Source organism: Microtus oregoni, unplaced genomic scaffold (genome assembly GCF_018167655.1).
Source record: "Microtus oregoni isolate MIOR12 unplaced genomic scaffold, Mior012 000023F_ref0000262, whole genome shotgun sequence".
Taxonomy (NCBI): domain Eukaryota; kingdom Metazoa; phylum Chordata; class Mammalia; order Rodentia; family Cricetidae; genus Microtus; species Microtus oregoni.
In genome coordinates this window covers 37099042-37242611 of record NW_024543082.1, presented here as the reverse complement: position 1 = coordinate 37242611, position 143570 = coordinate 37099042, and the positions used below count along the sequence as shown (strand labels likewise).

Genomic DNA, 143570 nt, shown 5'->3' with positions numbered 1-143570 from the left:
CACACTTAATCTATACCGTTGCTTAGCGACACAGGTGTTCTATTGAAGAGTATTTCCTTGCACTGCGATGAGGTTGCCAAATCATGAAGTTGAATCATTGTGAGTTGGGGGCTGGTGTACAGGCTGACGGAATCGGTGCTTACGCAATAAACCTGCTGGAAAGGGACAGGCAATGAGACAAGTCAGCGGAAAAGCGAACGTCAGAGTCCCTGGAACAATTGTTCTGGGATCGCTGGATGAGTTCCCCCTACATAAAGTTGTTACTCAGATTACCAGGCCAGATTTGATGAGTGTCAGATACAGAGCAATCAGAAGGTGCAGCTGTAATGTGCCCTGAAAACGCAGTCATGCCTTCGCCCTACTTCCCGGGGTGAAGCAGGACCCTGCAGCAGCTCGCTGCTGCCGTCCTGTCCTCGAATGGCCTGGGCTTCCCTTCCCAGCTGTGAGCTACTTCATGCAGTTATGCGGCCACGTTAAAAAAAGAGCCAGAGAGATCACCCTCGCAGCTGCACTCCCAGGAGGGCCAGGGCCAAACAGGGAAGAAAGTGTGCTGGTCTCAGCTGCCCCAAGGACACAAGGCAGGAGGCCTTCCAGGCTTGAACACTGGTGACACTCATCTGGCTTCTGAGTTAGTCAAAGTCCCCAAGCACTTACCTACCAGAGGGTAGAAGAGATGAAGGATCGTGTTCTGTGTAGCCAGAAGCTGGGGTGATGGCTCACCTCGGTGGCCAATTTGCCACACCTGGGAAGAAGCCCCCTCTGATTGGGCATGTCTTTGGGCCATTTTCCTTATTGTTAATTGATGTGGACAGTGCCATCCCCAGGCGGGTAACCAGGGATATGAGGCTGGAATCAAGGCAGTAGCCTCATTCCTTCCACAGTCTCTGCTTCAACTCTGCCTCCAGTTCCTTCTTGAGTTCCTGCCCTGGCTTCTCTCAGTGAAGTCGAATAAACCCTGTCCTCCTCAAGTTGCTTCTGGTCATAGGGTTTATCACAGGCACAGGAAGCAAACGAGAATGCTGGGGGGTGGGGGCAGATACTTTGCTGGTGGGAGCATTAATTTCCTGATGAGAGTGTGAACCGGGCACCTCAGTTCAATCTGTACAAATAAACATATACACAAGCCTCTTGGCCAAGCCCTCTTCGCTTGTAGATGTGCTTGTATGCACATTACAGGTAGTGGTGCGAGGATATTAGTTGCATTGTTGTTTGAACAAGAAAGAAACCAAAAACAACCCAAATGCCCATCACTAAATGAAAGACTGGCCAGATGATGATGATATCCAATGAAACCAATATCATTGTTAAAAAGGAGTCCGTGTTAAACAGTCAGACAGGAAAGTACTTCCATGATACTAGCATGCACAGCACCATGTGTGCTACTCTTTGGATGAATTGTATGTTAATGTGTGTGCCCCTGTGTGTGCACAAAATGTCCCTGGAACTATTCTGAGGCAGATGGTTGACTATGATTCCTTCTAGAGAGAAGTTGGTGGCTAGAACAAGGCAAAGGAGAGCCTCTACATTATAACCCTTCTTAATTTTGTTTATTTTATATTTATAATTATATTTATTCTCATTCTATATGTCTGAGTATTTGTCTCCATGTATGTGTGTCATGTGCATGCAGTACCTCAGAAGACCAGAAGAGGGCATCAGATTCCCCCTGGAACTGGAGCTACAGGTGACTGTACCACCATGGTGGTACTAGAGACTGAACCTGGGTCCTCTGCAAAAGTTATGATTATAACTCAGTCCTGACCCTTTGTAGGTTAATCAACTTTCTGCCTCTATGACAAGATACCTGTGATAAATCAAATTCAAGCTGGGTGGTAGTGGTGCATGCCTTTAATCCCAGCATTTGGAAGACAGGGGCAGGTGGATCTCTGTGAGTTTGAAGCCTAGTCTACAGAGCAAGTTCTAGGACAACTAGGCTACTGCACAGAGAAACACTGTCTCGAAAAGCCAAATAAAAAAGAGAGAGAGAGATTTTTTTCATATAATATTTTGATTACAGTTTCTCCTCTTATTCCTTCCACACACACTCAAATCCACCTCTCTCTCTCTCTCTCTCTCTCTCTCTCTCTCTTTCTCTCTCTCTCTCTCTCTCATTGGAATACAAACAGGCATCTAAAACTAATAAAATAAGATAATTTAGAGAGCAAACACCGAATAGCACAAAACAAACAGGGGGAAAGGGGTCAATTAAAAAGCACAAGAAACACATATAGGTACTGAAATACACACATTTGCAAACACAGAAAACTCGCAAAACTAAAGTCAGAAATCATAATAAATGAACAAAAGATCTATGGGAAAATTGATGGAGGAAGGTCATTGGTTAAATAAAAAGAAACTGCTTGGCCCTCATTGGTTAGAAGATAGGTGGGAGGAGTAAACAGAACAGAACGCTGGGAGGAAGAGGAAGTGAGCTCAGACTCCACAGTTCTCTTCTCGGGAGCAGACACCTCAGAGAGACGCCATGCTCCCAGCTCCCAGGCAGACGCACGCGATGAAGCTCCGACCCAGGATGGACAGAGGCTAGAATCTTCTCGGTAAGCGCACCTAGGGGCGCTACACAGATGATTAGAAATGGGCTAAATTAATATGTGAGAATTAGCCTAGAAGAGGCTAGATAGAAATGGGCCAAGCAGTGATTAAATGAATACAGTTTGTGTGTTGTTATTTCGGGCAAGAGCTAGCCAGGCAGCCGGGGTGCTGGGGACACAGCCCCGCCACTCCTATTACTACAGTTGGTTGGTTGGTTGGTTGGTTGGTTGGTTGGTTGATAATGCCTGGACAAAGCATCATGGAAAAAAACCTCCAAACATGCCACTGAGTTCACCCTGCATTGCCCATCTACTGCTGGGCCAGCACCCTACCCTTAAGAGTGGTCATGAATCTAGGGAGACTCTATTGGAGAATACTAACTTTCCTTCATAGGAGGTTATCTGTTAGAGACAGCTTCTGCATTAGGGATGGGGGCTTGTGTCTTCTTCCCCTCTCAGCCCTGGGGCTCCATCTGACCCGGACCTGTGCAGGCCATGTGCATGTTGCCTCCGTCTCTGTGAGATCATTTATGCGTGTCTGTCCTGATGTGTCAAGAAGGGCTTGTTTAGTTCAGGTCCTCCATCCCTTCTGACTCCTACAATCTTTCTGCCTCCTCTTCCACAGAGTTCCCTAAGCCCCAAGAGGAGGGGTTTGACGGAGACATCCCATTTAGGGCTAAGCATTCCAAGGCTTCCCACTCTCTATACAATGTCCAGTTGTGGGTCTCTGTGTTTGTGCCCGTCTGCTTTGGGAAGAAGGTTCTCTGATGATGGCTGAGCGAGGCACAAATCTGAGTACAGAAGAATATCGTGAGCAGTCATTTGTTTTATTGGTACTTCCTTCAGCCGAACAATAGTACGGTATGTGGTTTTCCCCTAGTGCTCGTCCTATCTTGTCTCGAGTTCTTGGTCATCGTCCTGTCTTGTCTCGAGTTCTTGGTCATGCAGGCAGTGCCAGGCATGGGTTCTATACTGTGGAACGGGTATAATGCCAAGTGGAGAGTGATTGGTTTCTTCCGCAACCTTGTGCCGCTATTGCACCACCATGTCTTGCAGGCAGGTCTCTGCTTCTGTCAGATCTCACTCCCTAGTTCCTGACATTGCCATGGACTTGCAACCATTTCTAAAATACAAGGGCCTTTGGGAGGCATTTAAGATCTAAAACATAGCATTTTTCTATCTTTCAAAATGTGTACCATATTTAAGTATTAACTTTGAAAACTATTCTTTTTAGGAAAAAGGATAAACGGTGCTGTGAAGGGTATGCTCAGGAGTTTTATTAACTTTCAGAAGCTCAAAACCAGCCTGACAGGGCAGACACCTAGGTGTCAACTGCTCTAGTTCTTTCTAGAAACTCCAGAATAAAAACTATTTTCTTGTTCTGTCCATCTGGGAAGGGGCCTCATGCATCCCTTGGCTTGTGGCTACAGCACTCTGACTTCTGCTTCTCAGGCCACATCTCTTTCTCACTGATTCTGACCCCCTAGTTTCCTTTAAAGAAGACTGTGTAACAACATTGGATCTGCTGCAACAGATTCGGGGGTTTGACATGTGGCCTTCTTTGAAGGCCACCAGACTACAGACAGAAACACTTTGAAATAATAGCACTGCCTACAGCCATTCAGTCAGTCCTCTGTGTCTGTGGGCTCACTTCTCCCAATGCCACAAACCATGAGTGGGAAATACTGGGGGGTGGGAATCCCATCCATATTGAACAGGCTCAAACATTTTTTTCTCATCATTATTCTCTAAACAGAGTAATATATCAGCTGTTCACATAGAATTTATATTACATCCGGTATCAGGAGTCATGCAGAGACATTTTAAAGTGTACAAAGAACATATGTGTTGTACATGCAATACTGTCTCTTCATGCAAGGCCTAGGCTGAGGCAGTTCCTGTTGCTTAGTTCTGGGTCTGCCACCCATCTGAACTAGGATGCCGCTCACCTGCACAGATCAGAGTCACCCCCTTTTATAATCCAACCCGACCCCTGAATTTCCCACTTCATTTTCCAGCATGGGATTCAGACCATGAAATTTCTTTTTAAGTTCTCTAGTGAGTCCATTGCAAGGTCCGGAATATGGCTGTGAGCTGCAGATTCTCAGAGGACACCCAGGACCATGTCTGGTGCTAGGGTCCAGGGAGCCCAGGGGATTTACCCAGGACTCTGAGACAGGGAGAGCCAGAGGTTATAAAGAGAGGTGGACCCGCTTGCGGAGGCAGGAAGCAAGTCATTTTGAGAGCTGTAAATATTGACTCCGAGGGACTTAAGCCCAGTGGAAGCGCTCGTGGCCACTCTGACACTGAGTATCAAGTCAGTGATGGTTAGAACCTAATGCGATGTGAAAGCCCCTAATGCAATGCGAAGAGACGCTGGAAGTCATGGCCGCAACCAGCCAGGGTCTGTGTGCTGCCCAAGCTGCTGTAACCTCCCTGCTGTCACTGCCTTTCTCCTACACCCACCTAGTCTGAGCCAAATCATTTCCCACCAAAACTTACGGGAGCAGCATTGGGGCCAATGTTCCCGAGACAATAAAGAGACTTTGACACACACCACAAGCGAGAGGCTAAAATTAGTAAGGCGCTCTTAGAGTGTCTATCAAGACAGAAAATCTGCATCTAATTCCACTTAAAGAAATATGGCATTGGGAGGAGAGGGTAGTAGTACATATAGCTCAAAGGTATGTATACATTTATTGCTAAAATTCCTTCCCTGGGGGAAAGTTAAACACCACCTACCTGTCCCTCCTCCTAAGGTCCCAATGACAAAACAATGTTCACTTCTACCAAACTTCACCCCGGGAAACCAATGAGTCTGTTGGGCTGCAGAGCAGTGGGTGAGAGGTCTTGGGCAGGAGCGTGGGTGCCTCTAAAGCAACCATACTGGAAGGTGCAGCTGTACCCAGCAGAGATGATGGTTTCCCATGACTAACAACATGGAGCCCCCACCCTCATCCTTCTCCACCTACATATCCTAGGCCCTCCCAGAGAAAGCCTCTCAAAAGTGAAACAGAATTTACATATAGTTGATTGAAGCGGGTGACTGGACACTCACGTGGGGGTCCCCTGACCCTCCCAACCACCTCCTTCCAAGAGGGAAGTCAAGAAGCAACACCGATATTTGGCAAGCAGGCCCAGCTGGACTCCTGAAGATGGTGACGCTTTGCCTCAGAGGATAGTCCTGTATAACTGCATAACGTGCACCAGAACAGCTTTCTAGGTCAACCCAAAGCGACGGAAACAGAACGGCCCACAGAGCAGCACTGCTACCCTCCACATGCTAAGGTAAGTTCTTCCACATGCTGGGGTGGAAATGTTAAGTAACTCTTAGATTTTGTAATAAATGGTGAAGCTGGGGTTTGAATCTGAGCTGCACCGTGAGAAGGCCAGGGCCATCCATGACTGAGCTGGAGCATCACTATTCTGCTGGGTGGGAAGTGGGAGAAGCAAGTTGTTAAATGACACAACAGGTCAACTGACTTCTCTGAATAGTCTTTTGTTTGTTGTGGTACGTGTGTTCCTCTGTGGTGTTTCTTTGTGCAGGATTGCCCTTACTAGATGAAAACAGACCAACTCTACGTACTAATGGGGCCTCCGTGTGATATTTCAGTATATGCATGCAAAATCTGCTGGTATTCCAAGGGCTGTCTTTATTTGATGTGACTAGAGCTTTTCCTGTACAGACAGCATTTACATGCCTTAAATACATATAACTTTAAAAACCCCATTCAGAAAGAAAACGCAACATATGCTCACACAAAAACATACACAAATATCCCTACTAGTATTATTCCCAAAGCCCAAGGGTTTCTTAAAAAAAAAAAAAAAGAGTCATCAAAATCGGAATGACTAATTAAAACGTGTGTTGGCGGAGGATATACGGTTCAAGATCTCCAGTGTGCTGGCTAGTTTTCTGTCAACAGAACATAAGCTAGCATCATTTTAGAAGAAGAAACCTCAACTGAGAAAATGAACTGGCTCGATTGGCCTGTGGTCAGTGTTCTTGATTGCTTGCTCTTGATTGACGACTGATATGGGAGGGCCCAGCTCATTGTGGGCAGTGCCACTCCTGAGCAGATGGTCCTGGGTAGTACAAGAAGGCAGGTCCTCCCTCCCTCCCTCCCTCCCTACCCAAACTAACGTGGGATTCCCCCTCTGTATGCTGTGAATGTGTTTTATTGCCATTGGTTAATAAAGAAGCTACTTTCGGTCAATGACTTAACAAAGTAAAGCCAGGCAGAAAATCTGAACAGAGATGTAGAGAAAGTAGATGGAGTTGAGGAGATGCCAAGTAGTCACAGAATGAGATAGATACCCAGGAACCTTACCTGTAAACCACAAGCCTTGTAGTAACATATAAAATACTAGAAATGGGTTAATTCAAGATGTAAGAGCTAGCTAGGAATATGCTAGAGTCATTGGCCAAGCAGTGTTAGAATTAATATTGTTTCTGTGTGATTATTTCAGGTCTGGGTGGCTGGGAACAAGCAAGCAGCCTCCATCTACAGAACCCAATGTCATAGTCTCATTGCTTCAAGAAAGAAAGGAAGGAAGGGAAAGAGGGAGGGAGGAACGGAGGGAGGGACAGAGGGATGGAGGGAGGGATGGAGGGACGAAGAGAAGGAAAGGTATCAAAACAAACTAAAAAGAAGAAAACAAGCAGGTATTAAGTAGAGTTCCTCCATAGTTTCTGCCTTCGGGTCCCTGCTCTGCTTGAGTTCTGCCCTGTTCCCTCTCTGATAGACTGTTACTTGAAAGTGTGAAATGCAATAAACACTTTCTTCCTAAAGTTACTTTTAGATATGGTGTTTTATCGCTGCAACAGAAACGCTGACTAGGACAACCCAGTGTACACCTAGAAACTTGCATGGTCCCTGTCTTGACTAGGACACCCAGTGTACACCTAGAAACTTGCATGGTCCCTGTCTTGACTAGGATACCCAGTGTACACCTAGAAACTTGCATGGTCCCTGTCTTGACTAGGGCATTCAGTGTATACCTAGAAACTTGTATGGTCACTGTCTTGACTAAGACAACCCAGTGTACACCTAGAAACTTGCATGGTCCCTGTCTTGACTAGGACAACCCAGTGTACACCTAGAAACTTGCATGGTCCCTGTCTTGACTAGGACAACCCAGTGTACACCTAGAAACTTGCATGGTCCCTGTCTTGACTAGGGCATTCAGTGTATACCTAGAAACTTGTATGGTCCCTGTCTTGACTAGGACACCAGTGTACACCTAGAAACTTGTATGGTCCCTGTCTTGACTAGGACAACCCAGTGTACACCTAGAAACTTGCATGGTCCCTGTCTTGCTACAGCTCTGAGCAACCTCAGTTCACAATTATTTCCTTATTAAGTCAGGAACTTCTGTCTTTTCTCATCAAGGTTGTATGTCATAGTTTCTCTTTGGCTTATCTAGACCAACAGCGCTTTAGAGCCCTTAAGTAAAACATTAATGGTACAATACCATGCTGGTTGATCCAACAAGGGAACATTTAATGAATGACTGATGAGTGAGTGGTATGTGCTGCGCAGGTATGCGGAGCAAAGAAAAGGTTCATAGCCTAGGTAGAATGGAGCTGGATGCTATTTAAAGGTGTGTGTCACCACTGCCTGGTCTGTAAGGCTGATCAGTGGGGCTTCTTTACTCTCCGATCTTCAGGCAAGCTTTATTTATTAAAATACAAATGAAATACAAGTACAACTGGCTATTCTTCCAGAGGACCCAGGTTCAAGTCCCAGTACCCACATTGTGGCTCATAATCTTCTTCTGACTCCAGCCCTGAGGGGTCTGACGCCCTCTTCTGACTGCAGGGGCCCTCACATATGTGGTACACAGACTTATGTAGACTTTATAGGCAGGCAGAATAGCCACATCTGCAAAATAATCAAAATTAAAAGATAAATAAAAATGACTCATGAATTGCTTATTTCTGGAACTTTTTCATTTGTTACTTTGGACTAGGGCTAACCTCTAGTAACTAAACAGAGTAAAGGAAGCCTCAGTTAAGGCAGTCTACTGTTTGTACACTAGAAATAACATTTGCTAGTAAAAAGGAACAAGTAATAAAACATACCACAGGGAGGCCGGCTAAGACATTAAGCTCAGTGAAAGGAGGCATTTTATGAAGTCCATTTGCATAAAACGTCCCGAGCAAGTGAAGCCATAACAGCAGACGGGAGATTGACGGTCACCCGGACTGAAAGCTTGGGAGAGAGCGAGGAGCGACAGCCGGAGGCTACAGGAGTCTGCCCTTGTGAGCGAGTGACAAGGATGTTCTAAGAATGGACTGTGGTCACGGTGTGACAGCTCCGAGAAGAAAGCCAAACCGCTGCGTGGGTAAATCCTGAGGCTTAGGAATTCTGCCTCAGTAAAGCCGGTGTCGGGCTAAAAATGGTCACCTGCAGCTTTGTCTTCCTCCCTCCCCCTCGGCATGCTGTCACAAGGAGGCAAGAGGCCCGGAATCATTAGGAACCAAAAAAAGACGATTTTATCTTGCCCAGCTTTGGCGTACCCTCTGCGGTAACTTCTGCTTGAACACTTGCTATGGACTTAGCCTTGAAGCCCAAAGCCACAGTCCAGTGCTCCAGGGACCGGCAGATTCCGGTGACACAAAACCAGGGTTGACTGACTAACCCTTTTGGGTAGGCTCCTGAGTGAACACCACAGTCGTCCACCATGTGAACGACCTATTTAAAACAGATCAACTTCCAAATTTTCTCAGAGCTTTTTAACCAAGGCTCCTGCCATCTTTAGGGGTTGTGGGAAGAAACAAAAGAAATATCAAATTAAATCTATCCCATAATTGGTAGGAAAGCATAATATGGGGCTTTGTCACGTTGCTGTGTAGAGTGATACTGTAATCGAAATGACTCCCAATGAGAGGCATCTCTGGCACGCTGGCTTGTTCTAAGAGAACAAAACGGGCCAGCCTGGCACCTGCTGCCAAGCCTGACCACCTGAGTTTGAGCCCCGGGACCTGCACAGTGGAAGGAGAGAACAGACTCCTGCATGACGTCATCTGGCCTACACATACACACTGAATGATTAATAAATCAATACATGCAGTTTTAAAAGAAAATAAAACACAGTTGTCACATATTCGGTTCTGGTCAGAATCATCCAGACCCTCTCTGTATTGCACAAGCCATCCCAGCACAGCGGCATGTGTAATCACCAGTGATGTGTAAGAGTTGACATACTCACAAAACCTACTTGGCTTCAGTTCGGGGATAATGTGAAGATCGGAAAGTTCATTACAGCACAAAAGGACCAAACTCTCTGGCTTCTTTCCCTGTTGCTGTGATAAAATACGTTGGCAAAAGCCACTTAAGGGAGAAAGGGTTGATTTGCTTCACAGCTCCAGGCCACCGTCCATCAGAACAGGGACGTAGCAGCAGCAGGGACTTGAGAGAACTGGCCACATTGCCCACAGTCAAGAGCAGCGAGCAGTGTGTTAGTTACCGCGTGTGCGATGCTCTACTCCCTCTCTTTCTCTCCTTCATCTCAGGACGCAGCCATGAACTGCGCTTCCCATCTTGAGTATGGGTCTTCCCATCTCACTTACTCCCATTGAGAAAACCCTCAGGAAAGCTCGGGGGTGGGGTCGTTTCCCATGGGACTTTGGCTCACCCCCAACCACCACAACAAAGAGGCTGGGGGGCCAAACGGCTTCCCAAGTTGTCAATTGCTCTCAGAAAAGGTCCCTGACACGCAGTGTCCAGGCCTTGTTCAGAGACCTGTCCATCCTTCGTGTCCCTCCAGAACACCCAGCTTCTGTCACATGGAAGAGAGCGATGCTAGAGATATGTGACCCCTGCTCCCAGCAGCCAGCCATCGTCTGTGATGAGGGAGAGTCTCTCCCGCCACCATCCCCCCCCCCCAACAGAACCTGGGCTGAGTGCTCGTAGGAGCAGGTGTGCTTGAACAGCGTCACTGTACATGGCGTCAGGAAACAATCCCACAGTTGGGCATATTTATTACTAAATATAGCCTGGCTTTTTGCCTCTGGTATTATTTAATGCCAGCTGAGTCTTTTTTAAAATATGTTTGGATAGGAACTGCGTAGAATTGATGGAAACCCAGAATAACCATGACCAAAGGAATAAATTACACTCTATTTATCGCTTTTGTAAACGTCCAGGCTGCTGTGTGGATTGATGATGACGTCCACGAGGGCACGGACTCCCACCGCCCTGTGCCTTTCTCAACCTCAGAGACTTTCAGGCGAGGGTTCATCTGCTCGTCAATCAAGGTTTCCGCCAGCAGCAGCTGCAGAGAAACAGACGAGAAGGAACAGGCCCCTTCCTGCGCAAGTGTCAAGTGGCTCTTCTATCGCTTTGGCTCAGCCTTTATTGACGAAAAGGTAGCCATACATCCTCACAAGGGAGGCTGAGGAGCCAGGGTTTAATTTGGAAGTGACAAGTCCATCTACAAACTGAAAAGTGGAGGCTGTAGGTGGCCAGTTTGTGGGGGACAGATGCCGGGAATGCAGCTAATGACTAGAGAAATAGCATCTACTCGGAGATGACCACTTTCCTCTTGCCAAGCCCATCCCTTGCCACCAACTTGTTTTGGCCAATGGGATCTCAGCAGAGGTGGTGCGGGTCACTTTCAGGCAGATCGTTCTTTTCATATTTCTGCTCTGCAATCTTTGTGAGGCCTTCCTCATGGTCACAGGAAGGCTGCCATAGCCCCAACTACCATCTCCACACTAGAATACAATGTTTTGCAGAAGAATAACAGAGATAAGTTAAAAAAATAAATCTTAGCAAAATTAACAACATTTATACCTGTGTAGTGGCATTATGGATAATTTTCATTTCCTTTTTTTTGTCGGTAAATTTTGTTCTTTCGTATTTTCATACATACAGACTCGCTGTCCCCACCTCTTCCATTTCACCTCTCACCCCTACCAGTTTTCAGCTTCTCCCTAGAAATCTCTAAATCTCTTCTCCTCATTTATTTGTTTATTTATTTTTGGACAGGGTTTCTCTGTGTAGCCCTGGCTGTCCTGGAACTCACTCCGTAGCCCAGGCTGGCCTCAGACTCACCAAGCTCTGTCTGCCTCTGCCTCCTGAGTGCTGGGATTAAAGGTGTGCACCACCACCACCAGGCTTACATCTATCTGTTTTCTTTTGGTTTTTGTTTGTTTTTATCCCTTTATCCTGTTTACTAGTTTTGGCTTCATGTCCCACGGGGTTTGGTCAGGGTAGCCACTGTGATACTGAGTTTGGAACTAGCCATCAGGGCCTGGGGGCTGACCAGTGAGTGCCCACTGAAACCGTGCTTCCCCCTTTCCCAGACCTGTTGGTGGCCAACAGATTAGCAGTCTGTGGTAGAACCCATGAGTCCCTAATCTTCGTATTCTTTTTGTGGTACAAATGTAGTCCTTCAAGGATAAAGTAAGAGTAATTACATCAGGTGAGTCAAGCTGAGGGATCAGCTGTGTAGCTGTCTCTTCAGGCACACCCTGACCAGTTCATTCTGTGCAGAAAGTTTCAAGAGTTATTGGGGTTTTTTTTTGTTTTTGTTTTTGTTTGTTTTGTTTTGTTTTTTACTGATCTTTTCTCTGATGAAAAGGTGGGTACCAGGAACAAGGGGAAAGATACTTTTTTGAAATATCAGTTTTAAATGGAAACCATTTATGCAATTTTTGATTCCCAGAGACAATTTTCCAGTTAGCCTAAAAGTCTCCAGAGGCTAGAGGCTGGTTGAGTGTAATAGGAGCTGCGGGCCTCTTCCCACAGCCCGGCTCCCAGCTGCCTGGCTCGGTTATGCCCCGAAATAACAACACACAAAATGTATTCATTTAAACACTGCCTGGCCCATTAGCTCTAGCTTCTTACTGGCTAATTCTTACATCTTGATTACCCATTTCTATTAATGTGTGTAGCACCCCAAGGTGCGCTTACCAGGAAGATTCTAGCCTACGTCCATCCTGGGTCGGAGCTTCATCGCGTCTACCCCAGAAAGGAGAGCTATCGAGTCTGAGCTCACTTCCTCTTCCTCCCAGCATTCTGTTCTGTTTACTCCGCCTACCTAATTTTCTGTCCTATCAGGACCAAGGCAGTTTCTTTATTTAACCAATGACCTTCCTCCATCAGTTGACACCAATAAAGTTAGATAAAAAAATAAAACCCAGGGCTGAAGAGGTGGATCAATGATTAAGAACACTGGCTGCTCTTGTAGAGAACCCATGTTCTGTTCCCAGTATCTCCATGGTGGTTCACAGCCATCTGTAACTCCAGCTCCAGGTGATCCAATGCTTCTGTGGCTTCTTCTGGCTTCTGTGGGCACCAGGCACAAATGTGATGTACATACATGTATATGTAGGCAAAAACTAATACACATACAATAAAAATAAGTTAACAAGTAAATCTTTGTACTCACTTCAGCAACACATAGACTGAACCTCGGAATCACACAGAGAAGAGTATGTCTCCCGTGGAAGGATAATACAAAAATCCATAAAACATTCCATTAGAAAAAAAAACAATCATTTCTACTCAGCAACAGAGGGAAAACTGAAGAACCTGGGACTGTGGCAGGTCCCTGCATCTGTAGTACCAACTACTTAGGAGCCTGAGGCAGGAGCATGGCCTGAAATTCCAGAGCTGAGGACAGTCTGCCCAAAACACCAACTTAAAAACAAAACAAGGGCTGGGCTGGGAAGATGGCTCTGCAGTTAAAAGTCTGTACCTGTAGAGTATCCCTTCCAGTTGCCAGCGCCCCGTGTCCAGAGACTCATAGCTGCTTGTAACTCTCTCCAGGGTCATCTGGCACCCTCTTTTGGCCTCCATGGGTACTGCATTCACAGAGAGAGAGAGAGAGAGAGAGAGAGAGAGAGAGAGAGAGAGAGAGAGAGAGAGAGAGCTGCCTTGCTGGGGACCTGTGAGAAAAGGAGACCCTCATCTGTGGGAAGTATACTCGATAGCTGTCACCACCGCGAGATGGTAGTGACAAAGGAACCAACATCGTACTAACATTGGAATGAATCCGTTCCCCAAATCCACAGGATGAAATAGGTCTGCAGAGCAATGGCGCTAAGAGATTTGACCTCTGGGAGATGACTGTGTGTAAAGATGGGGCCCCCCAAGAGGATCTGTGTCCTCTGCGAAGACCGCAGTTTGACCTTCCATCATGGTGGACACAGGAAGACGTCCTCTGTGAATCAGGAAGTGAGCTCACACCAGATACCAAATCTTCCAGCAGTTTGATACTGGGCTTCCGGCCTCTGAGGCAGAGAGAAATGTTTTTTGTTGTATATAAGCCACCCAGCTTATGCTGTTTTGTTACAACAGCCTAAAGGGACTAAGACAGTGATCTTGTGTAAAGTCAAAGACAGAGCAAGATCATCACTTGTAAGAGAATTATCCCAATGCCCTACAGGTATGTGTGAGGATTACATATGACCTGAGTGTACAGCAAATGCTTGCCCATCCTCTTTGCTTCACTTGCCCAGTCCTACTGCCCACGGATGCCTTTATCTCTGCATGCAGACAGAGAGAAGTACCACAAACATTCATGCTTGAAAATCCCATTTGGTATTAGCTTTATTTTTAAATGTGTCGTCAAGACGATGTGTGCTGTCCCTTTGCAGCGAACTGTCACCTCAAAATATATTTACACCCTTCGTCCTCGGATTTGTTTATGGCAGTTTTTCTCATAGCTATTGTTATACCCAGAGCTTTGAAGTCTTTAGTCCTGGTCCACTTCCGGATGTTGCTCCCTTGGGACAGAGCTTGCACTGCGCATTAACCGGATGTATAGCATCCAGAACTCCAGCACTTAGGAGACAGAGACAGGAGACACAGGGGTTCAATGTCATCTTTGGCTGTACAGCAAGTTCCAGGCCAACCTGAGCTACACGAAACCAACCTAAAGTGAAAAAGGATTTCAGAGGTTTGCATGGCTTCTCTGGGAAGCTTGGCAAATGCTGGTTAAATGTTTAGACATTTTTCTTTAAAGAAAGGAGCTGAAGCTGAGGCCTGCCAAGCTGCTGAAAATGCAGTCCTATTCCTTAATCTAAACACTGTGGCTGTATTTGACTTCAGACGCTCTTCTAGACAGACCCCCATGGCCTAGCACTACTGTTTCCACAGTCCGTGCAGATAGCATTTATCTGTTCGCAATTTTCATACGAGATTTTATGGCTAGGAAAATTAAGCATAGAGAGCTATTTTCCTTTGGATTTAAGTAAATGGTTTGGTTTGATTATTTTGAAAGTAGTACATCAAATTCTTCACTACCCAAAGGAAGCTCATCTAAAATCCAGGTGAGATTTCTGTGGCGCTCCACTTCACTCCAAGAAGGAAAGTATCTATCTGGTCGCCAGTCAGAAATACTCAAGGAAGTGGCAGGGTCTGAGCACAGTGGTACACTCCTGAGGTTCCAGGTCTGAACACAGTGGTACACTCCTGACTTCTGAACACAGTGGTACACTCCTGAGGTTCCAGGTCTGAACACAGTGGTACACTCCTGACTTCTGAACACAGTGGTACACTCCTGACTTCTGAACACAGTGGTACACTCCTGACTTCTGAACACAGTGGTACACTCCTGAGGTTCCAGGTCTGAACACAGTGGTACACTCCTGAGGTTTCAGGTCTAAGCACAGGGGTACACTCCTGAGGTTCCAGGTCTAAGCACAGTTGATGTGGGAGTGTCATATATCAATCTGCTGATTTCATTGGTTAAGTAATAAACAAACTGCTTGGGCTCATAGCTTAGAACATAGGTGGGTGGTAAACAGAACAGAATGCTGGGAGGAAGAGGAAGTGAAGTAAGACGCCTCAGACAGAGACGCCATGCTCCCCTCTCCCAGACAGACGAGATTCAGCTCCTACCCAGGATGGACGTAGGCTAGAATCTTCCTGGCAAGCGCACCTTGGGGGTGCAACACAGATGATTAGAAATGGGCTAAATTAATATGTAAGAATTAGCCTAGAAGAGGCTAGATAGAAATGGGCCAAGCAGTGTTTAAAAGAATACAGTGTCGGTGTAATTATTTCGGGTAAAGCTAGCCGTGGGGATGGCCAGGTGCCGGGGACGTAGCCCGCCACTCATATTACTACACACAGGGGTACACTCCTGAGGTTCCAGGTCTAAGCACAGTGGTACACTCCTGAGGTTCCAGGTCTAAGCACAGTGGTACACTCCTGAGGTTCCAGGTCTGGGCACAGTGGTACACTCCTGAGGTTCCAGGTCTGAACACAGTGGAACATTCCTGAGGTTCCAGGTCTAAGTACAGTGGTACACTCCTGAGGTTCCAGGTCTAAGCACAGTGGTACTCTCTTGAGGTTCCAGGACTGAACACAGTGGTACACTCCTGAGGTTCCAGGTCTAAGCACAGTGGTACACTCCTGAGGTTCCAGGTCTAAGCACAGTGGTACACTCCTGAGGTTCCAGGTCTAAGCACAGTGGTACACTCCTGAGGTTCCAGGACTGAACACAGTGGAACACTCCTGAGGTTCCAGGACTGAACACAGTGGAACACTCCTGAGGTTCCAGGACTGAACACAGTGGTACACTCCTGAGGTTCCAGGTCTAAGCACAGTGGTACACTCCCGAGGTTCCAGGTCTAAGCACAGTGGTACACTCCTGAGGTTCCAGGTCTGAACACAGTGGTACACTCCTGAGGTTCCAGGTCTGAACACAGTGGTACACTCCTGAGGTTCCAGGTCTGAACACAGTGGTACACTCCTGAGGTTCCAACATGTGCAATGTGGGATCAGAAGGCGTGGACATTTGGAGCAGCTCTGGCCATGTATCAAGTCTAAGTTCGAGTTGCACTACATGATGCCCTGCCCCAAAAGGAAAGGGGGTAGGGAGAAAGAATAATAAATATAATTATCACAGATGGGGCACCAAGAGGCAGCTTAAAAACAGCCATTCTCTATGATTCAGTCTCTGAAAGTGACAGACTGGATGGTGTGCTATATTCAGAGTAAGGTCGGTGTCAATCAGTGTTTCCATTGGTGACGGACTGTATGATGGGGGTGGTCCACTCTACTACACCCCCCTGTAGTGTCGTGTGTCTTTGTGTAAGCACTCTGACGTCCATCCAGAGGTGAATGGCCTGATTCTACGTTTTGCCGAACACGTTCGTGTTGCTGAGTCATGCATCACCATGTTCCCTTGCTTTTAAAAGGAAGGAACATGGAGTTTCTGAGAACCAAGACTTGAGGCCAACTTTCCCAGTCTTGTCGGCTGTCTACTCCACCAGACTGTCGGAAACAGAGCTGTGAGAATCTGAACATCAGAGAAGGAACCGAGAGTTCCCCACCTGGCTTCCTGATGCTCTTCCTCCCCTTAACAGGGAAGAGATGAGACGCCCATGTGTCAACTCCAACCGCTCGGAAGTAACAGAAGCAAAAGTTCACCACGGGGCTGGAGCCCCCTCTCGGTGGTAAATGGCATGTCTAACATGCACAAAGTCCTGGAAGAGGCAACCTTATATGGACTGTTTCCCAATATAAGTCAGAACCTAGCCGACCCCATCCCACAGAAGGAGGGCAATAACCCCCATAGACCAGCATGCCTCAAAAATGCCCAGACATAGAAGCAATGCCTGCTCTGTCTTTCACAGTATTTTAAATGGAATAGAATAGGTAAATTTAGGCACAAAAATACATTCTTTTCCCCCATGGGACTTAGCATAATTAGTTCATTTTGATGCAGAGAGAGAAAATCCAGCCCAGGAGCCCAGGAATATACTTTTTCTCTAGAATTATGCCAGAGAGAGAGAGAGAGAGAGAGAGAGAGAGAGAGAGAAGAAGAAGAAGAAGAAGAAGAAGAAGAAGAAGAAGAAGAACTCCCTACCCTGCCACATAGAAAAATGCCTCAGCCCCTCATTTGTGAAGCAGTCACATGGGAGCAAGAACTTCCCTCTTCTCCCTCTTTTAGAAGGCAGGCAATATTCAGCCAGGGAACTCTTATTCATTTTAGGCAACAAATCTCGTGTCCCTGCTGGGCGCAGGCCATGTGTCCCACATAGAAGAAGAAATGTCATATCCTTGACCTCCGGAAGCCTACTGTGCTATGAGGCTGTGAGGTACAGGGGCAGCAAAGACCCAAAGGTGGAAGAAGGAGCAACCCAATAGCTCTCGGCTGAGTGCTAACACATGAGCAAGCTATTCACTGGCGTGTCTGGTCCTCCAAGGTAGTGTAGTGTTGCCAGAACGAGACTGGGAACCTGGACACAGACTCGCACAAAGAGAAGGCTGCAGAAGCAAGTTGGAGGAATGGTCCATTCAAGAACAATGCTAAAGCAGTTGGGCCCCCACAGGCAACAACAAAAGGAATAGCAAACCAACCATACACCTCACACCAGATACAAAAAGAGGCCAAAGTCAATTATTAAGTAAAGAATACGGAACTTCAAACTGTTTTAAGAGCAAACAAGGAAGAAAGTATCTGTGAGCATGGATTAGGTGGTGCACTCGTAGGAATGATACCAAAAAGAAGATAAAACAGTTGAATTGGACTTCATCGAAAACAACATTCTCTGCTCTACGGACGATTAAAAGGATGAAAAGATAAGCTCCGGATGGGAGAGAAACAAAAGCTGTGTGTAATTCTTTTTATTGTGACCACGTGTCTGTCAATCAACAACTCAGAGAGCTGGAGAGATGGCTCAGAGCTTAAGAGCACTGACTGCTCTTCCAGAGGACCTGGGTTCAATTCCCAGCACCCACAAGGTAGCTCACAACCATCTGTAACTCCAGTTTCTGAGAATCTGATGGCCTCCCCTACCCTCTGTGGGCACCAGGCATATATGTGGTAGACCCATTTACATGCAAACAAAATACACATATACTTTTTAAAAAAAAACTTTAATTAAAAAAAAAGGGAAAGAGACAACTCATGGTCCCAGAGATGGCTCAGCAGGTAAATCACCTGAGTTTAAGCCTCAGAATCCACACAAAGGAGGAAGAGAACTAAGCTGTCCTCTGACCTGCATATACACGCTGTGGCACGCATATACATGCTGTGGCACACACATGCACATACACATCACGCACACACAGCAATTAATTATAAAGAAGCAACTCTAAAGGGGAGAATTACTTCCGCTAGAAGGGAGGCACGGTGATAGGGGGCTCCACGGCAACAGGACTTCAGTTGGGACCCATCTCCTCCTCATATGGTGGCAGGACAGGAAACAGACCAACCTCAAAGGGGAGCTGGGCTCTAAAACCTCAAGTGGCCCCACTTCCTTCCACAACCTTCCAAAGCAGTGCCACGGGACAAGGACCAGGTGTTCAAATACATGGTACATCAGGGGACATTTCATATTCAAACCACAGCATCCCACCCACCCCTGACTCCCATTGGTCCATGGTCATCTCATAAAACAAATTTTGTAGTATGTATTGTATTCAATCCAACTTAAAAAGTCCTCATAATGGGTAACAGTCCCAACACTTGAAAAGTCCAAAACCTCTTCTGAGACTCCAGGCAACCTCTCCACAACAAGTCCCTGTAATATCAAAGCATCCCCAGTGTAGAAAGGCACAGACCCAACACCCCCATTCTAAGAGGAAAGAATGTGGGCACAGCAAGGAACAATCAGGTCAAAGCAAGACCAGACAGAGCAGGGCAAGCATTGACGTCGACAGCTCCATGTCAAGCATCTTGGGACTGTGATGGAATCACCTGGGCTCCTATGGTCTTGAATGGCTTTCGCTCCTATAGCATGTGAAACTTCTGTCTTGGGCTGGTCCCATCCCATGCCTGTAGCTTTCCTTGGGAGATACCCCCATCTCCAAATCCTGAGATCTCCAATGAAACTTTAGCATTACCTTCACGGCTTGACACATGGCTTGGATAACAGAGGGTCCTTTCAGGGAAACTGAAACTGGTGCACCTTCTTTGGCTTTGGTGGCTATATAGAACCTCAGCATAAGCCTCCACAACCACTTTTATCTTGCATCTTTCATGACTGCAAAACCAGTATCTTGTGGATGATATTGCCCAGGTCTGCTGCTAGCTCAAGATATAGACACAAACATCTTGAATATAACATATATCATCTGTATATGAGCAAGCACCACATACTGGCTAGATGATTTACATAAGAACCCAGAAGTAATAAAACATGACAATTTCAAAAAGAAATGGTTGAAGCGCTCGAACAGACACTTTACCCAAACTCTATAAGTGACGAGCGCATGAAAGATGTCTATCATCTGTCTCTGTCCCAACTGGAGCTCTACTGCTGCGACAAACACCGTGACCAAAATGCAAGTTGGTAAGAGAGGGCTTATTTGGCTTACACTTCTATGTTGCTGTTCATCACTTAAGGAAGTTGGAGCAGGAACTCAAACAGGACAGGGTCCTGGAGGCAGAAGCTGATGCAGAGACCATGGAGGGGAGTTGCTTACTGCTTTGTTTTCCCTGGCTTGCTCAGCCTGCTTTCTTAGAGAACCCAGGACCATCAGCTCGGGGGTGGCATCAGCAGCCATGGGCTGGGCTCTCCTCTATCAGTCAGTAATTAAGAAGATGCCTTTCCAGCTGGATCTCGTGGAGGCACTTCCTCAACGGAGGCTCCTTCCTCTCTGATGACTCTAGCTTGTGTCAAGTTGACGCAGCACCGGGCAGTGCAGTCATGAAGTGGATGAAGATGAAAACAGCTGTGATGAGCCCTGCACAGCTATCAGAGCCCCTGCACAGCTATCAGAGCCCCCTGCACAGCTATCAGAGCTCTGCACAGCTATCAGAGACCCTGCACAGCTATCAGCGCCCCTGCACAGCTATCAGAGCTCTGCACAGCTATCAGCGCCCCTGCACAGCTATCAGCGCCCCTGCACAGCTATCAGAGCCCCCTGCACAGCTATCAGAGCCCCTGCACAGCTATCAGAGCCCTCCGTACAGCTATCAGAGCCCCCTGCACAGCTATCAGAGCCCCTGCACAGCTATCAGAGCCCCCTGCACAGCTATCAGAGCCCCTGCACAGCTATCAGAGCCCTGCACAGCTATCAGAGCCCTGCACAGCTATCAGAAGAGGTAAAAACAGGACCCTAACAAATGCTGGCGAGAACGCAGAGAAACTGAAACACCTAAACATTTCCCACAAAGTTAAACTTTACCATATGACCCAGGAAACCCGCCCTTGGGTGTCTATTCAAGAGAAATGGGAGTCTATGTCTACTCAGAAGGCTTTGGGGCAGGGGACAAAGAATGGGAATGACTCAAGCAGCCATCACCAGGTAAATGGTTAGACAAATAGCGAATATCCGCAGGGTGAATGGCCACCAGCAACGAAAATGAACAAATGAACAATCCTACAGTTTCAAAAAGCATTATGCCCCTGAAGAAAAGGCAGGCACAAAAGACTACACACTGTACGATTTCCTTTTATAATAGGAACAGGAAAAAGAACAATGGTTGCCTGGGGCCAGGGTTGAAGGGAAGGTTGACTGCAAAAGAGCAGGAGGGGATTTTTTAGATGATGGAAATGAGATATGCCATAGCTATAAGGGTAGTTACATGGTGATATTCATGTATCAAAGCTAACAACTGTACACTGGGTTCATTTTTGGCTGATTTTATTACATGTGAGCTATGCTTTCAGAAAGCAGGAATATCTGTATACATAGTACACAGCTCAGGCACAGAGTGCTTGCCTAGCATACTAAAGGCTATGTTTCCATATCCAGCAATGCATTCACGCATGTGCGTGCACAAATGCACGCCTGATTTCTATCAGGCCAGGTGATGCAAGATGTGCATTCCAGCTGTTTGAAAGGTACTGAAGCAGGCATGTTACCAGTTCAAGGCCTTCCTAGGCTGTAGCATGAGTTCAAGGCTCACCTGGGTAACTTGGTAAAATCTATCCCAAAACTAAAACAAGAAGACAAAAAGGGTGAAAGAAATTTGGGGATGGAGTTCAGCAGTAGAGCATTTACCCAACATGAACAAAGTCCTAGGTTCAATCCCAGTGCCAAAACAAGTGAGGAGGAAGGAACCATATGAAGCAAAGATCTTTTGGGAGAAGCACAAGGAGAATTTGCTCTGAAAAGTATCAAAATATACTGTCTTAGTGTTTCTATTGCTGTGAAGAAACCCCATAACCATGGGAACTCTTATAAAGGAACACATTTAATTTTCAGAGGTCCAGTCCATTGTCATCATGATGTGACGGGGTGTGCAGGCAGACACGGTGCTGGAGAAGTAGCCAAGTGTCCTGTGTCCTGCAGGCAACAGGAAGTGAACTACGACACTGGGTGTGGCTTGAGCATATATGAGACCTCAAAGCCCGCCTCCACAGTGACACACTTCCTCTAACAAGGCCATATCCAACAAAGCCATACCTCTTAATAGTACCACTCCCTTTGAGGGCCATTTTCTTTCAAACCACCACATATACCATAGAATTACCATACTTTTTTGATTTGTTTAGATAGGATCTCATTCTGTAACCAAGATTCTTCTCAAATTCATGGCAGTCTTACACCTCAGCCTCCTGAGTGCTGGAATTACAGAAGTGAACCACAATACCAGGCAAGGTACTACAATTTTTCAAGTGCACTGTTGGTACAGCAATAGATACATAGTCTGATGGACATAAGAGCTCACAGGGAGAACAATGTGCCTAGTACATGCTGATTTCGGTGAGTGGGTAATATGGATTCTTCAATTCTTCAAGTCTGAGTTCATTGAAAAAAAGAATTGTTATCTACACAAGACACACTGTGCTTAAAAATAGAAAATTAATTATCTAATAGCCGACCTAGCTGTGAAGGCTCACACTATTCATTTCCTGACCCCGTTAAATGTTTAGGAGGCCCCTGATTACCCTATGTTCTGATTTTACTATAAAAGAAAAGAATGCTATTACCAGCCAAGCTGATTGTAGTCCCACTACCTTCTAATAGGAATGGCATCATTTATCTCAGTGGGAAGATAAATATCCAAATTGTGCCCTTCCACCCACACAGACAGAGAGAATGGCGGAAGTGCTGAAACATCAAGGTCCCTGCTGGTCCTTCTGGGATACCAGCAAGTGGAAATCAAGCAGGTGGATGACTTCCCTTAGTTAGCTGAGCCCTCTGATGTTCCTTGAGGTACCCTGAAGGGGTGGAGTGCTGAAATGCCGTCCCTCCATCCCAAGAGAGGATTTCCAAGAATACAAAAGCAAACTGCAGCCTTGGAAGCAGCCTGGTGAAGAACTGCTAACTGCAGGCAAGCCTGTGGGCTACCAAAGACAAGGAGAACTAATGGCTGGTCGTCAAGGTTAAGCTGTGGGCATCCTGTGGCGTGAGCTCCCCCCTGTCATGCCAAGCCTTCAGTAAACACTTCTCGCCCTGAATATCCCATAAACTAGATGGTTTTGAGGAAAGCAATGGTGTTGGAGGGAAGCCTTTCTTTCCTCCTCCCACCATGAAGCAAGACAACCAACCTTTATCTACTCTTCAGCCTCTGTATCAGTCTGTTTCCCATTGTTAGAACAAAGTACCTGAGGCTGAGAACATTTTAAAATTTATTTTGTTTTATGGTGGTGGTGATGTGGGAGTGTCATATATCAATCTGTTGATTTCATTGGTTAAGCAATAAAGAAACTGCTAGGCCCATTTGATAGGCCCACCCTTAGGTGGGTGGAGTAAACAGAACAGAAGGCTGGGAGAAAGAAGCTGAGTCAGTGAGTCGCCATGATTCTCACACTCCAGACAGAGGCAGGTTAAGATCATTCCTGGTAAGCCAGCTTGTGGGCTACAGCAGATTATTAGAAATGGGCTAGTCCAGGTGCGAGAGCTAGCCTAGAAGAGGCTAGAAATGGGCCAAGCGGTATTTAAAAGAATACAATTTCCATGTAATTATTTCGGGTAAAGCTAGCCGTGGGGGCGGCCGGGTGCCTGGGACGCAGCCCGCCGCTTCCTATTTCAACAGTGGTGGTGGTTGTTTGAATGAGAATGGCCCCTGCACTCATAAGGAGTGGCACTATTAGAAGGTGTGTTCTTGTTGGAGCAAGTGTGGCCTTGTTGGAGGAAGTGTGTCACTAGGGATGGACTTTGAGGTTTCAGATGCTCAAGCCAAGCCCAGTGTTACTCTTTCTTCCCGTTGCCTTGGATCCAGATCTCAGCTGCTTCTCCAGCACCATGTCTGCCTGCATGCTGCCATGTTTCCACCAAGACAATGGACCAAACCTCTGAACTGTAAGCCAGCCCCCAATTAAATGTTTTTCTTACCTGAGTTTCCATGATCACAGTGTCTCTTCACAGTAATAGAAACTCTAAGAAAGTTATCTTATGGTTGTGTTTGTTTGTGTTGTTATGTTTTTAAGCAGGGTGCCTTCATGAAGCCTAAACTGGCCTTAAACTTGCCGTGCAATTCAAACTGGCCTTAAATTCATAATTCTCCTGCCTCAGCCTCCTAGTGCTAGAATAGCAGGCATATATATATATATATATATATATATATATATATATATATCACTATGTTTGACAACTTGGCATTTTTCTTTAAAAGAGGTTTATTTAACTCAGTTCTAGAAGCCTATAAGCATGACATATGCTTCTGTTTGGCTCTGGCTTCATGGAAGGTAGCATCGCAATGGCAGGGCCATGTGCAGAAGAAATCCCACAGTGAGACAAGAACCCAGAGATTGGCTCACTCCCCTTACAACGACCTATGGGAACTAACATATTCCATGAGTGTGAATCCTATCTAAGGGTGTCTTAGGGTTCTATTGTTGTGAAAAAACACCACAACCATGGAAACTCTTTTAAAGAAAACATTTCATTAGGGTGGCTTACATTTTCAGAGGTTCAGTCCGTTATCATCACGGGGGGACATGGTGGCATGTAGTCAGGCATGTGCTGGAGAAGGAGGAGAGTTCTACATCTTGATTCACAGGCAACGGGAAAGGAATGGAAGTCGCTGGGCCTGGCTTGAGCATCTAAAATCTCAAAGCCCACTCCCGGTGACACAATTCTTCCAGCAACGTCACACCTCCTAATAGTGACACTCCCTGGGAGCCCAGGGGAGCCATTTGCACCCAAACCACCACAGGGAGTGTCCCCAAGAACCTAGTGCCTTCTCAGACACTCCAGCTCTTAAAGGTTCTTTACCCATGCGAAAGGCTCACTGTCCTTTATGTATGATGGTAGCCACTCAGTCGGCAGACAAGACAATGACAAAGAAAGAACTATGTTGTGATGATCCAGCTAATGGGAAGACGGCAAACATCCTGAGGAGCAATCATAGCAGGGGCTGACATGGGGTGGTTTAGGAGATGGGAGAGGGACTGGTGGATACCTTCCCACTATGGTGTTTTGTGGACAAGTGAGGCACATTGACCCAACTTGCTTGTCGTCACGTTTTCCTACTCTGTAAACCTCAAAGACAAAGATCATTATTGCTCTTATCACTGAAGTCCTCTCCCTTCAACATAAATTGAAGATTCTACATAGATTCGTTTCTGACTGATTAGAATCTCTGAATTTGAAGACACAGAACGTTGCAGGTTAGATTATCTTGGGTGACTCTAGTTCCTTTGAGCGCCTTTCATTGTCCAGTCCTTTGACCCTTTAAGAGAGATCCATACCAGATCACTGGCTTCCATCGGTGCGGAGGCCAAGCATGTCTTCAGATCATACCCGAAATCAATGGCTGATTTCCCACTGTGCTTTAATGCACCACCTGTGTTGCCATCAATGTATGCGATAAATGTCTTGACTCCCCTTGTTTTGAAACTAATAAAATCTCCTATAACCATTTCCACAGTGGAATGTGTCTTTGGAGCAACCTACAGTGCTGTTTCTGAGCCACGGGCCACTCATATCTGCCTCGAGGGTGAACGACTTTGGCATGAGAACTGTTGCATCAAGTCCCCAGCACACCCCACAGTGGACGTGCTAGGAGGGGCCCCTTCCCAGGTGCCCTTTAGCTGGCCAAACCCACAGCAATAGAAGGAAGCCTGTTTCACCTGAGTGTTGTGGACGATGAGGCAGGTTTGCTTCCTTTTCAGCCTCGAGCACGCAAGCTTTGGAGAACAAACCACACTCTGACCACCCTTCTCCCAGTTGTTAGGTTGAGCAACTGGGCCAGCACAGCTTGTCCTTTTGTTCCTACACTTGTCTTTGAGATCTAACTGGAACTAGATCTAGGACCATGCTGTCTGAGTTGGTTTCCCTTCTGACACCGTTATCCACTTCTGTCTAGTTCCACAGTTCTGTTAGGAACTCATCAGTGGGCCCCTGAGGCATGGTCTTCTTTTACAATTCACTTGGCTCAAGAGTCTGACCAGGAAGCAAGGATGTGAATTCCTTAGCCACAATATGATGTCCATTGTATAAAGGAAAAGTTTCAAGATCCATTCATGTGGGCTGGCAAGGTGATTCAGTGGGTACGGGTGCCTGCTGCCAAGCATGGTGACCTGAGTTCAAGTCCTGGAATACACATGGTGGAAGGAGAGAACTGACTCCAACATCCTGTGACCTCTACATGCATGCACTGCACGCGTGTGTAAACATGTGTGCACATATGCACAAACTAAATAAATGTAAACATCTATTTTTAAAATCCATCCACAGGGACAAAAGAGATGCATTTTTCACCCCTGCAGAGGACCCGGGTTCAATAAAGCACTCACATAGTGGCTCACACCCATCCGTAACTACAGTTCCAGGATTCAGTGCCCTCTTATGACCTCCAAGGATACCAGGCACACACATAGTGCACAGACATCCACACATGCAAAACACTCAGACATATAAAATTAAAAAATGAAATGAAAATGAATGCACCCATATGGACGGCGAAGGGAAGGCTGTGTCCCTGAGAAATGTTTGTTCCAGAACTCAGGGCTGAGAGTGCCTATGTCTGGCTCTTGTTCTAACTCCATCCCTGTGTCACTAGAGTTCTCGCAAACTCTTTGTCTTAGTGACAGGTCTTCAGGACTCCGAAGGCAGCAGCCAGATCTGTGCTGAGAGCCAAGCCGTGTCACCAGGGCCGGCACCAGGCAGATGAGGCTGTGGCTGATGGGAAGGCACAGAATGCACCTTTCTCTGAGACTCCCCAGTCACACATGTGCTGTTGGGGTTCAGTGGACAGAAAAGTAGATGAGTTACTTTTGACCAAATAAAGCTAGCCAGTCATGGATGGTGGCCTGCTGCAGCCCAGTTCTGATGGGAAGCCCTCCAGTCCAGGAAGTGCAAGGCCTTGCCATTAATTTCAGCTGGTGCCAATTGTTCACCCCCCCCCCCGGCTCTCTGCCTTTCACGGGGGCAAGGCTGGGGGTCAGCTGGCCACTGAGCCTCTCTTCTACCCACTCACCTGTTTGACAGGAGAAACTACCTCAGAAGATAACATCTTCAGCCCACTTGGGAAGCAGTGGTGTGATTCCGAGCAGAACCCCCAAATCCTGTGTGTGTGTGTGTGTGTGTGTGTGTGTGTGTGTGTGTCTGTGTCAAGGCTCTGGGCATCATCCCCCTTCCCGGGAATGAGCTTCTCATGAAGAAAGCTATAGTTCTGCAGAGTGAAAAGGGCCAACACCGACAAAAATACGCCACGAGTCTTCACTAAACTATCACTCGATGGAAATGCCTCCCTAGTGAGCCCCACCATCATGGCTAGAAGGATGAACCCCAAAAGAATATATGAAGTCTTAGCTTCAAGTATCCAGATTGTTACTATATATAAAGATAGGCTTTTTTCTTTTTGAGACAGGGTTCTCTGTAGCTTTGGTGCCTGTCCTGGAACTCATCCTGTAGACCAGGCTGGCCTCGAACTCACAGAGATCTGCCTGCCTCTGCCTCCCAAGTGCTGGGATTAAAGGCATGTGCCATCACCGCCTGGCAAAGATGGGCTTTTTAAACAATAATAATAAAGTTAGAATGAGACTTTTAGGGTGAGTAATCTAATACAGCATGGCCAGTGTCCCTGTATAAAGAAAAGATTGGGACACATACCTGTACACAGAGGACAGAGGACTCATAAGGTCACACAGAGAAGACACAGACGACAACAGTATCGGTCATTTTTCTGCTGCTGTGATAAGCACCATGAGCAAGGAGGGGTCACAAAAGGTGGGGTTCCAGAGGAAGAGTCCATGTGAGGCTAGTCACATAAGGGGGGGTTCATATGAGTTCGTGGTTCCAGAGGAAGAGTCCACACAAGGCTAGTCACAGAAGGTGGGGTCTATTTGAGCTAATGGTTCCAGAGGAACACTAGCAGGGGAAGCCTGGCAGGAAGCTGAGAGATCATGCCTCCAACTGCAAACAGGAAGCAGAGAACACGCTGAAAGTGAAGTAAACATGCAAATTCTCGAAGCCCTCCCCATGACAGTTCCTCCAGCAAGACTCCACCTTCTAAAGGCTCCAGACCTCCCCAAACAGCGCCACAATCTAGGGACCAATTATTGATACCTGCGCCTACAGAATGTTTCTCATTCAGACATCACACGGGCATACTGAGAAGTCTAAGCATGCAGAAGACACGTCCTCAGACTTAAAGCTTCCAGACTTCAAGAAAACCATGTCTATTATCTGAGGCACATGGTCGTGACATTTTTCTATGACAGCATGACAGATGACTACAGCTACCCACTCCCCAGCCTACTACGCTTCTAGATAAGGAATCTCTCCTTAGGCCAAAGGGAACCACTACGGTGCTGCTGGCCCAGCACCCCAGGGCAATGGCTCTGGGGATTTGAACTGGGGTCCTTTGATGCTACACTTGATCCATCTTGAGCTAGGAACCTGGCAGGTCAGAGGTGCTCCTAAAGCTCCCTAAGATTTAATTGAGCGTGAAGACACATGTCCCATGTATAACCAAACATCAGTGAGTTTGCTGTGTGTTCAAACCACTGGGGGCTGGAGGGGGATAAAAGCCACATCGGAAACCTTTTGCCTTGCTCCTTCTGTCCTGCCCTACCTAACAAGGTCAAGGATCTAAACACAGTGTCCCCCCGGAGCCCTTTGCTTCACTCTGTGTGACCCCCAAGACACAGTTGACCCCAGTGACCCCCAAGTCCTCTCTAACCCTTCACATCTGCGTGATGTTTGTGTAACCTTTGACCCTCCTCAGACCTTTGCCTTCTCCAGAGAGAAAGGTCTGGGCTCTGGATCGCTGCTCCCCTCGGGATCCTGCTCCCTCTCCCCCTCTCATCTCCCTTACAATCACAGCATATAGACTCCTTTCTGGGAGCAGCAAATTTGACTCATCCCAGGCTTAGGAAGTTACAGGGATCAAGAAACTAGAAAAATAACAGAAAGGGGCTCAGTGGGCAGTGACTTTTAAGAATTTCTGTCTTCTTGATACAAATCAAGTTACTTTTTCTGACTTACTTTGGAGCGACCCCAAGATAACTTGGGCAGTTCTCATTAAATCTCCCTGACCGACCAAGACTCCAACACTCACTGGCAGAACTTGTGAAGCAGTTTGTGAACGGTTAGTTTGTGTAGAAGCCTGTCAACCACTCTCTGAGGGAGACTTTCACACTCCTATACAGAGGAGAAGAATGACTGTCAGGAATCAGCCGTCTTCTATAGAAAGGAGGGCGGGAAAGCAGGCTGGGTCTTCTGACTCCAGTCTTTTGTTTGTACCTATAGACCTCCCCACAGCGGGATCTCGCCAGCCCCCAACACTTGCATTTATTTGAAACTCAAATCTTATTTCAATATTTATTACAAAATATAAATATTCTTACTATTTTTTAAATAAAACATATCTATATTTATCATGACACTGTTTATAATACCTACTTATGGAACCAGTGTAGATAGCCAACAGGTCAATGAGTTAAGAAAATATGGCGTATATACACCAATGGGATATTATACAGCCATGAATCACATAGTCATATCATTGACAAGAAAATATGATCCGCCCCTCTTTATAATTTGTCAGTCAATGGAAAGATAAAATCACCAAACAAACAAAAAAGAAAACACTTAACGTTTAAAGCCAACCCCGAAAGGCAGCTATTACTCCAAGGCAGGGGCTTCCTCAGGCTCTCCCTACTGAAGAAGAGACTGGTTTTACTGCCTCCTGTACTGGGGAGACACTATAAGCCTTTTTTAGGCTTTAAAAACAACTGAATCATAAGTCACTGCTGTTAGGGGAACTCAGTGGCAACCCCTTCTCCCAGGCTGCCACCAACATGGTTCAAAACTTGGTGGAAATGCGTTGATACAGTTTTTTTTTTTTGTTTTGTTTTGTTGTCTTTTCAAGACAGGCTTTCTCTGTGCAGCTTTGGAGCCTGTCCTGGAACTTACTCTGTAGACCAGGCTGGCCTAAAACTCAGAGATCTGCTGGTCTCTGCCTCTGTAGTGCCAGGGTTAAAGGCTTGTGCCACCACCAACCACCTGTATTGATACAGTTTTATGCTCAGTTTGTATCACGTCACAAACAGATAATCATTCAAGAACTTTGGATAAAAGCAAGGGAGCCATCGGAGGGAAGGCTTTCCTAAGGTCTTCACTACAGGACGGTGGCCATGTTTCCACCTCTTCAAATGCTGGCTTGCCGTGGCCAGAAAGACATCCTCATCATCATTCCGTCAGTCCAAGTCAGCTCCCTCACGCTGAGCTCAATCTTGAAGTTCATTCTCTTCCCACCTTTACGTGGGTTCTGGGGAGCAAAGTCAGGTCACCAGGCTTGCAGGGTCTTTACCTCCCCCACCCCCAACAATCTCCCTGACACTTGAGCTCAATGTTTGGGAGCCCAGACAGAAAAGGAAAACATGCTTGTTTTACCTTGTAGAAAAACTCAAAAATTCTTTTCTCTGTTAACTTGGGTTTCTAGTTCCTTCTAACCCAAAATACTTTACCACATGGATAGGAAGAGATACTATTTTATTTAGGGGACCACAGGGTTGTGAAATTCCTACATGCCACCTTGCTGGTAGGCTGGTGGTGCCAGGTCTACCAAGAATGGTGTGGATCGTGGCAGCGTCCTCTCTCTGGACTCAAAGCTATCCGTTTCTGCACTTGGTAAGGGTATAGCATCCTCTCCGTGGGCTGGATGTCTGGGCTCAGCAGAAAGGGTTCCCTCAGAACCTCTCACAGTCTGTGTACCGAAGTCATTCCCATGGGCACTGGAGAGGGGTGCCCCAGCATGCTCTTTCCACGAGCACTGGAGAGGGGGTGCCCCACCGTGACCTTTCCATGGGCACTGGAGAGGGGGTGCCCCAGTGTGCTCTTCCCATGGGCACTGGAGAGGGGGTGACCCAGCATGACCTTCCCACAGGCACTGGAGTCGGGGTGTCTCACCATGACCTTTCCATGGGCACTGGAGAGAGGGTGCCCCAGTGTGTTCTTCCCATGGGCACTGGAGTCGGGGTGCCTCACCATGACCTTCCCACGGGCACTGGAGATGGGGTGCCCCAGCATGACCTTCTCACAGGCACTGGAGTTGGGGTGCCCCACCATGGCCTTCCCAAGGGCACTGGAGAGAGGGTGCCCTAGAGTGGCCTTCCCTTGGGCACTGGAGTCAGGGTGCCCCAGCATGACCTTCCCATGGGCACTGGAGTCGGGGTACCCAAGCATGACCTAACTCTCAGGTTAGACATTGGTAGTCTGTGAGGAGGAACACTGGGGCAAAGGAAAACTCCAGGCCCCTTTGTGTGTGGTCTGTGGTTTCCCCCATGGTTTTCCCACTGCGCTGAGAAGACACAGGTACCGGAGTCCGTGCAGTTCCAGCTACATAGTTGGCTCATGGGATTAGCTGCCAATTTCTTCATTCATATCCCCCCCTCCAGCCCTCTCCCATGTGAGGCTGGAATTCCCAGGATTCTTCATCGGAATTCTTTCCCAGACTCCCCTTCCAACGGCTGTTTTTATCTTGACAGCAAGTTGGCCTTTGTCCCTAGGGCTGGAGAGCATCAGACTTGACACACACTGAGGGCCGAGAGCTGCCTGGAGCACAGCCTCCCCCAGGGGTGTGGAAAGGAAAGAGAACCAGCGGGCCACCCACCACACAGCAAGCTCCCTGCCACCTCCACCAAGGGGACTTTTGCAGGCCATTTGTGACAGTTCAGAAGGCGGATAAGCAGCCTGACCAGACCCAAACCTTTCTCCCCAGAAGGGCCCAGTAGGGCACCCTGCCTTGCCCAATCACTTATTGATTACAAAAAAAAAAAAAAAATCTGGAAAGAGGCTAATTTTAGTAGAATTATTAACATTATTTTGAAAAAAAAAAGAACAAACCCTTCTAGAAACAAGTTGCTTTCTAATTTTATAAACACGTCATTTTTCATCTCCAACCCCTCCAAAGAACAGAGTTCATTTCCTTTAATTGCTGTAAGGTGACGAGTCAAGAAAACTAAACAGAGAGGTTAGAGCAGAGCAGGTCTTGCGGGTGCGTCTGAATGAGACAGGAGCTTATCTCTCTTTGCCTTTATCGTGGGCACCAGTGAGCCATACACAGAAGCAGAGTGAGAATGTTGGGGACTCTCCGCACTCATGCAGCCCAGGATGCCCGTGCATGCGTGGCGTCACCGCTTACAGCAGAGAGGGTTTGGGAAGAACCACAAACCTGATGCTGGGAGTTCAGCTTCTAGAACTATCCAGTGTTCTGAAATGCCATTGTCAGAGCGCAGACAGGTACATGTGTATATCTGATGAGATGGAGAACTGTCCATAATACAATACAGAATATGCTGGCAGCTGCCTTTTATAACTGTCTAAAACGTGTAAGCCACAGCAAGGAAGGACTACATAAACTCTGTTAGTGGCCATTCCTGGTTACTTAAGGTACAGATTATGCTACGTCTCCGTTACCTGGACCTGCATGCTGCTTGCTCTCGGGCAGGGTCTCATGTATCCCAGGCTGCCCCATCCTGTAGCTGAGGGTGACCTGGACTTCTGGCTTTCCTTTCTCTTCCTCCCTAATACTTAGGTTGCAGGCATCCGCCAGCATGCCGGGCTTATGCTGTGCTGGGCATTGACTCAGGACTCCACGTGTGATAGGGAACTCCAGGCTAGACCCGATCCCCTCCTTCCCTTTCAGACTCAGCCAAGTACAGATTACTTTATCAGGAAGCCTATGGTTGAAGATCTGAGATGAGTGTATGTGATAGGGTGGGAACACACTGTGAAGGCAAGTCTCGGCTGGCAACTCCACGACATCTGGAACTAACTAAACCTCAGTGCACCTGCAAGGGACTTTTTGCTTAACTAATTTGAGGTAGGAGGACCCAGTTTAAATCTGGATTTCTTGAGGTGGGAAGATGCACCTTTAATCTGGCCACACCTTATGCTGGCAGCCTGTATAAAGACATGGAAGAAGGAGGCTGTTCTTCAGGATTCTGGCACAAACTGAAGACCAGCTGAGGTATCCAGCCTGTGGCCTGAACAACTACTGGGCTCTTGAATCTTCTGTAGGTAGACAGTGATTGACTAGCTGGACCATAGCCATAAGCTAGCCTAATATATCCGTGTGTGTGTGTGTGTGTGTGTGTGTGTGTGTGTGTGTGTGTGTTATCAGTTCCTTTCCTCTAGAGAACCCTGACTAATATAAACAGCTTTTCCAGTTTCTCTTAGCAGCATTGTTCGAGACTAAACACGTTTCCCAGCTAGCTGGTGTCTACCTTCAGCAAATGCTTAGGAAAAATTTTTTCAGCAGCAGTAAATTTGATGTCTTCTTTATTGTGGCGGCGTTGCTTCATGTGGCCCTGCCCAGACATAAGGCGAAACTTTTCTACTAGACAGAATGGCAGTTCCGCTGAGCCAGGCAGCTCGACCAGCCCTCCTTCACGGGACCCCGCACCACAGAGCCTTTTCCCTTCAGTCTCTTTGATCCTCAGTGTTGCCGCCGCACCTCTCTGTTCCAGACCTCTGACTAGGTCGTATTCCGTAGCCTGCAGGAGAGCTCAGAGGTCTTCTAACTCCGCTGGCTGAGAGAACATTTGTTCAAAGGAGAGGTGGGGGGGAGGGGGGGATAAACCCCTGGATGGCGGGACAGTGTGTGTCTGTCACATTGCTTAATCATGAAGTTTCCTCTTCTACCGTGCAATGTGTCCTGGTTTAGACAATAAACTTTATAGTCCTACGGGCATGAAGAGCATTTCAGGGGAGGCCTTGGGCTTGGGGACCAGGACTTGCACCCTTTATTATATGTGTCTTGGCTCATGCTAATCTCATCTGGGCTTCTCCTAAGAGAATTCTGAATCTTTTGCTTTTTAAAGTAGGCAATGAATCAGGGCATTTGAGACTAGTGTCTGGGTGCATTCTGAATGTGCTTTTAACGCCCATCACAAACAGTTCAATCCAAAGGCTGATTTCAGAGAGAGAGAGAGAGAGAGAGAGAGAGAGAGAGAGAGAGAGAGAAATTAATGTGAATGAGACATATCCTGAGCGAGGAGAAGAGAACAAAGCAGCCAGTGTCCTCATTCACAGACCGTCTCCCCCACACTGACTCTCTGAAGGACCACATCAGGACCAGACTCTTCTAGGCTTCCCTTCCGAGAGAGAGAGACAGCCGCCGTTGCCTTGGAGACGGTGCCCAGCAGGCTGGCATCACGAGACTTTGCGGGTCCTGCTCCAGGGCTGACAGCCAACGCTGACTAATTCAGTTTGACTTGGTTATGGCTTTGTTGGGGGACACGGTGATGGAGGGGAGAGGACAGGGGAACTTGACTCCGTGAAATGACTACAGTAAGATAGCTCGCTTTAACAAATCAAGTTAGGACCAGAGAAACCTCTAGGGTGTCCTGACAGTCACGATGGTGGATGAAATGTCAGGGGCCGGAGATGCAGTGAAACAGAGCACTCACGTGCCCACGTTTGAATTCTATTCAGAATTCCATGAGCCGATTCAAAAATATCTTCAAGACCTGCCACCTGCCAGCCAGCTACAGCTGCCACGCCGCAGCAGCCGCGTGGGCGGCACTTCTGTTCTGAACCTCTTTTCTGGTCTCCTGCTCTAATAGGCAGGATATGACCAATGTCCACCAGGACTGGCGCTGCCTGGGAACCTCCACCTGCCCAGGCACAGTCCACTTCAAATCAGCATCAGCTGAGTGCCCTCTTTCCGAAATGCTTGAGGGAAATAAAACGGTCTGATATTTCAAATATGTTTAGATTTTGAAATATCTGCATGATAAAATGAAAATCTATTTTAAAAATAAAATAAATGGGGATGGGAGCAAAGACCAAAGAGAAAAGCAACCCTGCTTCTATACACATCTTCCATGGGTAGCACGGTGGGAATGGCACAGAATAATTTTAGCCTCGGGCGTTTTTCACTGAGACCCAGCACAGGAGACTGGCTGTGGGATTTTCCTCTCATGGGGTTACATCAGTCTTGGAAAGATTTGGATTTCAGAGTCCAGGCTTTCAGATCAGTGACACTCATACCTTTACCTAATTAAAACAAATACAGCAGGGGCCAGAGTGCTTGCAAGGGGTCCAGGAGCTTGGTGACGAGCCTGACCATCAAGATTTAACCGCTAGGACCCACATGGAGAGAAGCGACTCCTCAAGGGTCCTCTGGCCTCCACACGTCTGGTAGTGCCCTCTGACCTCCACACATGCGCGGTAGTGTCCTCTGGCCTCCACACATGCGCTGTAGTGTCCTCTGGCCTCCACACGTCTGGTAGTGTCCTCTGGCCTCCACACATGCGCTGTAGTGTCCTCTGACCTCCACACATGCGTGTAGTGTCCTCTGACCTCCACACATGCGTGTAGTGTCCTCTGACCTCCACACATGCGCTGTAACGTGCACTCCCCCCACAGACACACAAAAAATACTTAACAAAAAAATTAACATAACATTCTTCCATTTTTTTTTTAAGTGAATTTGAAAGGGAACTTTGAAGGTCATTTTAATCCAAATCCGCATTACACAGTTGCGGAGACCAAGGCTGGGAAACAAGAGGCCATCTGTTAGAACCATGGCGGGACCCAGATGCAGAGCTCCAGGTCCTCTGGCTGGCTGTACCTTTGCCAGACAGAACCACTTTTGCCTCCGCTGTTATGATGAACATAATGTAATACACGAATGCAAATGTCTGTTTCACCAAATGGAAACATAAAACACAGTCCCTTCTCGCTACCCACGGGCCCTTCTACAATACGGCGCTATATTTTGTTCATAACCGAGGCATATTTGCACACGCTTTAAATTACTTCCCAATTCCTTTTCATTCCTAATACAATGTAAACGCTATGCAAATCTTGTTATTATGTAGGCACTAACAATGAAAAGAAATCTACACCTATAACTTTTTCCAAGTATTTGTGGGAAGTGGACAGTGTGTGTGCACGTGCGTGCGCAGCTATAGATGCCCTAAGTGCCCGTGGAGGCCAGAGTTCAACCTTGGGTGTCATTCCTCGAAGCCATCCTCATTGTTTTTAAGACAGGGTCTCATTGGGACCTGAGGCTCACCGATTAGGCTAGACAGGCCGGCCATTGAGCCCTAGAGATTCTCCTCCCTCTACCTCCCCGGGGCTAGGACGGCAGGCACGCAGAACCCTGGCCAGACCTTGATATGGGTCCCAGGGATTGAACTTCGATCCTCAGGCTTGGGCAAGCATTTACCATCTGAGCTCCGTTCTCAGAACCTCCCATAGTTCTGATCTGTGGTTCTTTATAGATTCATGGCTACAGAAGCTGCAGAGAGAGGGGCCAACTCTAGCTGCCTTCATCTACTTACGTTTTGGAAAATGGACTGGCTGAAGGTACTTTGGACACCTTTTTCAGTAACAGTACCGTTTCCTAGGCCTTCCAAAGAAACTAGTGTCATGGAGACAAACAGGGAGAACTCTTGAGAAGTCCCTAGTGAGTCAGGCATTTTGGTGGGGTAATTAGAAGTGTCTCTCCTCAAAAGCCCAGCACCTCTCAGTTGGCAAATGGAGCTGGCAGACACAGGTATTGGGGAGTCAGCATTCGGGAAGGGGGTTTAGTAAAGAACCTGAGTCACGGAAGCATAGAAAGCGAGTGAAAGAGAAACCATAATTAACTTCCCGTGTGCAATCTGAGTCTCGGGGAGACTGCTTGCAGGGACGTAGGAGGAAAGTTTTAGGGATGTGCTGAAACACTGTTAGTAATCTGATGGGGGCTGGGGTGTAAAGGGACTGGGGGATCCCTGGCTGTGCCATTTAACTGAGAAGCTTCTGATGTGCCTGGTTAGCGGGAAGGGACTCCAGCAGCCTCTGGTTTGTCCCGGTGCTAGGTGGAGGATATTTATGTGGTGAAAGGCACCCCCTTGTGGTCTGATTCAGGAAGGAAAAAATCTAGCTCCGCCTAAGTGACACTAACTGTTCATGGAAGAGGTAAAAGCGGACAGAGCAGCCCCAGCTCACTAGCCAGTCACAAAGGTGATAAGGACCACTGCAGGAAAAGCCTGGAGTCTGGATTTCTGAAGCCACTGCCATGGAGACGTCACTCAGCACAGCTCCGCTTGGGCCTCGTCATTCTGGGATTGCATGTCCCAGGATGGCATTCTTGTTAAGCTCCTGTCCTCCCAGCCCAGGGAAGGTTGTGGGGGGTGGTATAAATCCTTGTCAGTGCTGAGACTCAGACCCGGGGACCACTTCCTCCTGCAAACCTGACAGCCCTGCTGAGATCATCCTTCTGGGGGGGGGGGTCCTTGTGGGGAGCAATGTCCATCATCTAACACGGGGAGTCTTTCTATGGGAGGGCCAACATTTCAGGCTGGCTTTGTCTGTACCCTGTGGGACCTACACGAACAAAGCCATGGCTGGTTCTCCTGGCACTAAGTGCAGCAGGATGGTCTATCTCTGGCCTGTTCACCTCCAAATTCCCTCTTGAGATTTGCACACCCACTGTGGTCAGAGTCCCATTTCACTCAAAATCGGCACACTCAGTGAGCACCCGCTGAGGTCAGAGTCCTGTCTCACACTCGGCACACTCAGTGAACACCCGCTGCAGAGTCCTGTCTCACACTCGGCACACTCAGTGAACACCCGCTGAGGTCAGAGTCCTGTCTCAAATCATCATATTTTTATCTCCAATTCTAAGAATTCATTGTATTTGGTTAGAAAAAAACAATTTTGAACACAAAGTATTTTTAACCTGTGTGGGAGGAGAAAGATAGAATAGACACAACAGGGGAATGATCACAGGTGGGCGATTACACATGCAAATGAGTGGAGTTTGGTGAGTTCCCCTCAATTCCTGCTTACAACTCACTCCATTTGGGGCTGCTTCTTTTTATTCTTATATGTTAATCCTAAAATATTAAGGGGAATTTAGACAACTGTTTTTCTAGGCTTAGCTTTTTACAGAGGGTGCCATTTATCCTTGTAACTGATGAACAAGTAGATAGGATAAAAACTGCTCTTTTCACTAAAAACATCATCATTAATGCCTCCAATCAGTGTACAGGGCCCAACACTTCGGGATCTCAGGCAGGCAGGGTTGGAGGCATCTTAAGTCCTGAAGGAACAATTTCCCCCAACCTAAAGTACGATAGCAAGATAGTGACGCCAGTGATTCACTGATGGAGGAATGAGAGTCACCACGGCTGAGCGGCCTGCAGGCTCTAGGAGGATGCTGCTGGGCTTCAGAGGGGACAGGTGAGATGTACGGAGAAGCAGGTGTGAGCCGCAGGCACCTACGAGGAACGCTCAGCCAGCCAGCTGCGAAGAGGCACAAGGGCCATCAGCAGGGTGGGCTGGCAAGGCGCTCTGTGGGTGAAGACCTCGTGACCTAAGTTGAAAGCTGCACTGAGGGGCGGAGTGGAGGGTTCTCTGGGCTCACGGCCAGCTGGTCTTGCCAAGTTGTCAAGCTCCAGGTTTAGCGACAGAAGTCACGGGACACCGACCTCCAGCCTCCATACACATGTGCACGAGTACACACACAGAGGGAAAGGGGCGCCACTACAAAGACCGGGTGTCCACATGTGTGCTGAGACGGAGTGGAGGGCAACTATTTCCTCCACCTGCAGACGCAGACACTGACCAGTTTCTTACTCGCGGAAAATAAGGATGATGCATGTGACAGCAACTACGGAAGACTCCAAGCTGTCTGTTTTCAAGTGTCTGTCTGTTTCCCTTTCTCTGGAAGAAATGAAGAATGCAGCTATAATCCTATGGTCGTTACATTTTTTTACTTAATGAACAAGATGTTAAGAATGGTCTTTTGTGTGTTGAAGTACTTTCTTCTAAATGTTAAGTTAAACGGGATGGAGCAAGATCAAAATAGACTACAGTGCTAGGAAACCAGCTCGGAAGGGTGGGGAAACCTCATTGTTTTCAGTACTTGCTGATTTCTCTAGTGTAATAACCGCAACACCCCTTTCTGCCCAACTTCAAGCTGCCAGTGGTTTACCCAGCAGCTCAGGTATTTCTGAGCATTTCAAATGCCAACGCCTGCGTACCACAGGCCCTTCCGTGGCCCATCTTCTGTTTGATGCATATATTCAACTGTCAAATAAAACCACTAAAAGTAGTTCATGCATTCTGTACTGTTGGGTCTGAAATGGCCCCAAAGCCCAGGCACCAGGGCACACCCTCAGTTACTCTTGCTGTAATTCCGGTGTTCTCAGAAGGCTCCAAGAGCGGTGGATAGAAGCTGGGTGAGTTAGCCCTACAGGGCACCGAGACAAGCTTCTCCCGCCGCACCTAGAAGGGGGGCTAGGCCGGGCAGACCACAGTGCATGCTCAGTCAGTACGTGGAGTTCACGGCCCCGGAATTGCTTTTAATCTCACTTAAACAAACAAATGAACCTTCAAGCACTTTTAAATTTTTATTCTCTTCCTTAGTATAAAAGTACATGTTCCTCATAAAAGTTTTACATTATAGAAAATCCAAATCTAACACATTCCACTAAAATCTTACCCCAGAGATGAGTGATTTTTTTATGACTCAGCCATAAATATACAAAGTATTAAAAGTCACAAAGTTTTAAAAGATAGAAAAACATACATATACAATGAATTTAAAAGAAAAAGAAGACAGAAAAAAATCACTGTTTTTTTATGAAAATAAAATCTCACAAAAAAACCTCATTCCAGCATATATCATAAACTGGCTTTAAAATTCAAATCTGGCAACAATTAGCTCTTTCCTCTAAAATACTTAAGAGTCTGACCCTATATTAGGAACAAGAGGGGGCAGGGTGGGGTGCGGGACAAAGCTCAGCTGCGTCAGCGCCCAACAACCGTCAGTTTTGATTCAACCTCCCATAGCTTCGTCTCCAAGGCTCTCAGGACATCTTCCATCTACCGAATTCAAAGAGCATGAAGAAACACAAGGGTTAGCATGATTGATTCCTCAGTTTAATGGTTAAAATAACTTATGCCATTCTGCATGCTCTGCAAGACATTAAAATGTTAGGCCTAACGAACTCCTTAGAGGAATGAGTCTAACTTGAATAAAACATAATCATAATTTCATTAGCTTTATTTGCAACCCAACCCACAATCTACAGCTACACATGTCTCAAGGAACGTTAGTATTCAGCACTGAGCTGAATACCAGGCAAGCAATCTGCTTAGGGCCACAAGGTGGCTGAGCAGGAAAAGGACCTGCTGCTGAGCCTGATCGTTTGGGTTCAACCCTGGGACCTGACTGGGGATTCAACAGCCTCTTTCAGCCCCCACAGGCACCAAGCAAGCACATGGCACATGCATACATGCAGGCAAAGCACACAGACACATAAAAAACATTTCAACAATTTAAATATTGCTTTGCTCAAAGTTACAGGTCTGGGTTAGAATGACTACTCTTCTGAGCTCAGCATGGACTGTGTTCGGTGTTCTGCTGACAGCCTTAGCTCACAGCTCAACTCCCTAACGGACGATGAGCACTTTCTCACTTTCTCACTGCGAAGGGCAGAAAGCAAAACAGATGACATCACAGGGTCAAGTAGAGGGGTCATCTGGTCACTGCAGGAAATTGTTCAAACAAAGGTATAAATTTAGAGCAAAATTACCTGCTTTATAGACTTCTCTATTTCAACTCTGCTCTCCAGACTGAAAAGCTCCTTGTCTTGAGGCACGATCTGCTTCTCAGAGGACCCTAAAGTGTAACTGAGATGTGGTACCGTAGGAGTTAACGTATGAGAAGGATCTAGCATCAACTTCACAGCAGCCAGCAATGTCAGCTCTAAGTCCATCACTCCAAGCACCGAGTAACTGAAGACTGCATTCCTGTTCGTGGAGCCCTTCTGAGGACACTGGACCACATCATCTCACTCCTCCCTAATGGCTTCTCCCAGGTAGCCCCTCACATCCACTTCCCGTTATAAATATTCCACTTTGCAATAAGCCCCTCCCCAGGCGGTCCAGGGGCAAAGCACCATCACGGTTCAAGGTCAAGGGCAAGCAGAACATCCTAAGAAACCAAAGCTTGCTTTATGTGACTTTCTAGAAATGTGAATATTTCCAAGTTTGACTTTTAATAAGTAATAATTTAATAAGTAGTAATAATGACCAAGAGTCGGACAACCTCAGGGTCAGACAGATGGTTGGGAGGAGTTTGGAAACACCTGCTGCTCCTATAGGGGCTGAGTTCAGATGGCAGATGACAACCCTCTCTGACTCCAGTTCTAGAGGATCCCATGACCTCTTCTGGTTTCCAGGGAACCAGACTTGCATGTGGCACACATACATACATGCAGGCAAAACACCCACAAACATAAAATAAAAATAGTGTCAAAAATAAGATTTAGACAACCTCAACACTGTCTTCCAACTTGTGTTTTCCACAGCTCTCTAGGGTTGTGGAGTGTTATCATTTGAAAACGTACTAAAAATTTCTTTTTTTAAAAAAAAAAAAAAGCAGCAGCAGCCTGGCCCATAAGAAAAGGAAGTCTGGTGCCAACTAGCCCATAAAATCTCAACAATAGGAAGGACACACAATGCCTTCCTAATTCTTTAACGTTTTTATCCATGTAGCAATTTCGTGTCATTTGTCAAGGAAGAAGTTTTCTGGGGCTGGAGAGATGGCACAGCAGTTAAGAGCACTGGCTATTCTCCAGGGGATCTGAGTTCAATTCCCAGCACCGACATGGCAGTTCACAATGGCTGTAATTCTACCCCCAGAGCACTACTGCCCTCTCCTGGCCTCCACAGGCACTGCACACATGTGATGCACAGACATAAAAATAGGCAAAACACCCACACCCATAAGATAATAAAGAGAAAATGGGTCTTCTTTGGAATCCTATGGATTATATTCCTGAAAAAGAGCACAGTAAACAAAACCACAGGAGGCAATTAACACCTTCTTTAGAAAAAAAGAAACTGGGGCTGGAGAGATGGCTCGATGGTTAAGAGCACTGCTGCTCTTCCAGAGGACCTGGGTTCAATTCCCATACCCATGCCATACATGGCAGCTTACAGTTGTAACCTTAGTTTCGGGGGACCCAGCACCCTCACAAGGATATATATGTAGGCAAAAAGTAATGCTCATAAAATAAAATTAGAAAAAAAAAACAGAAAAAAGAGAACTAGAAAAAGCCACCCTGTGAATAAAAGAGAAAAGAAGAAATGACCTGAGAAGACCGGTGCCATCTAAGTGGTGTTTTAACAGTAATAAACGTCACGCTGGACAAACAAGTCCATACAAACCCAGGCTCCTCAGCATGGACTCTGCCCCAAAGGTAACACCATCCTAAACTCAACTCTTAAGGAGAAAAATAACTTCAATGTTGCGACCTTCTAGGGCAAAATATTCTATCCTGTGTCTTATACAGATAGAATCACTTTACAACCTAAAGCCTAGCATGGTGGCACATCCCTGTGATCCTAGCCCTTGGAAGACTGAGTTCATGGCTAGCCAGGGACACCACCACCTGCAATCTTAAAAACATCTAAGAACAACAAAGCAAGCTGGGAATTTATTTCTGTTTCCTGACTGAGCTGCGGTGTGGCCAGCTACCTCAAGCTCCCAGGACCGTCTTCCCCACCGCTTGACTGGACCCACAGAGTCTGAGTTCAAACAAACCATTCCGTCTTAAAAAGAAAGCCGGCTGGGAGCAGGGGCTCCCACCTTTACTTCAGCCCTTAGGAGGCGGAGGCAGTGGCTCTCTAAGAATTTATGTCTACACTACAAGGTCCAGGAAGTCAAGGCTACAGAACGAGACCCTGTCTTAAACAAAGCAAAACAAAAAAGGGAAGGTTTTGTTCCAACCCTATGGTGTTAAAATAATTTGTATCTTCCTTCCGTTTTATCCTTACTGGGTAACCCGCGACACAGGTCCCTCCTGCTCCTGCCTCTGGAGTGCTGCGGCTACAGGTGCGTCCCCACACTGGGCTGAAGGGCCCTCTCTTCTATGCACCTGCCCACCCTCAGGTCACTGTCACTGAAGGCCCTCTCTTCTATGCACCTGCCCACCCTCAGATCACTGTCACTGACCCCAGTGAGCACAAGTCTGGACCCGGCCTTCTGCTCTGTAACACGGAGCACCACCTGCTTAGTGATCCTTCCACATGAATTGATTTGAGGGTTATAAAATTTTGACTTAGCCAGGCGGTGGTGGCGCACACCTTTAATCCCAGCACTTGGGAGGCAGAGACGGGCGGATCTCTGTGAGTTCAAGGCCAGTCTGGTCTACAAGAGCTAGTTCCAAGACAGGCTCCAAAGCTACAGAGAAACCTTGTCTCTAAAAACAAAAACAAAACAAAATAAACAAAAAAACAACAACAACAACAACAAAAAAGAAGGGCTGGAGAAATAGTTTAGCAGTTAAGAGCACTGGCTACTCTTCCAGAGGTCCCAAGTTCAATTCCCAGCAACCACATGGTGGCTCACAACCTAGTGTGCAGGTATACATACATAGCACTCATATACATAAAATATAAATAAAGTTTTAAAAAAAGATTTCTGATTTAAACTTGTCTGGTTTTAAAAGATGCCAAACACAAAACTATCAATTAATTACTGGAAAAAAAATCAATGTTTTAAAAAAATTAAGGAGAAAAATGTAAGAAATTAAACAAGCATGGTAAAAGTAACTCAAGCAAGGAAAGTATTGTCATTTTCCTCTTAAATTGTCCTTTCCTGATAGACAAAGTCTTAGCGTCACATCTTTATAAGGACGAATTGAGAGGCATTGGTATGAGCTGATCTAATTTTGTATTTCCTATTTTAAAAGGTCAATCAATTGGAAGGTCATTAAGACCTCTGGAATTATTCTGGGGGGTAAGGGTTCCCATATCTAGCACCGGCTTTTTCTATCTGGCAACCTAGGGCTTCTGGGATGAGCATAATTTCCTATGCAGGGTAATTCCAATTAAACTCAGAAACATATACATATATAATAAAACAGCAGGCTTCCATGTGGCCTTCTCAAATGATCAAGGAAGCTACAGACGGCTGATGGCTTCCGGAGGAGGGAAGAGCCATTTTCTTTCAGGGGCAGCCCTGGCAGGTGGACCGCTCCAGTGGACAGCCGCACACCCAGGAGCAGAGGCAACAAAACTGGACTTGATAGGTTATTTAAATTAAAAACAAAGAGGCTTGGAAGTCTTAGACGGAAGCAGTGGAACAGAGCTGGGAAAAGTTGGGGTGAGGAGGGTGGATGTGGTCGACACACTGTATAACATTACCACTAAAAACTGTTCATCAAAAAACTATCTGAAATTAGGGGCCCGGAGCACCTAATTCGCCTTGTTTCCTAATACTTTTTAGAAACCTTGAAGAATACAGACATTGAATTTTGGAAAAAAAAAAAGAAAGAAAACGAACAAAGCAAAAAACAAAAAAAACACCATACAATTATTTTTTGTTTTGTTTCTGGTTTGTTTGTTTTGGTTTTTTTTTTTTTTGTCTTGTTTTGTTTTGTTTTTGAGACAGGGTTTCTCTGTAGGTTTAGAGCCTGTCCTGGAACTAACTCTTGTAGACCAAGCTAGCCTCAAACTCACAGAGATCAGCCCGCCTCTGCCTCCACCCAGCCAAACAATTCTCATTATAGTAAATAACTAAGGTTGTATTCCTAGTCTTCCAGAACACCAAAGGAACTCCTTTCTGAACCAATTTTATTACAGTAAATAACTAAGTCTATATTTCTAGTCTTCTACAATACCGAAGAGACTCCTTTCTGAACCAATTTTGAAATGCCAATTCTTTCTGACAAACTTCTGGGAGTCAGAGGGGATTCCAATTTTGAAATGCCAATTCTTTCTGACAAACTTCTGGGAGTCAGAGGGGATTCCAAGTCGCACAGATCGGCCGGGCGGTGGTGGTGCATGCCTTTAATCCCAGCACTCAGAAGGCAGAGGGAGGCTGATCTCTGTGAATTTGAGGCTAGCCTGGTCTACAAGACCTAATTCCAGGACAGGCTCCAAAGCCACAGAGAAACCTTAGCTTGGGAAAAAAACAAACAAACAAACAAACAAAAAACAAGTCACGTGGATCCCAAGGCCAATTCTCTACAGAGCTTGATGTCCCAATCCTCCTGCCTTCACCAGCCAAGTGCCAAGATTCCGGTGCGCCCACTTCACTTGGTCCATACCGTGCTGGCCTCTGGACAAGGGTTTTCTACACACTGCACTGAGCTATATCCCCAACCTTTCTCCATGTTCGCTTAAGGCAGCAGTTCTCAACCTATGGGTTCCCCTTTAGGGGCTGAGCGATTTTTTCACGGGGTCATATACCCGCTATTCTGCACATCAGATATTTACACTGCCATTCATAACAAAGCTACAATTAGGAAGTAGTAATGAAATAATTTCATGGTTGGGGTCACTACGATATGAGGAACTGCAAAGGGTCCCAGCACTAGGAAGGCTGGGAAGCGCTGATCTGAGAGGTTAACAATGGGGATAGGAAAGTGGGGACCATACTCACTGGTCCACACAACTGCTCCAAAACATCTTGCCAGGTGTACACATGATCCCAGCGTCTGGGAAGCAAAAGCAGGGGACCATGACTTTGAAGTCAGCTAACAGTGTGTTCTGAAACTGGTGGTGGCACACACTTGCAATCCCAGCACTTGGGAGGCAGAGACAGATGGATCTCTGAGTTCAAGGCCAACCTGGTCTACAAACTAAGTCCCAGGATAGCCAGGGCTACACAGAAAAACCTTGTCTCAAAAAACCAAAATCAAAAACAAAACCAAAAAAAAACCAAAACTCAATATTTACTTCAAAAAAATTTCTCACATTTTCACCTCTCATTTAGTATCTGACTTTCCCAATACCAAATAAATTAGACACAAAGTGTGTGTCGGGGAGGGGGTGACTCTGTCAGAAATTATTCCTCAAAAATATACTTGAACCCAGCAGTGTTGATTTAGTTCTGTTGTTCTCATACTGATTTCATTTTTTCAACTGTGAGAAATCAATCACGAGGCAGCCACATATCTATGAAGCCTACCTTTCAATGGCTTTCACGCTGAGGCAGAACAAGTCCCTCTTGTAGTCTAGGCTCTCGGGAGTGCATTTGTACACGTAGCCGAGGTTCAAGGAGCAGCCTGTGCAGTACAGAGTCTCAAGAATGCTGCAGTAACGAAAGGACACCGCTTAGGGAGAAAGTAGTAATGCTTATGACGAAAGTCCTCCTGCTAAAACCCACACGCTGAGGGCTGGCTAGACGGCTCAGCAGGTAAAGGTGCTTGTTGCCAACCATGACAACCTGACTCAATCCCCAGAACCCATATGGTCAAAGGAGAATTGTCCCGACCTCCACAGACACAGACAGACAGACACACACACGAATTAAAGAAATAAAAATTAAATAAAGCTCTACATGCCCTGAGTTGCTTCAGGTGAAAAGGAGCTATCTTGATGGTGGTGTTTTCCTCTTGTGGCTTTCTGTTTGTTTTGGGTTTTGGTTTGTGGTTTGGAGACAGGGTCTTACTATGTAACCCACCCCAACTTCAAACTTTTGTCAGGTGTCATCCTGTCCCATCTTCCCATGGCAAGTGCTGGGGTGACAAGCAAGCGCCACTACAACAGGGTTCATCCTGACTATATGATGTCATATGTAAGGAAGAAGAAAAACGAGGGTAAAATGGCTGCAGGAGAATGCAAACAGCCACTCTAGGCTACAGGGCTCTGGACAGCAAATGGCAAGGACATGAACGAAAGACTGAGGTAGGGTTTCCAGAATCGATAGTCTTTCATCTACTATTAAGACAAACTATTTGAAACCTGGAAAATCAACAAAGTCTACACATCCTTTACGGTGTCCGACCAATCACCTCGGGTCATTAATACTCTAGGTAGGAAGGTAGGCAGTTTCCCCGCAATAACAGAGAAGGAGCATTCCCGGCTTTCAGGATACTAGGGTCTGCTGTAAACATCAACTCTGTGCTGTGGCACAGAGCAGCAGACAAACAGAACCCAATACTCTGTTCCCCTAAACACAGTCACACAACACAAACCCAGGTCAGGCCAGGAGTGGTGGCACAAAGTTTTAATCCCAGCACTCAGGAAGCAGAGGCAGGCAGGGTTATGTGAGTTTGAGGTCAGTCAGCCTGGTCTACAGAGCGAGTTCCGTGGAAGTCAAAACCCTACAGGGAAACCCTATCTTGAAAAACCAAGAAACAAACACACACCCACACCCACTCCCCACACCAGTTTGCAATTCTGCTCTAATGGGGATCAGGCAGGTTTGCAGACTTTAGGAGAAAAGTTCTCCAAAGTTAGGAGAAGGCATATGGAAAGATTAGTCTGGCTGAGGCGTAAAGGATTCTGCTAGGAGAAAAGACAGCCACAAAGGCTGGGCTGTACCGCCCCACGCAGCGTTAACTAGGTTTGTCCAAAGAGCTCTATCCCCACTGAGCAGCTCTGCCTCATTCTGGTTCCTTATTAAATAGTTAAATACAGCTTCATAGTTTTCCCTCTTGAGACAGGGTCTTATGTATCCCAGGCTAGCCTTAATCTTGCTATGACTCTATGCTATGAATAATCTTGAACTCCTGATCTGCCTCCAAACTTCCAAATGCTAGGATTACAGGCGTGTCTCACCATAGCCAGTGAAGGGACTCTGGTCAGTTTGAAAGTGGCAGGCTTGGCTCTAGCAGGCCTTGGCCCTCTCTCCCATCCCCTCTGCCTTGTTAAAGCTGTTAGATTACATTCCTGTTGTTGGACTAGAAGTCCAAACATCAGGGAGGAGTTGTTCCAGACACCACTCACATAACCACAAATTGATGCAAAAGCAAGAGGATTTTTATTCTGTCATGACAGGGCCTTTCAGGTTCGGGATATGAAGGACATCCGACAGCTGTTACAGCCCACCTTTTAAAGTAAAAAGCCACAGACACAAGGGGGGAACTTATTGGATTGGCTTATTCAAAGGGTTACTAGCAGTGATTGGTCTATTCCAGGGCAGGAGAATAGCTGCGTGGTCAGGTGATAAGGGAGAGCATCTGTGGTCCATCCTGACCTTGGCCCAGTAACTAAATCAACACATCAGGAACTGAGTCAACATCTGTGGGTTGTATTTGCCTCAGTTCCCAAATGGACTTATGTTTGAAGATTATTCACAAGGACACAGGAGGATGAGCAGGCCAGCATGTGTGTGTGGGGGCGACTGTCCCTTTTCCAAGAGAGAGTGAGTGTAAGGTTTTAGAAAAATGTCTTAGGGTTGAGGGGGCTTACAAATGCTTTTAGAGTCTTTCACTGTCTTGAAAATCCAAAAATAAATAAATAAATAAAGTAATAAACCTTTAAAGAAAAAAAGCAAACAAATAAAAACATCTGCTGTAGGAAGTCTTACAGCCAGTGGTTTCCCGCCTACTGGGGCATGGCCTCTTATACCATACATGCTGATGTAGAGCTGCCTCCAGCCTCTTTTCCAGTCGCTCTTTCTGGTTGCTGGATTCGCCTTCTGTTCTCCATTCAAGCAGAATTCTGATTTGTAAGTTTACCCCTAAATAAATAATCGTCTATTTCTCAATGCTGATCTAATATGGGATTTCTTTTAAGCTTCCTTCCACATTTAGCGCCCAACGTGGGGCCTGACTCCATGCCCCCTGGGTGGACAGCCTAATGGCCTCGCCAGTCCACGACCCAGACAGTCTCCCAACCCTGCCCGCTTGGCTTGCTTTTATCTAAGCCATTTTTTGTAGAATCCCCTCCACAGCAGAGTTTATTGCATGTGGCATCTTAGAAATTTCCCAAGTGCACCCACAACTGCTGCATTCCCTGCATTCCCTGGGCCGGATCCTTGCCCCATGGTGACTTGTGCAGCTTCCAGTTTCTGCTCCCTGCCCATGAGTTCTGGGTTTCTTGCTCCATGTGTGGAACTGATTGAATTGCTTTTAATTTGTCAAGTAAAGCATATTTCTCAGTATCCTTCCACAAACATCTTAGTAGATCCCAAGTAGAAAAGCCCACCTACACTGCCAATGATGAACAGGCAAATCTACATGCTCTGTATATATCAAGCTTCATAATAATTAGGAGGCTACACAGTATCAAGATTGTTAATCAAGAAAAAGATTTAGAAAAACCCGAGATTTGAACTCTAAGGATATACTGATAATAAGTGGATAATCTGAATTTTCAGAATCAACCACAACCTGTACAAAAGCTCACATGAGCCCTCTCACATCTTGGTACCATTGAATGTGGTCTGTCTTCCCAAGCTGGTGAAGAAACTTAAGTGAACAGTGCATGGCCCTCAGAACTGGGGTCTCTTGAAGGTGACTAAGACTGGACAGTCATCATGGTAGAGTATCAATGACTAAATCCGGGTGGCTTTATAAGAGGGAGACCAGAAGAGATACCCACCCTCTAGTTTCAATCTGGCCACAGTATACTCTGCACCATCTGGGGCTCTGTCATCAAGAAGGCTACCATTGGACATGGTCTTTAGACAACATACCCCCAGAACCATAAGCCAAAGTGTAGTGGTATTTCATTTGTATTTTAATAAATAAAGCTTGCCTGAAGATCAGAGAGTAGAACAGCCCCACTGATCAGCCTTACAGACCAAGTAACAGTAAAAACACACCTTTAATCCCAGTAGCCACATTAGTTGCCATAGAAACCAGGCAGTACACACCTTTAAAGCCAGGCCTAGAGAGGTTTATAATACAGGAGGAGACAGCTCTCAGGCACAGTCTCATTCTGAGATTCCTGGAGGCTGAATCGCCATTTTCAAACTGAGGTTGAGGTGAGAGCCAGTGGCTGGCTGCTTTGCTTTTTTGATCTTCAAGTTGAACCCCAATTTCTATCTCTGAGTTTTTATTAATCGTGATTCAGCAAAGCAAGCCTCCCTCCTTTATAAGTTAGCATGGTCAGGTACTTCATCACGACCCACACTAATCCAGACCCTAGAATAATCTTGGGGAACAGCAGGGAGTGGGTAGCCACTATTAGACTATCATTAGCAAGACTGAGAAGCAATACCAGAAACCATAAATGACTTTAATCAAGGATCTGGCTCAGTCATAAAGCAGGGAATCAGAAAAACACGGGAAGCTACAGTTACCTCCACAACTTTAGCCTTCTGAAGCCCACCCCTGTGCTCAGGCTGACCACTGGAATGCCCCAGTCAGTCACTCAGTAGAAGACATCCCAAGGCCTGGTAATGATGGTACACGCCTTTAATCCCAGCACTTGAGAGGCAAAGGTAAGTGGATCTCAGTGAGTTCGAGGCCAGGGTAGTTTACAAAGCAAGTTCCAGTAAAGCCAGGACTGTTACACAGAGAAACCCTGTCTCGAAACAAACAAACAAAAACAGAAAGGACGTCCGAAAGCAATACAGCATTTCACAAGGCCTAGTGAAACCCAAGACGGCAACAAAAGGGCACATCTAGGTGACACAGTAAAGATCACTGAGTGAGAAAGGCAATTCCCTTCTCCCTTCTCTACCAATTCTGATTACAAAAAGAGCAGCCTAGGTTTCACACCACACTGCTGTCAACATAGCTGTAAACTGTTCAGCATCAACAGACCTGACCACAGGCTTAGAACCCAGCACAACAGCTGTGAGATCTAATATCTGCTTTACCATAGTCTCTAAAGCTGCTTCTGAGCTAACTTAATGAAAACATACTAAGTACAAAAGAGTGGACGTGGTCCAGAGGCATGACAAATGGAGACTTGAGCAGGGAAGCAGAGAGAAAGGAGCACTGCAGAGGCCGATGGAAAACTCCAGCACCCTGGACTTACTAGAACCAGTGTCATACCCTAGTGAGAGGCAATTCCTGAGCTAGAGAGATGGCTCAACAGTTAAGAGCACTGGCTGCCCTTGCAGAGAACCAGGTTCAATTCCCAGTACTCACATGGCAGCTCACACAATTTCTAACTCCAGGGGATCCAATGCCCTCTTCTGACCTCTGTGGGCTTCAGGCACACATGTGGTGAACATATATACATAGCACTCATACATATAAAATAAGGATAAATAAATCTAAAAAAGGTGAGATTTCTAAGCAGTACATCTATCCGCCAGCAACATAACCTGTCATATCTACATATCATCTTTCCCGATACTGATGCAATTTTCCTTGAGTTTCTGTACCGCTGAACTATACTTTATCCGAATAAGGTATTCTAGCATTATTAAAGCTTTAATGTCAGTATCACCTTTTGCTTCTCAGGGTACTACCTAAAGTTAGTTTCTATGCCTCAGCAAGACACAGTTCCTATTTGGGGTAGCAATTACAAAAGGCAGGACTTCCCACTCAGTTTGTTGAGGACAGCACTTGCAGCCACTAGATGACAGCCACAAGGGCTCTGTCCCCTCAGCCCTAGCAGTGGCCACACAGAACCGAGGGTTGCCGTGTCAGTGGTTGGGACTGGTTGTTTATGGCAGAGCCAGTCTGTCTGTACCCAGTGGCTGTGGATGTGGATTCTGTAGGAAGAGGCAGGCAGCACTGAACAGGGCTCCTCAGGCTTGGAGATTTTCAGATGCTCTACGTTTACTTTCCATTTTCTTCACTCCAAACCCAAAGCCTTAAGGCTTTTAAAATCAGTGTCAGCTACACCTTCAGAAACTTCCACTTTCCTATCAGGGCTGTCACCACTGAATAATGGATATTTACTTCTTTTATGTGTTTGTTCAATTATCATGAAAAGTTACATCCCAAGCAATCTCAGAGAATCGTGGAAGACTTTTCCTTAAATATTTTCTCTACATGATATTCACATAAACACCTTACTTACCAACCATCTTCACCTTTGCACTTGGACAGTTTCTGTTCTTTATCCACAGACACATTAGAGGACACACCTGGAAGAGCAACACTTGTTAGCATGATCTGTTACAATACACCTGAGGAGAGAACTTCTAACTCTTTTATTTTAGAACTCGGAGCAGTAGGGGGAAAAAAAGGACCAACTCAGAGCACTAGGGGAAAAAAATGACCCAAACACTGGGGTTGCCAGGGTATATACATGGTTCAACACTAAAGGTACAAGGGCCTTCTGGGAAGAGAAGGTGGAATAAGAACTACTTCATATCCTCTGAAAACTAACAGTACTCATAAAGTGAACAAAATTACCAGGGACATCAATGGTGGAGAAGCACATGCTAGGTGGAGTGAAACTGGGCAGAGACCAAGGAAGATGGTCGTCCCTGTACTGCAGCACACAGCTCTTCTAAAAGTAACTGAGCAGGTTCCCGGCCACCAGACATCTTGTGCTTGAGCACCTCACAGCTGGGCCAGGGAAGCAGTACAAAACACCCCCAGAGGGAAGAAGAAGCGGCATCACTTAGCCAATGCCTCCGTGTCACCCTTCCACAGTTGGCCCTGGTAACCCCCACACCCACATATTCAGCTGCTCTGGTTGGAAGCCGAGATGGAGTCCATGCATCTATTTTGGTTTTTACAGCTCTGGTGTCAGTTGTGCCTCACAAATCTACTCCACCCCGGAAACACCAGCACCCCCTCCCGCGGGACAACTACTGTAGCAGAGCTGGTTAGCCTCCTTCCCTCCTTGCCTGCTCCAGGAAAGCCCATGCTGCCCCTCCTCTGCCCCGGGTCCACTCATCAGATAGATCCCCATTCTTCATGACAGTCTACGGGTCCCTTCATCTCCTGGACCCTTCTGAAGCTTGCATTTAGTTGTGCTTTGGCAACACAGGCCTGGGATCCTTTGGGTCCCCTGGGAAGGGGGGGAGGGGACGACGACCCAAGTTAGCATCTATGGATAAAGGTTTTCCAGCTCCCAAACTAGTCCTTGGGGACTAGAAAGACACTGGTGAGAACTAAACAAGCGATTCAGGAATGGGAAAGTTACAATTTCTTTTCATCTTTATTAATTCATTTTTTGAGTGTTTTTCCTGCCTGCACATATGTATGCGCAGCAAGCGCGTGTGTGGTGGCAGCGGACTCCTGTAACTGGAGTTGGCAACAGTCGTAAACCAGCCTGCCAGTACTGGGAACTGCACCCTCGGCAAGTACTCGACCCCGACTCCAGTCCCTATTTGTTTTAATACGTTAATACAACTACTGGGGTTGAGAAATGAGTTTATAAATATACCAAGAAGGCTAAATCAGCATGTTGTGGCTGTAAATAAGATGTAAGTACTGAGCCAGAATCACACCTATAATCCTCACCACTTAGAAAGCTGACGTAGGACCAGTAGTTCAAAGCCATTCTGGGAAACACAGAAAACCATTTCAAAACAGGAAAAAAAACTAAGAATTGTAAATGTCATAAACATGAACAAAGCTAAATAAAACACTCCAACTGGGGCAAGAGGGAACAGAAATTAATCTGAAAATTGATTAGTAACAATTAATAAAATTTAATCTAAAGATTAATCTTTTCTTGAAACTTTTACACCCTTCTGCATTGTTTAATAAATGCAAAGGGGATAATTCCAGTGAATCACTATGGGAAACTTTATAAAAGACTCAGAATTATTAATATGGGGATAAATAAACTCATCTAGTTTACACAGGTTATATTCTAAAACCTAACAACAGTATTAATACATACAGAAAGCAAGATAGAAAAGCTATTTAAAAAACGGAAAAAATGAAAGTCTTAACGTTATTTCTTTAAAACCCATAAACAAAATAAACCCAATATTATACTATATCAAAAATCTCAACCCAATTTTAGGCTGTCCAGATTAACAGTGGCAATGCTAAACTTCTATCAAAGAGGCTAACAGGGTGGATCACTCCTAAAGAAATCGCCTACTCACTTAATCATCCCGCTGTCCCATGTATTATCTCACATTTTGGAGAAGAGACAACTGAGGCACAAGCTACCGGACAGTTTAGCCCAAGGACAGCTAAAGTCGATGGCGGCCCACAATCTCCACCCCCCCCCCCCCCCCCACACACACCAGCAACTATATGGTTTTAACACTTGAAGCTGACGGAGCCCGTCAGATCTGAAAAATCTTGACACTGCCCTGAAACGCTCGGTCACTTGTTTCTGAATAATGTCCACGACGATGCTCAACCGAGGCCCTTCTGGACCCGTCCCTCGTGAGCCACGGACAGGACTCCCCTCCTCCCCGTTTGCTCACGCCCCCACCCCCACCCCCCACCCCGGGAAGCCCTCCCACCGGAGACGACGCTACCGGCCCAAGCCAGAACTGACAGCTTAGAAGGATGCAGTTCTTGTCCTCCTGGCTGGTCACCCAGGTGAGCGAGTCGCCCAGCGGCCGGCGACAGCGCGCGCACAGGAACACGAGCGGGTAGTCCCCGGTCGCCGCGGCCGCCTTCTCCTCGCACCGCTCGGGCTCCGGCTCCGCCTCCGACGTGAACACGCTCGACATGCTCGCCCACTGCTCAAGCAGCTGGTGGCGTATCGAGCACTCTGACAGCCGCTTCTCCAGAAGCGAGGAGTTGCTCCACTTGTGCTGGCGGTTGCCTGCAGGGTGGCAAGCCATCGCGCACGAACCCGCCGTGGATTACAAATCCGCCGCGCCCCAGAGGCCCACGGGAAATGCACAGATGCGCACGCGCGAGGACCAAGAGGCGGGGCTGCGCGCTAGGGGTGGGGCCTGAGGAACCGACAGCAGCTAACGCGCGTGCTCGTCGTCTAACTGGCGGGAGGTGTACTCCGCTAGTCAGGTCTTGCGGTCTTCCTAGGTCCAAAAGCTGGGAGACCTGCGTCTGTGTCAGCTCCTTCCGCCACCATGGAAGAAGTCACCGTGAGTCCGAGTGGGCACGCCCGTGCAGGGTTAGCAGAGCTGGGAGATGGTGGTGCTCTCCTTTAATCCCAGCACAGCAGAGACAGGAGGATCTCTGAGTTCGAGGCCAGCCTGGTCTAAAGAGCTAGTTTAAGAAACCCTGTCTCGAAAAGCAAAACCAAACTTTACTTCCTATTTTAGTGCCTCTGGCCACTAGCAAAAAGTTTTGAATCCAAAGTCTTCAGGTTGACCTAGCCCCTCCACAAGCTGGGAACACGCCAGGAAACTATTTTTGCCCTCTCTAAATATGACTTTAACTTTTTGTTTGTTTTTTGAAGCTGTTGTGTTGTTCATGCTGCCCTGGAGTTCATTATGTAGCCCACCCACAGTGACCCTCCTGCTTCAGTCTCCCAAATGCTGGGATTACAGGCCATCCTTTGAGTGATTCTTCCCATATTAAATGTGTTATTCTTAGCCGGGCGGTGGTGGCGCACGCCTTTAATCCCAGCACTCAGGAGGCAGAGGCAGGCGGATCTCTGTGAGTTCGAGGCCAGCCTGGTCTACAAGAGCTAGTTCCAGGACAGGCACCAAAGCTACAGAGAAACCCTGTCTCGAAAAACCAAAAAAAAAAAAAATGTGTTATTCTTTTTTGAAAAATGCTGCAAGATCCCCGCGGGAGTAGGCAGCAGAAATGCTGTAGGTCCCAAATGGTGGTGGCGGGCCCTGTGGTGGCAGGCAGCGGGCCCTGGGAGCAGCCAGTCCCAGGCAGAGACAGCTGCTGGTCCCAGAGCAGTGGTGGAGGGCCATGTGGCAGCAGGCAGTGGGCTTCAGGCAGAGACGGCTGCTGGTCCCCAAGCAATGGCTGGTTCCAGACAGGGAGACACATGGGGGGGTGGGCAGAAGACAGAAACATGGATAGACACAACACGCAGGGTGAGGTTGAATGTTTATTCAGGGGGTTATGGAGGAGGAAGGGAGAAGGGGGGACAGAGAGAGAGGGGGAGAGAGAAGAGGAGAAAGAGACAGAGAAGGGGGGAAGCAGAGAATTGGGGAGAGAGGCAGAAGCAAAGCTGCCTCTCCGAGAGGAAGATGAAAAAGAGAGCGAGCTCAGGCTGGAAGCTGAAGATCAGCCTGCCTCAGTGGATGGGGAGGGGAATGGGTGTGGCTTGTCTCTTAAAGGGACCAAAACCACAACAAAATGATCAGTAACCTTTGAGCTATTAATGAAGACCAAACAATGGAATATGTGTGAGGATGCTATGCCTGTGTTAATTAGCTTCCAAGTAGAAGAAAAGTGCCTCAAAGAATATAGGGTTTTTCCACCCAGCGAATTATCTTTTTTTCCTACTGCTTTTTTAGGGTGACCCTGCCCTACACTGTCTGTGTTACCTGTGTTACATGAGTAGTGGAGGTTGGGTAGTATCTTTGGAATTCAATGGACGATTGTTTGCCTCAGACTTAGGGATCCCATGGTCAATACTAAAAATATCCCAGTAAGTCAGTCCTTCATTCTCAGCAAATATATCTTGTAAGAAACACAGCTCTCACCTCAAAGTGGCTAAAAGAGTTTATTATGGAGCCAACTAGGAGTGGCCATGGCCCAAGAACTTGGATTCCATGTGCCAATGTGGCATCGGTTTCATCAAGTTTTAATAGTATGTGAGGAGCACAGAAAAGAAACCACCAAAATGGCCCCTTTGACCATGAAAGAGGGTGGTTTTTATTGTAGTTAAGAAGGAGAAAATGCCCAGAGGCATCTGGAAGAGTTCCAAAGTAGAGAGAAAAAGATGCTGGCCATGGCTAGGGCTGTCTGCAAGAGAAGGGAGAATAGCAGGAGAGAATAGTAGAGATGGTGAGATGGGGGAGGCGGAACCTCGTCATTAGAGAATGAACCGGTGTCTGGGGGAAGGGAAGCCTCTGAGCTGGGACAGGTCTGGGAATTTGAGGCAGAGGAGGGGGTGAGAAGGACCAAGATGCTAGAGTTGGGGGTTTGAAGTGTATGACAACTACTTGTGAACAGGGACTCTAGGAACCAAAACCAGCATGGGGTTTGATATGCAACCACGGGCATTTGTCAATGGAGAGCTGTATGCTCCTTCTGCCGGAGAGGCAAGGGATGACTCCTCTTGGAACCTGTTGCACAAGTTCCTGAGGAATGCTGGCTCTTGTTTAACTGCCAGAAATCCTCTGCGGTCCAGCCTGAGGTGGGCCAAGACCTGTTATTTCAGGATATATGCACTTCCCAAGACTTAAAAGTAAGGTAACAGAACAAAGAATACCATAAACCAACCAGCTTTTCAAATACACTGGAAGGTACAGCAGGCAATGGGAACCCTCTGCCGGAGACTGCAGTGCCATCTGAGCAATGGGAACCCTCTGCCGGAGACTGCAGTGCCATCTGAGCAATGGGAACCCTCTGCCGGAGACTGCAGTGCCATCTGAGCAATGGGAACCCTCTGCCAGAGACTCCAGTGCTATCTGAGCAATGGGAACCTTCTGCCAGAGACTCTAGTGCTATCTGGCCGTATTCTTAGCATTTGGGTTGGAGGCTAGGGATCTGTTTGTACATACAGGGTAGGGCAATAAATGACCATCTAAGGGGACTAAAGATAACCCAAAATTATTGGGCTCTGAATTTAATGGCATTCCAACCGCTGCCCGTCATCAAAGTTCTGGTCCCTCAATTGGCCTTTGTGATCTCTGCCTCTTTCCAGGAATTTCCTTCAGAGTTCCAAGATCGCTGGTGGAGGCAGGAAATAGTATTCATCGCCAAACACTCTAGAACCCATGTTTTGCCAAACTCAATGGCGTGGGAGGGAGAGAGAAGGAAAGAGAGCTGGAGACAAAAAGAAGAAACTTCAAGAAGCAATGAATAGTTGAGGCCTTGAGCATTTTGCTGGAAGAATTGTGGACTGATTTTATTTACACTTATCTAAGGGGGACATGCAAATGTTGGAGGTCAGAGGACACCTACGAGTCAGTTCTTTTCTTCCTGGAGATTGATCTCAGGCTTGTTGCTGGGCACCTTCAACCTCTGAGTCACCTCACCACCCTGAATTATGGATTCACAAAAGTGCGCCAGCAGCTGAGGAAAATGAGAAATTAATAACTGTTGATTACAATCACACTGATTTTAATTGCACACGCTTCCTAACACTTGCACACCAGAATGACAATAAGGTGTGATTGCAGGTCCCCAGAGGCGGTAGCTGACTTCTCTGGTAGGCAGGTTTGGTGGCTGACTTCTCTGGTTGGTAGGTTTGATTGTGGCCGCATTCAAAGACCATTTAGATGTGTGTTGTGGGTAGGATCCAAATGGTACCCAAGGCTGCCTTCCCTGACCAACTGGCACCAGAATGACACACTATGTCCTCAGCCCCCAAGGACCTCTGTCACCATAAAGAGCCCTTCTTAGGGGATACAACCCACTGGAGGATAATTGGGGGGTGGAAGACTGGGGGGCACGATATTTATATCTGTGTTCCAGGTAGAAATCAGGACTATGTCTCACCTTCTTAAAAGTCCTCAGGACGTCCTTTAAATAGGGTTTCTTCTCTCTTCTATTTGATGAGTGGAATCACGATTTCCTAGTCCTCAACCAATCCTTGTTCCTCGTGAAGGTTAAAAACAAACAGGGAGAGCATGTGGTTTTCCGCAAAACCACAATACGATGGGGCTGAACAACCCACACGTCTTTTTTTTTTTTTTTTTTTTTTGGTTTTTCGAGACAGGGTTTCTCTGTGGCTTTGGAGCCTGTCCTGGAACTAGCTCTGTAGACCAGGCTGGTCTCGAACTCACAGAGATCCGCCTGCCTCTGCCTCCCGAGTGCTGGGATTAAAGGCGTGTGCCACCATCACCCAGCGAACCCACACGTCTTAATTGATGCTTCTCGTTCTACTGATGAAAAAGGCTGGCAGAGATTTATGGACTGAGCACACCCCTCCCCTTCTAGGGAAGCTGCTCCCTTTCTCCTGGGAAAAGAATAGTGTAACCATCCACGTCTAGAGACGTTAAACGGGAAGGAACGACACTAGCAGTCAAGGCCTCGGAGGCTTTTGTTAGAGTAAGTAAGCCGTCGTCGTTATCTCAGAGTTGTCCTTCGTGGGAGATTAGCTTCCGCTAATGCCCAGAGGTGGGAGGAGTTAATATGTAAATATGTTTAATATGATCTTTTTAAAATCTAGAATGCTGTCACACCAATTGGTTCACCTTATCAGCTGGTAAACCATTAGACAGAAGCCGAATTTTCAAACTAATCTAATCAAATTGTGCTCAGTTGGCAATGAAGGACGGAGAGCAAGAGGGTGGAGAGGTAAAAAAAAAATCTCCAGCTCCTCAGCCTAAAACACCTACACGGGGACGTGAAGCCCTCCCCTCCCTCTACCTGACCTGCTAAGTTCAGCACAGACACTTAGTTACATACAGACTGGATAACTTTTAGAAAAGCCCAAGAGTTCCTGAAAACCTCTTTCCAACCCTGAGTCCCCATCCCTGCGCCCCAATCTTGCTGGTATATGCTAAAAGTTGGGGTGCCTTATGGCACAGGCAAACTTCTGGAGAAATGAGTGTAGGCCATGAGACACCCCGACTCTTAGGGTGTACCCAAGGAAAACCACAAGATTCCAGGTCATACACACACAGCTGGTAACCATGTCATACTTTAGAGATAAATGGAACTCATAACGCTAATTTCTTGGGACTGGGAAAATGGGTCGGTCAGCAAAGTGCTTGCCATGCAAGAATGAAGAACCTAGTTCAAGCCTCATAACTCACATTTATAAAAACAACAACAAAACAAACAAAAACCAGGCAGTACTAAATGCACACGGTTCTGGGGGCTGAACTAAGAGGCTCCTCGTGTTTGCAAGGCATGCAACAGTTTACCCATGGAGTTGTTTCCCAAACAGATAGCTGCTCGGCCATCAGATTCCCGGTCACACAACATGGCTTTTAAGTCATGTTTCTTACAGAAAGGTTTTAAAAGGAGCCAAGCATTTCCAGCTTCATTAAAATCAAGTTATTAACATTGGTAAAATGCTATTCATGAATCAAATATAAATTATTCTGGACTCCCTCAGATTTTCCACTGATGTCCTTGTCTCCTTCCCTAAGATCCAACCCAGAATGCCACGGTGCAGTGAGGCGTCTGCCTCCTTCATCTATCCCAGTCTCTATCTAGCACATCTTTAGCTTCATCTTCCCGGCTCAGACTCTTCTAACGGAGACCAAGAAGTCACTTTGTTGGACACCCTTGATTTAGCTTTGCCTAATGTCTGAGTAAGAGTTACTGGGGTCACACGTTTAGCAAGAGCACCACAGAGGGAGGTGATGTGTCCCTCGGGGCACATGGCAGGGACACAGCCATCACTGCCTGTCAGTAGTTTGAGAAGCAGCACCTGGAGGTTTCTTGTGGTTGTTCTTCTCTGTGTAATCAGTATTGCTTTATATTGTTATTCAAATTAGTGATTAACAATTTGGAGAACCTTGTTAAATTAAGCAAATAGGCGAATTTGACCTCCATCTTTTACGGGCCCACCAGAATCTTGCTCTCCGATAGATGATCTTGTTGACAGGTGACGATTTTCCATTTCAGTTTGATTCTTTTTCTCAGTCAAGGATTTGACCGATGCTATTGTTTTTAACTGTGAGTGAGAGACTGAACCTAGAGCCTGGGTACTGGTGGGCAAGCTCTGTCTCTACCATTGAGCTACGTATGCCTCGAACAATATAAACAGATGAGGAGTAACCATGGCTTTTCACCCTCGAAGATTCCTTTACCCCATGCCCACTTAAATACTCTCCTATGCCAAGCTCCGGCCCCTGACTCCTAAAACCAATTAAATTTTTGTTTTCTGCTTGAGTTCACACTGGTTTATGTTGTGATGATGTGGGATGCACCCAGGAAAGACATCTATAACTACAAATCCCACCCATGACATTCCCTTCTCTCAGTGTTGTTTACCCCTTTGTTTCTGTGGCTTTCTGGGCCTCTCTGGTGCCTCTGAATAGTTGTTTTATTATATCTTATCGCTATTTTGTAATTATTACCTGGAGACCCATTAGTAGGATACATGCTACTACACACACACAAAAACTCTCTCTCTCTCTCTCTCTCTCTCACACACACACACACACACACACACACACACACACGTAGCATAATTAATAAAAACTCAGAGACAGAAATTGGGATTCAACCTAAAGGTCAGAAAAGCAAAACAGCCAGCCACTGGTTCTTACCTTGACCTTAGTCTGAAATGGCGATCCTGCCTCTGGGAGTCTCAGAATAAGACTATGAGTGAGAGCTGTCTCCTCCCGTCATATATTCCTTTCTAGGGCTGGGATTAAAGGCGTGCATCACTACTGCCCAGTTTCTATGGCAACCTAGTGTGGCTACTGCGATTAAAGGTGTTTGTTACCACTGTAACACTGTAAGGCTGATCAGTGCATCTGTTTTACTCTCTGAACTTTAGGCAAGCTTTATTTATTAAAATACAAATGAAATACATCACTACACACACATACACACACACATATATATACACATACCTGATTGGGGTTTTAGTTTAGTACTTTCATATTTAAACAACTTAGAATGGTTGACAGTTACAGAATTTTTGCAGCTTTTTAAAAATTTATAGAACAAGTTTAATCTGACTGATATTATCAATAAATTCTGACAACAGGTAAATCATAGTGTTTGTCTTACATATTTTACAAAGCACCCAGGGATGTTAAGGCAAGTAAAGGAATGGATTAAAAACTCAGCACAAGCTGCCCGGACTGGATTAGGTAAAGGGACTGAAAGAACTGAGGATGTAAAGGAACAGCAACACGGGCATTTCACCAGTCACCTCGTGCTGTGTAAGACAGCACCCCAAGATTAGAGACTTGAAATAGCCATTTGGGTTTGGGAGACAGCCCTATTGGTAAACTGTGCTTGCCCTGGAAACATGAGGACCTCAGTTCAAGCCCCAGAGCCGATGTCAGAAAGTAACAAGATATGATGGACGGTGCACACGTGTAATCGCAGCACTAGGGAGGTGGTCAGACAGTGAGATCCGGGTCAGTGGAAAATCAGGTAGATGGCTCTTGAGGAATGATACTTGATTGTCCTTGTCCTTGGGCACACACCACACACACACACCACACAGAGGAAGGGGTAAGAAGACACAGAAAGGGGGGGGGGAGAGAGAGAGAGAGAAGAGAGAGAGAGAGAGGCAGAGGAGGTATATTATATTATATTACCACTCACGCTACTGGGGTTTGCCTGGCTCTTGACCGTGTAAGCTCACCCTGGTCCCCAGGAGGCCAGGCCCTGCTGCTGGGGCTGCAGAAGAATGAGTGTGAGTGTGTCAGACAGCGAGCGGTTCTCAGCCTTCCTAACGCTACAACCCTTCACTACAGCTCCTCATGCTGTGCTGACCTCCAACCATAAATTATTTTGCTGCTCCTTCATGACTGTAATATTGCTAGTTATGAATCATAAAGTAGATATCTGATATGCAGGATATCTGATACGTGACCCCCAAGGGGGTCTTAGCCCACATTGAGAACTTCTGTCTTAAGACCTTGGCCTGGAACTTGCACAATGTCTTTTGTGTTTTGTTTTGTTTTCAGTGCTGGGAACTGAATGGGCCCAAGGCCCTGTAGCTACTCTGCCTTGTGCTCTGCCACTGAGTCACAGCCCAGGTCAACATAGCCTCTTAGATGCTGTATCAACCAATTACTCAGAGTCAAACCAAGTCACAAGGGCAGCTCACGTCCAAGGGCTCGTGGGAAAGGGAATTATACAGTATCTCTATAACACTTCCTAGGAACAAAAAAGGGCGATTTCTTCATGCACTATGCTCACGACATCAGAGATCAAAGACATCATGCTGGGCTGCATTACGTGATCACACACATATATGGGTCTTATATGGGTCTTATTTGAGATTTCTGTGTGACAGGGCGAAAGAGTGGCAAACCAATTTCCTTGATCTATAGCTGGACTTTTATGCTAAAGAGGCGGCATGGAGACTCGCGATTGTCAGAGGATCCAATCACAAGTTAATGAGAACTGGAACTCAGCCCACACCTTAACCTCCAGGAAGGGAAGGCTACCTCTCACCTTGAACTTGAGACCAGCAACCAGGACCTAGTGATTTAATGTTTCACATCTGTACCCCAGAACCCGCTGCTCATATTACTACAAATGGCGCCCAGACGTGGACAACTGAACCCACTGAAAGCCTGAGAAAGTTTGGGAAAGAGTAAAGCATGTTTTCTTGATAGTGACAATTTCTCGGGTCTATTCTGCTTGCTAGAGGCAAGCAAGTGCCTCATCTAAGAGAGGCTTCCTGACTCAGCTTTAGCTGCAAAACCCTGCAGCTCATTAAGAGGTCCTGCCACGAAACACTTAAACGGTGTTGACGAAAAGATGAACGCATGCTTTTCGGTTTTCAGCCATAGCAGGAAAAAAGCTGCGCCGTTTAAAAATGCCGGCTTTCTGGGCCATCCTGCCAGGGCAAACTCTGACTCTTTTGCGCAGGCAGTTCGTGCGGTTTGCAAGCACAGGCTGCTGAAGCTCGCTTGCTGGCAGGGACCTTAAAATGCCATAGAGTTGTGGCAGTAAACATGGCTACAGCCAGTACCTCAGCCATGAGGCTGGAAAGCTAAGGAATGGGGTGGATCCAGCCATCAAAGCCATGGCTTTAGTCCTACTGATATTGCTTGGTAAATTAAAGACTCATGTGGTCAGAAAAACAGAGATACTGTAAAAAGAGCGTCAAAGATAAAGAAAATGTTTAAATGATTTACAGCGTGTTAAAAATATATGCAGGCTAAAAGTTGACGTTCTTAAAGTATAAAATAAAAAAAAAAGGAAGAGAGTTGTTGTGTGTGGTAGTACACGCCTTTAATCCCAGCGCCTAAAGGGCAGAGACAAACAGATCTCTGTGAGTTCAAGGTGTAGTAGCTTACACCTTTAATCCCAATGCCTTTGAGGCAGAGTCAGGCGGATCTCTGAGAGTTCAAGGACAGCCTGGTCCACAGAGTTATTCCAGGTCAAAGATATACAGAGAATATAAAATAGAAGTAAAAAGAAATGAAATAGAGATTAAAATAAAGCTACACGATGATGGAAAATACACAGAGACTTTTGATACTGTATGCTATTATGCTCTCTTTGAATTGTTTGAATGCTGAGGAAAGAGCAAAAGATACTAAAAGATACTTGTTTATAAATGCTGCTGAACTAATCCAACATAGATATCTTGAAAATGCCTTGACTTTGAAATTTGGATCTAACGACATGATGCTTTGGAAAGAAGTTTCTTATTTTGTTTTCTCAGAGGATGAGACCTTGTTCATTTCTTCTATTCCGATATGGTATGATGGACCACGCCCTCCTGAAGGGTTGCAGTGAACATCTTCAGAAAATTGCTTCGCTCAACTGCCAACTGAGATGAAACTAGCACACAGGTTATACCATGAAAGACCTAATTAACGACGCCCCCATTCAGCAGGAAGCAGTTTGGAGAGAAAAAAAACTGCCCCCATATTCCCAAAAATTGTTTATAAATGTTCTTTTACATTTAAAGGGGGATATGATATAGATATGAATGATTTGTATTAGTATAGATTTTGCTTTATTGATAGAGATTTAAGGTCAATTTTGTTATATGTATATGCATATTTCTGCTATTGATTAAGATATTGTGATTGTGTAGTTCATTTAAAAATGTACCATATAATTAAGAAATATAGGTTGTTAATGGATAATCATCGATAATAGTAAAGTTTGTAGTCATGTTAGTTAGATTTTCTAGATATATAGAGATATATTTCAGATAGACATTCTTCATATCTTTCAAAGACTGCAGAATATGGCATTTAATGTTTTAATAACTGAGGACTTTTCATGACAATGAGACACATCTGCTCCTGGCAGCACCAATCTACTTCAAGAGGAAGATGGGCATCGAAGAGGATCCTTATGGAGTTTGATAGCCATTTGGGCAAGAAACTGCTCTTGCCTGGACTATTGCATAAACTGGACACAGAGAACCCACAGAGAGAGGACTACTGAACTTGCCTAAAGGTGAGATGATCTTTCGGGGTTCCTGATTCATGAAAGAGTCTGCAAGACATTCTTCAGGACAAGCAGATAGTGACTGAACTAACTTTGAATTTTCCTGCTTCATGGAAATGTCTGCTGGATACCATGGGCCTGAAGGCTGAAGATGGATGCCCCAACAGTACAGAGGAACTTTAGGTGACTGTCCAGGCAGCGAGATGTCTCTGTCATTTCTAGAGTTTGAAAGTTGCTTTTTTCTTGTTTGCTTAGGTAATGTATCTTTCTGGAGTCTTTGATGGAGTTAAGAATAGTTAGTTATAGTTATAGTTTTCCTTAGTTATGATAAAGATTATTGTAATTTTTACTTGATAACTGTTTTGTTTTATGTAATTTTGCTATGTTAAAGTTAAAGCCTTCCTTTCTTTTTGTTTAAATAGAAAAAGGGGAAGTGATGGAGGAAGGTCATTGGTTAAAAAAATAAAGAAACTGCTTGGCTGGCCCTCATAGGTTAAAACATAGGTGGGAGGAGTAAACAGAACAGCCTGCTGGGAGGAAGAGGAAGTGAGCTCAGACTCGACAGCTCTCCTCTCATGAGCAGACGCCTCAGAAGAGACGCCATGCCCCGCTCCCGGGCAGACACACGCGATGAAGCTCCGACCCAGGATGGACATAGGCTAGAATCTTCCCGGTAAGCGCACCTTGGGGTGCAATACAGATGATTAGAAATGGGCTAAATTAATATGTGAGAATTAGCCTAGAAGAGGCTAGATAGAAATGGGCCAAGCAGTGTTTAAATGAATACAGTTTGGGTGTTGCTATTTCTGGGAATAAGCCATGTGGGCAGCTGGGTGCAGGGGACGCAGCCCTGCCGCTCCTATTACTACAGAGACCCATCCAGGAGGATGGGGTGCAGGAGGTGATGTGGTTGTGCATGGAGAAGGCCAGGAAGCTTCCTACCTCTGCCCAGCACCTCAAAACAGAGGGAAACACCAAATAAATCCCTTCATTTCCTATGCTTATAGCTCCAGCCTTAGAGGACTCGCAGCTAACATCACCCATGGCTCTCCTCCAGGTCACGCCTCTGGCATGTGCTAACAGTTGCCTACATTTTGGTTCAAAATTTGGAGACCACTCTCGTCTGTCTTTGATGAGCTAGCACACTGCCCTTGACTTGTTCCTAGACAGAGGGTGATGTTTTGATGTCAGAGAGCTGAAAAGTCCATCCTTAAAGCCTACCAATGTCACTGTGTTTTGAAAATGTGGCCTCTGATGACTCATGAAGCTAGACCACACATGCACAGGCCACTCATCACTCCATTGCTCCTCCCTCCCATCGCTCCTTCCCTCCATCCCCCCTTCCCTCCATCCCCCCTTCCCTCCATCTCCATTCCCTCCCATCGTTCCTTCCCTCCATCACCCCTTCCCTCCATCCCCATTCTCTCCATTGCCCCTCCCTCCATCGCCCCTTCCCTCCATCACCCCTTCCCAACATCACCCTTCCCTCCATCACCCCTTCCCTCCCATTGCCCCTTCCCTCCATCACCCCTTCCCTCTCGTCCCCCCTTCCCTCCCGTCACCCCTTCCCTCCCGTCACCCCTTCCCTCCCATCATCTTTTCCCCTATCTCAGATCAGCCTGCTTCTTTACACCATAAAAGTCCCTACCCCCATCCTCAGGTTACAGAATTGAGACTTGGGTCTTCTGTGTCCTCCATCTTTGCCTTACAAAAAGATTCTCTACTGTAAAAACCACTTTCAGTGACAGTCACACTCTAGTGTACAAATCAGGCCTGGATCGGTAGTGACAGCTTCTGTCAGGTTATACCGGCATCCTGGGAACAGGGGAGGGGAGGGGCTTGTTAAACCCGAACTGAGGTGACAACCTGGGGTTTGGGATTAAAGCTGAAGTAGGGAGAGGCAGGTGACTGTGGGACTGGCCCATTCCCTGAGGGCTCTTCAACCTTGGGCAGTTACTGTCAGAACCGCGCTCAATTATAAGACAGTGTCTGTAGACAACAGGAACTCGCGTGCTATGAAAACCTACACTTTTGCTGAGAGGTGAGACACAAGTTACCCCTTGCTTCTCTAAGACTGCCACTTTGCTTTGGAAATCTAAGCGCGACCCCCTCCTTCGAGCCCACTGAGGACCTCCCAGATCTCCCAGCAGAGTATCTGCTGTGGCATGGTCTGGGGTGTATCTGTTGATACCCACCAATGGAGACCGGAATCAACACTTAGAAAACAAGCAGGACAGACAGACAGATCCAGGATTGGTGTAGAACTTCCAAAGGCAAAATTCCAAAGTGCTTCATGCATTGGCTTCTCCTTCCAGTATCCCCCATATTCTTTCAGGAGAGCGTCTAGGGACCACACGAACGAGTGGGTGCATAACTTAGGGTGGGCCCCACAGACACTCGGCATCCGTTAAGAGCTGTGTAGACTCCTGTAGGATGCTGACGCAGATACACCGCTTCTCTGGGGGGGGGGGGCGTTCAGCCAAGTAGAGGGATTTACTGCCTTAGCTGACTGGTTGTGCACACGACAGATGTTGCAAGTACAGGGCCTGCCTTCAGAATCCAAGCCAGAGGTCTACTGGTTGCCTAATAATACCAAGAACTGGCAGGCTTTAATAACACCAAGAACAGCCTCGGTCTAAGTCAAGGGCACTGGCCGGCTTTCCTGCAGCTTGATTGACTTTTCATGTATTGCAGGGAAAATGGTGCCTCTGTCCTGCTCTGTGAGTCATTTTCTGCTTCTGGCATCTGAGTTCTTGCCCACTTCCCAGTCCTTCCACGGAGAGGCAAGCCAGAGCTGAATGGGAAGCCGTGTCTCTAGCAGTCGGCTTTTCTTGCTTTGGAGTTTTTTCTAGGAGGGGCAGGATCCAGAGGTCATCTATGGGAACAGCCTCCTGACCTTCCAGCAAAGCTATGATAAGCAGGCCCCATGTCTGGAGACCCACAGACGAGCCCGGGTGGTTCTGACAGAAATGAGTTAAGCAATGTTGTCCCTGGGGCCCACAGCCCAGCTCCGGATGTGAGCCTCTGGCGGACACTGGCCTTCATAGCCACAGTCATGGCCAACAGGACCAACGCCTCTGTCCCCTACACCAGCTATGAATATTACCTGGATTACTTGGATCTTATTCCTGTGGACGAGAAGAAGCTGAAAGCCAACAAGCGTAAGTCAGAACCTGGGAAGGCAGCCAGACAGAGGCTGGGCACGAATGAGACGCTCTAGGCTTTGTCTCCACTTACTAGCTCCAGAAGGCTCACCCGGCAGCAATAATATTGCACACACAGACAGGAATGAGCCAGGCGCGGGACTCACAGTGCACCTGTAACTTTCAGGCATAAGTTTATGAATGAACTTGCTATAAACTAAGCTGAATGGTCTTTTTACAAAACACATATATTTATTTAGGGGGTGGGGGTGCCACAGGGCATCTGTGAAGGTTAGTGGGCAGCTTGGAGAAGGTGTTCTTTCTCCACCACATGCGTGCCTAGCATGGAAATACAGGTGTCAGGCTTGGTGGGGAGCAACTTTAACCCTCTGAGGTATCTTGCTAGCCCGGCAGAATGTTCTTTTAAGATAAATGCACGTGTGCACACACAGCACACACACAAACTTTTATGCTTTACTTTTCCATTCATTTTATTAGTGTATATTAATTGTACAAAATAATGGATTTTGTTATAATAGTTTCATATGTGTAGATAGTTTAATTCTTTTGGTCTTGCTCCTTCGAGATGGCATCTTATTATATAGCTTTGGCTCAGTTGGTACTCACTATATAGCACAGGCTTTTATCAAACTCACAGAAATCCTCCTGCCTCAATCACCCGAGGGCTAGGACTCCAGGTGTGCATTGCTATGGTCAGCTATGGACTTTGGTCATATTCAGCCCCCTATTACCCTCCTTCATCCCCAATTCCTCCCCCTGACTCCCCTTTCCCCAAATAGTTGCCCCTCCTATTTCTATGCCCTTTTTCCTCTCACCCTGCCATGTTGGGGGTTGAAGCAATAGCCCCCACCATTTCGCTACACCCCAGCCCCCCCCTTCTCTTTTGAAGGTCCATTTCTTGATGGAGTTGCATTTGGTTAGGGCTCCAGTAAGCTAGGTGAGTTTCTTCAAACTGAAGAGTTCACTTTTCTTCGCTGTCCATATTTAAATCTGGGAGATGCATTCCCCCACCTCTAAGATGTAAGTCATACTCTCTGCTAAACTGACCACAGCTGCCCAGCATTGCTGCTCTCAGGGACAAGCATGCGTTAACATTCACTTCTTGTCTGCTTATTCATCTCTTGAGCAACTTGGCGCTTTGTGGATGTTCTTCCCTGATCGGTCCAGCTCCTCAGCCAAGGCTAAAGGTCAGCTGAGGCGATGAGCAGAAAGGCACAACCCCGGAGCAGTGCACTTGGCTGGGGACCTGCCTCTGTCTGCTCCATTAGATGTCTTGGGTTCTGGGGCTATGTCCCACTGCGTAAATGGAATGTCTCAAAGGAATGGAATGATGCCATATGGAAAGGAGACGGCTGGTTACAGACCAGCTCCAAACACATAAATGCTAGGGTTTAAGACAGTAAGCACCAGCCAGGCGGAGCTCCTGGACAGTCTGTTAGAAAAGCCTGTAACTTGCAGCATTGAAATGCAGGTGCCCATCCATGTTTCCTGAGGATTTCCCTTGTTCCCAACACTACAGGAAGCCCTCCGTGGGGACAGGAGGTTGGCTGTGTGTTGCCTGATGCAAGACTGAGAACTGTGACGTTCAGGGCAGGTTTTTGCACACGTGACTCACCATGAAGAAGACTTAGTCAGAGGGAGAGAGTGGCGGGGCTGGAAAACACACCTCCTTGTAAATATTGCCATGAGTTCTGAACCTGAGGAGCCGTGTTGATCTGGACAAAAAGGAGGTTTGTCTTCAGAAAGGCTTTGTAAAACTGAACACTATGCAGATGCAAAGCAGAGAGATTTTCGGACACTGGAACTTTCTGAGGGTGGAGGATGTCCCACTCAGCCACCACCTGCTCTGTAAGGCTGCTCTGCTGTTTTGGGTGGGAGGAATCTTGGCCATCTTAGAGTCTGCAAGCTTGGCCTTGCCTGATGGCCCAAGTTCAATCCCTGGGACCCAGGAAGTAAGAAGAGAGAGCTGACCCTACAGGACCCATGCGGTAGGAACTGACCCTATAGGACCCATGCGGTAGGAAGAGAGAGCTGACCCTACAGGACCCATGTGGTAGGAACCAACCCTACAGGACCCATGCAGTAGGAACTGATCCTACAGGACCCATGTGGTAGGAACTGACCCTACAGGACCCATGTGGTAGGAAGAGAGAGCTGACCCTACAGGACCCATGCAGTAGGAAGAGAGAGCTGACCCTACAGGACCCATGCAGTAGGAAGAGAGAGCTTACCCTACAGGACCCATGCAGTAGGAAGAGAGAGCTGACCCTACAGGACCCATGCAGTAGGAAGAGAGAGCTGACCCTACAGGACCCATGCAGTAGGAAGAGAGAGCTGACTCTACAGGACCCATGTAGTAGGAAGAGAGAGCTGACCCTACAGGACCCATGCAGTAGGAAGAGAGAGCTGACCCTACAGGACCCATGCAGTAGGAAGAGAGAGCTGACTCTATAGGACCCATGCAGTAGGAAGAGAGAGCTGACCCTACAGGACCCATGCAGTAGGGAGAGCTGACCCTACAGGACCCATGCGGTAGGAACTGACCCTGCAGGACCCATGCAGTAGGAAGAGAGAACTGACCCTTTAGGACCCATGCAGTAGGAAGAGAGAACTGACCCTACAGGACCCATGCGATAGGAAGAGAGAGCTGACCCTACAGGACCCATGCGATAGGAAGAGAGAGCTGACCCTACAGGACCCATGCGATAGGAAGAGAGAGCTGACCCTACAGACTGTCCTCTGACCTCCACACACACGCTGTGCTGCGCCACACAATACATATATGTGGTAAGAACATATTAATTTACAGGCTGAGGAGGGAACTCAGCATTTAAAGCAAAGGCATGAGGACCAAAGGTTAGATCCCCCGCACCCACATACAAACTGGGGATGGTAGCCCGATCTATAATCCCAGGACTCGTACGGCAGGATGGAAGGCAGAGAAAGAAAAATTCCAGGAATACTCATGGGCTAGCTAGCCTGGGGTACATATGAGCAACGAGACTTGTATCAGATATGGTAGATGGTAAGGACCAAGTCATCTGAGCTCCACATGTGTGCCATGGCACATGCAGTCACGGACACACAATGTTAATTTGCATTTGAGGTGCCCTGGTTTCTTAGGAGGCTAGTTCTAACTATATTACAAAGGATAACAGATAACAAGTTTTACCCCAAGTCACCGCTGTTGCCTCAGCAGAAAGGAAATCAGCACTGAGCAGAAGGCAGTGGGCTGCCACATACAGCGACAGGTCACAATCTGGTGTGATCCTGTTACAGGCTCTTTACAAGGGCATTAGCCTTGTAGTTTTCAATGCTGCTCAGGTTCACAGAGATGTGTCAACACAGTAGAATATGCAGATAGGCTTTTGAAGAATCCCTCGAAGTTGGAGGGTTTGATTTTCTATACATCCCCCTCTTGGATGCCAAGGTAAGAAAACCAATCCTATATTCCAGTCTTACAGAGACAAACAAATTATTCTGGTAAGATGGGTCTCCAATGGCTGGTTAGTGTTCCCATCCAGAGAGCAGTGAACTGGGTGGCCCTCCCTCGAGGACAGCTAGCTTCAGGGCTCTCTACCGCCATGGTCCATGTCTCCTCTTTAATTAAGTATTAAGAAGAGTTTGTCACGGTACAAACTGACCTCTGCCGATGCCTGCCTCTGTCTATTCACCTGCTGCTCCCAGAGCTCAGGGAAGGGGAGCAGAAACACACCATTAATCAATCTCTTCTGAAAACAGCAGGGGACTCAATGAACACATAAAACAAAGGCTGCATGTAACTCCCTTCTCGCCTGGGGAATGCCCACTTCAGACTTTACCCATGATTCCAGTGTCTTCAGCAAATGGCCCACCCAAGCACTTGACATAAATCCTGAAGGTGACATTTAAAGAAAGATGTCACAATGTTTGTTTTGGAACAAACTTTCATCAGATGTCCTTGTGGGGCACAATACTTGAAAGATTCTGTTCCCGGACCCTTTGACTGGAAATGGACTTTAGACTGACGTGCGAGTTTTCTGGGTGACTTGCTTCTGGGCACTAGTTAGAGGAGGGCGGTGGATATTTGACGAACAGATACACTTCGGGAAAATATCTCTCTCCATGGAGGAATGAGAGTTTGCATTTGGATTTGTCCTTGCTATTGTTCTGGTATGTTCCGTGAGAAAGCCATGGTAAGGATCATTGATGGCAACTCACAGAAGAGCGGACACAAATGGGGTGATGGCTTCTTACACACGAACCTACAGGAGCCCCATGAAATCCTCAGGAACCAACGACTTGGGGCTCGCTCCTCTATCTTTCCCGAGACACATCACTCAGCTCCATGCTCCAGGTTTCACCCATGACCTTGCAATCCACAGCTGAGCAGAAAAACGGAGTAAGGGAATAAAGAAGGATGCAAGGTTCAGGAAGTTCAGCTGTGGCTAGAGGAAGACTGCAGGACCAGTTCTTCTCATTCCCACTAGACAGAACTAGCTGAATAGGAGGCTGGAAGATGTAGTTTTTATCCCAGACAGCCACGAGCCCAGATGAACCAGGTAGAGAACAGACCCCAGGACTGATAACTAACACTCTCACTAGTGACCTTTGTTCTGACCCCACTTCAGCAACGTCAGAGGACACTGTGACACTGCATCACCTGCATGAAACTCCCCACGGCAACAAGGATCTTAGTGTTCACTGAACAAGAAATCACGCCAGGGAATTATCCTAATACATTTATTTTATTTAATCGTCCAACTTAATTGGCACTATTGCACACAAACAAATATAGAAGAAAATAAGACTTAGAGATGTAAGAAAATGTCACATTGACCAAGGTCATAAGGAGAAAATGAAAGGGTCAGAATGTGAACATAAAACCAATCTGCCTGGGCTTTTACCACTTTGTTATTCCCCAAGCAAGAAAAACACATAAGCAACAAGCACAGCAATACCCGAGGCCGAATTCCTACAGAACCCTGGGATGCTGGGGATGTCGGACAATACCAGAGCTGAAGCACCTTCTCTCAGGGGCTTAGTCAGCCCCTAAGATCACCGCCAAAGGCCCAGTCAATGCCTGAGAAGCCGCTGAGAAGTAACAGAACCTCTGAGAGGCGGGGCCTAGTGGATGGAAGGTGAGGTCATTGGCTGCATGTCCTCGATGAGAAGCCTGGGGTCCTGGACTCTTTTTGCTCCCCAGCTGCCATGGTGTGAGCGGCACCATCACCTGCTCTGCACCACGGGCCCCAAGGGGACACAATGACAAACACAGTCTGTCTCTAAAACCATGACCAAAGAAACCGTGCCCTTTTAAAGTTGCGTGTGTCAGGGATATTGTGTGTGTCACGGCATTGTGCAACTGACACACTCGGGGTTAGTGAGGAGCCCTAAGATGTAAGGCGGAGCCCATTCATGCTTGCTGGAATTTGTCTTTTAACAAGCAGGGTCTTGCTATGTTGGCCAGGCTGCTCCTGACTTCTCAACTCCAGCCATCCTCCTGCCTCGGTCCCTAAACAGCCAGTACTATACCACGTAATGCTGCACATGGCTCAGACCCTGGTAAACCCTGTTGGGGTTTGCTTCTTCACAGTCCATAGTATGAACTGGGGAAGGAAGGAGAGGAAAAGAAGGGCAGAGGAGAGAAGGGAAGGAAAGGTTGGAGGGGTGGGGCAGAAAGGAAGGGAAAGAGGGAGGGAAGAGAAAAGAATGGGCAGGAAGGCAGGGAGAGGAAGCTGAGGGTTCTCCATGAATGAACTAGGTTCGTTCTCAGTCCAGCCAGGGGTTCTGTGTAAAAACAAATCTGTGGGTGTGAGAATCTTTCAGACGCTGGGATGACGGTTCTTGCCTTTAGAACAAAATGTTCCCTGTGAGCACTCAAGATGAACTCTCAACAGTAGAGGAAGAAATTATTTTTCTTGGCTTTCTTTTTTCAAAAGAACACAACGTAGCAGAAGCATAGAAACTGAGCAGTGGCTCCTCATCCTGTTTTTGTCTGGCAAAATTCAAATTTCACTTATCCATAGGCAGTAGGTTCCAGGCAAGGGGCCGCCTCATTTCCTGCTCAGAATCAGGGATGATGATCAGGGCTTGTCTGCGAAGTGCCTGCAGCTGTCTCCTCTGAACTTCTGAGGACCTGTGTGCTATGGACCTCACATTTTAGTCATTTTTATGAAGAGGAAAAGGGAGCATTAATGTCCACAGAAATTACCCTTCCAGAAGAAAATCCCCAACTAAAGTTTCAGAAGGCACAAGATCACACGTGGACAATTACAAAATAAACTGAACTCTCCGAGAATATGGGTATGCCATGCTGAGAAAGCCAGGGTTCTTTTGAAGGGGTGTTATAAAACTAACCACTGTGAATAAGGGGAAGGTTTTTATTGTAGATATGAGTGAAAACAGTCAGAGGCATCTGGGAGAGTACAGGGCAGAGAGAGTAGACTGAACACGGCCGGCAGACCGGATGTGGCAAGGGCTGTCTGCGAGAGGGAGACCAGGGAACAGAGAACAGTGAGCAGGAGCAATACAGAGAACATGGTGAGAAGAGCTGACTATAAACAGAATGAGTGGCTGGGGGAGGGAAGCCAGGAGCTGGAGGGGGTCTCGGGGAGGAGGTGACAGGGGCTAGGGTGCCTGAATGGACTTTGAAATGTGTACCAGGTACTTGTGATGCTGAGGGAGCCAGGAGGCCAGCATGAGCTTCGAAATGCTGATAGACGCCACAGGCAGAGGTAAGGGAAATGACTCCGTTGGCAGGTGGGAACTATCTTCACAAGTTTCTGAGGAATGCTGGCTTTTACCTAACTGCCAGAAATCCAGGTTGAGCTAATTTCTGGATATCTGGACTGCTTTTTGGGGTTCGGAGAATTGGCGTTTCCTTTGGATTTGACATGCTTCAGCTTAGTATATCCACTATGACCTCATTTTCCACTTCCCAGGAACCCAGAGGTCCCCTTAAAGTGCTTAATGTTTCTTAGCATGGGGCAGAAAGGCGAAAAGATGCAAAAGCTAGCGTGGGTCTTTGTTGTCCTTGCCTCCCTGGAGTGTAAATGCTGTAAGGACTGAGATTACAATGCTCCTTTTCAGGCATTGCATCTTCCCGTGTGTGTGTGTGTGTGTGTGTGTGTGTGTGTGTGTGTGCGCGCGCGCGCGCGCACGCGCGCGCATGCATGTGCAAGCGTGTAATAGTCTAGTGTGCAAGTGTGCATATTATCTATATAACCAGAGTTCAGTGTTGGGTGTCTTTCCTCAATTGCTTGCCACCTAATTGACCCTGAAGCGCAGCAGCTCAGCAGTTGGCCTGACTGGCCAGCTAGCTATCTTGGGGGCCCACCTGTCTTCACTCCTGATTTCCAGCAGCGGGGTTACAGATGAGCACCTGGTTTTTCCACGCATACTTCAGGTCCTCATGCGTGTACAGGAGGCTCTCTAACAGCTGAGGCCTCTCCTCTACCCTCAGCCTCATTTTTGACATTAACTGTTCAGGCCCAAGGTTGTCCACTTTTGCAAATTTTGGTTGTTTTTGTTTCATTTGTTTATTAATTTTAAATCTGTCAGGGTCATAGGAAAACAGCTTACACTTCAAATATGGCCAGTGCTATATATCAACAGACTGAAATGATCTGAAATAAAAATTGGGTTCATACTAAAAGTGGACAGACCTCTCTCTTGTCTTATTCCCCAGAACACAGCAGCTGCTTATACACAGCCATGCTGAACTGGGCCTCCAGATTCTTCTGGATAATTTAAAGCTGACGCAGTCCTGTGCACACTCTATGCATGTACCATGTAGGCTTCCATACTGGACATGAGCATCTAAGGAGGTTGGTACCCTCTGAGGGGGGCCTTGAAATGGCCAGAGAGTCTGAAAAGCAGGGATGCCATAACAGTCAGAGCCCTGCTTCATCTGCATCGTGATGCCCTACACAACCCTCACAGCACAGTTGTTTCTTCTCTCATTCGTCTGTGCAACTCTCATAAATATCTTCGGTTTGAAAAGGCACAGACCCTTCCCTTTGCGCTAGCGCATAGTTGCGCAGCGTGGCAATCCATACTAATGGAAGCTTGGGTTACAGTCTGTCTTAGTTAGGGGTTCTATTGCTGTGGTGAGACACCACGACCACAGACTGGCGCTTACAGGTTCAGGGGTTCAGTCCGTCATCACCATGTCAGGAAGCATGGTGGCGTGCAGGGAGACAAGGTGCTAGAGAAGGAGCCAAGAGTTCTACATCTGGAACTGCAGAGGCAGCAGGAAGACAGAGTGACACTGGGCCTGGCTTGAGCATTTGAAACCTCAAGGCCCCACCCCCAGTGACACACTTCCTCCAAGAAGGCCACACCTACTCTAATAACATATCTAATAGTGCTACTTGATATGGGATGTCTCTCTGAATGCTGTAAATATGTTTTATAACCATTCGTTAATAAAGAAGTTGATTTAGCCAATAGCCAGGCATAACAGAGTCAGACAGGAAATCCAAACAGAGACATAGGGAGAAAAAAAGGGTGGAGTCAGGGAGATGCCAACAATTGCCAGAGAAGCAAGATGTGAACAGCATGGCCACATGGCAATATACAGATTAATAGAAAGGGGTTAATTTAATATGCAAAAGCTAGTTAGTAATAAGCCTGAGCCATTGGCCAAACAGTTTGTAATTAATAGTAAGCCTCAAAGTGGGTATTTGGGAACTGGCAGATGGGAGAGAAACCTCTAGCTACAGCTACTTCCTGTGAGCCTGTGTGGGCCCTTTTCATTCAAACTTCCATACTATCTTCAACAGGCTCTTTGTCACACATTGAGGGGCGTATAGATTCCCCCAGCTTGGGCATCTTGTCCTGAGGCTACCCTACTGGGGCTGTCACCAAGGCTCAGAGAGGGTCCTTGTCACACAGAGCTGCACACAATGAGAAAAGGAAGTTATAAAATCACTACTCAGGATTCTTCCTCCAACCAACAGGGTAGCCGGAGAAAGCCTGTGGGAGCCCCCAAGGTTCTATTTAGTTTGCCATCAGCTGACATCACCCTAAACTGAGAAAAGCCACTGGCACATTTCCCTCTTTCTAAGGTTGTTACTGGAGACCCTCCCAGCCAATACCGTCGAGGCGCTGGCTCTCTAATGCCCAGTCTCTCCTGACTTCTTGCTGAGGCCCAGTCTGCTGTTAGGCTGACACAGTTCATTTTGTTCCTTCCTGTAGATTCCATTGTCATTGCCTTTTGGGTGAGCCTGGTGACTTTCGTGGTGCTCCTCTTCCTAATTCTGCTCTACATGTCCTGGTCAGGCTCCCCGCAGATGAGGTAAGCAGGGAGGTGGGAGCTCGGGCAAATGCAGATGTTAAAGGACAGTAGTGTAGGGCATGCGCGCACATCTGCACAAAGGGACAGCGCCCATCCGTGCTAACCATGGCCTCACAACGACAACTATACACAGAGCAGTGGACACATGCAGGTGTTAACCGATACTAGTGTAGGGCATCTGCATGCATCCACACGACAGAACAGCGCCCATCCGTGCTAACCATGGCCTCACAACGACAACTATACACAGAGCAGTGGTTCTACAAGATTGTGGGTACGGCCTGTTGGGATCCACTTCTTAGCAGTTAAGAGCACTTGTTGATCTTCCAGAGGACCAAGTGGGTTCCCAGCACTCACAATGGGCAGTTTACAGCTGCCTGATACCCAACTCCAGGGCGACGACATCCTCTTTGGGCCTCTTTGCACAGCACAGACTTTCTCTGACACATACATAAAGACAATTACTTTTAGAAATCTAGAAGGGCCCCCAAGGCTGTGTGAGGATCCTTCCCTCCCCTGCAGAGAAGGGCTTCAGCACCCCAGCAGCTTCCCCTCCCGCATCCTCGTTTTGTAGCTTTGTAGCCACACGGAGAATGGTTCTCCACCTTAGCTAGTCCCTGGCCCCTGCTCACCCTGATGCCACTTAGGAGGCAGAATCTTCCCATTTGGGGAATAAAATCCAACGCAGGCAGGAAGCAGGGGCTAAGGTTGATGCCAGATGGTCACTGTCCCCAGTACCCTGAGGGCCTGGAAATCCAGAAGACAGACTTCCTAGCTAAAGACACACTTAGTGTGGCCATAGGAGCTGACTCGGATCTGTGTCTGGATTAAAGGCCAGTAGGCTCCCGTGTAAGAAGAGATGAACACAGAAGCAAGGACTGCCACTGAAGGAGCTGACTTCCCCAGGCACAGGGCAGGCGCAGAGGGACAGGGGAGGCCTCCAACTAACAACTATTCTCTAGCCAGTCCCTTTGATGCTTTCCTCGTTTGCTCTGTCCATAGACACAGTCCCCAGCCCCACCAAATATGCCCGTGGAATCACTGCCTCCGGAGGGCCTCCCCGCAGACAACAGAGGAACCAGGAAGCAGAACTGGCTCTGATCAATGGTTACAGCAGGAGAGTCCCTCCGCCTCACCCCCTGCGCCTCTGGCTCTCCCCTGGGACCCCCAGAGCATCAGCTGACCTCAGGAACTAACACAGCAGTGTAATGATGAGCAGCCTGGAGACAAAACTTCTCAACTGTAGAGCTGACGCCAGGGAGCCAGTCAAAGTGAACTAGTAACTCAAACCAACATGGACAGCTATGTCTTTTTAAGGCCATTTACAATGCAGCAAGAAACGGACTAGGTCAAAACCAAGTCTACAAAGAAGACCATCACACACACGTTAATAATCTAGCTAAGATGGAGAAGCTGCCCCAGACATAGTTATGCTGTTGTTGAATATGCTTAATCTGCTTGCTGCTTACATTTGCTTCGGGATGAATAGGAAAATAAAACATGAGTATTACCCTTTGCTTTGCCTCTGTCATTCCTTCTGCCTGAGCACACTTGGTACATGTGAGGATGCTGGGAAGTCTGCAGACCTCCCGCGTGCCCTCCCAGGCCAGCTCTGCTGGGTCACACTTTCCCTTCCCCACAGTCTTTCGAGACAGAGCCCACAGAGCTTGTGAGAAGCAGGGCCTGCATCCAGGAGCCAGCCAGCCTCCAGCACTGTCCCAGAATGCTGAGTTCTCAAAGCTAGCAAATGGCTTCCCAGCTTCCCATTCTAGCTGCTGCTTTAAGGACTGAAAACAACCAGGTTTCTAGTACCAACGGCCCTGCCTGAAGAGAGAGAGCACAAGGCAGGCCCAGAAAACTGGCCAGTGTTCCCGCTAGCACAGTCGGGAGTCGGTAGGTTTTCTTTTTAAACAACGGCTTTCCCTTTCCACCACCGTGTTCAGGCTGACTGGGCTGGGGTGATGATAAAACCAAGATGAGCAAATCCCTTCTGTAAAATGGTACCATCTTTGCAAAAGGCCTACCTACTGAACATCACTCCTGGCACACTTTAACCATCCCCAGACTCCCTCCATTCGGGGCAATGGGAAAGTGAGGTGTGCAGCGACTGCTTTGGGAAGGAGGAAAGCTGCCACAGTACAGAGGCAGTTCTGCGACCACAGGCGCGGACCGTGGCTCTAGAGGGCTGGCTGTCCTACTCCATGCCAGGTGCGAAGACCATGCAGGACCCACTCTCATCCACAGTGTGAGGGGTCAGGCATGCTCACACCAGACTGGGGAGGGCGAATCTAAACAATATAGAGAGGAAAGAAGGGGAGCTGCTGAGCTCACAGGCTGCTCTAAATCATGGCAGTATCTCTACAGGCACTGGCCACAGGCTGTGCCAGAAGAGGGGAAGGAAGGGACATGACCCTTGACCTCTCACCATGTCCTACCCAGGGTCAAGAGAGAGGAGGCTGATGCACTCAGACTGCATGCATGCTCACCTCACAGGAGTAATCACACCCCACCTAGTCACCGGGACCATGAGCCCAGGGGATGCTGAAGACTGGAGCTTGTGCCGGACTGGAGAAACTTGCTGGGGTCTGGTGGCCACTTCTTTGGGTTCAGAAGCCTGGCCTATCGGGACATGTTCCAGATCCTGTCTTTCCAGCCACTGTCCTTCTGTGTGCCACTCAGAGGTACCCTAAGCAGGAGAGTGTCAATAAACCGCAACCTACAGGCACTTTCCACCTCAGTGACCTGGGGCTTCCCGTCTGTGCCCGCAATTGAAGGTGAGCGGCTGTCTGTACACGAGCCTGTCTGTGGAGCAGGACGACACACACAGAAGTGCAAACACTGAAGTCGAAACCAGCACCACACACAGCACACCAGACACCAAGTCACCAGCTCACAAACAGCAGCTCAAACACAAGGGACCAGCACATTTCATCTGCAAAATGCGTGAAATTTCACACTGACCTCTACCGGAAACAACACCTAGTAAGAGTGAGTCATAACAGTTAAATTACAACATTAAAATGTAGGCCTCTCAATTAAAAATTGTTTGTAAAGTGAAAGCAAAATACAAAGTGACTCACAAAAATTGCTATTTATTATCAAAACATTATAAACTCAAAATCCTCTTTGAAATATAACTTAAAAAAATAGGCTGTCTTCCCAAAGTAGAGGTGAAGGCATTTTACCTTAGGGGCACAGTGTACCATATTTAAATCAACAGCAAACACAGACAGGAGCTCGCTCACTTGGTCACGGGAAGCGCCCTATGCTGTCTCACAGAGACAACTGTACACATCTGCCATGTGCATCCAAAGACACGGGCTTTCACGTTTCAGCTCCAACACCGTGAACCCATCCTGGACCTACGAGTACCACCCAGGAGCGTCCTCTGCCAGGAGGGTGGCAGCCATCTGAACGCTCTGTGAGCTCATGGCCTGGTAGTGCCCAGCTACTACAACTGTGGCTGTAAGGTCAGCACCTGAGCCTCTTGTTGGTCAGCTAATTCAGTCCCCGTAACCTTTCTTTCTGGAAGTAGTTGAATGTATCAGTTCACACCTCTTGGAAACCTTGGCCTAGACTTTCTGGAAGCTGCTGGGGAGCTAGTCTGCTGGGGAGCTGGTCAGCAGGGGTGAGTCAAGCGTCTGTCTGGGTGGAGGAGTAGATGTTCCTGCAGAGTGCAACAATGGCCTCCGCCTCACCATGTGGCTTTGCAGTCTCACAGGCCATTCTGACGTGAGCGAGGAAGGTGTCTGGCTGCTGGGCCCCCAGCCAGATGTCTTTAACATACAGAGACACCAGGAATACTGTGGGAGCTGGGGAGAGTTGGACAGGTCATTAGGATGTGCACTTTCTCAGATGGAAAGCAAACCACCCACCCATAGTGCACCGGGGCTTTGCACAGCTGCCAGATACACTACCCCATAGCCTGCAGAAGCACAGGCGAGCATGTGAATAAAAATGAATTTCCTCTTGTGCTATCCTTCCTGACCATCTAGGGTTACTTTCTTCTGATGACTGTATATTGGCCTTAAAAAAGAAGCTACTCCAAGTCCCATCCCGGTCAGAGGCCTCATGGTCACGGCCATCACTGAGTTGGTTCACAGGCAGAAAGACTCTATTCCTGCTGCAGCTAGATGAGACCTGACAGGCCCCTCTGCTCTCAGGTGGGGTCACAGGCCAGCCTACTGGCTTTTCCCTCCCTGGGAAGGCGTCCATTCTCCCAGATGGAGGACACAGCTGCCACTCCACCTCACAGCCAAAGCCAGAGCAGGCCACTCATCCACTCACTCTTGTGTCTGGATGCCACACACAAACGTGGGTATATGTGTGTGGTCACTATGCAACACCAGTCCTCTGCTCTGTAGGATGGGGTGTCCCTCAGGTTCTGGGGGTGCCTGTTGTCATAAACATGACTGCCACTAAGGAGGAAGACCGGCTCTCCCTTGACGTCCACTCTGTAACGCCCAGTCTCGGGGAGGACTAAAACTCAGAGCACCAAGCTGAAGAGCTTCCTACTTTCTAGCCCACCCTCTCCCACCCCACGTATTTCTCTAGCTCTGACAAAAGAGTCCACATTACCTCGTTTGGCTTCATCCTTTTCGTCCAGACAATCAAGGCACAGGGCTTCCACCACTGGATGGAAAGGGCTATCTATCCGGCCCCGGGCCGCCAACAGCTGCAGCATGATAGTGTTAAACTTGCAGGCCACATCCTGTGCAGGCTCTGCCAGGCCCTGAACACTGCAGTGGCGATTATACAGCCTAAAGATGCCACTCGTCACAGCACTGTCCCTGAGAAGGTCAGCTACCACCACTGAGTGTGGCAAAATGTAGCTCTCGAGCCAGTCAAGGAGTCTTGTGGCCTCGGCCCTGCTGAGGGGGCACTCAGCCAATGACCGCAGCACCCAGCTGGCCACCAAAGAATCAGCAGCGTGAGTAGAGTCCGGTGCTTTACTCCCAGGGGCAGCCTGGCCCACAGACTCCTGAGTGGGTCCCGGGACGGGGACAACTGGCCCCCAGTGAGTCAGGGTGGCCCTCAGGAGGTCCTTGCATGTCGCCAAACTAGATGCTTCCAGCTCAGGCTCAGCAGCCTCCTCCTCTTCTCCTTGTCTCTTCCTTCGGCCTCGTGGGCCTTTGGCACGGGCAGCTGTCATAGGCTTGTTCTTATCCTTGAGCATTTCTGTTAAAGACAGAGAGGAAAAAAGTGAGGGTGGGGTTGCCACATCCATACAGAGTGTGTGTGTGTGTGTGTGTGTGTGTGAGAGAGAGAGAGAGAGAGAGAGAGAGAGAGAGAGAGAGAGAGAAAAGCACTGAATAGGCTGCACTTTGCACTTTCCCCCAATCTGCTCTTCTGACTTCAGAGCAGTGAACAAGGGAACAGCCACTCCTGGGCGCTCCTTCCCAGCAGGCTCCTCAGCACTCACACCACTGCCTGGGTCTTCTCCATCCCAATGCTCCAGCACAGCAGTGCTGAAGTGAGCAGTTCAGGAGGCCCTGATGTTGTGGGCGAAGACACTAGTACATTCATGCTATAGGGAGATGTGGAAACACTGGAAGTAGGTCACTGGCAGTGGACCCTTGAAGGGTGTGTCTGATCCCAGATCCTTTATCTTCTTGGGCATTTTGTCACAGTAACATGGAGCTAACACACTTGGGCACTGCCTTATCTAAAGGCAAAAAGGCTACCAGGCATTGGGGAATAACTCAAACCCAGGTCCTCCCTTCCGCCTCTATGCCCCACTGCTCTGGAGCCGTGGCTAGTGAGGGGCATGTTGGTAGACTCAGGCAGCAAAGGGCAGGAAGGAGGAAAACTTACTTATTAGGTCCTTGACTTGGTGCTGCTCAATGATGGCTTTCAGGGCTCCTTGGAGCTTCATGTCTCTTTCAATGAGGCTCCACTTATGCAAGAGGACCAGGACATCTTTGGTGGAAAGTGTCACCTTGTTCACAGTCAATCGACCCAAATTCTTGAAGGTCTTTAGGATGGTGGCTCGATAACTCAGCACAGACTCAAGTGTCCAAAAGAAGTTGATCAGCTGGGCAGAGGCCAAGGTGGGCCTGTTTGGAAGTCAATATTACAGACTGAGCAAAAGTCGACCCTGTCTTGACTAGCCCAGGAAAGTCAGGTCAAACAATTACACTTTTTTTTTTTTAAAGGCCAAACCAATGTGTGTTCAGGACACAGAAGAGGAAAAGTGAGAGAGGCACTCTAGAGATCTGGAATCTGAATTCTCTGCTGGAGGAAGAGAAACCTCTTTAGAAAGCCAAGCAGGAAGATGGAGGGGCAGGGCCGGGGAATGACATAGCTCTGAAGGATGCTGACTCCTCTGCAGCTCAGGCAGGCTCTCGTCAGCATCACCACACGGGCAAAGCCTGAGTGACGCTCAGTGGAGGGAAGAGAGCCTTCTCGTCTTCTAATGTCACCCGCTACACACAAGGTTGAATGCTAACAGTTATCAGTAGTCGGCCAGCAATGTGCCAGACAACCCCAAAATACAAGATATGGTTGTCCAGCAGAGTCTTAATTTAATTTGGGGCAACATGAAACCAATTGTCCTGTTCTTATTTAAAAAAATAAAAATAAAAAGCCTCCAATTCTGAGCCCCATTCTACCCCACTGACACACATCAGCTCCCAGAGCTGACGGACGGATGAGCTGGAGGGTCCATGGCCATGTGCATCTCTGGAGGCTGGAGAGGTGGTGGAGATGGCTTATACGTGCCAGGGCTAAGACTTATAGGTGCCTGGGCTCAGACTAAGGTCACAGAAAACACACTCTTCTGTGGAACCTCATTTGTTTAAGCACGCTCTGTGTGTGTGTGTGTGTGTGTGTGTGTGTGTGTGTGTAACACAGATACAGATGTTTTTCCTGCAAAAAGTGCTCTAGCATGATGCACTGTGGGTTCTAAGTCTGCTAAGCTTTCAGGGCCTCCATGAGAACCTTGGAGACGGAGATGAAAATAAAGATAGAGCTACAATAGATGTCCTGATGCTGGCACAGCACTCTGGCCCACACCACGTCAGGCCAGGGCTCAGGGATCACAGCTGGGTTGTGAGAGAGATGTGGTGACCACAGGTGAGAGGAAGGAATAAGCACCAATAGCCCTGTTGTTCTGATTTGCACAGCAGGGTATTTACCTCACAACAGGCTCACCTCAGGTGCGCTGTAAGTGCGATGAGGACATACAGGAACTCGTCGACAGTGTGCAGGGCAAGCATCTTCTGGGACTCCTGGGAGCCAGGCTGGCACGGTGGCTGCCCGCCCTGCTCTGGTGCTTTGTTGCCGAGGTTGGTCACCCACAGGGTGTGCAGCAAGGAGATCACATTGGAGAGCAGCTGAGTCTCCACAAATCTGAAATCAAACATGGCAGCAGCCTAGTCAGGGAGGTCAATGTGTGAAGGTAGGATGTGGACTATACGCTGGTGACAGCGCCCCCTAAGAGTCCGACCTGCCCGTCCCTCAGCACAGAGCACTCCCTCTAAGTAAGAACAAGGTGCCTGATGTAGAAAGGCAGCATCAAGCCAGACCACGTTCTCACCAGAACACGGCACCAAGTCCCTCAAGTACAGGAGACACAGCAGTGTGGTTATGGTAGCAACTTGAACTATGAACAAAGTTATTATGGGTTGTTATTATTATTATTATTGCTATTAGCCAATTATGCCTTTAAAAGAATCTGAAAAGTCTTGAAGCTGTTGATGTTGGAAGACACAGTTTAAGCTGTTTCTTTCAGAAAGATCTTACTCTATTTGTCTTTTTGAGGCAGGGTCTGGCACTGTGGCACAGTCTCCCGAGTGGTGGGATCACATGCACGGGTCATTCTGCATGAGAACCCTAGAAAATACCTTCTGAATGCCAACCTCCAGCAGTGCTCATTTCCAGTATGAACACCTAGTTTTTATATTCGGAGTAAAAGATCACTGATTCGAACCTGTGGTTAAAAACAAATCAATGAACGACCAACCGTCTTCTGCAACGGCAGGGTTATGACGTCACAGTGCCACAACCTGGCGGGGATGAGGTGCAGGCGCCCTTAAGAAGTCACTTAGTGCTGTAACAAGCAGGACAGTGAAACATGCAGAGTTCCCAGGGCAGAGCCTGCACATGTGCATGGGAGCCAGCTTCTCAAAAAGCTGAAAATTACTTTTGAAAAAGGAAAAAGAACAAAAAGACCCAGTGGCCCCTGGGCATGTTACAGTTGCCCCGTCACAGACAGAGCCCTCCTGACAGTGTTGTGTCAGGGACCCCAGCCTTGCACAGACTCACGTGATGGAGACTATGAGGAATGACAGGCATCTTCTGCCCAACCCCCATCCAGTGCTTGAGGACTCATCTACCTTCACTGGGCATTTCAACAAGCCTAGAAGCAGAGGCTCAGGAGACAGGATACCCTCTATGCAGCTGGCCCCAGTGGCTGAGTGGGACATAAAGACAGGAAGGCTAGTGGGGTTCTGCCAAAGTGGATGCAGCTGTGCTTCAAATCCAAGGCAGACAAGAGATCCCGAAAAGCAGGAGTTAATGGAAGAAAGGCCCTTTGGCTATTACCAGGAGCTGGACTGCAAGCTCACAGGAGTATGGGTGGGACCCCATTGCACACAATCTATTGATGCTTAAACCTTTAGAGGTATCATGCAAAAAGCACTTACCTGCTCTCAAGGATGTGTAAAATCCATGTTAAAAGGCTATAGTCCCGGATGATTTCATAGGCAGATCTGGTGATACGGGCAACATTCTGCAGAATTTCCAGGATCCAGTTCTGCAGAGTTCAAAGAGTCACTCCTTAGTGACCAACAGGGATTTCTCTCTCGCTGGTTTAACTTTTAATAGTTGTTAGATAGGGACGCACACTGGCCCCAGACTTCTGAGGGCTGGGATTACAAGGATTATTAGCCATAGGCCCAGCTCCAGAAGTGTATCCGCATGCAAATGACAGAAACAGAATCCCAGCAGTCAGCAGCCCAGATACAAGATGAGCCAGGTGGGATGCAGCACAGACCAGTTGTGAGCTGCTGGGATCTACCCAAGGGAGACCATCAACACGGGCCTGTCCCTAACTGTTTCTGAGCACCTCAGAACTCTCACTATCAAAATAAAAAGGTATCATATTCAAATTCCATTTATTACAATGTATTTCTTAATCTTGACTGTTACTCCCCACATCTTACATAAGACAAAAATAAAAGTTTGCCAGGTTTTTCCCATTTACTTCTTTCAGCAGTTGTGTATTTAGAAAACATAAACTCAGCTCTCAGTCCCAGGACAGTCAGGGACAGAGCAAACTCACTGGTTCCTAACGGGTGAGAGGAGGCAGTCTCAACTCTCTATTCTTATTTACTATGCTTTCCCCCAAGTCAAAAGCAAATTAAGAAATAAATCTTTAATTAAAATTCAGAGTGCCTTTGACTTTTAAAGCTTTAGTGAAAACTGTGAACTGTCATTTACTTAGATGATGCTGATACCAGACAGTCAAAAAAGAGAGGGATCCTGCCTGAGGTGCCACTCTGAAGCTTGCAGATCAGTGCATGGTGACATGGGAAGGGACACAGAAGTTATGACCTCAAACAACTAGAGAGAACGTGTGTCCAGTGCTTACTACTTTAGGGACTACATACGGTATAAACTTTTTAAGAGTCAACTTCAAGAATGGTCATGACTGCAACCCTAGTACATGAGAGGTAAGAGGAATGTTGCAAGTTCAAAGCCAGCAACATTAACTTCAGGCCAGTCAGGGCAACAAAGTAAGACCCTGTTTCAAAAACAAAGAGAGTAAATTCCAGAAGAAAAATATAACTGATATGAACCAATAAAACTGAACACACAGTGTGACTGTCTACAGTCAACATTTATTTATTTGGAACATGGTTCATGTTATGCATTCCAGGCTGGCCTTAATCCTCCTGCCTCAGCCTTCAAGGGCTGGGATTCTTATACAAAGGTTTTATGTCTCCAGACACTACACGCAAAACTGGGAGCTAGAGGGTTCCTGTCACTCAGGTGGGATAATTTGCATCTTAGCTTTCTGGTCAACTCCACAGGCTTATGATCAGGAACTAGCTCCTTTCCCTTGATAAAATAAAGATGCAAAGGTCTTTCTTCCTATCCACCACGGTGTGGTAAGAAGGCCACAAAGAAAATCACCTGTTGGGATGAACAATGCCAGACTCCACACGCACACACACGCACACACGCACGTACACAAACATACACACATGCACGCACACAGAAACACGCACACCCCTGTGCTGCGAACCCGGGGAACATGCTTACCTTAGCCACTTCGTCACACAAGGGGCTGCTGAAGAATGACAGAATGATGTGGAACACCCCTCTCCTAGAGCACAGCTCATAACAGTGTTTGTCTCTAATCCCCTGCCGTAGAATTCCCAACACCCACTCTTGTTCTGTTTTTTGCTAGGCCAGACAAACAAGAAAGCATCGTTAGATAAGTTACAGCTCTTCTGTGGGACAAGCAAACAGCAGTGTTTCCAGGCGATGGCCAACAGCTCTGGCCTTACACCATTAAGAGTCTTGTCCTTTGATTCCATTATCAGCTCAGAAATCAAAGACCAAGTCAAATCAAACAGTAAACCATGTTTAAGTGGGTGGGAGTTTTACAGAAGGGTATGTACTACTTAGTCCAGGGGCTCAGCAAGGAAACACAAGAGGGATGCTAAAGGCTCCCAGACTCGAGACTTTTAATAAGCAGGACACAGGAGTGTGTCTGGCTTTATGGGGCAGCACAGACGGCTCCTCTCTGCAACCTTGCTCTGCACTGCTTGTGCAATGGTACTGTGTAGCAAGCTGCATTACTGAGGGACAGAGGAGACGTGGGGCTGAGTGAGTAATCTTGTTCAAAGTCTACGGGGACCTTGAGGACTTGACCACACTACCTGGAAGTCAGAGCTGTAGAAGAACTGGTAAAAGCCTGGCAGTTTGTCCATGTTCAGGTTCTCGTGCGATAGTAGGAACTTGCTGATCTTCCAGTACATGTGCTCCTCTGAAAATACAAGCAGACAGTCACTAATGTCCTCGGTACAGCCTGGCAGTATCTGGACTGGGGGATAAATCCCTACCCAGCAGAGATTCTGCATCCTAAGAACCACAGTAGATTGGAAACCCAAGACCACTTCTGCACATAGCGTTCTCCACACGATTTAGGGACCACCATTCCTGGACTTGGCCACAGAGAAAATATTACAGGGCTCACACTGTGTTTCTAGCCTCTCCCAGAGAGGAGCTGACGCAGGAAGGAGGCACAGACATCTGGCTCTAGAATACAAGGCCGGGAGAGTATACATCTCTTTCTGCTGCTATCTCAAAGTCCAGCTGGGTGGCCTGGTCATCAACACATGGTCTTCCTTGGCATGAGGACTAATGTGGACGGCTGTACCCCAGGCACCATGGGCTCAATGGGATGAGTTTAGGACGATGAACACCTAAACTCTGCTCTATTTTATCCTGACAGACTCCTTTAAATCAGACAAGTGATAACAATTGAGTTTCCGCCACAAGTTTCCAAGGCAGGGAAACTTAAGTCACACGAATTATATCACAGATGAAAATCAGGCCTGAATTCTAAGAGCAATCTGACTACAAAATTGACTACACACTAACTGAGAGGCCTGAGACACGCTACCTCTCCTGGGGGCCTCAGAGGGTGAGACGATGGGGGGAGTCGGCTGGAGGCTGTTTTCTCAGCTGAGATTATGACCTTGCTGGACTAACAGAGCCTTGGGGCCTCCAATGGTACTAACCTTCTCCTGATTTCCTCTGGCTAAACCCAAACAAGGCCTTCTGGTGAATCAAGGCCTGTTACTTGCATATCCTTTCAGAGGCGGCCTGGTCCCCAGGAGCTGTGTTCCAACATTCTGGTTACAGCTACAGAATGACTCATGTGCTTTCCAGCTGAGCACCTGGAACCGTACACGCCACGGCTCTGCCACACACGGGTCAGCGAGCAGCAGTGTCAGACAAGCCGCTGTTGGCTCAGATGGGTGCGTGCTGTGCCAGGCAATCTACAAGTGCTTTGGAGGGCACGACTCCGGACCCTCTCACAGTCCTAGAGACAGGGGCACTCCACAGTGAAGAAACCCATGGGATGGACTCCCAGAGCCTCAGTTTTGTCTGTTTCTCCCCCCACCAGAAGCTATGAGGGTACCTGGTTTCAAGATCTGCAGTGCTGCCTTGGCAATGAAAAGAGCCACGGTGAAGGGGAGCCTCAGGTTCGGAGCTTTAATTCCATTGCGGACAACATCCAGCAAGTACAGAACCTGAACAGAGGAAAGACAAGCACCTTCAGGGTGTGTTTGTTTGTCACGGCTCTAAAGGGAGGGTCTGTTCTTCCACTTGGGAACAAACAGGAAGCCACAGCAGGACACTGTGTGCCTTCCTCTTGGAGATGCTCCTGCCTTCTTCTTTTAGGAGCAGACCTGCACAGTGGTTGAGAGAAGTCGAACACTACTACCAATCTGCTTCTGTCCCTCTGGCACATGGGGTGTGGGTTTCTGGGTTAGACGGTGTGGATAACAGTTGCCTTCACGGCTGAGTTTAGACCAAAGATACATTCAACAGAAGGGACCCCTTCCCCACTGGACGCTGGGGTTAGAAGGCAGCCTCCCAAGGCTGAGCTATGCCTGAGCAGTGATGTGGGAAAGTCATTTGTCAATCTGTTGTTTCATTGGTTAATAAAGAAAACTGCTTAGTCTGATAGGTCAGAAAATTAGGTAGGTGGAATAGACAGAACAGAATGCTGGGAAGAAGGGAAGTGAGCTCAGACGCCATGCTGCTCCTCTCCAGGGCAGATGCAATGAAGCTCCAGCCCAAGATGGACGCAGGTCAGACACGCTGAATCTTTCCCGGTAAGACACCACCTCGTGGTGCTACACAGATTATTAGAAATGGGTTAGTCAAGATGTGAGAGTTAGCCAAGAAGAGGCTAGATATAATGGGCCAAGCAGTGTTTAAAAGAATACAGTTTCCAGCTGGGCAGTGGTGGCGCATGCCTTTAATCCCAGCACTCGGGAGGCAGAGGCAGGCGGATCTCTGGGAGTTCGAGGCCAGCCTGGTCTACAAGAGCTAGTTCCAGGACAGGCACCAAAGCTACAGAGAAACCCTGTCTCAAAAAAGCAAAAAAAAAAAAAAAATAAATAAAAAGAATACAGTTTCCGTGTTATTATTTCGGGGCATAAGCTAGCCAGGCGTCCGGGAGCCGGGTGGCAGGAACACAGCCCGCTGCTCCTTTCTACAGAGCAGGGCCTCTCACTCATGCCTTTTCTGCACTCCTCCCTCTGCCCCAGGTGACAGGCACCTTCTCCAAAGCCTCAACCGCATCCCCACAGACACTTGATTCCTACTTACTTGTGACTGCTCCCGGAAGCGAGCTCCCTCCAGGTGTGAGTAGTAGGCTGCCAGCACAGAGTAGGCTGCAGCACGCATCTTGGGGTCATAGCTGCTGAGGGCTGCCACAGTGAGGCCCAGAGCATTTGAATCCAAAAATTTTCGACAATCCACCACAAATTCTACAGAGAGTAAATTATAGCATTAAACACACGATCCACATTTCATGATGCTTGTACAACTCTCTCTTCCATCCCACCAATGCCAGCTGCACAGGCTGGACACTGAGAACACTGTCTCTCTGGCTGTGGAGAACGGACCACGGTATCTTCTCTTCTGTGGCCATGATTACCCTGCTTCCATGACACTGGTCAGTTCCACAAACGTCAGAAGTTCAGCAGAGTGAGGGCAACACTGAGACCCACTCTGAACCTCAGCGCATCAGCAGAACGGGACACAGCAGGGGCCTGGCTTCTGGGTCCTACTTTGTTCAGTCCTGTGCCTGTCCCATGTGAAACACCAGAAGGAACAGAAAGTGGGAAACTCAGCCAGAGCAAACCAGTGGGGCCTGGGCCCGTTCTGTATACAAAGGATTTCCCTACTTCCACTCTGGCAACCTTCCTTCCATTATTCTTTAAACACACAACAAAACTCTCTGTAGTGTGGTTCACCATGCTCAAAAAAAGCAACAGTCAAAATGTCTGCTGGGAGCCAGGGACAGCTCAGTGGCAAGGACTTGTCTATCACACACAAGGCCATGAGGTGATCCCAGCACTGACAGGGTCAGGGAGCGCCTGATGGCTGACATCCCTTTGCTCTATGTGAGGCCTTAAGGCACCTCCAACTGCTATAAGAAAGTATAAGACAGCTGGATCACGCACACAGGGGGCCCAATCCCAGACAGCTACATTACTACAGAATGGCGCTCAGACGTGTGGACAACTGTATCCACTGAAAGCCTGAGAAATCTTGGGAAAGAGTAAAGCATGTTTTCTTGGTAGCAGCGATTTCTCAGGTCTGCTCTGCTTGCTAGAAGCAAGCAAGCGCTCTCATCTAAGAGAGGCTTCCTGACTCAGCTTCAGCTGCAAAACCCTGCAGCTCTTAAAAGGTCCTGCCACGAAACATTTAAATGGTATTGATAAAAGCCGACTGAATGCTTGTTTGTTTTCAGCAGTAGCAGGAAAAAAACCTGTGTTGTTTTAAAACGCCGGCTTTCTGGGCCGTCCTGCCAGGGCAAACTCTGACTGTTTGAAATAAGAGGGCCAGCTACAGAGAGAGGACTTGAGTGTTGTCTGTTGCAGCTTGTTTGATGGCAAGGACCTTGAAACACGGTAGACTTGTGGCACTGAATGCTGCTCTGGCCGGTACCTCAGCCACAAGGTTGGAATGGCAGAAAGCTAAGGAATGGGCTACATCTAGCTGCCAAAGCGACAGCTTTAGTCCTACTGATATTGCTTGGTAAATTAAAGACTCATGTGGTCAAAAAAAGAGACATATACAGTAAAAGAAAGATTTAAAGAAAACTTTTAATGATTTACAGTGTGTTAAAAATATGTGCAGGCTAAAAGTTGAAGTTCTTAAAGTAAAAAAAAAAAAGGAAGAGAGTTGTTGGGTGTGGTAGTACACACCTTTAATCCCAACACTTGGGAGGCAGAGGGAGATTGACCTCTGTGACTTCTAGGTGTGGTAGCACACGCCTTTAATCCCAATGCCTGGGCGGCAGAGACAGGCGGATCTCTGAGAGTTCAAGGACGCCCACCTGAAGGATTGCTGTGAACACCTTCAGAAAATTGTTTCGCTCAACTGCCAACTGAGATGAAACTAGCACACAGGTTATACCATGAAAGACCTAATTAACAACACCCCCATTCAGCAGGAAGCAGTTTGGAAAGAAAAAACTGCGCCTATGTTCCCAAATATGGTTTATAAATGTTCTTTTACATTTAAAGGGGGATATGATATAGGTATGAATAATTTGCATTGATATGGATTTTGCTTTAGTGATATAAATTTAAGGTCAATTTTGTTATAAGTACATGTATTTCTGCTCTTGATTAAGGTATTGTGATTGTGTAGTTCACTTAAAAATGTAATGTATATAGGTTGTTAATAGATAATCATAATAGTCAAGTTTGTAGTCATGTTAGTTAAGATTTTCTAGATGTACATAGATATATTTTAGATAGGCATTCTTCATATCTCTCAAAGATTATAGAATATGGCATTTAATGTTCTAATAACTTAGGGCTTTTCATGACAATGAGACACATCTGCTCCTGGCAGCACCAATCTACTTCAAGAGGAAGATGGGCATCGAAGAGGCACCTTATGGAGTTTGATAGCCATTTGAGCAAGAAACTGTTCTTGCCTGGACTATTGCATAAACTGGACACAGAACCCGCAGAGAGAGGACTACTGAACTTGCGTAAAGGTGAGATGATCTTTCGGGGTTCCTGATTCATGAAAGAGTCTGCAAGACATTCTTCAGGACAAGCAGATAGTGACTGCCTTTGAAATTTCCTGCTTCATGGAAATGTCTCTGGATATTATGGGCCTGCAGGCCAAAGATGGATGCCCCAACAGTACAGAGGAACTTTGGGTGACTGTTCAGGCAGCAAGATGTCTCTGTCATTTCTAGAGTTTGAAAGTTGCTTATTTCTTGTTTGCTTAGGTAATATTGTATCTTTCTGGAGTCTTTGATGGAGTTGAAGAATAGTTAGTTATAGTTTTCCTTAGTTATGATAAAGATAAAATAGATATAAATATTGTAATTTTGACCTGATAACTGTTTTGTTATATGTAATTTTGCTGTGTTAAAGTCTTTCTTTTTTTTTTTTTTTGTTTAAACAGAAAAAGGGGAAATGATGGAGGAAGGTCATTGGTTAAGTAATAAAGAAACTGCTTGGGCTCACAGGTTAAAACATAGGTGGGAGGAGTAAACAGAACAGAATGCTGGGAGGAAGAGGAAGTGAGCTCAGACTCGACAGCTCTGCTCTCTGGAGCAGATACGCCATGCTCCCCTCTCCCGGGCAGACGCGATAGCTCTGCTCTCTGAGGCAGACGCATGCAATGAAGCAAGCCGCCAGGTCAGACATGCTGAATCTTTCCCGGTAAGACCAGTGCTACACAGTTTATTAGAGATGGGTTGATCGAGATATCAGAATTAGCCAGTAAGGGCTAGAGCTAATGGGCCAAGCAGTGTTTAAATGAATACAATTGGTGTGTTGTTATTTCGGGGCATAAGCTAGCCAGGCAGCTGGGGTGCTGGGGACGCAGCTCCGCAGCTATTACAACAAAATGGCGTCCAACGTGGGGCTTGAACCCATGACCCTGAGATTAAGAGTCTCATGCTCTACCGACTCATGCTCACCAACAGAACCTGTATTTTGTCAGCTCCACTTTAGTGGGAACTCAGGCCTTCCTTTCCCCCAGGAATAGTTCGGTTTAAAAACTTCAGAAGAGAGCTGTTTCCCTTGCTGAAAAATGAGTAACCTGGTGGTAATTCTCCATAAAGAGGCTTTTTAGGTTGAGTGGCCAGTGCCCCACAGGAACTCACAGAGGCAGACAGAAGCAAGTGTCTTCTCTGAACACTCTTGGGATAGACTGTCAATGCAATAACTGAAAACTGAAGCTAAGACAGAGGTGGCGAGAAGGAGGAAGCCAGCAGTTTCTGGAGGCGGTTTTTGGGATTCTCAAGTTGAAAGTTGCTGTTGAATAATCCTTTATGTACACTGTGAATATTTATTACTCTCAGTGATTTAATAAAGAGTGGACTAACCAATAGCGAGGCAGGAAGAAGTCATGTGTGAAAGTCAAACTAAGAGGATGCTGGGAAGGAGTGTAGGTGGAGACTGCTTGTTCGTTCCCAGCCACCCAGACCCAGAATAATCACACACGAGTTGTATTAATTACAACACTGCTTGGCCAGTAGCTTAGGCATATTCCTGGCTAATTCTTATATCTTAAATTAACCCATTTCTATTAATCTGTGTATCACTACATGGTTGTGACCTATCGGTAAGGCTCCATCCGACGCCTGTCTCCTGTGGTGGCTACATGATGTTTCCCTGACCCCACCTTCTTTTTTCCACTATCTCTGCTTGGAATTCCTGCCTTGCCCTATTCTGCACTGACATAGGCCCAAAGCAGCTTCTTTATTAACCAATGGTAATAAAGCATATTTACAGCATATAGAGGGGAATCCCACATCCAAGAAGGATAGAGACGAGAGAGTCGTCAGCCATATGCAGAGGAAGCAGGATGTGTACAAAATGAGGTAACAAGTCATGAACCATGTGGAAACAAATAAATAGAAATGGCAAATTTAGGTTATAAGACCTAGCTAAAAACAAGTCTAAGCTATGGGCCAAGCACTTATAATTAATAATAAGGCTCTGTGTATTTGGGAGCAGTTGGCAAGACAGAGCTGACCCATGGTCCTGATGAAAAAGTTCACCCACAGGAAGTGCACTGGCTGGGACCAAGATCAGAACAGGCCAGTGACTTAGAAGACTGCAGTGGAAACTATCTAAACTCAAATACAGAGGAAAGAATCTGCAGACACAGGGCCTGGCGTCTCTCAAGCCACCCCAGTGGGGCCGCACAATGCAGGAGCTCCAGCAGTGCAAACGCAGACACAAGAGAAAACTAAGAAAACTGAAGTCCAAGAAACAATCTGAGGTTTATAGGTAACAAAGCAAGTGCACTGGCTGGTTTTATCAACCTGACACAAGCTAAAGTCATTTGAAAGAAGGGAGCCTCAATTAAGAAAACGCCTCCATAAGTCTGGGTCGTATGCAAGGCTCAAGAGCATTTTTTAAATTAGGGATTGAAGAAGCAGGGCCCAGCCGTAGCGGACGGTGCTATCCCTGGGTCTGTAAGAAAGCGAGCTGAGTAAGTCATGGGAATCACGCCAGTAAGCAGCACCCTCCATTGCCTCTTCATCAGTTCCTGCCTCCAGGATCCTGCCTGCTTGAGTTCCTGTCCTGAGTTCCTTCAATCAAGGACTCAGGATCCTGCCTGCTTGAGTTCCTGTCCTGAGTTCCTTCAATCAAGGACTCAGGATCCTGCCTGCTTGAGTTCCTGTCCTGAGTTCCTTCAATCAAGGACTCAGGATCCTGCCTGCTTGAGTTCCTGTCCTGAGTTCCTTCAATCAAGGACTCAGGATCCTGCCTGCTTGAGTTCCTGTCCTGTCTTCCTTCAATCAAGGACTCAGGATCCTGCCTGCTTGAGTTCCTGTCCTGTCTTCCTTCAATCAAGGACTCAGGATCCTGCCTGCTTGAGTTCCTGTCCTGTCTTCCTTCAATCAAGGACTCAGGATCCTGCCTGCTTGAGTTCCTGTCCTGAGTTCCTTCAATCAAGGACCATCATCTGAAAGTGTGAGTCAAATAAACCTTGTCCTCCCCAACTTGCTTTTTGGTCACAGAGCTTTATCACAGCAAAAGACAGCTACCTACAACACTAAGGAAGGAGAAATGTCTGTGCTACGGTTAGCCCCTTACACAATACATGAAGCAAAGCCATCTGGCTGGAGGGTAAACTGCGATCAATCACTCCCACCCTTAGAAAAGATAAAGCTGCATCAAAGCTATGACTTCATTAGGTATGCACGGTGTACACACTTCAACTAAAAGAGAGACAGTGAGATTAAAACCAGACCTCGTTACTAAGTACACGCTGCTTGTGAGAACCTACTTGATGTTGAAGCACAGACTGGAAGGAACAACCAGGTAATGTGCAGACTCAGATTCAGTCTCTAACAACTGATGAATTCTGATGTGGAAAGAGAACTAGGAAGTTTTTTAAAGCACCAAACTGTAGATAAAATTATCATGCTTTGGAAAATAACCGTAGTTATGAGATAACTATGTACTCATGGACAGAGTATGTTTGGGAGAGAGAATAGTCCAAACATTTAATTTACACTCAACGAGAAAAGCTAAAGCTCTGATGGCTGGCATAACTTTAGTAGCCACTGACACTCTAAGACAAATGAATTTTCCACATGTCCACGAGGAAAAATTAACTTCCTATTTTGTGACTTTCTCGGCTGCTCTATGGTCTTGGCTTTGTACTTATGGAAAAAAGGATGCCCTTGGGTGTAGAAAATATAAGGCTATTTAAAAGTGGTTATAAATGCTGCTCTATCTTAAGAACCTTTTGGACAGTTTTCAAACCCTGAGACGACTTAGCCAGGACAATGACTGCGGAGAGAATCAAACGCACCCAGGGTCAGTGGACAGTCATGGTACTGTGGATCTGCTCCAGGAGCTCCAGGAAGTGCATCTCAGTATCTTTTTATATGACATCCTTGGTCACAAACTGTAAACGGTTCTTTACAGAGAGCAGAGTCCACAGGGCTGGTGTGCTGGGCACTTGGCAGTGGCACTCGGCTCACCCTGTGCTGGCTGCCTTGGCAGACGCAGAGCTGCTGTGGAAGAGGCATCTGTCACTGCCACTGCTAACAGCCTTGGCTGGCCTGTCCCTTGGGCAAGCACTCAAAGTGGGGTGGGGAGTAGTAAGGTTATGAAAATAGGTTCGCCTTCTCCTCAAAGGGCTGAAAGTGGAGCAGTGAGACAGAAGAGTCAAGGGCCTGACTTAGGACAAGGTCAGCAATACCTGGCCACAGTGGAATTGCAAACAGACTTCTGGGGCCTCTCGCTACACACGTGCAAATAAATAAAAGGGAAGCCATGTATGGAAGGCAGATGGAGCAGTCTTTGACTGTGCGCCTTAACATTTTAATTTTCTATCATCTAATTTTTAAAACATGAATGCATGTCCAACACTAAATTTAATTAAATTCTCAATTCTGGAAACAAGAATCAATATCTCTTGTTCTTCCAAATAAGCACAGCTAAAGACTTTGAACATAACATTAAGTCAGTCCACGGCAGGCGAGACGGCTTAGAGGATAAAGGTGCTTGCTGAAAAGCCTGGCAACAGCTCAAGGCTCTAGGCCCGAGAAATGACTGTGTATCCCTAGAACCCAGCCACACATTCAAGACAAACAAAACCCTAAAATGATGTGGGATGTCCTTCTGTGTAGTAATATGGGCAGCGGGGCTGCGTCCCCAGCACCCCGGCTGCCCACATGGCTAGCTTATGCTCCGAAATAACAACACACAAACTGTATTCATTTAAACACTGCTTGGCCCTTTAGCTCTAGCCCTTACAGGCTAATTCTCACATCCCGATCAACCCATTTCTAATAATCTGTGAGCACCGGTCTTACCGGGAAAGGTTCAGCATGTCTAACCTGGCGGCTTGCTTCATCGCGTGCATCTGCCCAGGAGAGCGGAGCATGGTGTCCCTCTCTGAGGCGTCTGCTCCCGAGAGGAGAGCTGTGGAGTCTGAGCTCACTTCTTCTTCCTCCCAGCGTTCTGTTCTGTTTACTCCTCCCACCTATCTTCTAACCAATGAGGGCCAAGCAGTTTCTTTTTATTTAACCAATGACCTTCCTCCATCACTTCTGTATATGTGCTGCTTTCATTGGTTGATGAATAAAGTTGTCTGGGCCAATGGCTTAGCAGAGTAAAGCCAGATGGGAAATCTGAACAGAGATATATAGAATAGGCAAAATCAAAGAGGAGCCATATAGCTGCTGAAGTCGAAACCTTTCTGGTAAGCCACAGCTTGACGTCAATACAAAGACTAATAGAAACGGGTTCATTTAAGATGTAAGAGTTAGTTAATAAGAAGCCTAAGCTAATAGGCCAAACAGTGTTGCAATCAATATAGTTTCTGTGTGATGATTAGGGTCTGGGCGGCTGGGAACAAACAAGCTGTCTACACTAAAAGAATGGTTTTTCTGACTCAGGACTAACCTGGGAGCCATGATAACAATTAACAGCAATATGGCCGCAGAAGGCCGGCACACTTACCCGGCCTGGCCGCAAAAGGCGGACACACTCACCTGGCCTGGCCGCAGGAGGCGGGCACACTCACCTGGCCTGGTCAATTCCCCAAAGAGATGGAGAAGAAAGCAGGGGTCATAGAGGCGGTCAAGGTCCACTCGCGCAGTGTTATCCTTAAACACCAGCGGCTCCCCTGTGTCCTGAAACAGCCCAAGCCAACATGATCATGGACCCTGATCATTTGAATGCTGACCCCACTATCAGAGCACATAAGCCTAAGAAGTTCTATAAAAAGCAAAGTTTTCACATGGTAATGTTATTGTTGAGACTTGTTTCAAGATAAGCTTGTGGGGGAGGGGTAATAAATAAAACAGTGGGACCAGTGGGACCCAGTTTCAGTATGGACATGGGGGCACAGTCTGTACCTCTGTACAAAGTTGGAGGGGCAAGGGGGAGAGGAGAAGAGCAGACCACACCTCAGTGGGCAGCAGCCTCCGGTACTGTGGGAAGTGCAGGATGGTCTGCATCATCTGGTCAGGGTCCAGGAGGCGGAGGATGTCCCCGACACTTGGCTGCTGCCACAGTGACTTGCCTAGGCTTCGGCAAGTCTTGTGATGCTCCACAGCTGCTGGGCCCCACAGAAGAACCCTAGAGCCAGAGAGGAGTGCAGACTGGTCACAGGACCCACCAGGAACAACAACCCCAACATCAAGATCCTAGCTCAAGCCAAGTGCCACTCTGGGTAAGCACACATGCTCTATCACTTCATCCTCAACAGCTTCTGAAATGGGCATGATGGTGATGGGGCTGCTGAGGGTGCAGGGGCAGCTGGTGATGGCAGCAGAAGTCAGCACCCACACACTACTCTTGGGGTATCTGGCTTGACTCTGACCCTTTGCGTACACTGATTCACTTATTCTGTGCAATGATCCCTTAGCTTACATTGCCACCTCCTGTGCAGTGGGGGGAATAAGTACTGAAAGGACTGGGAAAGCTGCATGGCCACTCACTTGCCAACGGACGAGTAGCAGAGCAGGAACTCTACATGACGGGGTGTGGCTCCAAGCCAGGCTAAACAGCTATAGGATCCTGACCTCAGACTGCCCACAGGACTGCTGCACAAGTCTTTGGTCAGTCCTGCCTAGAGAACCCACTCTGTGCAGCCCGATATCCCCTGCAGCTGCCCACAGATGTCTAAGAGACAGGGCAGCTACTATGGTGTGGGGTCTGGGATGTGGAGGCTTTGTTCTAGACCTCCAAGTGTGCACTGTGGCATGAACATGCTACACATATGACTACATTTATACAAAATAAGGAATACAAATATATTAATAATAGTTTAAAACAACAACAGAAAGGAACGAGAAGGCTCAAATCTAGAGCTCCCTGAAGAGGGGCTTCATCACTGGGCCAAATGTCCCACTGTTGTGTTCATGACCCCCATGAAGCCGACACCCACCTGAAGCTGATGAGACTGAGGTGGTTCTGTTCATACGCCCGAAGGAGAAGTAAAATCTTCTGGTCTAGAAGACAAATGAACCCCTCAAATACAGGAGAGGGTATACCCTACCAGCCCTGCCCACACAGCCTGGTCATCAGGTCCTCCTCACCTAAGACACTGAGTGTGGCACTGTAAGTCCCAAGTAGCACGGCAAAGTGGCTGCTCTCACAGACAGAAGGGCACATCCTCACCACTGTGGACATCAGGTCCACCAGGGTTTCTGGAAGAAACAACACAGAACATAGTACCAAGGAGACACACTCTCAGGACACAGAGGAGGGGGCACTGCAGTGGTTCTGGAAGCTGGTACTATCCTTTCTGAGTAGGCTGGACTTTGGGCATCCATCAGCCTCCCCGCCAGGATCACACGCGTTCCTGTGATAACACATCTTCAAAATCACCATCTCCCTATAGGCTCAGGATCTACCCATCCCTTTCCACCAAATTTTTAAAAACCTACGATTTTAAGATCTACGCATACTCCCTGGTTATGCTACCACAACCTCCAGCATTTATACTCCTGCCTGCACGTGGTGTGGAGCCCATTTTACTTTTTAACTACTGTACCAATAATTGGCATCTAACCGTTTTCTGTCTTTAACCAACTCTTTATGACACTCAGACCCCGGGGTGATGGCTTTGTCTCTACAGGGCACTGCCTCGAGTGGGCGGGGACATTCAGCCTCACAGTCTACACTGCACTTAGGACTCACGAGCACAAGTCCATGCCAACTGAGTTGGAAACAGAGTGTAAGCCTGGCTGGAAAAGACAGCAGTGCACTATCACCAGGGAAGTTCAAACCCTTCCCGCTTTCAATCAGTCTTCCCTAAAAGATTCACGAGATTGATCCAGTCCTCGCAGGACAAATGTCCAGTCCACACTTGTTTTCTCATCCCTGTCAACCTCTCCTAATTCCCAGGCTTTTAATAGCAGCTCATGACAGGCCACATGACCTCCCCCAGACCCTCCATACACCATACAAAGCCTTCAAGACAGGTGGCAACCCTGGAGTTGACAGACACAGAGACTCCATTACTACACTCTGAAAACAAAATGGTGCACGGCTAGCTGGAAGAAACTGGAATCCGACAGCTGCCACGGAGCTGGGAGGGCAGAGTGTGGGCTCACCTTTTACTTGACTGTCCAGATTTTCCTCTTCTCCAGATGTCAGCATGGTTGGCAAAAACAGAGAATGCTGGGTGAGCATCATGTGGACCACTGGAAGCTGGACAAGCTTTGTGTGCACAGAGCTTTCTGGACTATACAGGAGCTTTGTGGCATCAAGCAGAGTCTTCAAAAAGGTGAGGTCCTGGTACCGAAATCTGGGAGATAAGCCAAAGGAAGGAAAGTTTATTGTTTAAGAAACAAAATTTGTTCTTAGAATTCCGAAAGTACAGAGTTGAGAATTTTACAGAGTCTGCATTCATCACTGGGCTGTCTGTGACATGGCCTCATCCTCGCTTAATCACAGTCCTATCTGTCCACTCTGCTGGGGATCACTAACCTACACCATGAGGAGAGTCTGTCATGATACAGACATCACAGGATGGGCAGACAGAGACTAAGACAGCTACATCCCTAGCTACACAACCTCATGTGAGATCACCACCACGCAGTCATCTTTGAGCAAACCATCCTATGTGGCATGTGCCTGAGTTTTCTGTGACACATACATCAAAAAGAACTTTCCATTTAGATAGTCAGCAGGCAGAAGAGCTGAGTGTGACCACAGGACTCTGCGTGGATCCTAACAGGTCCATCTGCCTTGGTCCTTCAGCCATTTGAGCTACACTGAGCTATGTCTTAAATCCCTTCAAAACCCACTAGAGCGAGAATCTATGAAAAATCCTTGTAGCTCTCTCCACAGAGCATTAGGATGTTCCTATACTTTTCTAAAGAAAATACAAAGTTCTGAGCTGCATCAAGTGCAGTCAAGGCTGTTTTTTTGGCTGCCCAGACCTGAAATAATCACACAGAAACTGTATTACTAAAACACCGCTTGGCCCATTAGCTTAGGCATATTTTTGGCTAACTTTTATATTTTCAATTAACCCATTTTTATTAATCTGTGTATCGTCATGTGGTTGTGCCTACAGGTAAAGTTCTGTTGGGTGTTCAGTGTCTGTCTCCTGTGGCGGCTACTACTCTCTCCTCCTCTATCTGCTTAGAATTCCCACCTTGCCCCATTCTGCACTGTAACAGGCCCAAAGCAGCTTTTTTTATGAACCAATGGTATTCACAGCACACAGAGGAAAGTCCCACATCAATCAAGGGACAGTGAGGCTGGGCAGGGGCCCATCAGGTCCCCTGGACACACGAGGAAGCTCTGAAACAGAAGAGGTATGATGGAGCACACCCGTAATCCCAGCACTTGGGAAGAGGGTCAGAGTGGGAGAGGCTGGGGTTACAGGGTGAGATTCTACCTCAAAAGGCCAAAAAAAAAAAAAAAAGAAAGAAAGAAAGAAAGGAAGGAAGGAGAGAGGGAGGGAGGGAGGGAGGGAGGGAGATGGAGAGATGGGTCAGTGGCTAAGAGCATTGGCTACTCTTCCAGAGGACCTGGACTCAATTCCCAGCACCCACATGATGGCTCCCAACCATCTACAATGAGATCCAATGCCTTCTGGCAAGCAGACAGAGCACTCATATACATACATACATACATACGTAAATCTTTAAAAACAGAAGAAACAATGACGATGGCAGTATTTAACCTGGAACCATCCTTCTTTCTTCTGCGTGACATTTTCTCTGGATGCTGAACATCACAAGTGATCGTGAAATGAAGACTACAGGTGTCATACATCACTTCATGGTTCTCTGAGCACCAAACTAAGCAGTCTAACCATAGCAAACGTGAGCTACTGGGAACACAGAGTCTCTCGACGCTGCTCCTCTAGTGACACTCAAAGTGTGCTGAGACTAACATTCAGCACTAATGTAAAATGGGTATCAATATGCACACACTGACATGGGAGTCATTGCAGGGCCCATACAGGTAGGGAGGGCTCAGGGAACAGCCTCATATCTAGCAGTAGGAAACTGCTAAATAATAAAGATGGAATTCTATACAGTGAAAATGGATGACTTTTGTATCTGTATTAAACTAGAAACATCTGAGTAAAAAGGAAAACAAAGGCAAAGAATGATATGAATGTTTAAAATATCAAACGTGTGCAAAAATACGCTGCGCCGTGGAACAGAACACACACTGTTCATAAAGGGACTGGCGGCTACAGTGCAGTGCTATAAAACACTGACTGGTCTAGCATTTGTAAGGCCCGAGGTTCAATTCCCAGTACTGAGAAAACAATCAATCAAATTCACAAAACAAGCAAACAAAACCACAAAATATGCAGAGGATGACAAGCGTGTGGCTGGGCAGAGAGGAGACGAGAATTCTTTAGGAATAATAGAGGAAACTGTAACATTCATCATGTTTGAGTATAGCTTTTATCTCTACATTTCAAGCTTTTTCAATTTCATTTTTACTTACTGTGTGTGTGAGTGTGTGTGTGTGTGTGCACATGTCAGAGCATGCATATGCAGGTCAGAACAACTGGGTCCTGGGCCAGAATCAAACTCCGATTGTCATCTTGCCAGCCTGTTTTGTTTACTTGAGATAGTTTCACGCAGCCCAGGCTGGCCTTGAGCCTGCTGCTATGTACCCGAGTGAGGATGATTTTGACATTCCTCCCAAGTGCCACATTACAGACATGCACTATCACGCCATTTCCACTTCTGTGTTTTAAAGATGCTTTTCTTCTCTACAGACAAGGCAACAGCTATGCTGTGACAGGTACTTTAATGACAAGCTAAAGCAACCTGCATGGTTGGAACACCCACATCTTTCTAAACGGCACCAGGAAAATCAAATCAACTTACTTGAGTCCTGTCTTCACAAACTGCTGCCAGTCACCAGGTTCAACCTCTTTAAGAGTGTGCTACAAAAAAAAAGGAAACAAAAATGGACATGAAACATGTCAGTGAGCTGGAAACACTGAGGGCTCCAGAGTGCAGTCTTCAGGGGGCAGTGAATGAGCAGGGCTACGAAAAGCCCTGCTGCTATCCTTCCTACTGTCTGTCGGCCTGCCTTGCAGCTGCTCCAGCCACCTACTGCCATTCCTGCTGACACTAACAGGATCTTACAACGAAGACCAACATGCAGATTTTGGGTTTAACAGCAAATATAAGCAAAGTACCCAAACCATCATGTGGCTCTGTTTGAACTAACTGGGGATGAGCTTGAACTTCGACTCATCCTGCCCCTACTTCCTGAGTGCTAGGATTAGAGCTGTGAGCGACCATGCTGCTTATTCCACGCTGGTGATGAAACCCAGGGCTTTGTACATGCTGAGCAAGAGCTCTACCCACTGAGCTACAAACCCTTGTTTCATTATTTGAAAAACAGCACTAACATTTTACTAGCACACCGAACATGCAAAGCAACATTTCCCAAGCGGTCCTGTTATGTTTCCACGCCTGCCTGGTCAGGCAGCACTAGTGGATTTGCATCTCAGAGGACACGCTCACCCTACCCAGGAGACACTGCACAAAGGGAAGAGGTCTGCCCTGAGGCAGCAGCTAAGCACAGTTCACCTAGGTCACTGTTTCCACCAGGCCAGCCATGCCTGGAGTCCTCAGTGACAAAGACTGAGAAGGACTCCCAGGGCACTGGACCGTCCACTGAGGACTTCTCTGACTCAGCACATTCTTAAATTCTGCTCTCTATGCCCCAGCAATTGCTCTTTCAGGAATTCACCTGGATATAACCAATCAAATTTACAGAGGGCTGTGGTGCTCAGTGCTGAGTTTGACAGGATGTAGGATAATCTGAAGACAAAACCTCTAAACATGGCTGCAGGGAGCTTCTGACACTCCGGATTCAGTTTTATCTCAACTACACGCATGCAGAGATAGAGCACCCTGAGGATCATCCACCTGACACGGTGCAATAGCCTCCTGTAGTTTTCTGGCTTTTCCTGGTGCTGGTGGCAGGGCACTGTGGGTGGAAAGCAAGGACCTACAGAGCTAGGCCCGTACTCTACCTATCAGCCACCCCAGCTCTGCACTGCTGATTTCTGTAGATGCTATGTTTGTTAGCTTTATGATCACAAAACCCAGTAAATTTAAATTTTCATGGGATTGGAGGAGAGGGTGTTAGACATCGTACATGGAATATCTATAAAGTATTATTTAACCGGGAGAAGAGACACTGAAGGGTTCATGTTGAAATTATGCCATGTTTGGGTTCCTGTTACTTTAAATTTACAAACCTGTAACATAACAAATTAAGTCTGAAAGTACAGCTCGTGGAATTTCTTTATATGTGTGTGTGTGTATACACACACGCATATATATATTACTTTGTTATTCATAATGAACCTACAAATAAAACCATCGAGCAGTTAGACTGGTAACCACGGGAACCCTTGTCCATTGGGGCTTTACATGATCGAGTTATGGGGCACACATGGAAGCTCTATGCCATACCTCTGGGGCGACCACTAACTTCTAAGGTACTGTTTCCATACGAAACATCCCATTTTAAAAGGGCAACTTTAACAGAAGGGAATCAGCACAGACCATCTCTCAAGTTCATAACAATCACGAAGCTGCAGAGAGCGCTTCCTGAACCCAGTGCTTAAGAAACTAGGGATGGAAAGCAAACTGTTCAGCCCACGTTTCCAAAAAACCCTAAATCAGCCATAGGGGAAAAAAGGTGTCATGTATTGATGAATCAAAGTAAGAATGACAGATTTCTTACAGAAAACTAAGTAAAAGAGTTAAGAAAAAATAATTGTCAGCTTGAATTTTAAACCCAGGGAAACTTTCCCCAACTCATCCTGTGAGACCTGCCTCACCCAACAGAGCCTCACAAAAAAGATACGTTAAACACAACTATTCCTTATACACACAGGAGCAAAAATTCCTAGTGGAATTGATTAACAAATCAAATTCAACAACACAAAACAAGGCTATTCCACTATGACCAAGTACTTTATCCTAGGAATACAAGGCTGGTTTAGCATTAACTAATAAAATTCACCCCATTAACAGACTAATCAAAAACAGTCTCAGTAGATGAAAAAAAATCTGGTAAAATCCAACATCCACTCCCGATAAAGATGGCTTACAAATCAGTGCCCTCCCCCCACTCTGCTCCTAGACACTGCTCCCTCATTTCCTCTGAGGTCTCAGTCATAACACACAGCTGGAGATGTTCCTTTGAAGCCTGGCTACATGTCACCTCAGCACATAACCAGGATCTCTGAGAGGCGCTTACCAACAACTCGCTTAATCGGAGCAGCATCGGCTTCTCTTGCTTCTGGGTGTTTTCATCCCCTGGCTCTCTGGCACTGAAGGACATAGTCAGCCACTGCACACAGGACCCAAGAAGAGTCTTCCTCCAGGCATTCAGCTCTTCTGCTGACTCTGCCAAGGCTGCTGAGACAGAGTCGGCCACGATCCAACTGCAGCAGGAGACCAAGTGGTAGGGTTACATCTCTAAGGCTGTCTGTATGGCACAGAGGCCCACACTGCCCACTCTTACTTAACATCACACTGACAGTGGGATCAGCACACCAGACAAAAGACAGTCTCTCCAGAGACTCTGTGTGTGTGTGTGTGTGTGTGTGTGTGTGTGTGTGTGTGTGAGAGAGAGAGAGAGAGAGAGAGAGAGAGAGAGAGAGAGATTGTTTCATTAGGTATAGAATACTGGGTTGGCAGTTATTAATTTTTAAACATAATTTCTTTATTGGTTCTTTGGGAATTTCACATCATGTCCCCAATTTTGCTCACCTGTTTCCCCCATAGCCTCCCCTCACCCCTGCAGTGTCCTCCCAAAGAAAGAAAATTTAAAAACCAAACAAACAAAACCCCAACAACAACTCTCTTTCCTTCTTCTTTCGTGCTGGTAGCCCTGGGGGCTGTGTCACACAATATACCCCTTTTGTCCAGTCAGCTCTACCGGCAAATGCTCACTGCAATGAGTCACTGGGCTTCCCCAGACTCATTCTTATCTAGGGTCTCCCCCACCTCCCTACTGTACGTCCAAGAACTGCTGCTTTTTTGGAAGGCTGTTCTATTCCAATATTTAGTGTCTCTGTCCTCTCTACCCTATGGAGACCAGAGACCACACCACCTCACCCAAGGTAGACACTGCAAAACAGCTTCTGGGGGAAGCCACTCTAATAGAACATGATCTCAGGGCGTCAGCCCCCGCCCTCCACATGCAGCAATGCACTTCTCCAGCTGTCATGGCTGCTCTAGTCAGAACTGCCGTGGCATCCACTGGCACAACAGGAAGACAGACACTTCATTAACTTTATACATAGCAAAGAGAAAAAGCGACACTAAGAAGGGAAAGACCACCCAATGGCCTTGGCTTTCATACCTCTTGTGACTACTCAGAGTCTGAAGCATGCTGGGTAAATGGTCCATGAGAGCAAGGAGATCTTTGGTTCTTGCAAATGGAATGAGGTGAGCCAGGGACTCCAGATGCAGCTCATGTTTGGAGAGCCCATCAGCATGAAAAAACCTGTCTCGCACTTGTCTCCATAGGGCCTTCAAGACAGGAGTGACAGCGGAGCACACTAGGCAGAGACAAAGCAGAGGTTACGGTGCACAGTGCAGGGCACCTGTGGGGAACCTCCCTCTAGGAAGCACCTGGCACGGACAACACAAAGCAATAAGGGAAACACTTTTATGTTTACTATAAGTCATGAAGCTGGAGGTGACTGGCTCCAGACTTGAGGCTCAGCAGGGGGAAAGAATTAGATTCACACTGCCTGGACTCAGTAGGAAATCACCAACAACTTCCCTGAGGCAGAGGACAGAGTAATGGGACAAAGGATGACTTAGCTCTCAGTTACTTCCACTCAATCAGAAACAGCCAAACCACCCCCAATTACTGCCCACCCTACTCTGCTTTTCTTATTAGGGACGGATAGACACCCGCAGCTACACCTCAATTCCCAAGGTTAGGAGACAGAGAGGATGTTGAAAATTCTCAACTCTCAGCCTAAAGGGATTACAGTAAGGAGGAACAGAACTGTACCATGCTCCAGAACACAAGTGACAGGGTTTAAGATGGCAAGCCATTCTGCCTTTCAGGGAGAAACTCCCAGCTGCCCCAAAGCCAGCTCTTTCCATACCTCCTGTTGGCCGCATGAAGCATCCTTGTGTCCTGTGCTGGAGATACACATGGATAAGGGGGAGGAAGTCATCCAGGTGCTCCTGCAGGAGCCCCACTCCAGGCTGCCCACACCAGAGCTCAAACTTCAGTAGGTGGGTGCTGCTATGCTGCAGGAGCAGGCTGGCAATGCCCAGGGCTGCCTCTGTCCGTCGGACCAAGCAGTACTCAAGCAGGTCAGCTGGGACCACAGAGGCCAGCACAGGGTCTCTCTGCAGAGTCTGAAGGAATACAGTGTCCAGCTCATGCTTGGCCAGAGTGGGAAGCAGAGCCCCCAGACCGCGAACATACTCGGCCCACCAGAGGAGCTCACTCCGCTGCAGCTGATCCTGCGGGCTGCTCGTCAATAGCTGTACCAGGGTCTTCCCAAGACTGCTCAGTTGTCTCTCCTTTTTTGGAGACTGTACGGCTTTCTGGGTCAGCAGGTGAGCCTCTGGAAGGCCCAGCAGGGCCAGCGTGACCTCTCGAATCTGGACACTTTCCATGTACGGATGCAGTTCCCGCAGGGCCTCCATCTGAGGCAGGGTCTTGGGTGTTGTGGCAGAGTTCACCGTTCTGGCGCGCAACTCTTTCAACACACTTTGGGTAATGGCTTCTGAGTACTTTGCCAGGAGACCCAACTGACCCAGTTTATGGAGAATCGGGGAACTGGCCACCAGTAGCTGAAGGACACCTGCACTGAAGTGGGCTGCTAGGAGCTTCACAAGGATGGGGCTGAGCGTGTGTGGAGGCAAGGCTTTCCGCTCCAGGGCTAGGAACCAACTCTCCAGTGTGGGATGTTTAAGGATGGCCACGAGCACCTCTTCTACTGTCTAAAAAACAAGGTCGGGGCACACCACGTGTAACACAGGGGCAGGGGAGGCCACAGCTGCCCGAAAGCATTCTGTGCTCTCAGGGAAACAAGACAGGAAGCACTTTGCAAACTTGCTCTCTTAGCCCCAAGTTTCGATGCCACTCGCAGGCCAGCTTGCAGCATCCAGCCACACACACGTGCTACACAAGGCCCCAGTCAGCACAGGACACAGCTACTTGGGTCTCACCCTGACCCACTCAAGAGGCTCAGTACAGGTACAAATAAAAGCTGTAGGAGGGCATGGCTATAAAGGAGTGATCCAAAGACGGAACCCAGATTAAGCTGTCATCCCTGTGCAGGGGTTACAGCATCTCGGCCATAGTTTTCTACATTTCTCTACTCTTCCACAGCGGACACACTGTTAAATTCGGGAATGAACAGCTACTATCTGCACCCAGTGGTACCTTGTCAGCAGCTAGCTCAAGTGATGTCATGGACTCCATGTCCAAAAAGAGATCAGACTCAGCACGTATGGCCTCCGCCTTCTGCTGGTTCTGGGCATCCAACTGCTCAGAGTGGATAACCAGGTGCTTAAGGAGATCCAGGAGGAGCTGCAGGAGGGCCGGGCCCACACTTTTGCCCAGCTGTAAGAGACACGTGACCCTTAGACAAAGAAGGGCTGACTAGCCAGGAGTCAGGAGACTGGAGGGGCAGGTTGACAAGGCAGGACTCATACACGGAGCCTGTCTTCCTCCAGGACTGTGAGGCAGTCTCCCCTCACCATGCTTCCCATTGGCCTAAGCTGTACATAAGAAAGCACTTGTGTATACACTTGCTATTTAGGGGAGCTTGGGATAAAGGAAACTTGTGCTCCTAAACCTCAGTGAAATACAAATGTTAACTTTGGCTAAAATAAAGGGAAAGATGGCTCAGCAGGTATAGGTACTTGTCACCAAGAGTGATGACCTCAGTTCAATCCCCAGGATCCGTATATAAAAGGGGAAAATCCATTTCTACATATCATCCTCTGGGCTCGACATGCATGCTCCTGCACATGCACATAAATCAACAAGCACATGCACATAAGTAAGTAAATAAATGAACAAATATGTATTAAGTGTTATACAGCCCAACAGCAGAAAGTTCAACAGTGAGCTGTGGGACTGACAAACCGTGAAGAGCGGGCCTGGCTATCCACTACTGTCCAGGCTACCACAGGAGGACCCTTGTCCTGAGTACACACACTGGCCGCCTCAGCACGGCTGCTTGAGGACAGGGCCCAGCAAAGGAGCAGCAGAACCAAGAGCCCAGGTTCCAGAGCTGGGGTCTGCCTGGTGGTGTATTCTGAGCACTGCGGTGCAGACTCAGACAAGAGCACACTCTGCAGGTGGAGGGCTGGGAGGAAGAGGAGAGCACTGACCTGGCCGAAGTTCTCCACCGTGCTCCTGAGGTAGAGCAGCACCTGCTTGGCTGAGCGCACCATGTGCTGCAGAGCTAGACACGGGACAGCAGCTAGCAGCTGTGTCTCAACGTTCTTGTCCCCAAGGGTGTGGCTCTCATACGCTGTTTGCAGCAAGGCGGAAAAGCAAGAAGATGGGGGAACATGGGGTACAGAGCTGCTGGGCACCTGCAGCGGCTGAGGGATCAAAAAGAACAGAATGGAAAAGAAATTACCTCAGAAGCGGAGGCTGCACACACTGGTGACAACTGGGTAACGTATGAAGGGCACAGCCCCATCCCAACACTAACAGACTGACATCACCTGAAGCCTGCCTGCCCAGAGTGCAGAGCACCTAGCATGAGGTGTGAACAGACCTTTCAGTGAGGAGCTGACTGCCACAAAATTGGGATCTGATCACTGACGTTACCAGGACAAACTGCTGGAAACTAGGAAAGGACCACCCAAAGCAAAACCCTGCTACAAGCTACCTACCTGCCCCGAGTATCTTGTCAAGATGACTGGGAAATGGATAGAAGGAAAAGAAGAATCCAGAACAGTCTGGTCCACCCAGATGACATCTAAATCTACCCACGGGACTTAGGCTACTTGACTCCTTTCAGCTCATGAGCTCAAGGCCACAGATGCTCAGTGGCTCTCAAAGCATGGTCTGCGGACCAGCATAGCAGCAGCATCCCTTGGAACAGTGTGACAAAGGCCGATTCTCAAGATCCACCCATCCCTGTTAACTAGTTCACACTGTGGACAAGGCTTGGCAGCCAGGTTTAACTAAACATCATGAAGGGTAAATCTCAGCTGGGATCCACTCAAGAGAGGGTGAACACCCACTAGCACACAGGAGGAGAGGCACTGAGCTCAGCTGCTTGCTTACTGGTGGGGATCATGCCTCTGTGTAGAGGGTGGCAGTGGCTGTCTGGACATCAGCTCTGAAAGCAAACTGATCAAATCCTGCCCCTCTACTAATAGCTGGTGGAAGTTTGGTATGAGAAGTCCTTCTGTATATATGTTGCTTTTATTGGTTAATGAATAAAGCTTTTTCAGCCAGTGGCTTAGCAAACTAGAAGTAGGTGGGAGAAAGAAGGTGGAGTTAAAGAGAAGCCATGTAGCCACTACTAGAGACAGACATGCAGGAACCTTGCTGGTAGGCCTTGAGTGGTAAAATTTAAAATAATGGAAATGAGTTAATTTAAGATATAAGAGTGAGCTAAAATATGCATAAGCTAATAGGCCAAACAGTGTTGTAATTAATACAGTTTCTGTGTGATTATTTCGGTTCTGGACAGTCAGGAACAAACAGTCTCTGTCTACAGAAGTTCTCTGCACAATAGGTTCCTCATGTGTGTATAAAGGGTGATCTGACCTATCTCTTAGAGGAGGTGGATCAAATGGTTTAAAATATATGTGGTACACCATCACAATATACGTGGTACACCATCACAAGACAAAAGTCCTACGCTATCTGCATTTCTAAACACAATGGAAATGGACCGAATCCACACAAATCCACAGCAAGTTTCGACACACAGCATCACAGCAGGAATCCAGTTTCGGCGTGGAGCTCATGGAGTACTGACAGGACAGGTCTGCTGGCCAAGCACACCAAGGTCACAGAAGACAGCCGAGACAAGCTCTCCACTGTACTTGATAAAGGTGAAGAGGAAAAGGCCACTTCTTGTCCTAAGCCAAAACAGTGAGGAGCAATTACCGTCATCAGGGAACTGCTCGCTCACTTGGGCTGAGCAGTGATGTCGGGCATTCCTCTCTGACGCAGAGGAAATGGGAAGGTTAGGCTCCCCCTCTGTAAACTACAGCATTGGATCATGCAGCAGCACATCCAGCTACGGCATCAGCAAGAAACACAGCGAGTGCAGCTCACCAAGACCTCCTGGGCTTGCTCAGGAATCCAGAGGCTGTAGTAGCTGTGAAACCGGGCAAGCTGCTGACGGCAGAGTGGGCTGGCAGGCTCAAACTTGTCATAAGACTGAAGCAGAAGACACAGAGCCAGGGGATCCCTCTGGGTATGGAGAAGGTCAGTCAGCACCGTAATCAGATACGCCAAGATGCTTTCCCCTACAAAGGAAATAGGTGGGCAGGGTTAGAGAGTAGAGTTAGACCGCTTCTATGACAAACTGACACAGCCTCCTTCCACATGCACATCAGACACGGAAGACTGAATGCCAGCTCCATGAAGGGTCAGATGCCCCCATGGGAAGGAGCAGGCTCCTGCAGTGTTCTGGTTACAGTTTAATACATAGAGAACACATGGTCTGAAATCAGGTCCTCCAGCCTGGACTAGGAGACCAAGCATATATATAGCTGGGACTTGCTGGTAGCTCTCCTGTCCCTTCCTCTGATTTGACACACAGGTCTTTCCCATGAGTAAGGTAGGAGCACACACCGCCTGACCCTCTCTCCAAGTGCAGCATTCCCCAGCTGATCAGATACTCTGAGATGGCCAGCATCCCTTCCCCAGTCATCCGAGCTACCATGCTATCAGACGGCAGAACTATAAGATGAGAACAGCCTACGATCCCTAGGTCTGTGGAATACAGCCACAAGAGAAACCTGGTCAGAAAACAGACTTTACCCTCAAACCACTGCTACAGGGGCACATGTGTTATGGTAAAGTCTAGGTACTCCGAACTCCTATGATCTATGAGTGCTCTCAGGTCTAAGATACTTGGGAAACCCAACAAATAGCCAAGATTCATCCTTATCCTGAAAGCAGGACTGCTCAGGGTAATAGCTGGTTCCACGGGGACATGTGAACACATTCTTCAAGGACCGCACTGCCAGCAGCTGGCTCAGCTGTACATTCCTCCCTGTGCTCTGAGCTGCAGGCTGAGGACCTTTTACTAGGGGGTATCTGTCTGTGGCTCTTCACACTTTTAGCCCCTCTCACCCCGACCCCAACCCCACAGAAACCCTGGTGACGCACAGGTACCTGCTGTATTTTCTGTCCCAAGGAGCAGCTTATTCCTGGCTTCCAGAGCTGCAGGAACCAGAGCACTGAAGGGGAAGGTGAGCAGAATCATATCTTCATCTAACAGGAACCCGATATCCTCGTCCAGGCCTTCACTGCCTTCCACCAGGACATCCACCATGTCCAGCACATCTGAGACAGAGAGAGGAGGCTAGTTTATCAAGGAGCCACCATAGGATCCCACTGTAAACAGCCCAAGATAGAAAGAGGCAAGAGAATACTTAAAAAAATAAAATAAAATAAGAAACAAAAAATTCAAACTTCTCTCAGGGGAAAACACTTCCTAGAGCTTGAGAGATGAAGACACTGTCTTCAGTTTTTATGGCATTTGACTAAGTACAGGCTAACCACTTAAAGGTTAACTAAAGCCCAAGACCCGTGTTCAAACAAGCAAGCTGACACTTGAGAGGGCTACAGCACAGACCAGCACACGGGCATCTAGGTTCAAATCCTCAAGTTGCTAGGAAGTAACTGTGAGAGCCAACGTGACTTGGCCTCCGTCCCGAGCTCTTTTAAGTATATATTAAAGGAGGGCAGCAGCTCCTTCCATCATAGAGCTGTGATGAAGATTCTGTGAGCTCTATAAACAACAGTGTCAGTCAACAGACCTTAACAACACACAAACAGAACACCCAGCAGTAAGTTCTCCACACACAGCAAAGTGTGAGAAGACCTTGTCCTGTCTAACTCACTACTGTAGCACAGAGAGGGTCTGGGCATGGAACCTACCATCGATATGGGAGATGGGAATGCTGACATCATCTGCATCTTGCTTCCCCACAGTGGCCTGCAGGGTGCTGGCTTCCTGGACAAACTCAGAAGCTTTGTCCGTATATGAGTGAGGACTCACCACCAGTGTCAATAAAATCTGAACAAAACGGGACAGGCGAAGACAGTCACATGGCAACAAGAGAAAAAGCCCAAAAAGACTTGGTCAAAACTAGAGGAAGGAAGAAAATGCCAGGTGCCCTTGTTAAGAACAACATAACTTTCTTTTTGTTACATGATGTGGGAGTGATTTCTTTCTAATCTGTTGCTTTCACTGGTTAATTAATAAAGAAACTGCCTAGGCCCATTTGATAGGCCAACCCTTAGGTGGGTGGAGTAGACAGAACAGAATGCTGGGAGAAAGAAGCTGAATCAGGGAGTCGCCATGATTCTCCCACTCCAGACAGACGCAGGTTAAGATCTTCCCTGGTAAGCCACCTCGTGGGCTACACAGATTATTAGAAATGGGTTAGATCAATATTTAAGAGCTAGCCAATAAGAGGTAGGAACTAATGGGCCAGGCAGTGTTTAAAAGAATACAGTTTCCGTGTAATTATTTCGGGGTATAAAGCTAGCTGTGCGGGCGGCCGGGTGCCAGAACGTAGCCCGCCGCTTCCCCTTACAACAGTTACACAATTTTAAAAGGATCTCTTCTATTCTACTGCTTTGCAACTTGGCTTTTTGGATAACCTTATTTGTTCATACAAAAACAAACTTCCCAATGAGGTGAAGCGGCATGTGGTGGCATACTGCTATCTCAGATGCTAACACTGAGAAGAAAGCCACATCTGTCTCCATGGAGCTATGCACTCACACGCTCCAGGAACTGAATGACGGCTTCCTTGTGCTCTTCTGCAGTGCCATCCAGGTGCTCCAGCCACAGCTCCAGCTCTTTCCACGTGTGTTCGAACACACCGGTGTCCCGAAGAATCTGTTGGCAGCAGAGCCATGCAAATGTCAGAACAGATCCTGTTTGCTGTGCAGCTGCAAGATTCATACCAAGGTGCCAGAGCACAGGGGCTGCATGCACCACTCTCAGGTGTACTCCACAAGCTCGTCTCCTAGGATGGACCCCCCACTGCTGAGGACACAGGCCAAAGAGATCACTCCATGCCCCGTGGGGACAACGTGGTTCCTTTCTTACTGCTGTGTACTCATTTGCCTTTCCTAACCTGGTAGAACCAGGTGGTGCTTAGGGAACTATTTTTTTATCTGGATTTTCACGAAGACTAAGTAAGTATATGTCATGACCCCTCCCAGTGGCTCAACTATAACTGGGGGAACTCTAAGCCTAGACAAGAAGAATATCATTCCTACCAGGGCAGAGCTTGGTGTGAGGCAGGACCTCAGATTGCCAAATAACGATACCCTTAGTGGTCGGCAATGAAGGCGATTCAGGGGCACGTGCTCTCGTGGCCCAGGGCCCAGCAACAGTGCGCACCAAACTTCCTTGGACTGTCAGTCCCACCTCCACAGTTATTAGTCACGACAAGTGGCTGGGGCGTCTAAGTGGTCGGCGAGGAAATGAGAAGACGGGGCAGGGATTCAAACAGGGTAGTCTTCAGGCAGCCCAGAGAAGAAGCTCAAAAGGCAGTCAGACTTTGAAGGAAAACTGCAAAGTAACACCATGGCACTCTAAAGGCACTAACTGCCACTGTCAGTGTGTCTGAGAAACTAACGGTATGGAAATCTGGTCTCAAACCCAGGGAGTCTCGACTACCAGTACATGTTATGATGCCTGGCTGAAAAAGTAGTCCTGGAAGAGTGAGCGCCACAGGCAAGAAAGAAGAGCAGAGGACCAAATCCTCACTCCTGCACACTGACTTTGGAGACCAAGTCAAATATGTGGAAGGCTCAGAGAAGAACCATGTGGGAATGAGGGACTAGTCACAGTTCTCAAACAGTTTCCTATGGGAACAGAATATATGGAGAGTCTGTACTGTGAGAGCTGTGACTGACTGTTTCATAGTTCACCTTCCTGGAATGCACATGTGCACACAAGCATGCACGCACAAACACACACACACACTAAATAAAAATATGATAATTTAAAATGTACTATGCTCCAAATAAAAGCTCACACAAATCTACTGTACTCCACCACACACCCAATCACCCACCATAAGGAAGGCCAGGTACACACTCTGTATTTGTCCATGAGAAACTGCTGCTGCTACTGACCTTTATGATCAGAAGTTTGGTGGATGACTTGAGCTGCAAATGGCCACTATTCACAAACATCTTCATCAACAGGTAAAAAACCGAGCGTTCTCCTCCAATGATTTCCGCATCGTGGCTTTCCTAGAGTTTGGACATTAGTTCAAACTGGTAAGATGTACAGTTAACAAGGGCCACAACTCACTGAGTAAACATGTGATTGCACGCCCAGGACACGCACTCTTTATCTCATTTTAGCTACCATTCAGTGAGGAGTACTGGGACTTTACACATAGAAAACCTTAGGTTAAGTCATTCATTCAAAACCTCCAACAGCCATGGCGACAAGCACAGCAGCAAGAACGCAGACACATCTCTGTGGGCCGCAGCTCTAGGATCTTCATGCATATGGCTCACTTCATCTTCCCTTCAACCTAGGAAGTGGCATAGCTGTTCCCCCATTGGGCTCACATAGAAATCAGAGTTCTAAAAGTTAATTATGTGCTGGAAACCAAGCTCTCTCTGGAGTAGACACTGCACAGGTAGGTAGTAAAGAGCCGCCTCGGCCAAGGCTGCACTGTTGTGTTTCATCAGGACACTGTGTGAACCCTAACCACTCAGTGGATTCAGCACAGTCTTCTAAAAAAGCTTCCAGGCATTGAACACAGGCCTTAGAGGGCTACAGAGCCTTGGCCTCAGAGCCCGGGCCACTCTCTGTAATGTGTCACAGCCCTTGGTGAAGAGGCCGACCCCCAGTAAGACAACTTGGTCCAGTACACAGTGCCAGCAGAGAAGGCACACTGAGAAGCGTGAGGTGGGTGGAGCACAGCGCGTCGACTCGTGTCCTAACGCTGCCATTGCTTTCACAGTAAGAGCCTCTTTGGTGTACAAAGACGGTCGCAGTGTGGCACCCTGTGACACTCACAAAGCCACACCACAGAGCACCAAAGGACACAGCACTGTGCCACTTGCCAGCCCTTCTCCTAGCAACTGCTTCTGCCTTCACTGTTTCTGTCATTCTTTAAAGACTCGCCCGAACACACCCAGGCAAGTGATTCACCAGCAGATTCTGCCTCAAAACACTGACTTCTTGATACACAAACAAACAGTGTGGTTATTCATTAGTGTCTTGTTAATTTTAGAGGACATGTTTGCCCTTCCACTTTTACTTCCACAGAGTTTTCTTTTTAGGAGTTCCTATAAAGGAGTACAGGAATTACGCTTCTCTTCTTCAATCCTTTATTTCTTCTAGAGATAACAGGTGTCCTGTTTTCCGTCATGTCTTTCTAGTAATGATCTGTGCACATACATGTAAATGAATAGTTTAGTGAGAATGCAAATATGTACACACATTCACATGTGTATTCCCCCTTTAAAAACATAACTTATAAATATAACTGTTTCTCTCTTTTATTGTCTTATTGGCACATATGCACGGGCTCACACACCCTCCTGCAAATGCTGTCTTCCTGACTTGCTGCTGACTCCACAGCACAGGACAATTTGGATTGCTTCTGTTTTTAAGATAAGGCCCAGCCAGGCGGTGGTGGCGCACGCCTTTAATCCCAGCACTCGGGAGGCAGAGGCAGGCGGATCTCTGTGAGTTCGAGACCAGCCTGGTCTACAAGAGCTAGTTCCAGGACAGGCTCCAAAACCACAGAGAAACCCTGTCTCGAAAAACCAAAAAAAAAAAAGATAAGGCCCAAGTTTCTTGTATTTAAAAGAAAAAAAAAGGTATGAAGGAGAGGTAGCTCAGTGGCTTAACCAGGATCAACAAGGCTTTGGGTTCGAGCCCTAGTACCAGGGTGAAAAAACTTTCTGAACTTTCTAAGTATATCATCAAGATCTATTGGTCCAGCTCAGCTGGTATGAAACTCTATCAACATCTAACGTGTCACTTCAGGATGGAGACTGCTGAAGGCTGGGAGGAGGGCTCTGGACAGCACTGCCTGGGCCCACCACATAGAGCTGGAGTACTGCAGAACCGTCCTAAGCACTCTCGTATGATGAGCGGTCAAAGTACCTTGTGCAGCCTACCATGTGCCGAGTCCTTATCCAGGATGATTTGTCCTCAACTCGGAAAGAGAAAACCCAGTGCCACAGCATTCTTAGACCTTTCTGGAAATGTGTGTATAAATGCCAACATACATTTCCAGGCTACTGGTTCCATATAAAAATTGTACATAAGAACCAAGTCATTTACATTATTAAATATTTTAAGATCTTTGATCTTAACTAGATAGTTACATTTATCTTACACAATTTTGACTATATTCACCTATACCATCTTTATAAGGTGATCTGCTTAAATTGTGAATGTATTTTCACTATACTATGTATACAGCAAAGCAATGAACCTAGCTACTCTCTGAAGACAGATTTATTCTTGTCAAGAGTATTTCAAATGGAAAAGATTTTATAGATCTCTAGGCTGTGACAGCTTTCCAAAATTCACTTATTAAATGTGCCCAATTTTAAGTAACTTTTCCTCTAGGGTGTTGCAACTGTCAATGCAGTTTAATTAAATATTGTTACCAAATTAAAAAAAAAAAAGAACCAAGCCATTATATGATCTGAGCTACTCAGAAGCACACTTAAGCTTGTTGGCCATGCCCTCAGCGCACAGCAGGAACAGATCTGGGGTTCAAGGGTACAGGTGAGCACCAGTACCTGCTTACCTTCCCTCCGTGAGGTAATATTCTGATCCCAGCAGACATGCAAACCCAGCGCCTGTCTCTGCCAGCCTCGGCTTTCTGCTGGCATGGTGGCAATCCCACCTTGACCATTGAGGTGTGCGGGGTCAGAACAAAGGAGAGGTGATGTGCCTTGTTTGCAAAAATGCTGACTGACAAGGTGTGAGGAGATGGAGAGAAAAGCCAGCCTGGCAAGTTGGGAGCAGGAGACTGGAACTTTCACTTCCTACCTGTGCCTTCAGCCACAGAAACTTGCTAGCAGGCAGTTCCAGGGCCACCTTCAGCATGTGGTGCTGTAAGATGGGAGGGACCTCCTTAGGAGGGCCCTGCTCAGAGATGATTCCTGCACAGAGATCAGGAAAACACAAGGTTACCCAGAGCTGACACCCTGGCCCACATACCCTCTACAGGGCTCTCCTTTCTGCTGCCCAGGCAGCCCTGCCTGGGAGCCGCTCCCACAGCTTGGTTGGCTTTCCCTTCTATACTCTCACTGCTATCCTAAGGGTTCACTTAATGTGTGTTTATGGGGGCCCAATTATCAAAAGAAATAGTGGTACAAATAAGTAATGGTGGTGGATCATATCGGCCAGTAAACCTCAGCTCCTAGACTCTGCTGTAGTTTATTGGACTGTCCTTTATCCCCACTGGCAGAAACAGAGGCAGCCTGCCTACCGTCCCTTAAGACCCACCTTTTAGGAGTTTGCTGAAGTCAAAGTTGTACTGCATGATCATGTGGGGGACAACCTGTTGGTAGAGGCATATGACCTGGAGCAGAACAGCTTTCAAAAGGATGGTTTCTGCATCATCTGCACCAAAGGGAGACAGCTTGCTTTAGGTCAAATACTTGCTCTTTGTCCCTGATCAGAGGAGCATTCATCCCACAAGTGAGAGCCAACTGCATGCTGAATACTCAAGCTACAGAAACCGTAACAACTACATTTAAGGACCAGTGTGGTAACAGGACAGACACTGTTCCTCGGACGTGGTCTTAAGGCCGCTTCACTGCTGCAGCCTGGTCAGGTCAAGGCTACCAGTCTTCATCTGAGCGACAGAGATACACAGTAAGGGCTGCCCTGTGGTGCTGCTATAAGAATTAACCAAGACGTAGATATGGAAAAGCACACCTGCCAACAAGAGTGGCTCAGAGCCCGCGTCCGCCTGCACAGCACCTAGAGTCCTCACCCGTCTACAAAGCAGCAGCAGTCAAGTCCTCAGAGAGCCATGGCGCTGGCATAGAGACTGAATGCACTGCTAACAGATACTAAGATTCAATCTACAATTCCATCTAATGCTTCTCCCTAAACAAAAAAGGGTACACGATCTCTTCATAGCCAGAAGAGATTTGATACAGAGCTACTTGAGGATTCTCTTGGAGCAGCCATCCCAGGCTGCCCGTCATCTCTGTCCCAGGCCAGGAACAGTTACAGTAACTGAAGCCCTCACCATGCTGGACAGCCTTAGAGGCGGCAGGAGTCTTGTTATTGCTCTTCTTCCCTTTCCCATGGTCTTGTTTAACCTCTTGCTTTTTAAATGACTGCCAGACCCAAATAACCGTGTTCAGATCTGGCAAAATCTAAGTGAGAAAGAGAAGTGAAGAATCAGTTGCTTGAAACATAAAAAGAAATCACAGCACTGAATGCACTAACAGGGAAAAAGCAAAAACAAAGGCAGAGAGGAAAGAGGAGCAAGCACATGTGAACGCAAGTGTCATGTACACAAGCAGGAGGGTGGGTGAGAGCAGGCTCACAGCTGCAAGCCTGCTTCTGCAGTATATCCTAGAACTACACTTGCTCTCTCACCTGCAAGCCTGCTTCTGCAGTATATCCTAGAACTACACTTGCTCTCTCACCCTTCTTGGGACAGCTCTAGTAACTAAATGGCCAAGCACCACTAGGGTGCTCGGCACTGCCAGTGTACAGAAGCCATAGCTGTTAGCAGAATTAGCCATGGGGGAAGCAGGAGTCCACCCACTAGCATTTGCTTTTACCTGAGCCTAGTACCATCAGTGTGCGCAGGGCAGAGGGAAGAGACACAGCACAGCCCCTAGTGAGCCACAGGTCCCACTGCTTCTATGCAAAGGTGAGTGCACGGTCTGACTCTTAGCTCACTCAAGGACCTGTTCTACGTGAGACACACAAGCGAACATTTATCAGCTGCACCTGCCCACTGGCTTCTACTACCAGCAGCTAAGAGGACACACTCCTTGGCTCCCACCCATGTTCCCAGGACAGCCCTTTCTTCTGAATTTGGTGAAGGGGTTTGCAGCAAAAACTCAGACAGGGACCTGCACGCACCTTGCTCAAAGCTTCTCTGAAGAGCTGAACAAACTCTTCCATCATCTCAGCTGTGTACACGCCGGAATCTTGCCAAGCGTCCTTATCCAGACAGTGGTCAACTGTCTTCAACGCTCTCTTCAAAATGACCGAAATAAGGGATAATGCTGAGTGTTTCACAGGTATGCTGTCCAACTGGGAAGGAAAGAGAATGAAATCCATACATGTCTCCAGGTGGACACCTGGGCATGGCAGGCTCTTGTTCCTCAGGTCACTACTGGGGGAAAAAGCATAGGAGCTGGCTGGACTCTACAGTGAGAAGAGGTGATGTGGGGACCTTCCCCACAGACATCTATTCTGACTACAGCCGTCGCCAGGAAAGCAATTCCAAAGGAGCTTCTACTTCCCAGTCAGCCGTCTCTGACCAGCACTGGGCCAGGACAGACTGCAGCGACAGCACAGGAGCCCCCAGGAGACACCTGGCATCCACAAGCATCCACATAAAGAGAGGTAGAAAGAAGGCAAGAGAAGATGTCAGACCGTTCACCTCTATGAGGACTAAGCAACTGTGATGGCCTGGATAAAATCTGTCCCCCGGAGGTTCATATGTTAGAAGCCTGGCTCCAGTGTGGTGGTACTGAGAGGTAACAGAACCTTTGGGAGGGGGATCACTGAGTAGGCTTCAGTCTTGAACTAACACAGCTCTCCTGAGAGAAAGTGTTGTCATGGAAAGAACAAAACTGAGGCAAGCCTAGTGGTGCATACATATAATTCTAGCACCCAGGGGACTGAGGCAGGAGAACCACAGTGAGCTGACCATCACAAAAACAAAGAAAACGAAAGCAGCCCTGCCCTGGTCTCTGGCTTCCTTCCTCACCAGGTGTTCCCGCCCATTTCTCCAGGCATTCTACCTTTCCCTTTGCTCATCCGCTCAGCTGTCACTAGAGCCTAACCGCACACGGTCACTCAACCTTGGGCTTTCCGCTCTAAAGCGGTGACAAGCACACAACTTACGGTGTCGTGACAGTGACAGAGGATGACAGTGACAGAGGATAGCGCAGCACAGACAGCAGCCACGCAGACTTCTGACCGTCAGAACGCTCCTCCAGTGTCAAGGTCCTCGATGACCTCAGAGGCTGAGCAGTGCTCAAGGACCATAGATCCCATTATCAAAAAGAGGAAATGGGTCCAGGCCGTGGCCAGGATTAGTGCATTCTTCAGCCACCATCCTGCTGGTCTGGCACACAGAAGTAGAGACCCTGGCCCTATACCAATTCTAGCAGAATGTGCACCTTTCCAGGACCCCCAGGGGTGTGTGGAGCTCTGGGTGGAATAGTGGAGATTTACATGAAACACAAAAGGCCTTCTGACTGTTCTTATTAACCATGATGGCCTAGTACCCCAGACTGCGGGCAGTTTCAGCTTTAAGCAAATGTTGTACACGTAAGGACAGAGATGTGTTCCAAACTCAGGAATGGCTTCATAGCTGGGATCCCTTTCAAAGGCAGGTCTTAAAAAGGGTTCCCAAGTGCCCACAGTGCAGGGAGCACAGAACTAACCCAGGACTCGAGACCCTGCTGCCGAATCCTTCTCACTTCCCACTTCTACAAGCAAAGGCTCCTCTTTCTAACTCTGAAATACATGCTGTTGGAAAACTTCTCAGAGGAAAGCAGAGAGCAAAACTCAACTCACAACTGCAACCCTTAGAAGCCATTCACTTCCATGTGTCCCCAACATGTAAAAAGTCTCAGCTCTTGGCAAGGGCATAGGCTGTGGCTCAACGGATCTGGGCCAGCACAGAATGGCTGCCACTAGGAGAGACAGCTATGTGCTCAGTCACTCCCGAGCCGCTCAGTCCAGGAGATGGGACACCCCTCTAGAGATAAAACCCTGGACCTGGAAGGGAAGGCAGCCTGTTGTCTGACTGCAGAGACTAGGCAGGGGAAGAGTGCAAACGAGGCCTCCAAGGAAGTGCAGCCACTGAGTTCTTTCCCGTTTTTCTTGAGGCCCCTGGGAAAATGTTAATCTCTCCACACAGCAGACGGGACCTGATATTGCGATGATTTGTCACAGAGAACAAAAGCCCTTTCTGTCTAGTCCCACACAGGTCACCTCTCCTGACACACTGTACACTCAGCACGAACCCCGAATGGGGCATCAAAGGGCTCCCCGCATTCTCAGGAACTGAGGCCGACACACGCCTGTGCAGAGCACCATGGCTCCTGTCACATAACCACCTGCCCTCTCTGGAAGGCTGGGCATGGCTCTCTGCGTGCCAAGACTCTCGGTGGACATCAGACTACTTGGGCTTAGAATGGGCTGCCAGAGTCCAGCACCAGGTGTATCAACAATCAACAACCATTCTCGTAAAACTAGAACACTGGTTAAACAAACAAACAAACAAAAAACCAGGAACCCTCCAAATGTTGCTTCTGATGGGAAATGGGGGACCTCTACCAGAAATAAGATGTGAATTTTTTTGAAGTTTATTTTTATTTATATGCATGTGTGTCTATGTGTGAATATGAGCACATGAATGCAAGTGTCTGCAGAGGTCATGAGAAGGGTGTCAGATGTCCTGGAGTTGGAGTTACAGCAGCAGTAAGCTGACCAACATGGGTGCTGGCACAAACTGGAAGAAAACCAAGTGCTCTTAGCTACTAAGAAAAGATGTGAAATTTAAGTATCATTTTTTTTTTCTCCAACACTACCTGAAAAAAGCTGCCCCTCAAAGTAAATGTTCCCCAGAAATCCTAACACTTGGTCGAAAAGGCCCTTGAAATAAATAAGAGAGTTGGGCAGTGGTGGCACATGCCTTTAATCCCAGCAATCGGGAAGCAGAGGCAGGCGGATCTTTGTGAGTTCGAGGCCAGCCTGGTCTACAAGAGCTAGTGCCAGGACAGGCTCCAAAGCTACAGAGAAACCTTGTCTTGAAAAAACAAAAAACAAAAAAAGAAAGAAAGAAGAGAGTTTGGTCCCACTGTTTCCAGAGAGCCTGAAATAGTGAAGTTCTACTGCAGAAACTTCCCATACCCACACGGGACTACAGACATGTGTGTGGAGGGATGGGGTCCTCACAGTACGCTGAAGCAGGGATGAGGACACCATGCTAGTCACCTCTGGAAGGAATGCTAACCGCAAGTGAATGGATTTGCCCCTCACAGGTGACTTCAAACTAAAACCCTGTCTGACAAAACAGTCAAATGCGGTCAGCAGAGGGCTCTGCAAGAGAAAGCTGGTGTTTGTGTCTGTGTGTGACTTACCTTTGTTTTTATGTGTGTGAATGTTTTGCCTTATGTATATTTGTCTGTGCACCACGTTTGTACAATGCTAGCAGAGGCCAGAAGGTGTCAGATCTCCTGAAACTGGAGTCACAGATAGTTGTGAGCCACCATGTGCAAAGACCAGACTTGGGACCTCTGGAAGAGCAGCCAGTGCCCTTCCATCGGCCCATCTCTCTCTCTCTGTGACTTACATTTAATGCCTGAGTGAACATGACCTTATTGCACACCAGAGGCACTGTGGTCACCATCACCATCGCAAGGAGTCTTGGTAAGGGGATAAACTCTCTGGTCCAAAAGGCCTGGGAAATCTCTGGTTGGGCCTCATAGATCTGAAAGAGGGAAGAAAGAGAGTGGGTTATGAATGGAAGAAAGTACTAACTGTAAGAACCCCAGATCCACTCACACACTGTACACAGCTATCAGAACAAGGGCTCCCCCCCCCCCCTTTTTTCAAGACAGGGTTTCTCTGTGTGTATTCCTGGCTGTCCTAGAACTGGCTCCGTAAACCAGGCTTTGAACTCACAGAGATCCAACTGCTTCTGGCTCCTAAGGGCTAGGATTAAAGATGTGAGCCAACATTGCCCTGTTAATCACACTGTCCTTTTAAAGCTCCACAAAAATCCTTCAAAGAGAGATATTTAACATACAAATGTGTTATGGTATCGAAGCTGGACCCCAGTGGGATTACCAGCCACACAGTAAGCAAGCCGCATCATAAGGACTCAAGCCAAGCTATAAAACCCCACAAGTGCCCCTTCAGCAGCATGGGGCTAGACAGTGTCAGAAGTAGCTCTTAGGATAGATGCTGGCCCCAGGGCAGCTTCCCCAAGGTGAGTGCTTCTCATGGGATTCTGCAGAGGCCTGCAAACATAGGTTCTCTAAGAAAACCAGGAAATGTATGAGTAAAACAGCTGGTATTACAGGTAATGCCAGGACCAAACGGAGACACAAGCAATCAATCATGGGACTTTCCCCGATCAGGAAGACCATAAATTAGAGAGAAAGTTTATTTAGCCACATCAGGTGTCACTACTATGGTTCTATTGATTGTTTTGATTGATCTGAAAATTCAAAATCCACAGGTCTTTGAACGTCAACAATAGTGGTGAAGTGTCATATCTTACAGCATTTCAACAGATGCCTCAGAGTGTAAGAGTACTTGGTGCACAAGTACACGGACCTGTAGTTCAACGCCCCAGAACCCACATAAAACACCAGGCATGACTGCGTAGGTACCTGCAACCCCAGTGCTGCGTGTGGGAAGACACAGGAAGGTCCCTGGGCCTGCGAAGACCTTGCAGAGGTGGCACAAAGATTACAAAATCTACCCCACCCCCACCAAGCATTCAAGAATGGCCGTGTGATCTAGAGCTGTGCTGGCAGAGGAGTGGGGCTGGGAAGGGATTAGTCCGCACCACTCTGACACTTCACTCCCCGCAAGTAGTACAGTCCTCTCCAGACTCCACAGACACAGCCCAACTCCCAGTCAGAAAGGAGCTCAAGCGCGTCAAAAGGAGAATCCCAAATACAGCTACTGAGAAGCCGATGCTACTAGAGGACAAGGCCACCAAATTCCACGTCTAAAGAGCCCCTTGTCCCCAAGACAGGGCTTCACTGCACATCCCAACAGACCTCTGTACCTTGTTCAGCAGCTTCACGTTGTTTAGCCAAGTGAACTGCACTCTTGGGAGAAAGGAAAAGGTGACTTCCTTGAAGTATCTTGTCAACAGGTCCGGGCACACCTTCAGAACATTCACCACCAGACTGGCCACCAGCTCATCCCCAGCCGCAGTTTTCAAACTCAACAAGAAGTGCAAGAGTGTCAAGTTGCCTCCTCTGTTAGGGACAGGGACAAGGCCAGAGGGTCAGCAAGAGAAGTCGCTCTCAGGAACACAGCAGTCACATAGGAGAGAGTACCCGATGGGGTATGACGTGGCCTGCAGGGGAGCCCTAGGGAAGAAATCCATGGGGAAAGAGCCATGGTGTCCCCAAGCAGACAAAGGCATCTTCAAGCACACGATGAAGATGAAGAGTGAAGCCGGGCCTGATAACATGCTGCTGAACACTGCTCAAGAGGCTTAAGCGGGGAGATCATTGTAAGCAGGCACACTCTGCACCAACCCGGCCAACAGACAAAAGCCCGCTGAGAGTAAACCTCAGTCGGGAAGCACCAGGCCCAGGATCTCTATGGCTGCAGCTCCAGAGCTACTACTTCAGAGCATCCAGACGCTCCAGACTCTGTCACCTGCTCACTAATTAAGGGCTCACCAGGGTTGCCATCCTACGGCCTACCACCTGCCTTTAAAGTCTGACTCGACAGTGACAGCGTTGCTCTTCACCTGTGGGCACTTCAGTCCGCAGTGGCAGTGCAGGGTAGGCAGCTTTCCGACCCTTACAGAGGAAGGCTGCACCCTTACTCTATGCTGGAACCTCGTCGGCTGACCACTGAGTGTACAGCACCACCATCCTAGGCAATGACAACCTCTGCTCTGACCACTTCTCGCCCATCAGACTAGGACCAGAGAAATAACTATTCGTGGTTGTGAGAAGTCACAGAAGCCTTGGCCGGGCACGATGACAGTGACAAGAGAGGGGCTATGTGAGCAAGGGTTACCAGAGGAAATGAGGGGATGAATCCCATGACTGCTGGGCCACCTTGCCTTTAATTCCTCAATTCTCCCCATTTCCAATCAGCACAGTGCTCCCTCCCCAACCCTTAAATAAAAACACTGTTTGCCCATAGTTTCAAAAGTCCCATATTAACTGCACCTGTTTGCAGCAGCACAGTGAAGAGAGGGGAAATGCTGGGGGTGTGTAACCAGTTTCTAACGGTTGTAACATTGTGTTGGATTCTAATCTCTTTAAGCTGCATTTTAACAGGAAAATGAGGTCATTCTGATGAGAAAAAAAGCTACTATTAAGTTTTCCTAAAGTTAGGGTTAGAGATACAGCTCAGAGGTAGAGCACCTGCCCAGAATGCTCAAAGCCCTGGCTTAAGTCCCAGCACACAGAAAAAATATTAAAAAGTAAAAGAAATGTAATAAATTAAATCAAAATAATCTCAAAACAAATCAGCAGTCACAGGACTTTCCCACAGTGCACCACGCTGAAGGAATCAATATGTCCCTTTAGTCATTCTAAGTTACAAGTGACTGAAATCTTGTGTGTGTGTGTTTTGATTTTTATTCATTTAATTTTATGCATGAGTGTTCTGCATGTATGCTGTAGGCCAGGAGAGGGCACCAGATCTCATTACAGATGGTTGTGAGTCACCATGTGGTTGCTGGGAACTGTCCTCAGGCCCTCTGGAGGAGCAGCCAGTGTTCTTAATCGCTGAGCCATCTCTCCAGCCCATATGTGTTTGTTTTTTGAGACAAAGTCTCTCTATAATATAGCTCTGCCTGTCTTGGAACTCACTATGGAGACTAGGCTGGCTTTGAACTCACAGAGCTCCAACTGCCTTCCAAAGGCTGGGATTAAAGGTGTATGATACCACACCCAGCCTGAATTCATAAAGAAATGCTCCTCAGTCAAGAAGAGGAAAAGACATCACTAAGGAAGCCGGGTGGGTGGTGGTGGCGCACGCCTTTAATCCAAGCACTTGGGAGGCAGAGACAGGCAGATCTCTATGAGTTTGAGGCCAGCGAGTTCCAGGACAGGCTCCAAAGCTACACTGAAAAACCCTGTCTTGAAAAAAATAAAAATAGAAAACACACTCAACCCTTTACCAATGAATGAAGATGGGGCAGATTGATTGTTTGCCTTGTTAAAGAAAAGGAAAAAAAAAGACATATAGCTATCTGCCTACAAAACACATTCAAAAGAATTAATACCATTAGATTTGGACCTCATTTCCTTACTGATAAAATCTCATAACTGTGAATTAGGAAGTAGACAAAAACGCCACTCTGCTGTCCTACCCGCTGGCAGCATGTAGGAGGAGCAGGGGCTGTTCAGCTATGACATGGATCAGCTTTGGAATCTGCTGCTCACAGGACAAGTGCCTTGCCCTCTATGTGGCCTCCTTCCTCTTCAGCAAAGGTGGGGTAAAGCTCCGGGCTACTGTAAAGCCTAAGAAGGCCCACTCTGGGGCTCTTTCTCAGATCCAGAAGCCACCATTTTCTTTAGTACACCCATGCATGCATATGCACTACCTTCCACTGTAAATGCTCCTTTTTCTGTGTGCCTAAGTTGCTATTGTCAGCACTCTGCCCCCAAGGGCACTGATGGAGAGACTCTCTCTAGGTCTCCCACAGCCACCCCTAAAGTAAATGTAATCATGCTCATGATTCTGACTCCAAGCAACAGTGCCTCCTCTTAGCTGGTTTCCAATGGACAGTCAGGATGTGCCATTCTTTAAGGAACACACACAGAGGCTCACACGGCAATGTATTTTACCTGCCAGAAGTTCCCAACGAGGCGTCATAAAAACTAATCCCATGCTTTCGAGAACAACAGAGATCTATCAGGAAGTTATGAACGAGGTCCCTCACCATGGCTTTCCCCGCCTCTTCAGCAGACACCTAGAAGGTTTAACAAACTATCAATTCCAAAGTCCTAGCTACAGAATAAAAACATGGCAGTGTCACCAGATGACAACTAAGAACTATTTTAAAACAAATGCTTGAGGTCAGTTTAAAATGCAAGCAAGTAACCAAGGTTGCACGGGTCACCATGAGACAATACTCTTAAGAGGGCTCAGCTTAAACTTGTATCTTAAAGTTAAAAATGAAGTCCCCTAAGCCTACTAGGCAGGCACCACAGGGCCACCCAGAATGTCACTCAGCAGGAGATAACTATTTTCTCATTAAAAACAAAAGAAGGTTTATGCTCATTGCTCCAAGACTAGAATAAATACCTCGTAAATTGTGTCACATCTTGCAAAGAATTAACACTAATTTACCTATCTAGCCAAAAGTCAAAGGGAACAGATCAGACTGGAGTTCTTTAAAGGCCTGCAGTAGTTGGGATGCTTCCTCCTCCTGACTGTGAGGGTCACACAAAGACAAAGATAAGCAAATCCAGATTACTTCAATGCTTTCTGGGTTTTCAGGGACGACATCTGTGATCCCATTCCAGTTGTAGAGAGCGGCGATGTGGTTCAGAAGCTGCCCAGTAAAGAAGCGCACCTTCTGGGTCTTCGTGATGTTTTTATTGTGAATTACCTGGAAGGAGAACAAAGAGAAAGGAAAAGAAAGTCAATAACTTTTACAATACTGTTCATTGTTTTCTATTATTATAAAAGTATGCATACCAAGGGAAAAAGAAAGAAAGAAAGAAAGAAAGAAAGAAAGAAAGAACAGAAAGAGAAAAATTTGCCAACATCTCCAAATATCTTAGACTACCACTTACCATTTTGGTGTTTCCTTTTAGCCCCGCCCACCTACACCCGCGATGCCTGTGTGTGCTAACTGATTATCTCTTTTGCCTGAGGTCATGTTTATTTATGGTTTGGGTGTCTCCTTTATTTACATGGTTTATCTTTTCCCACATCATTCAAAATTGCCTTGTTTTGGAGGGTTTACCATGGCTCCCTGTGGCGGTTGTACCAGTGGTCCCACACTCGGCTATCCCCACAAAGCCATGACCAGCATCCCGCTAAACAATTTTCACCACATCTCTGTCTAGGGAGCAGGCACTGCTTCTTACAAAGAGGACCCCATTCAGGACCTCTGGCCCACCCAGAGTTACCCCAAATCCCTGCCACTGTGGTCCAGGAACAAGTATTCCAAATGTATCCTTGGGTGGTACTGATGCAAAAACCAACTGTAGGTTCCAGTGTAAGCAGGTTTCTCAAGCCCCACTCTGGGAGATGTACTGTAGGATGTCCCATAGTGACAATCAAAACTACCAACAGACATCTCCAAATGGTCTCCCCTAGGGGGAGAAGGAGTCAAACACCCTTAGCTGAGAAACACTATGGCAAATACCACCTAATAATGTATTGTCTGTGCTTAGTAGCCTTGGCTTCTGACTTTTCATTTTGGAGGGTCAGTTTTTCACTGACCACTGAAAATATTTCTATATAAAAGTCCTGATCCTTTCACCACATTTTAAAATGTCTCTTAAGACACCTGAAAAAGGCAGACTTGCATCACAACTCCAGTGAGCTCGGGCAGACGTGTAAAGAAAGCATCATTTACATTTACAGGTCAAAGCACTGCAGCTGAGGTACCATGAACTGCAGACTGGCAGCTTTGCTGTTATGGTAACAAATGGGACCGGCTCCAGGACTAACTCCCCACCAAGACCAAGTTTAAGCCTAATAAGCTGCTGTCTCAACTCTGAAACACCGGGGGGGGGGGGGGGGGGGGGGCACAGGCCTCTAGGCCTTCCCAAAGACAACCAAGATGGACACATACCTTTGTTTTCAGTGTAGACAACAACATGTTGACGGTAGAAATCTTATCCTCCTTTATGCCTGAGCTAAAAATACAGGGGATAAATTCTGAAAACAAAAGTTGCAAAGAATTAAACACAGGGGTGCTTTGAAATGAGGAGCAAACAATCTGGTTCCAGTTCTGTACTATTTACACAAGTTTTCAAGAGCAAACCTGCTCCATGGCGCAGGGTAAAATGACCGCAGGACTTGCAGGATGCTTGGTACAGCCCAGCCACATTTAATGTTTTTTTACATGAAGCAAAAGCAACTTGGTCCTATCTGGGAGAGGACCCCGTGACATAGTCCTTGAGAACCCCTCTCCCACTTAAGCAAGCTCAGGGATGCTTAAGACGGCCATCATTTTTGAGGCTGCTGGGGTGGGAAGAAGTCTGTTCACCTTTCACTTTGACGAGCCCTTTTCCTCTATCGAGAACACAATAGAAACGTAGAGGTGACACGGGTGTCACCTGATCCACACCCACCTAAAACAACACACAATTTCTACAACAGAAAATGCAGCTTTTTTTTGTTTGTTTGTTTTGTTTTGTTTTAAGCCAAACCAACGTTTCAAGTTAACCATGACCCTCTAACTCAACCTCAACACTGTGATAGCCTAGTTGACTGCTGGTTTCTGCTGGGTACATAGTCTCTGTCCAGTGTTCATGAAATGCTATTCTACACTCAGCCACCTGTCACTCAAACACTGACATCTGTGTGTATTTTCTACCTGACAACTAGTACTCAATTTGCTCGCCTCCTCCCTTGCTAATGGACAGTCAGGAGACCAACCCGTAACCAATCCTTTACTCACATCCTTAATTATCTCCTTGGACAACTGACTAGACACAGAATTGCTGCATCAAACATCTTTAAAGCCTCAATGCACAAGGCCCACTGCCCTGCATAAGCTGTCTGTTGGCAGTGTATATGGGCACGTGCTTATCCTTTAGAGAGAGGCCAGGCAGATGAGATGATCCACAGGGGAGCCCTAAGAGCCACAGCCTAACCCTGAGCTAGTTCCCGGGAAGAGCAGGGGAACTGAGGCTCTACGATGGTCAGTTCGTACTGTCACCCTGACTAGATTTCAAATTGCCATGGAAACGAATCTTGTGCACATCTAGGAAGGAGCTTCCAGAAGCTTAATTCAAGAGGGAAGGCCGCCCTGTTTGTCGACAATATGGGCTGGGTTTCCTGACTAAATAGAAAGGAGAAAGTGAGCTGAGCACCAGCATTCATCTCTCTCTGCTTCCTGACCATGGGTTTAATGTCACCAGCTGCCTCATGCTCCTGCCACCAAAGACTATTCCCCCCAAAACACAAGCCAGAACAAACCCCTCCGTCCTTCAGCTGTGTCTGTTGGGTACTCCACCACAGCAACAAGGAAAGTCACTAATGCAGACCCTAGGCAAATTAGTAGCTCTCCTCTCATAATGCTCTGCCACATGACAGCAGAGCCACCACACAGCCCAGGCTAACCGCAGACAGTCCCGCCTCCACTCCTACCCTCACCTGCTGCGTGAAGCTCAGACCCCTGTCCTGGGGAGACAGAAGGACTGGGTCACCAAACACTTAGGCTGTAGCACACTGAGGACTCTTCCAAGGTCTCAGCCCAGTGTTCTGCCAGGACATGAGGGTCGGTCTAGAACTCTGACTGAGCAACCGCCATGTGCTACCCCAGGGCAGTCACCATCCTTCTGAAATGCTTAGTAAGACACTAATGTTCCGAACAAGCTCTAAAAAGGTTGCACAAAGGAAGCAGTCATCAGAAGCTGGTCAAACTGGAGTTCCCTGGTGCCTTGATATTCTGATAGCATGGAGTGCAGTCATTGAAGAAATTAAATTTGTCTATCTATGTTACTTATGATGATGCAGGGAATCAACTCCTTGTACATGCTAAGGAAGTGCTATACCACTGAGCTATATCCCAACCCCTTATACTTCATTTTAAAAATGCAATTACTGGGAGTGGAGAGATGGCTCAGTGGTTAAGAACACAAGCTGCTCCTCCAGAGGACCCAGGTTTGATTCCCAGCACCCACATTAGCAGATGAAAACTGTTTCTAACTCCAGATCTGTCATCTGCAGGCAGCACATGCACGTGGTGTGTACATACACACAGAGAAAACACCTATACACATAAAAACAGATAAATACAAGACGTTAAAGCTGCAGGTACTAAGGAAGTCAGGCAATCAGGCTATGGTTCTGTGCGTCCTCTCCTCACCTGTCTCAGGCTACGCCCAGCACTCTGACAGCCTCAAAGGCCACCAACCAGTGGTATCAACACACAACTGCTCAAAGCCTTGCCCCCAAACATGACCTCTGAGCATTGCAGTGCAGATCGCAGCTACCAAGACTGCAGATTCTTTTGGCAGAAACCATTTGCAGTAGGCCTTTCTGAACTCCAGACTTTCAGAGCACGGAGAGGGACTCCCACCTTTTAGCTCCAGCACTTGCCCGATGGTGTTGTCATCACCCGCAATTAGGAAGGCGAGGGCGAACTGGATGTAGGCCAGCCGGACGTCATGCACTCCCTGGAGGACAAAAGAGACTCATGTCACATGCAGTCACTAGAGACAGGAACACAGAGGCACGTTCACCTTCCAGATTAGTATCGCCAGCCTCGTGGTCTCGGATTCCTCATTCTTTATGAAAAGTTAACTTTCTTTGCATTTCCCCAACCCCTATAGTCTTCTCTGCCTTTCCCTCTTTTTGGAGTCCTATTTTCTATATAAAAGTATGACTGAAAACAGTTGTGCCCCTTCCCTGACTTATGACATAAACTTCTTTAGTTCACTCTAGGATAGGGCAAAAGATCCTTAGGCCTGCTGGGATCCATTCCCTCTTGCTTGCTAATGAAAACAATCTATTGTGTTTTCGAAAAGCCAGAGATAATGGAGACATGGTGCTGCTTTTGATGAAAAGCCAGCGTGGTGATATCTGGTTTTTATTAAATATTGTAAATAAGTTACTAAATCACAGTAAAGACTAAAGCACAGATGCTTCATGTTATAAACCCATGGACGGCCCAGGATACAGCCCACAGGCATCGGCATGACCCAGGGAGGCAGGACACAAAGACCAAGACAGTGAGGACGGAACAGCTGCATAAGGCTCCCAGGAAGTCAGTGACCAGGCTGAGGGCAACACCGACACACAGCAGACAGGAGGTATTGACCTTCTATATCCTTGAGGGCCCTAAGGCTGCAGGCTTTCCTGAGCGTGGCAGACTGGACCTGCATTTTGTCTCTATTGTTCTGTTTACTTGTAGGATGTGATCAGCTTTCCCCACAGTGTTGTTAAGATACATTCATGTCTCAGCACAAGAAGAGAAGGCACAGGTTTCCACAGCTGCTCCAGCACTGGAACGTGTACCAAGAGCCTCCACCACTTAAACTGAAAACTGTTTCAGTCCCAAATTATTCCAAGGTGCCTTAATGCATTGCCAGGAGATATTAAGACAAGGAGTCAGCATCCCTGCCTTCCAGATCCTCCTGGCCAACTTAGCAGCAACAGAAAAAGTGGTAGCAGTCATTGTGATGGTGGTGAGGACAATGACAATGTATACTGAGGTGTTCCATGCATGCCAGGTACTGTGGCAAACACTGAGTGCTCAACACCAGCCAAGGGGGAGCATGGACACTGTGCAAATGAGTTAGGAAAGCATCAGCATCTGCATCAACATCAGCAGCAGCATCCACTGAAGCACCAAGAGTCAGGGCCCTGGGATCCCAGTTTATTGTCATTGAGATTTTTCTGAACTGTGGATATAAGCAGAGTTGGACTAGATCTTCCTGTGGTTCCTCTAACAAAGAATTTCTAAATGAAAAGAATCTGCTTACCACCTGTACAGAAACTAGCCTGACAAATCTCAGAGACAAGGATGTCTACCTCCCCAGGCTGGCCACTGTCAATCCTTCACCAACCTCCACCAATCCTCCAGAGGCATCCCTTCCCCACGGAAAGACAGCCCATGCCTACTCCTCGTTCCCACCCCATGACCTCACAGGGCTGTCACCCCAGAAAGGAATAAAATTCTCTACTCTTGCTCTGAAACACTTTCTAAAATAGACTGAAACACTGGCAAAGCCGCTCTCTGGCACAGGCTTTACCAATGCTCTCACCGGCTGGGTGAACAGGGCCCTGATCTGTTTCTGCAGGAACACTGAAACACACCTTACAAACCAGAATGACTCTCCATCTCCAACCACAGATAAAGAAGGGGAAAGTCGGGTGTTTAAGGAGTTTAAAGATGTTCAACAAATCTACCAGCCAAATACGACAAACAAATGGATCTTGTTTAGATCCAGTTGGAACCAAGAAGTATAAAAAGTTTTTTAAGCTAGGAAGACCCAAAGACTAAACTGGGTGTTCACGGTAAGAAATTATTAATGGTGGCAGTGCCATAATGGCACTGTGGCTTTGTTTTCAAACAGACCTTTTTCTGCTAAGAGTGCATGCTGAAATATTTATACTGAGATATGATTCACGTCTGGAATTTGCTATAAAAGTCAACTGACAAGGTGGGGTGCTAAGTGGGTAAAGGCACTGGCACCAGCTAAGGCTGGGACACAGGCTTCCTTGTGCTGCTCTATTTTTAAAGCCCCTTGACGTCCGGAGTCACTGACCACATATACAGAGCCCCTATGGTAGCCTATGCAGATCACACAACACAGCACAAGAACTTTCAATGTGACAGGTTCCATTTTACAGGTCCTAGAGGTAAAATAGCCCACCCTGAGAGCCGGAGGTGGACCAGCTGCTGCAGCGGAGTTTGGGAGGGAAGCCTGAGCTGGGCTTTTCCCTGTCATCCAGGCTGTCTGGGTGGCCCCTGTCTACTTTACTTAGACAGCTTGGATAACTAAATGGGGGTTGGGGGTGAGGATAGATTATCTGATAGATAATCACTGCTAGGCTTACTGCCAGATAAGACCAAAGAACTTCAACATTTGCCTTACTGTGTAAACAGCAAACACTCTTTTCATTATAAATGCATTTCATGTCCAAAGCCCTTGCCCACTGATGGGAATCTGTTGACATGCTAATAAAGCACAGGGTCTAAGAGACACTAAGACCTGGACTTTTCTTCCCTCAGAGACTGCCTGACATGTAATGTCATAAAACCCTCAATACCAGGCTAGTCTCCTAGAGCTATAAAAACAATGTGGCATTATTATTAACCCTTCGGTTTACCTTCTAACAATTAAGAAATGTAATCCCCAGGCATACTGGGACAACTAGCTAGCATACCATTACACAGGAAATACAGAGCAACATAGTTCTCCACCTCAACAAATGGGGTGGTATGTGTTCACTGTGCTCTTCTCGGGAGGAAGGGAGCACTTGGGCCTTGACCGTGCACACCACTGGGCACCATTAGGAGCCAATCTGGCAAGCAGGAACAGGCGCTACCAAGACCTGCAGCTGGCCCCTGTGCTGGGAACTTAATTTGATCTTGGTTGGGTTTCCTTCCCCAGAGCTCTGTCAAACCCAAGCAAAGCCTCCCGCAGTGCTCCTGAAAGCCGAACATTCCTGCTCTCGTTCTCACTGGCACATCCAGCCTCTACCCATTACTAGAGTACCACAGAGCCCAGGGGTCCTCTGGGCTGAATTCTAAAGGATTTCTCTAGAGTGGACAGAAGACAAGAGGCCTGGGAGCTGGATAAACTCAGCTAGGGCAGAGCAAGGCTCTTCGAGTCACTCAGAAGAGAGAGTGCTTACAAACTGTTCTCTCAGCCCAGAGCCCTAAGCCACCTAGCCCACCTCGACTCCTTAGGAAGACCTGCATCTTCCCGGATGTCCCAACTGTTCAGGCTCTGTTGAGGCCTCTCTTTGAAACTGGGTGGGGAAAGGCTGTTGCCCCACTCAGAGGCATGGTCTTTAGCAGATGTAGAGACCAAGGGAAGGGAATTGTGGACAAGCATGACATTGGGAGATTCTCACCTTTGAATCTCTCTTGGTCACCAGGGTATACAAGGCTTTTTTATTCAAATCAAAACAGCTGCACACATCCCTGGCGGCTTCAGGACCCTGGGTCACCATGGCAGCCATCAGATCCAGGCAGGCTCGAGCCAACCTGCACAGGGACAGGAAACCAAGTGTGAGGAAGAGAGACAAGCACTATCAGGAAGCCCAGTGCACACCTGGCTTAGGAATTGCTACCCAAAACCAGGAAAAAGGAGGAAACACAAATGTTCTTTTCATTCATAGTTTTTAAGCACAACAAAACTTTAAAAGGAATTTAAAAGCCAAGGAAAGATTCTAAAACAAAAATGAGAAAAAATTGTCATTATTATTTGAGACAGAGTTTCACTATGTATGTAGCTTTGACTGAAGGGGAACTCACTATGTAGAGACTAGGCTGGTCTTGAACTCACAGAGATCTGCTTGCCTCTGCTTCTTACGTGCTGGGATTAAGGTATAAGCCATTATGCCCAGTGCTAAGGATAAAAATTGTATTTCTCAAGTAATCATCAGTGACTGAGCAGACACATCTCAGTCACTGAGTTTTGAGGACACAAAGGACCACTTCAAAGAGGTATCTCCAAAAGTGCCCTCTTGGCAGCCTTCTGCTCTGAGCTTGCCAGAAGTGGTGGCTCCATACAAGGTGATGCTCTAGACACTGGATCCTCCACATACATACTTATGGGAAGAGGACAGTGCACAGATGTGGACCACTGTGTCAGCTGCACAGGTACTTGTCTACAGGCAGACACTAAAGTGGGACATGGAGACAGAAAAGACCTAAGGTGGTCAGTGAAGACCACACAGACCTCTCCTCTGCAAAGTGCTGCGGAAGACAGAGCCCATGACCGCCTGAGAGAAGAACCATCTAGGCAGCACAGACGTGTCTGGGCCCCAGGGCAGAGAAGGAAGCTACAGGGCGGCTAGAGCAGAAAGGACACTTGATGTGACAAGACAGCAACGGTCCCTGTTGGTCACTGGTGAAGCGGGGGCTGGAAAGACACGGTCCCCAAAGCCTCAGTAACAGCATATATAAAGGCTGGTGTCTGGCCACCCAGGCAGGCACCCACCTGTAACCAGAGGCATAGAGGGATTCACACAGGAGCTTCATATGGTTGTTCAGCAGCTTCTTCACGATGTTGGTGCCCACCACATGGAAATGCGCAAGATCACTGGCTGTCCTCAATAGTATGGCCTCAAAAACCTGAAATATCAGCAGCACCTGCGAAGGCATAATTTGAACACTATTGACCATTTCATTCTTGTCTTACCAAGTTACAAAGTTAGGCCTTCCCCAGATCCTGAGCCGAAACAACAGGGAAGTGGACCAGAGTTGAACAGCCTCAGCCGCCACCTAGAAACAGACAAGAGGCTGCTTACAACTTCACAAGCACAACACGAAAGAAAAGGACAAAACTCTATCGAGACTGAAACTCACCGCTCTGAGAACATTCGGTTCTCTAGACTGACAACAACTGAGATCAACAAGCTCAAAAATAGTTCCAGTTTTCAACCTCTGTGAAACCAATCAATTCCACACGTGTTCTGAGTGTAGCAGGGCTTATTACTAAAGCAAAGCAAGTGTACTCTAAGAACCTGTAATCCTAGCTAGGGCTGGAGAGATGGCTCAGCAGTTGAGTGCACTGGCTGCTCTTGCAGAGGATCTGGGTTCAGTTTCCAGCACCTAAATGACATCTCACACTCATCTGCACTCTAGTTCCAAAAGATCAAATGCCCTCTTCTGGCCCCTGTGGCACTAAGCATGCATGTGGTGCACATACATACATACACACACATGCATACACACATACATACACACACCCACATATAGATACACACATACATACACACACCCACATATAGATACACACATACATAGATACATACATACACACATACATATACACACACATACACACACATACATACATACATGCATACACACACCCACATATAGATACACACATACATACATACATACATACACACACACAGGCAAAGCACTCATAGGTGAAAAATAAATGAATAAATATTTTTTAACAAACTGTAACCTTGACTTATGACATTCCTTATAAACTATTAAAAAAAAGCTGCTCTTTCACATTAAAATGATATCAAAGGCCACAGAGGCAAAGCACTGGGACTAGAGCTCACTTCCTAAAGCAAGCTGCTGTCACACTGCCAAGCTCAGTGCCACACACACCGGCCTCTGCATCACACAGGTAAGAAGCACCTACTTCACTCTCAGGCCGCTTCTCTCCACTCAGGAGCTGGAAAATCTCCGCACACTCCATGGAAATCTTGATGTAGCCCTCAACGACATCACACGTGGCTTCCTGTGGTAGCTCCTTGGCAGCAGAGACAAAGGCTTCCAAAGCTGAAGAAAGAGATAAGAGGCCAATGGGACATCTCCTCAGAAACCCTCACAGCCCCTACACTTTCCTTGTCCTGGGATCCCCACACCTAACGGACCTGAAGAGGCAGAGAACCCACTGAACTGAAGGGTCAGCTTAAGGCTGCAACTCCTACAAGATTATCTGAGGATAGGGCTCCTAAGAGACAAGGATGACTGGGGTCATCAGGCTGATGCTAATGCTAAGGAGGAGGCACCAGAGAGATCCTCCTTGAAGAGGTGAGGTCATATGAGGACACGGAGAGAGGCCATTCTGTGCAATCCAGAAAGAGCTTCATGCACACGATCCTGAGTTCTTTCTACCCAGAAATGCAAACACATAAATGTTGTTCAGCATCTGGCATGCAGTCTTTGGTTATGGTAGCCCCTTGCAGATGAACCCAGGTGGACATCCTAAAAACACTCAAATGAGGGCAACATAGGAATGAAGCCGGTGGTGAGCAAACGCAGGCTGCAACCACAGCTCCAGCCCTAGAAGAGGACTTGGGTCTGCAGGTGAGGGTTATAAGCTGCATAGAGACAACCACATCTTTCTTCTTGAACAGCAGGTCTATGTGGCTGATCCAAGTCATTCTGTAACATCCAGTCAGATGTGAGGAGAAAGGAGCAAGGCCTTATACCACAAGCATACCAAGTGAGAACACAGCAGGCAAAAACCGAAATTTGACCCAAACACCTGGGCCCACATCCTAGAGTGGCAACCTTTAGCTTCACGGTGGGCAAGTCACTGAACCCCGAGTTTTGGGTCCCTCGTCTATGAAATGAGCAGGGATAAGGGCATACCTAACAGGGCTTATAAAGTATAATGGGGATAATTCTGGTTCACATACAGTACAAAGTGAACCCTTCGAAGCCAGCAGCACTGAGGTGACGTCTGCTCGCAAGGCCTGCTCCAATCTCACCTTATGATGAGTGCAGCGTTTTCCCCGACAGCAATCCTCCCAGCTCAAACCTTTCCAAGTGCTCTGTCTAAGCAGTGCTGCTGCCCTAGGCACCTGCAGCAGACCAGTGAGGCAATAAGCAAGGGCCATGACATCCTCACGGAGGTGTCCTGTATCCTGGCGGCTCTACCCGCAGGTCCTAGAGCCACTCACTCACAATGCCGACTCCTCTTCCAGACAGCTGGAGTCCAAGAGCTGCCACTGCAGGAGAACAGTTCTAACACCTACATAAAGAAACCCTTGCTCACACCCATCCTTCCACTCACTGTACACTGAGCACTTACCATACCAGACCTGGGATGAGCTGGTAAGCCAACCGCAAATGGCCTCCACCAAGGTGGTATACTGGGACTGCATGAGGCCAATATTCATTCCATGGGTAGCTACAACGGCCCTACCAGTCCCTTAAGCAGACATGTATTACAGAGTGAGTGCTATGAAGACAAGCAGGGGCAAGGCTGCCGAGAGCTTATAACTGCAGAGTGTGATTCTGACCGTGGGCTAGGAAGGCGTCTGCAAAGTAAGGTGGCACCTGCTGATGATGAAAGAGTGAGCTGGGGGAACAAAGTGAGGGTAGGCACAGCGGGACTGGGGTTGGGTGAGTAGGGAGGACAGCCTGAGATGAAGACAAGCAGGCAGGCTAGATGGAATAGTAGCAATGGCTTTGGTTATTAACCTAGTGCAGTAGGATCGCACCAAAAGACGCCACGAAGGAGTGACAGAGCAACAGCTTTCAAAGAGCACCTCATGCTGCATGTGGAATGGGAGCTACGGAAAGAGCCCAAGCCTGGGCAGCTCTGGCCACAAGCACAACAGAGACTAATGACCACGGAGGACGCTCTAGAGATACCCAGGAGGACCACCAAGTGAAAGGATGGACTGGGCACAAGGAGGGATCTGGGAGGAACATTTAACCTTTAGCACACTTGTATTCACAGTGCGGCCTTCTCCGTCACCAGGGAAGGGCCAGCATCACAGCATGGCCTTCTCCGTCACCAGGGAAGGGCCAGTATCACAGCATGGCCTTCTCCGTCACCAGGGAAGGGCCAGTATCACAGCACGGCCTTCTCTGTCACCAGAGAGGGGCCAGTATCACAGCATGGCCTTCTCCGTCACCAGGGAAGGGCCAGTATCACAGCACGGCCTTCTCCGTCACCAGGGAAGGGCCAGTATCACAGCATGGCCTTCTCTGTCACCAGAGAGGGGCGGTATCACAGCATGGCCTTCTCTGTCACCAGAGAGGGGCCAGTATCACAGCATGGCCTTCTCTGTCACCAGGGAAGGGCCAACATCACAGCATGGCCTTCTCCATCACCAGGGAAGGGCCGGCATCCTTAAGAGAACCAGACGTAAGCAGACCCTTTCTTGCTCTAGATCCTGACTCACTGATCATCACTTTAGCCCTAACCCTGGTCCACTGAGCACCCTCTGAAATGGGACCCCAAAGCTCCCCTCCACTGCACAAAAGAGCATAAAGAAAACACCCCTGACACCCACCCACCAATCCTATCCTTGGTAGCATTTCTATCACAGGAAGTCAACAAGTACCAACAGGAAGGGAGAGGGAGAAATCTGAAACTAGATTCAAACAAAAACCTACAAATTCCCACATTTACCTAGATGTCAACGTTGCCACGTCTTCCAATTACTTCACTCCACCTACCGCCTGTCAAGCTAGCTGTCCCTCTGACTCCTGCTCAGATGGCATGCTGCTCTCTAGCCGGTCCTTGAGATGTAGACATATGCTTTTGAGTAACCAAGCTTGCTCTTTGCTCCTTCCAGAAAGGCTCCTGTCCCTACACCATTCTACAACCTGGGGCAGGCCTTCTATCTCACAGATGAAGGTCCCGGGCACCTTGGACACAACGCACGGCTGTCTACTCTGGAAGACTTGTGTTTGTGTGACTATATTGACATCTGCTTTATCCACAATAGCAAGACCCGGATCAAGGTTTTATTCACCCATTTGATCTCTACCTCACAAATAACAGCTGGATCAAGGTTTTATTCACCCATTTGATCTCTACCTCACAAATAATAACAAATAACAAATGACCGATGCAAAGGTGGAATGCTGGATTCTGTGCTGAAAATAGCATCTTCTCCCAAGCAAACTACCAAGGGTGGGCACCAAAAGTTTAGAAATAAAAACTAAGAAAAAAATTAGCTGAGAATCCTTTTTGAAACAGTCTCTCTGGATAGTGTTTCCTGAGTCCCTAGGCTGTCAGTCAGCCCACTGCAGTTCAGAACACAGACAGCTTACTGTTCTTCAGGATGTCAGCAGCAGCTCCCTGCCGGATGTCACTTGTACCAAGTTCCAATTCTGTTCCTGACCTACTAGCACTCCTAATGGAGGAAGTCAGGTGTACCTGGTTCGGAACTTCTTAGGCAGATCAGGCTAGCCTCGGACTCACAGAGAATCGGGTGCCTCTGCCTCCCTCTCCGAAGTGCTGAATTAAAGGCCTGCGCCATCAAGCCCTGTGACATTATTTACCTGAGAGAAAGACTTCATTAGCTTATTTTACCACAGCATTGACGTCTGAACAGCACAACATGCTTCACTCTGGTGTCCCTCATAACCAACGTGACACGATTATAAGAAGTTGTGAAGTGTGGTCACACTCTTCACCAAGTGAGAGCAAGTTACAGAATCCGGTCCATCTCAGTCACGGGTCCGACCCTAGTCACTTGACAAGGAGCTGGAGGTCCTTGTGGGACTTGTCACACGTGACCCCCGCCGCTCTCCGGGCTGGCAGGGGGTTAGAGGTGCCTAAGGGGACCCGCTCCTGACAGCCCAGGGAGAGCAAGCTGACCGGCTCAACTGCTCCGGGCTGACGCTCGCCTGTGAACGGCATCCCTTCCTCTGCTTTCCTGATCATCCCGGTCGACAGGCTTGGGAAGCTGCCTGGGGTATGGCATAGCACGGACGCGTGGTCATCGGAACCCCCGTGTCCCCCGAACCGTGAGAGGACTGTGGCTGGCTGTCCCCACGCCGGCCTCACTCACCAGGCCCTGGGCCCTGCACGTCCCTCAGCTGGGTCTTGAACTGCACGCCAGTGAACTCCACACGGGCTCGCTTGCCTCTGCCCGCGGGGGACGCCTTCCTCTTGGGGACCCCCATGGCCCAAACCGCCAGCCCTGGACACCAGCACGCTCGCAAAACCCACGCGACAGGAAGCGCTGTCAGCAAGGAAGGGGCGGGACTGGAGGAAAAACCGGAGCCTGAGTGGGAAAGCCGGTGGAAGGGGCGGTCTTAGGGTGGCGAAAGGCGGAAAGGGCGGAGCCGGCTGGAGGGGGCGTGTAGGTAAATATACCTGCAGGGCGGAGCCTGTTGGGGCAGAGTCTCGGAGCGAGGCGGGGCTTAGTGCTGGGGGCGTGGCCTGGAGGGCAGGGGTTCACCTGTGGCTCTCACCCTCTTGTCCCCACAAACCGCGCAGTCTGGGCGGATCAAAGTGGTCCTTCTGTCCAGGCAGTGCTGTTGGGGCCCCTGAGCAGGGAGAACTCCCAGACCCTTGCCGAACGCCACCTCCCTGACGCCCAGAAAGAGCTCAATTTTTTATCTCTGGGCTCCTTGATGGTGTCCCCTGAAC

The 143570-nt window shown here is 47.5% G+C and overlaps 3 protein-coding genes across 4 annotated transcripts; 1 reads left to right on the top strand and 2 right to left on the bottom strand.

Moving 5' to 3' along the window:
- Positions 1-39202: 39202 nt before the first annotated feature.
- Positions 39203-54269, bottom strand: Mis18a (MIS18 kinetochore protein A). Of its 2 annotated transcripts, XM_041673284.1 has the most exons (5): positions 53933-54269; positions 51536-51602; positions 45792-45914; positions 40405-40501; positions 39203-39691 (listed from the first exon to the last, which is right to left on the bottom strand). In XM_041673284.1, exons 1-5 carry the CDS (start codon positions 54222-54224, stop codon positions 39617-39619), a joined length of 654 nt encoding a protein of 217 aa, XP_041529218.1. In that variant the 5' UTR covers positions 54225-54269; the 3' UTR covers positions 39203-39616. The 2 variants fall into 2 exon arrangements, with proteins under 2 accessions (XP_041529218.1, XP_041529219.1); XM_041673285.1 differs by lacking the exon at positions 45792-45914.
- Positions 54270-67202: 12933 nt separating this feature from the next.
- On the top strand, positions 67203-78493 carry LOC121461926 (melanocortin 2 receptor accessory protein). Its single transcript, XM_041673294.1, has 3 exons — positions 67203-67703; positions 76887-76986; positions 77989-78493. The coding sequence occupies exons 1-3, from the start codon at positions 67469-67471 to the stop codon at positions 78167-78169; spliced, it is 516 nt and encodes a 171-aa protein (XP_041529228.1). The 5' UTR covers positions 67203-67468; the 3' UTR covers positions 78170-78493.
- A 1575-nt stretch (positions 78494-80068) lies between these two features.
- Urb1 (URB1 ribosome biogenesis homolog) lies at positions 80069-143142 on the bottom strand. Its single transcript, XM_041673393.1, has 39 exons — positions 142987-143142; positions 138864-139003; positions 137697-137848; positions 136606-136738; positions 133100-133196; positions 130643-130728; positions 129311-129445; positions 128679-128803; positions 125921-126116; positions 124472-124609; positions 121018-121191; positions 120167-120296; positions 119413-119529; positions 118954-119066; positions 116055-116174; positions 114688-114804; positions 113835-113973; positions 113067-113237; positions 111999-112192; positions 110084-110299; positions 109128-109307; positions 107833-108682; positions 107073-107271; positions 105963-106149; positions 103562-103620; positions 100808-101001; positions 99788-99898; positions 99637-99700; positions 98654-98825; positions 98269-98377; positions 90343-90503; positions 89144-89255; positions 87876-87982; positions 87253-87396; positions 85632-85741; positions 84139-84336; positions 82801-83042; positions 81565-82164; positions 80069-80798 (listed from the first exon to the last, which is right to left on the bottom strand). The coding sequence occupies exons 1-39, from the start codon at positions 143099-143101 to the stop codon at positions 80620-80622; spliced, it is 6786 nt and encodes a 2261-aa protein (XP_041529327.1). The 5' UTR covers positions 143102-143142; the 3' UTR covers positions 80069-80619.
- Between the last annotated feature and the right edge of the window lie 428 nt (positions 143143-143570).

What these genes read in the sequence shown, in the direction of transcription:
- Mis18a (XM_041673284.1), bottom strand. Translation starts at nt 54,224, where the DNA reads ATGGCTTGCCACCCTGCAGGCAACCGCCAGCACAAGTGGAGCAACTCC. An exon ending in TGCAAAGGTGAAGATGGTTG is followed by an intron (nt 45,915 to 51,535) that starts GTAAGTAAGGTG and finishes TCGTTACTGCAG; the next exon opens with CATTCTTGAGACTCTGTACT. An exon ending in TAGAGAAGTCTATAAAGCAG is followed by an intron (nt 39,692 to 40,404) that starts GTAATTTTGCTC and finishes TGAATTCGGTAG; the next exon opens with ATGGAAGATGTCCTGAGAGC.
- LOC121461926 (XM_041673294.1), top strand. Translation starts at nt 67,469, where the DNA reads ATGTCTGGAGACCCACAGACGAGCCCGGGTGGTTCTGACAGAAATGAG. An exon ending in GAAGCTGAAAGCCAACAAGC is followed by an intron (nt 67,704 to 76,886) that starts GTAAGTCAGAAC and finishes TCCTTCCTGTAG; the next exon opens with ATTCCATTGTCATTGCCTTT. An exon ending in TCAGGCTCCCCGCAGATGAG is followed by an intron (nt 76,987 to 77,988) that starts GTAAGCAGGGAG and finishes CTCTGTCCATAG; the next exon opens with ACACAGTCCCCAGCCCCACC.
- Urb1 (XM_041673393.1), bottom strand. Translation starts at nt 143,101, where the DNA reads ATGGGGGTCCCCAAGAGGAAGGCGTCCCCCGCGGGCAGAGGCAAGCGA. An exon ending in TCCCATCTCCCATATCGATG is followed by an intron (nt 113,238 to 113,834) that starts GTAGGTTCCATG and finishes TCTCTGTCTCAG; the next exon opens with ATGTGCTGGACATGGTGGAT. An exon ending in CTCAGTCTCATCAGCTTCAG is followed by an intron (nt 98,826 to 99,636) that starts GTGGGTGTCGGC and finishes CTCTGGCTCTAG; the next exon opens with GGTTCTTCTGTGGGGCCCAG.